The sequence below is a fragment of the Struthio camelus genome, chromosome W (assembly GCF_040807025.1).
Source record: "Struthio camelus isolate bStrCam1 chromosome W, bStrCam1.hap1, whole genome shotgun sequence".
NCBI classification, from domain to species: Eukaryota; Metazoa; Chordata; class Aves; order Struthioniformes; family Struthionidae; genus Struthio; species Struthio camelus.
The window spans coordinates 41136661-41239102 of record NC_090981.1 but is presented as its reverse complement, the minus strand read 5'-3'; the positions used below and the strand labels follow the sequence as shown (position 1 = coordinate 41239102).

The 102442-nt window shown below is 38.7% G+C and overlaps 1 protein-coding gene across 2 annotated transcripts; it reads right to left on the bottom strand.

Moving 5' to 3' along the window:
* Nucleotides 1-6771: 6771 nt before the first annotated feature.
* LOC138064056 (transportin-1) lies at nt 6772-62362 on the bottom strand. 2 transcript variants are annotated; one of them, XM_068924820.1, is made up of 25 exons: nt 62176-62362; nt 61871-61984; nt 58449-58524; nt 44122-44271; nt 38975-39081; nt 37761-37894; nt 35952-36033; nt 35082-35204; nt 33391-33509; nt 31056-31116; nt 30233-30401; nt 27954-28106; nt 26599-26824; nt 23876-24047; nt 21931-22017; nt 21060-21167; nt 20691-20849; nt 20497-20584; nt 19341-19439; nt 19023-19118; nt 15971-16046; nt 15063-15162; nt 13473-13547; nt 10500-10642; nt 6772-8900 (listed from the first exon to the last, which is right to left on the bottom strand). In XM_068924820.1, the coding sequence occupies exons 2-24, from the start codon at nt 61973-61975 to the stop codon at nt 10535-10537; spliced, it is 2673 nt and encodes an 890-aa protein (XP_068780921.1). In that variant the 5' UTR covers nt 61976-61984; nt 62176-62362; the 3' UTR covers nt 6772-8900; nt 10500-10534. The 2 variants fall into 2 exon arrangements, with proteins under 2 accessions (XP_068780921.1, XP_068780922.1); XM_068924821.1 differs by lacking the exons at nt 58449-58524; nt 61871-61984; nt 62176-62362 and adding an exon at nt 50108-50195.
* Between the last annotated feature and the right edge of the window lie 40080 nt (nt 62363-102442).

Sequence of the window (102442 nt, the reverse complement as noted above, 5' to 3'; positions counted from 1 at the left end):
AAGTCTAAGCAACAGGATGGACAGGATAGGTAGCGAGTGGGCTGCAATTGGGAGGAAGTCGCACTGTGTAAAAATAATTCTGACCTTTCCTTCATCATAACATCTACAGATACACATACCCTGGCTTATTGTGTCAGCACTGAGAGCAGTTGAAGACAAACTTCTAACCTGAAGAGTTAGAAGAAAGATGCGAACTTGATGTGTCCTTATCATCTTGATAAAAATCTTACAAGACTAAGTGCTGATGAAGATGAGCAGATACTTGCAATGATTTGGAGGGCTTCCTCTCTCTAGACACACTAAGTAACATGCTGTTATTTCTGCCACCTTGAAGTTAGATGATCATTATTCCCAACTTTTTAGGAATAAAAGCAGTCGAGAAATCTACATTCTTTAATTAAAGAAAGCTCTGAATTGTTCCAGTAGGCAGTTATTTGCTTCTCTCCCTTCAATTCTCCACAACCCCTTTTTAAATACAGTCATTCTATGACCCAAGAAAGTTGTGCAGCTGAGTGAGCGTTTGCCACAAGCCAGACCTGGGTCCAAGTTTCCAGTTACCCTCCACCTGGTTTTGGTCCAAGACAGACAACAGTTTTGGTGTGTAATGCCTTCGATAAGGAGGAGTGGGATAAGCTAAACTAAATTAGCTACATGTTCCTACAGATTACTGGAGGAAATGTGAGATCTCACTTATCTTGCTCTTTCCTATGCTAAAGTACGTAAAGAATTAAGAGAAAACGGCCACTTACATTCTTACTCTGTCATGAGATTCATCTGTTCTTCCAAAATTATTTCCAACACTAAAAAGAAAAGATGCATGTTTGTGCAGGCCTGGGATTATTTTGCACATGGCTCCAAAATGCTTATTTGAATGAGCACATTTCAGAATGAAAAAATGAATATGCAACAAAATGACCATCAGTGTGCTTTAGAGAAAAACAGGCAAGATGATTGACATTTTCTTTTGAGATATGATCCATTTAAAGAGAGGCAACGAAACACTGCTTGTGTCAAGATGCAATTCTGAGAAGAAAAATACCACCTCCGAATTCAGTTGTAACGGTTCTTTTTTTTTCTTTTTTCCTTTAAATAAGCTGCTCAATTGTTCAGTTCTTTATTGTGTCATTTCACTATGTTTTGAGTTTTTAAACTATGGAACACTTCAGTTTTAAAGCAGTACTTTCCACACCACAGTCAAAAGAGCTCTCCTGTAGCTGCAAGCTGTAGAATCCCCCAAACAAGTCAACATGAGTGTAAATCCAAGAGAGAGCTCGAGAAAACTGCTAAGTATGTTATACACATAGGGCGTTCCTTGACACTCATTTCAAGGTAAGACAACTGGCAGATTACATTGTTCCTCAGTGGGTACAGCACCTTCATGAATCAGAAAAAGGAAGTTCTAGTTGGTATTTGCATTAAATGCTGGGGGAGAGGGGGAAGTAGTAATAAAAAAAAATTGCTCCAGTGATAGTAATACTGCAGTAGTTCGGCATCCAAATTAATCTGGATATTGTACACACAGTTCCCCTGTATGTTCAGTTGTGAAACTATGGCCATCCATTTCACCAAAGGGTGACAGAGAATACAAGTAAGACAACCACCAGCAAAACACTTTGCCCCTTTTTATTTCCATATTTTAAATAAAGATTTGACAAAAATGATTTATACCTGACAGTACAAAAATAGAATGATACCTCAGTTTTCACTTCTGTGATTCAAATGAAAATCTGCCTAAAAAAATTGATATCACACACACACACACACAAACACCCTATTATTTAAGAACAAATTCCTTATATGCTACCACTTACACATACATGCCTGAGTAAATGTGCAGTGTAATTGCATCTTGGTATTTCTTGTAAGTGGACTCATGTGGGGAAAAATTTGATTTTAAGTTTGCTAGTACTCAATATTTGGCTGTCTTTTTGGACACTTCCATTAGTATATATTGCTCATTGTATATAAAATATGAGCTAATACCTCTGAAACAAATGCTCTTTACATTTAATAAAGTTTCATTAGTTTCAATATGAGCCATTCTGTGTTAACAAAAGCTAACATCAATTCCCTGAAAATTTAACATACTTAAGAACTGTTTTTCATGCACACAATATTCCTATTGAAATACTTTAATTCTCAACTGAGTGCATATCTTTAAATCAGATGACTTTTTTTTTTTTTTTTTAAAGGAACAGCATGACATATGTTGAAAGTAAGGACAATCCTTTACACTGCTGCAATCTGACCTCAAGCTTAGTAATAAAATTCATTCCCCTTATTTAAGATGATAGTCCTTACTCTACTCATCTCTTGTTTGTACATACATGCAGTAATTAACTCCAGACTCAAAGATCAGGTTCTGAGACTATAGAGTCAGATATTCTCTACAAGTCTCCTACTGACAGTAGTATGCTCCATCACAGGTCTTGCTCCTGCCTATGCCCCCCTGTTGCGGGGTTATCTGAATAAAACCAAAATCAAAACCACCACCACCGCACACACACCCAGTCACAGGGGCACTCATGTCTTGCAGTCAACAGGAGCTGATCTCTCTAATCAGCCTGATCCCTACACATCCACCCTATTGTTAACACTTATTCCAGGGCTTACTCCTTTTTGTAGAGCCAGAAGTCTAAGTTATTTAAGCAGACATTCAGGTGAATATGCAGCAATTAATTTCTACTATACATTTTATGAAGTTTACCTAGCAATCATACCAATGCATGATGATGCATGTTGCTAAATTTAATGGCTCCACTACACAAGCAATCTTGACCGGCCATATGTAACTGTCTGGATGTAACTGACCAACGGTCGGATCCTGAGCGTGAACACAGAACGTTCAGATCAGCTATGGGGATACTGCCCAGCGAGCGACCATTGCTTTCGTGTCGCAGAACCCCACAGCAGCAAGTTATGCAAGCGCAACAATACTTCTTTAAATAGCTCGTATTAGCACAGTTCTATAAAAGCTACATAAATTAGATTAAGAACACTGCAAGATTTGGTTCAGAGCCTTGAATACATTTCCTTTATTTTTAACTTACTCCTGTTTTTGTTCAGAGTATTGATAACACAAGTACTGAGGATGATTCCCCCTCCCCCCCAAATTTGGTCACACTCGGCAAGCGTCAGCTGTTTCAAACAAAATTACAGTCAATATACCATTTCTTAGTAATAAAGCAAAAAAAGTACCAGTATCACGCACAGGCGTTAATTTCAATTCAGATAAAGCTCTTATGTCTACATATATCTGTAAATGCTCCCAAGTAGCACAAAGCATCTAAACTGAATTAACATCAACTTATCCAAAGATCATTTTCTTTCAGGTAAAACGAAAATTCTCCTTATTTAAAAATTCTAAGCAGGCTCCAGAACTTACACATATGAACCAGAAGAGTGCACTACTGAGTGAGGCAAAACAGATAAACTGAACATGAAGCTTTCATCTTTCATTAAAAACTGGAGTGCAACATCTATATTTAAACAACTTTATTAACATAGTCAAGCAGTGATTAACATTCACATCTATTATGTCACATCATACAAATGTAAATACAAAATTACTACAGTACAATATATATTCTCTGCATGATCCAAAATATTTGGTGGCCCCAAAAACTCTTTAAAATTCAGCAGCTTATCAAAAATTAAAACCATATTCTATTTAAAATGAAGTTCTGTTAGCACATAGGCAGACTTCAAGAAATATCACTCAATTTAGTACAGTTTGAGAGGTTGCAGGAGGATATGTCTGAAGGAAACATTCCAACATTGTGGCAGATACAGAAACATCAGATTTAAAGCTTTCAAGCAAAACTCATACAACCTAAGTTGTCAGCAGAAAGATTCAGTCATTTCTCATTTTAAACTATTCTATATACTGCATCCAATTTAAAATTTTGGAACTGTTTATGTACAACAAATCTACCTATTTCTTCCCATGAAAAAAAGATAGCATTATATTGGAGAATTCAACAGCCGAATAAACCTGGTTACACCAATCTTTTTTCCCCAATCAGTGTCCCAACATAAATCACCCAGGCCTTCTCAGTTTTGTTGCTCACCCAAAGCAAATAGATACCTAAGGTGAAAGTAGCACAATAGAACTAGCTTATAGGAAAATGATACTATACTATAAGCGCTGAATTGAGATGTGGATTTGGCTTATTTAAGTAGTATACTGTAACACCACACAGGAATTCATCTTTTAGAGTCATCTTAACTTCCCTCACATAAATACATTCAAGCAAGTAAGTATCCTTATTATTTTAGCAGAATACATACTCTGTAAGGCAAGCAAAAAGAGTACTTACCTCAGAGTTTCCCATTTAAAATAATCTAAAACTGGCTTGCTCCAACAGTTAAGTGCAAAGAGCAAGCATCAGTGGCAGACAAAAAAGGTTTCTATTGAAGAAGAATACCTAGGAGACTGATGGATGCAAGTCATCCTGGAGAATGCATAGGTGAGTGAAATATACAGCTACTGATCAAGCTTTACTTACTCAAAATGAGGTTACCGGATATACTCACGCAATATAACAAATATGTATGCAAACTGTATCACTGTCTATCTGAGATAACTGCAAGTTGTTTTGTAAGTTACAGCAGTCATTTCACTGTAGAGTTTAACCTTCATCTAAGATAAAAAGTTACTCTTTAGACCCTACATAGAAGTTTCATGCATCTATCACCCTCATGAAAGAAACAGTATTGAAGCAATTAGTGTTAAGTTGCAACTCCTTTCCTTGATAAAATCTGAAGCAAAAGATTTTTCAATGCAATGCTGCATTTAAAGCATTTTTTAAAAGTATTTCAGTTATTTTTGAATATGGATGCATTCTCCTCAAGGGAAGAATGATTTTGCACCTGTAACTATTAATACATTCAATATGAATAAAATAGGTGAAGCAAAAGTCATTATCGTCCCACAGTAGAAGGTTAATTTAGAGTAAGTTTAAGACAAAGAAGCTGCCTAATATGAAATACATAAACTGATATAATTAAGACACATTTTTATAAGCATGTGTTCTGAACAAAAAGGGTACAAGAGTATTCACCTGAGATAAAGCTAGTATTTGAATTTTTTTTTTTTTTAAATCTAAGTAGCAATGAGTTTCGCTTGAGGAAAGCCACTTGAAGTTTTAAAATATACATTTTACTATTATACAATATATGCCGTTTAAGTAGCTATGATTGATGCTAACATAAAAGTCCTAACCAAAAAAAAAAAAAAATCACAGTGAGTATCATTGTTAGTTACAAAATTCATGCTACTTCGTAACTTCTAAAAATCATAATGTTTATAAATTTTAAACCCATTCTTCTAAAAGTGATCTCTTGAGTACAACCCTTAAGTAGCAAACTAAAGCATAAGAATTAGCTTATTACAATTTTAATATATACACATTCACTGATTTAGAAAATAATCAAGCTTCGGAAAAACTTACAAAATTTATTATTTTTGCTTGCACTGGTTAAACTAATGAACTACTCTAACTTTTTTTTTTCCTAAATGAAAAGAGCTGTTTCCTGAATGTGTAATGAAAGAAACTGTAGTATTGAACGTCATTAAGACTAATTTAACTGCAATTTAGAACTGCCAAAAAGATGCATTTATAAGGATTTTAAATACACTTTCTGTTACCAACTTAGGTTGATCAGCAGCTTTTGTTCACTCTCAGAATCCTTCAAAAAGGGAAACTCAAAACAGGAAAAAAGGCATATATAAAAAACAGTAAACACTGACCTCCTGAGGTTCCTACAACAAAAATATTCAAGTAGAAAATCTACACCATTACTTAGCAGCGGCTATTTCTGTAGTTTAGCACACTAACAGCACTTTATTCAGTGTGTAAGGAGCAAATGAAGTAAGCCGTGCTTTTAGCATGCCAAGAGGCAGAAACACTGGAATGTAACAAAGACAAACTCACAATTCTACCAGTATAAACATTCAGTCAACATTCAAGAACTGTCAAGACTACACCACAAGAATTAAGATGCTTTTTATATATCCCATGATGCAATAATTTGAATCATAACTGTTAATGCTGATTCAGAACTTTTCTTACCTCATGTTATACCCTAAATGGCTTCTGCAAATCTCTGCACTATTTTATGCATTAAGAATACGGTTTATTAGCTTTAAAATATACCATGAGAGAACTTACTGATATAAAAGATTATTCTGTCAGTACTGTTTATTTCTGCCTCAATCACTTTCCTTGCTGTTATACCAGATCAGTTCACATCTGTACAAATACCTATTAAATATATGTACGTACAAAAGTGGCATCATAAGCTAATCTGAGATGAGGTGGAGTGGTTTTTTTTTTTTTTTTTTTGGTTAAAGGGACTTTCTGAAACTTTTAAGAGTTTAAACTCAGATTCTAGCTGTGATGCTACAGTATTATTTAAGTAGAGGCTTTCCATTTTATGAATGTTTAATGTCACTTCTTTCTGAAACTCTTCCTTAATGCTTAAACAAACTCAAAATTAATAGTAATTCAGGACTAAGACAATATCCTACCTTGCTAAATTTTGAAGGTTTTTTTCTTGCAAAATTTGGGTTTAAAGTGGTTTTAGTGACTAAAACTGTTGTTTATTTCAGAATCATTAGTTAAGAAGGAATTTTCTATTTGCTACCAAAGCAATGTAATTTGAGAGCAAGTTATCACATGCAATTTTGGCCAAATTGAATAAATACTATGTACTACCATTACTGAATGTACTTCAGACAGTACATGTCCAAACTATTTTCAGGCATAGTCATTCAAATTTGCAAAGCCAAAAAAAAGGTGGTCGTTGTGGGGGAAATATGTAAAACATGTGCATGCTATCATGCATAAAAAAACTAAAACTCTTTAAACAGCGTTTATAAATTCACACTCACACAGCTCAAACTTCAGTGCAAAGGCTAAATCATTCACTCAAAGAAGAGAACCATGCAAAGAAGAGTAAGTTCTTAAAAAACAAACAAAAAAATAAAAACAAACAAAAAAACTGTTATCCAGTATCCATTCTGCAATGCAAAGGTGAGAAACTAAAACTATAAAAAGGCTGTTATGGCTTAATTTTGTTTTGCAGATTAATTATGCAGCACTTGAAAAATGGAAAGCTGTGGCTTCACCTCTGACCAGCAGAGTTAAAAATCTCTCCATTTTCCTTTATCATCATGGGATACTCTTTAGGCAATCTAAATTAATAAAGACTTGCCACTTTCAGATGGACACAAGATCAAGTGTACCAGTTAGGATTTCACATTCACAGTACATAAGAAAATACACATGGAAGGAAAAGTAAAGGGTTAACTTAACAAGGATTTATTCACAGGAATACATGTAAGTAGAGAAAAAAAAACACAACAGAAAGCTAAACAAATGAAATGAAGAGGATCCAAACCAACTTTCACTCCGTAGCTTTAAACTTGCACCCTTGTGCATTTAACTACATCACAAAGGGCCACCAACATGCGCCAATACAGTGTAGATACCCTGCATTACATCCATTAACTTAAACATCTCTTTAAGATCATGCTTTGAACAAAAAGAAAGCATAGAAGGTAATATGTTGAGTGGGAATAAACACAAATATAGCAATCATGTCATCAACTTCTACAATTGTCTTACGTGCCAACTAACATTTATGCAGCCTTTAACAGGTCTTACCATGTAACTCATTTTTAGAGGTTCTGATAAAATCACTAGTATATAACCATGCAGAAAGCACATCACACTGACAGCACAGAGGCAAATATTTTGCACAGCTATATCAGCTTTCCACATTGTGCAGGTTACACACAATACAATATCAATCTTATTCTTAACAGATCCTAAAAGGTATTTCAAGGCCTAATTGTAAACTACAGTACTTTATATCTATATCCTTAATAAAAATAAAATCCACAGAATCTTAGAAAAGGAAATTTAAATGCAGGGCTATATTGAATTGGTAAACTGCAACACAAAACTGGCGCAACATAGGTAAATGTATACCAATTTCACTCTATGTGATGCAAGCATGCTACTTCCCCACTAATTTAAATTACTTCTGATCACTATGAGCCAGAATGCATGCCTGAACCTTAAACTGCACGTTAAGAATAATGCCTTACTCTAGAAATTAAATCTAATGAAGTACAATAATCAAATCATATCCACTACTTTAAATTTTTTAAATGTAAAAATTAAGATGTCAATCTTTCCTTTGAAGTGTCCCTCCCCTTACCCCAAAAACAAAAGGAGTGACTCATTTGGCAGCTTGCAGGTTTCTTCATTTTGTCAAAGGTAACCTTTATTAATTTATGATGGGGTTTCCGTATTGTACACTGCAAGTGCCTGCTCCTAATACAGACACAAGCTGCATTTTAACTGTACTAACTTCATTTGTGTAGTTCTTCATTAACATGCAAATACCTAGGAATCCCATCAAGCAGGATGAAACAATGTAGAAAACCCTTACTTAAAAAAAAAAAGAAAAAAAAGAAAGCCTTTTACTGTTTGTGACCCCCATTCTTAGGTTTCCTTTATTGTGCGCAAAATAGTTTTCCTCTTTACGTATCCCTATGGTTCAATTATATGGTTCTTATTTTGGTACAATTCCCCACAATATTCCAGAATGTGCTGTTTTGTGAATAGATTTTTTTTTTTTTTTTTTTTTTTTGCTTCTTCACATCCAGTGCAGAGTTGTAATAGGAGACAGATTTCCACCCACAAAGGCTCCAGATGTTAAAACATTTCCCAACATCGACTTAATACAGTGACGGCAACACCTCCCTCCCGCCCCTCCCAGTAGGGTTGGGATTGTACTGTACCCTACTGGTTTACCCTTCCCCCCAGTAAAGGGTAACATTTTCCCTGGGTGCAGAGGCTCCTTCATAGTCTCCCAGACTGAAGGACCTGTAAAAGGAAAAGATAAAGGTATAGTTAAACCTTACTTTGAAACTTAAACAACAGAGCTGTACATTAAAAAAAAAAACAAAACCCAAACACAGAAAAGCTCTTTGCTTAAGCAGTAGGTGCCAACCTTCAAGTTAAAAATAAATTTGTGCCCAGATTTGCCCTTTCAAATTTGTTAAAAAAAATCAATCACATTTATACAAAGTAAGATTATTACTCCTGAAACAATGATGCATGCTTTAAAGCTACACTGACAATTTCACTGTTGTGGCTAGGCTTAGATTTAGAGACAAAAGCAGTCCTATGTTTTTTTAACAAGACCTCTGTATTCTAACCCTTTTTGTCCAAAATTGTGAGGTGGTTAAAATATCAAGAACAGACTACTATATTTATGTTTTTCTGACCTAACAATTTCACTTTTAGGGTGATTAAACAAGATAGTGATAGTGCCCCCTCAATACAAACTGGACAGTGATGAGGTTCCTCCTCATCAGCAGGAAAAAGAAACATCCTCCAAAACCCCTTATTTCAGAACTAAAACATCTTCATTCATAAATACGTAAATGTTTGAAGTAAGTTTATTTTTTATATCTGTTGTTCAGATTGAACATATAATTCAAACAGGATATTTTATATCACTGACTCTATATATAATTTCAGACTGACTTGTAAATAGTTGTCCATTCAACAATAAAACAGCATTGCATGATTCACTCCTGTAATTCCAGTACAAAATTTCTAGAGCAAATATAAAATTAATAAAGACTGAATGAATAAACTTAACCCACCCTTATCTTTAGTATTATTATCAAAGACAATACTACTTTATACATGGGACTTCTTCATGCAGGATGTAGGGACATCATAAAAGCAAGAAGGTATAATGTATTATTCTAGAATGCACAACCACCATTCTTTGCTGAAGTTGAAGCTGTCATTCTCCATGACACAACTATAAAAGTTCCAAATTGTTGCATAAAGTGGGACATTGCAATGATAAACTCAACCACCTCCCCAAAACATCAGGCTCTAGAGTCAGTAAAATTAAGGATTATCAAAGTATTCTTTATTCAGCGCAAAGATTACCCCTAGTATCTGGCTAGGAACATACTGAACTTCTCACGGCCAAAGCATCTTAACAAACTTGCTTTCTCTAGCCCAGAGAAGTATTCCTACATAGACCACATCTACCACCTACCAGTCATACAACACAACATGAGCACTTGTCTTTCAGAATCCCGTGTCTTTAATATGATGGTTTGATGATCATATTAATCACTCTGTTTACTAAGCCCAAATAGGCCCTTTGCTACAACTATACTTCCAGCTGTATCTTTATATGGCGCTGTGCATATAGTTCTCCCAGGCTCTCAAAAACAAGCACACACAAAAACACCCCACATGGTCAGACAACTACTATTGCTACAGCTACCACCACTCATCTTTTTCTTTTTCTTATAGGAAGAAAAAATACCTGATCCAGTGTATTGGGAAAAAAATTAACTCAGTCAATAATTAATTAATCATGTTTCATATAATGCAAATAGGGAGGAAGTCTGTTTTACAACTCAGTTTAGTAAAGATGATTTGTGTGCTTACCTCTAATTATGGGACTGCAGCTACAGTGCATGAGGTTAAACTCCATAGTAAGCTGCAAGGCGCTCTTTTAAGGGAAGAGGAAACTGGTCAGAGAAACGTCTCCAGTTTTCATCCCCAACTTGATTTTTAAATCCATGAAGAATCTATAAATGAGGTGGTGGGAAGTCAAGACAATCACTAATTGCTGGATTGTACACCTGTCCACTTAAGCTCTCCAATTTAACACTTAAACAGTACTAAGAAACAAAGGAAATTTAGTAAAGCCTTATTTAAGAGAAAAATTCACCTGCGTTAAGCATGAGAGCATCTAGAATATAGCTAGTCAAACAAAAAAACATTTTTATTAGATAATGGTCACTTACAGTCTGTAGTTAGGCTATTTAAGAATGCTAAACGTTCTGTCAACTCACACAGTTTATATGTTAAGATTATTCTATCTACATTTCTTTTTTAAAGCTCAGGAAGGGTATGTTCAGGAAGGAAAGTAAAGGCAGAACCACAGGCAGCATTTGCTAGAAACGACAGGCATTCATACTGTCACAAATACAAAAACATCCTATGGGTAGTTGGATTTTTTTCCAAGGAGCATGTACTCAAACTGTCACTAAAAAGGAAGTTAAAAGTCTTCTATACACTGAAAGAAGAGGGACCCATAGTAGTCAAAAGCCAGTATTAAAAAAAAAAAAAAAAAAGCCCCCCTCCCCCCCCCCCCCACCACCACCTGACCAACCACACACACACTGCAGGTTTCATTCTGAACCCTCCAATGTAACAAATTGCCTGAAAACTACCAAAGTTAAAGGAAACTATCAAAAAGGCATTATTTTTTACTCTGAAAAAGCTGTTTAGAAGGCAAACATAAGAAAGAACAAGAGCAGATTACATGCCTCCTCTTCATACAAAATAATATACAGAGGCCTAAGTTTTGTGTTTTCTTTTTTAAACTCCAGGATACTGAGTTGAGGAACAGCCTGTCACAAAAGCCTCCTCCAAGAGGATGAGGTAACGTCAGAGTTAAAGCTTACAGTACCTAGTTCACCCTCAGCACAATATTCTTGAGCACAACTGCTTTTAAAGAGGAAATAATGACACGGCAGGGTCACCTGTTAACCACAGGCAGCCCCACCTGCCCCTCCAGCTACCTAGAAGTTAACAAAACCCACAAACACTCATACCCAGGAGCACCATACCATTTTAATCATCTTTCTGTACAGTTGTAACAGGTGAGTTTCAGCTGTGGTCTTAAGATAGCTTGCTTTTATAAAGGGTGATTAAAAAAACCCTATGGTATGTGCCAGATCTTAACACCAGCAACAGAAGGGTTTTCTCTCTCTCAGCTTTAGCTCCCAAATAAAAGAAACACTGGACCATCTACTAGCAAGAGAAAGATTTCAAGGACTCCAAAAAAGTTGTTGTTCCCTTCTCCCTAAAATGCATATTGCTGTCGGAAGGGCTTGAAAAAAACTGTAAGTGGAATACAATAATCATGTATTCAGATGGCATCAGGACCCACTCAAGTGATTAAGTCTTCTACGCAACTGGCATGCCAGCACTTGAAGAAAAGTCCAGCTCCTTTCTTGCTCAGTAAAACAAAATCAAGTGCAAACAAATATACTGTCCAAAGCAAATGTCTCTTAATGCCAGGTGACCAAAGCCTCCTGTGTTTAGTTTGAATACATCCCACATGGCTATCTTGGAAAGAATCTGAATGCTTCTTTTCTCTTATGTTGAAGGACCAGTGCAGAAACATGCACTCAAATTGCTTGGGGCAATCAATACAGAGAATGTCCTGGACTTTATGACTGCAAGTTTTTGTTGTTTTCTTCTACTGATACTTGAACACTCAGAGCTGTGCATTTCCCAGACTTGATGTTACTTAGAAGCATCCCAGGTAACTGTCTCCTACTTATGACGGTGAGATTTCTGTCTTTGCTCCTCAGCACAGCATTCAAAAAGTCTAGCTTCTATTCGTATCTTCACACTCAGCATCGTTTGAAAAGGCAATACTGACCCATGACCCCAGTAAGTAATTAGAAATATAGTCTGTTTCAGCTATAAGAGGACTATTATTAACTTTTGACATATATACCTCAAAAACAGATTCTATTTTACAACATACAAGGGGAGCTGTACTACTGAAGAGCAGTAGCATCCATCCACAGAACTGAGAATTTTTGTTAAGTTTTTATTATTTCAAACTCAAGACTAACACAAAGTCACAATATATCAGTTTCTGGGAGGTTGGTTTTGCTTATTTGTTTTTACACAGGCAAACTGATCTTTTGTCTAAACTCTATTGACAGTTTGTCTAGAAACTTATTCTTGGTCTTGGATATCATTTTTCTTTAAGCCTTGCTCTGTTCAATACTGATCTGAGAGAGATTCTATGGAGGATTAAGCAATTCCAAAACTTTATTTTTCAGCAGAAGCAAGATAAAAACAGGTCAGGACAGCACTAAATATTTTTCAGTCACAGCTTTCTAGTTCTTTTCCCAAAATAGTTATTTTTGTGGCAAAAAAAATAAAAAATAAAAACCCAAACAAACAAAACCCAAACATGAACACGCACACACACGCAACACACACCTACAGATAGATCTCATTTTCCAAAAAAAATTTCGTTTTTAAGTGTCTTTTATGCGGTAAAAGAAAAACCAGCTCTTTCAAATGCAGTCAAAAAGTCAAAGGCTGGGCATTATGAAAACGTTCCTTGAGAGGGCAATTACCTTTTCAAATAAGATCCCATGCTTTCCAATATTGTTAAAAAGAAGTTTGGAATAACCTCAGTGCACATAACAAAATGAAAAGGTAAAAACAACTTTAGATTTTTATGTTGTTTTATCTCAAAGTTTAAGACTTCGCAAAGAAGCCTCCATAAACACAAACACAGTAAGTGGTAGCAGTGGAAAGCAAGAAAAACAGAGGATCCAGAAGAACCACAGTTAAGATACACTGTCAATCTAGAAACATTACCTTACAGAACATGTCTCGAAGATCATCTTTTGGGCTAATCCACGATGCAACAGCATCACAAAAAAAAATAAAGTCCTGTAAGATTAAACAATCACATAGGTTAGAAACCTCAGTATATAGGTCTGAAAGCAATGCTTGACGTTCTTTCTATGAACTACACAGGGTTTTTGATCCCAACTGACAACTGCTTTTGTTTTATTTACTTTCCAGTCAGTTCAGGTAACGATGGTAAATTATTGTACGCATAGGTGTAAGAAATAGGACTAGCCGAGTGTTTTAAGTTTTTGATTAAATAAAACAAGTTACAAAAAAACCTCTCCTCTCCCACAACACGCTTGCCTAATTCTTAATACACCGACCAAGTTGAAGAACCCATCATCTTCTAACAAGCAGCAAACTCAAACCTATATTAGCAACTCTCTCTCATATATTTGCGGTTAGAAAAGGGCTGTTGTATTTCTTCAAGGAGAGCCAGAAGTTTCTGGGACATATAATGTTTAACACTCAGGTTCACAAGCCAAGGCACCTCCACATTCTTCACTCAGTTCATCTGCTGTTATGCATTACCTCCTACTACACTGTTAAACAAGTCTTTAACCATGAAGTTGACAATAACATATTTTTGGATCAGAACTGCGGACAACTATAGGGAAGAAGAGGTGGCATAATGAAAAAGCCCTTAAGTTCCTCTTCCCACTCCCCCTAAAGTTGTGCAAGAGAACAAGCGGATAGTAGAAGAGGGTAATGCTAAGCACAGAATTAGGCATTTGTAAAATCAACTGAAAAATTTCAGAACAAGAAGAGGCTCAACTCATGTGTTTCAGGGAGAACGATTCCAAGCAGGGGAAGGAGGTTAAGACCTGTGTGTTTAAGACAATTAGCAACTTGCATCATATTCTCTGTATGCCTCATGACTTCTAAGAAAAATCTATCTTCTTTTTTTCACTTATAACATATTATGTTGGTATGGCTTTACTTTGGAGTTGTGGAGACTAAAGAGCAAGTCATATTCTATTCCAGACATGGAATATTTATTTCAAAAGAGATGCATCTTCCTTGTCCCATTGACTCTTTTAAGCAGTGTGTCCAAGGTCCAGTCTTCCCCATCCAAGTTTTAAGAATTCAAAGGCTGGGGTTTTTTTTGTTCTGTTTTTTTTTTTTTTTTTTTTTAAAGCCTAGATTGTATCTGCAAAGTAGCATTTAATACATAAAATTTTGCGTTGTGTTTTCCTTACTGCTCTTGACCACAAAAAAGAAACTAACAGAAATCTCAAAAAGCAGTTATTTTAATCAAAACTCATTATTTACACTTTTCTTTTAGACGAAAGATACACAAATTGAATGTATGACTACTCTTCTACTCCTTTCCTTTCCACAGATGATAATTACCGAAACAGAAATCCTGAGGTATCGTGGTATGTATCATTAGCAATATAAACACTCTGGTCTCCTTGACCTCAAAAATAAAGCCAGATCATGTATCACAGGGCATGAACATCAAGGTAAGTTTTTTAATACTCCATTTACAGCTTTCACTAAATTTCACATGAAGAAAGGAAAAAACAATCAGGATTTATGCAAGTATCTTACTTGGACTACTCCACTGGGGTTGACCGATATCATGGTACATATCCCCCGGAAGGCTGAATCCTTCTCCTCATTGTCCCTTATGTTTCGCAGAGAAGTGCACCTAGTAAGGTGGAAAGCAAAGCTGTTAATTGAATGACAAAGTAATAGAATCAGCTAAGTCAGAACTAAATGACAGTATTTGATGGAATAGGTCACACTGATAAGATGATCTGAAACACTATTCTAAATGCTTAGAAGATAGAAAAATACTTGTCACTGTACTGTATTTACTAACATATTTACATTAGGCATGATCTGTAGAATCTTGTTCTCCTGTTGTACTAAATACAGTTACAATGTGTGACCTGCATTCCATTAAATACAAAAGAAATATATATCTGAAATATTTATAGAAATTATCATTATTAGAAGCAGAACATATACTACTACCACAGTATGAATTATGTCAGATACCACTTACAGAACAGTTATTTAACTTTTACAGCAGCAAGCAAACTATTTTATACATAACAAGTCTATAAACATATATTCCTTACAGCAATTCAAGCCTCAGACTGAATTTTAAGTAAAGTAATGCACGGTTTAAACTTTTACGGTATTTGCATGCATTGTATTATCATTCTGGTGGATTTTAAAATGCTCTTTCATAGTCAAGCTTTTTAACACAGCAAGCATGTGACAATCTTATCCCATGCATAAATTAGTCGTTAGCCACAACATAAAGAATACATGACGGTGCTACTAAAAACTCACAAACCTGATAGGACAAGATTAGTCACATGGTTGGCAATGATTAAGGACTGAGATTTTGTAACCAACTGAAAATATATCTAAAAGTGAGATAGAGAGAAGAAAGAAAGAGAGTGAAGAAAAATGAATTAAAAAAAAAAAGATTGAATAATACACACCAGGGTCTTATAAACTGCTGTAGCATGGGGGCCACCTCTTGAGGACAAACGTAACCAAGACGACCAATTGTTATTGCTAAGGTAACGCAATCACGGTTATACACCACCAAACGCCAACCAAGACATGAGCAAATGAGGGGGAAGGAGAAAAAATAAAGAAAAAACAACAAATAACTCAGAAACAGAAACCAACAGAATCTGTGTATGATAATAAACATAAGATTTCACCAGTGCTGTTTATTACCACCCCCTAAATAAGAGGCAGCAACATATATGGTATACTCTCCAGGGTAAAAAGAAAAATTAAAGAAGTAAATGAGAGAACACCAAAAACACAATTTTAAATCCAAAAGTTTTTTGATATAAGTAGTTATTCTGCCCTCTGACGTTAAATTTATCCACCATACACTTCTAAGTTTTTATTCAAATGTACTCTTCTGGATACTCTTGATAAAAAGGAGTTACGCATTTTCAGTCATAATATTAAAGTGTTATAAACTTTTTTTTTTTAAAACACATTTGGATTTCAAGATTTTCATTGGTCTGCTAACTATCTACATTTAGAAACATGTTTACATTGAATATACTGTGGTCTACCTAAAATACTAAATAAATGATGCTCTTCTCAGTAAGCACTAAATACTAATTTTCCTCACAAAGTTGCAGAGCTTTTATTTTAAAGTGGTTGCTAACTCACAGTAACTAATTGCATAAAATAAATTTGTTAATCCCAATATTTCTATTGTTCACAGAAGAATCTGACTTCTGATACAAAGCCATTGGGACACAAGAAGAGCAAAACTGCTTCTCTGGATGACTAGATAGTTTGGGCCTTTGTTCGGAGGGACAGACAGAAGGAAATATCATCATACAAATGTGTTTTAATGGTGTTTGCTCAACTCACAAAAGATTAATCTTTAGAAAAAGGAGAGGGTGGGGAATAATGTATCAGGATTACTTGAAGCAAAATACATGAATACTACTAAAATCCAGCAGATTTATATGAAGCAGAGAAAGGAAACCTACGTTCAAGGGACATACTATGCAACACTCTAATTAAACAGGCATTTGTGAACAGTTTCATGAAACATGCAATAAAGCAGATGATGCTTTCTCCAATAAAAGTTTGGTGTAGGATATACTAGCAGCTTGAAGCATACTCATTCCACAGAAGCTGCAGCACACTGGTATTGTACTATTTTTCTCTGACGCTACTCAATTTCAGTATTCAGTATCCAAAGTTTTCGGCAGATCTAACTTGTGAAACTGCCTTTTCCGTGAGATTGCTTTTAAGTACGTAATTCAAGCGTAATGTTAATAATAAGTAATTGTTCCTTGCATTTGAAGTGCTACTTCCAAATGAAGATACACTTGTAAGTTTTATCCCTAAGTCCTCACAACTACAGTCTGTAAAAGGAGGTGTGGTTTCTGTCAAAGCTGAAATTTTTGGCAAATACTCATTTTCTATGTAATTTTAGCTAGTGTCACCTCATGTTTCCGTAAAGAGAAGCAGCTTAACAGCTCTTTACATAACAGGCTAAAGTAGAACACAATAATATTCTAGCACATACCAGTGGCATGCAGCACAATATCCCACAACAAACATTATAAGTACACCACACAACATTTATTCGCAGTTATGCACCCACATTTAAAGTAACTATTAAGAGAATAAACAAAATGTCAGTATTTGAATGCTTCCAAAAATTCTCTAATAGCGATGGAAGCAAGCATTTAAGTGCTGGATGCCTGTCAGCTATAGGTACTACACATCCATCAGTGGAGGGAAACAAGGAGGGGTGTAAATAAATAAAAGAAATATATATATATATATATATATATATATATATATAGCTATACTATTCCATAGTCTACTTCATAATAAGGAGGTATTTATTCCAAAATTATCTCTTTAAAAAGCAATACCTATAATATGCCAAACTAGCTAACTGTTCTTCAAGTTCACCTTCCATACTTGATTGGGGAAATGGGGGGGAAAAAAAAAGGGAAGAGGGTAAGGAAACTGCAGTTTTTAAGTTCACAAAACACTGGAGGAAAATATGCATTGAAAATCTCTCTCCAATTTATCTCATGCTTAGCTCAGAAACGCAACTGTAGCATTGAACTTGTATCATTTTCAATCATATCAGGTTATAATGACAAAACTACTGTTTTCTCACAGGATAATTAGTTATCAAACAGAAAAAATATGAAAAGAGTCCCAATTAACAAAATAGTAAAACAAAAACATGTCAAATCATTAATAGAGTTTTCCCATAGTATGGAAGGTGCTCTTCATACCAGAACACGCCCTCTAAAAATGCAAAAGAAACAAGCCTCAGAAATGTGGATTTAATAAGACATTTGTGGACTGCTCTCAATTTGAAAGTCAAAGCTGTAGGCCAGAACACAAATATGCATGCTGTTGTTTTCAGAATTTTGTGATCAAGTGATCAGATAAGAGAAATTGTACATGATTTTAGTTACATCGTGGTGACATTGCCATCACAGATCTAGATTTTATGCATGACATTACAAATTAATCTTAAAAAAAAAAATCTAGTCTTTTTTGGTAAATTAAAGGAGTTAATTTTTTGTTTTATATGCCAATTACATTTGCTTCAAACATTAGACATATATATACAGTACACATTATATGTAAGTACATGCATATATGAAAAATCAGTGTAAAGAAAGGCCACTAAGTCTTAAAAGTGTCACTGCATACATTTGTCATATTGAATAAACAAATAAAATAGGAAGAAAATACTTAAACTTTAAATAACGATAAATAAATATAATAAACGTTACAAGATGAGAAAGCAACAATTTTAAGAATCTAGATATATGATAGATGCTTTGCTGCAAGACTGAGACTTGTAAGAACTTCTGCAAAACAGATTACTTTTGTTTATAAAGGCCAGATACATAGCAGTAAAACCAGTTCTGGTGTGTTTTGCCTATGTATTTTTGTAATGCCCCCACCCCTCCACAACAACAAAAACCCCACAGCCTAATGCCCTTCACCATGAATGGTTCAGTTTTTGGGTACCTGTGTTCTCTAACAACGTCTTTGGCGTGTTGGGTCTGTTAATTATTTCTACAAGCTGGTGCAACACCATTGGAATATAAGGCTGCATCTCTATACCTAAAATAGCCAAAAACAAAGATTCAGAAGAAAATGACCATTAATATACATGATCTAAATAGATCCAGTACACTGAACTTCATATCTGGACAAGAATTTCAAATTAAATTTTAATGTGAAAGCATCACTCTGGAAAAAAAAACAAACAAATAAAAAAACCCCAAACATGCCAAAAATAAAAACATTTAAGAAAAATCTCTCAAAGGAAAAAAATAATCTTACCCATCTGGATGGAGATTTCTCCGATTGCCCACGTGGCATTGTTGCACACAGAAATGAATTCAGGGTTTAAGTTGGTCCCCAAAATTGGCATGAAATCAGCTAGAAAGAACAACATTTTAAAGTCTCATCACACAATACAACTATCTCGCCCCAAAACTGTAAGGTCACAATTTTTTTTTTTTTTTTTTTAAAACCACGTAAGCCTATTTAAATGTTTGGAAAGTGTTATGCGTGAATTAACAAGAGCTATATTTCTGCTACACAGCAGATTAACCTGGATTTTAGGATCTAAACAGATCAATAGAAGTCTTTTCGAACTATGATTTTAAAAGTTTTATAATAAGGCTTTTACCTTTATGTAAACCCAGAAATTTTTCTCCCTATCTCTTGGGATTGGAAGTGAGGGGAAGACAGGCACAAAAGAAGAAGAAAAAAATCAAATACAAGTATTTCTAGTTTTTATAAGATAGCTGAACAACACTTAAAGCACCGTGAGAGCCACATATTCGGCTACACTTGAAAATAAAGCCCAGAAGGCAATCACCTCCTTGATTACATGTACTTTAAGAAAATATTATTAGCCACAAAGATAATCTTATGATATTTGCCAAAATAAGTAATTTTCAGTTCCCAGCCTATCCAAACAACCATTTGGCAAGGTGAGGGCGTCTCTAGGGTATTTGAGGGAGGGGAGAACAAACGTTTTGGAAGTCTGTAACGGATGCTACTTCCCTATTGAAGGGGAAATTTTCCCTCTAAGTTTTCTAATTTTAATACATATGTAATTGTATAACACTAAACTATAGTAGAACAGTAGACGTTACAAACTGAAGAACGTATCAAAAAAGCAACAGTTCTAATTAAAGTCCAAGCACATCTGTATTGCTTTATTCCAGCAAAACAGGCAGCCCATTGCATTATAAAAATCAAGTGACAAAATGAATATCTGCAATGTCTATAAAAGGAAAAATACGTATTTTTAAACACACACTAGGAGTAGACAAGACTATATACTTCTGCTGATACAGAATAATGAAAACTCACACCACCATAACAAGGCCAGCCACAGAAGCTGGTTTAACAATGGCTAAGTCAGCTTCTTACCAATTTGTAAAACAAGTCAATTGTTTAATATATATATAAAAAAAAAACATACCGATGCAAGGCTTAACATGCTGAAAACACGCCTTTGTCAGATCACCTAACAATGCAAAAGAACTCTGCCGTACCTCAGGCATTTTATCCTAAACAAAAAAAGAAAAGAAAAAGAAAAGAAAAAGATAACTCCAATAGGGGTTTTGATTCTCTTAAGAAAGAAAATTCTGGGATTAACCAGGTTATTCATCTCACCTGCATGCATTGGTACATTAGTGTCAGGATATTGCTGCGAGCCACAAGCTGTTCAATGTTGCCTCCAAGTCCTTCAGCTAAACCACTAAGTAAATCAAGAGCCACAATCATGAAGTCTTTATCTGGAGCCTCATATTGGTCTGGCTGAGCATTGTGCAACTGCAACAAACGAGGACACATTTTCAAAATGAGTATTAGATTTTCTCAGGAGTATGCATGAAAGAAAAATAAAAGTTTCATGACTGCAGCTTCATTTAGATGTTCAACAGTTATTACTACAAATCCCTTTGCATAGCCATCATGTTACATACTTAATACATTGATTGAAGGAGATATTCTGAAATCCTAGGAATAGCAATAGAAAAATACCATGGCTTGTGTAAGGGTCTTCTGCACCAGATTTACACAACGCTGGTACACAGGTTCACAGTATGGAAGGAAGCCAGACTGCAAGGCAGTAGCAACTGACGACAGGCACTGGAATACATAAATAATAATAATAAAAAAAAGTCACAGATTTTCCCCATGCCCCCAGTACCTTTTACTGGGGGAGGGTAGGGAGGGGGGCAGGAGGATGCCATTAGCAGTGTCAGCATTGTAAGTACAGTCATATATAGCTGATCAAATAAACACAACGTAGAAAATCAGGACTTATTAGCTAAGCCAAGTCAACTGTCAGCTAATTGTGACTCTCTCCTAAATATGTCAGTTGAGAAAATTTCTCAGAAGTAGCATCTTCTTAGATGTGGCCAAAGCGCACATGAAGATAGCCACTACAATACTCAGCCAACATTTATACTAAGCTGCAGCACCTGGCTCACGTAGAAGCCTTAGTATTAAAGTTAGGCTATGAAACTAATTTTTCTAGAAGAGTTTTCTTGCTTCAGATTTGGAAAGTATAGGAAACAATTTACATGTCTAGTTCACACCTTTGGCTCATTTGATAGAAGCTCTAATAGAGTGGTGAAAGGAGAGGAGAAAAAGAAATAATAAGGGGGAGAAAGAACACTTTTTTCCTTTAAAAAGAATCCTGAAGAAAATAATCAAGAACAGCAGAAAAGAAATCTCAACTTTCCACTAAATCTCATGATATTTCTTTAGGCACAAGATTTTCTCCATTACGAAAAATGCTCAACACCGTCAACTTTTATAGTCACACTTCCTAGTAGGAGTTTCTTTAGTAACTCAGGTGTAACTCCTAAATGAATTTAATAAAGGATATTCAATTTTTAACACTTACCTCTAATAAAGGGAAGAGATCTTTATCTTCATCCTTCAACATGTTCCATTTCTGGATTAATGGAGGCATTAGCATCTGAATATATTCCTGTTTAGGATGAAAATGCATCAGCTGCTGAAACTATTTTAATACATTGGCTTTCTAGCCTTGAAATATACTAAGTGTGGAATGAAGAAACACTTATACTTTTTTCTTTCGACAAAAGACAAAACTGATGTACCATAACTCAACCATTGTTGCAATACGTTTGAAAATTGATGGCTCTTCTGTCTATTGATAAAAGTTTAACATTACAGTTTACAATTTAGGTCTTACGATTTACAATAAAACACTAATATAAATCGAATTCGTGTTTCTAGTATTATAGCTGAGGTAGTAAGTAGTAGTGAGTGACATATTTCAGCTGAAAGCTTTTACATAAAGGTAACTTTTTAAGTCTTAATTTCCTCATGCTATTGGTGAGCTGTACTGTATCAAAAAATTTGAAGATTGGTTCTGCCATCGCAAGTATTTATTTAATTGTGTCCAGAAATACATCACGTGTCTGTATATGGGAATTATTTTTGTGAAGCAATACTCATGTAATAATTTCATAATATGATAAAGAGGGAAAGACAATACTCCATTCACTTCAACAATAGTTTTTGTTGCTGCTGGTGGTGGGTTTTTTTTTTTGCGTAGAGGCACATAACCCCTTGCAGAATGAATATTTTCCTCCAGGTTTGGTTTCAGCTTAGCAGCTTTCAATGGCTTCCCGATTTGTAAATCCACATGATCACCTCAGAAAAATCTTTTTACTAGCAGTGCAGTCTGGCTGTGCATCTGTCACCTGTTTTTCTTGGCCATTTCCTGTTGTTCTCATGCTACAACCCCATCCGTGGTCATGAAAATTCTTCCTTGAATAACTAACCATCCATGAAGGCAGACATTTCCCATCCTTCCAGAAGGACCCACTTCCATTAGTGTGCTGCAACAGTATGACACAGAATGGGTATCTTCTCTGCCACCGCTCAGTCACAAGGACATTGAGCAGGGCATCCCTATAGTGCCTGTTGCTCCCAGAAGGTAGTGAAAGATCCAGGAGATGCTGCCAGCTAATGCTGTGCCCAAAGATAGTGCTCTAAAGGTCTGAAGAAAGTCCCACTGCCAGCAGGAGCTCCCATTTATCTTCCTCGTGGTGCTGTCAACTGTCAAGTTGGCCAAGGCCAGAGGGAGAGCGAAGAAGAGGTCTTCTTATTGCATGGGGCCTCACATAGGAAGTGAAATGCCATGGCAACAAACCAGATAGACTAAAATAAAACTATCTGTCATGTGAAACATTACAGAGAGACAAAACAAATTCTAATAGACAGCATAAGAAGATGCACGTAACATGTGACATGTAGTATACTCTATTAATAAGCACACATGCTGTAACAAACACATTATGTGCCTGTGTGCTATCTGTGCTTTGTCCAAAGGATTTTGTGTTTTTATATATAAAATGCATGTCTGTCCCACCCTCTGATAAGGCATTTTCAAGTACCATTATGCTCCAATACGTTAGAAAGAGACACACAGAGACCAACTTAGTTATACTGAAAGTGGTTCCCAAGAAGAGATTGGTCATTAGAAATTTGCACACGCATTCCACCTACTTCTCTAAAGTTTTTTAGTATGTATACTGATATAGGTATCTCCTCTGACCTGAAAAAGGTTGAGACTGCAAAAAAAAAAAAAAATCAAATTCAAAGCACAATTCAAAAGCCACTACAAACGCAGTGGTTCATTCAAAATGGAGACTATTCGTGTAGCAGATAAGCTACAAGCAGTCTATGTAAGTGTTTTACATGTAAACATTTAATATGATCAAAACCTACATAGATCAGGATTTTCATTTTGTAACACGCTGAACCCACTTCTCAACATACGGTAAGTGCTTCTACAGAATATAAGGGATACTCACTGGTTTGTTTAGATGATGTCCTACAGAATCTGCCAGAGTTCCTATAGCATCATAAAGAATGAGCAGGTTTTTATGCTGGTATTTACTAAATGCGAAGACCAAAGTGTCAAGTATATAAGCAAGATAAGGAACAAGCTCTGTACAAGCCTCCTCTTCCAGAGTAGCAAAGGCACTGAGGGACAAAAAACAGGTCAGTCAGTACCTTGAAAAAAACAAAAACAAGAGAATTCAACGACATCCCAACACAACCCATTTCTGTTCAACATAAATTGCATTTAGTCCTCAGACCCATCTGAGGTATGCTTTCAAAATGCTGTTACTGAGATAACCCAGACCTATTTTGATGGAACACTTAAGAACTCGCTTATACTGCGACGAATAAAATTCAAAAATATTTTTGTAAAGCCTGTTATGCATACACAGGAAAAATCCCTAAACGAGTTACTGTACAGAAAGTTACAATACATTAACTGAAATAGTGGGAACCATAACAAAAGCTGTTACATTTAATGTGTTCTGTAGCTGCACCTAAAAGCCCCGGTACCATTGTGCCAGATACCGCACCAACATCAGATAGTCTGCACCCTTTGGAGTTCACTACACCGGAAGACAGATAAAGATAAGGAAAACAGAAAGCAAAGAAGCAAAGGCAGCGGAGGAACATTTTTGCCCAGCCTTGGTCAAAGCACACACCACAGAACCTTATTAGATTGTCTGTTAAATGTTTATGAATGACCAAAAAAAAAAAAAAGTTGTATATACCACTTCAGAGAAATATTAAAAGGAAAAAATGATGATCTATTAAAGATTTACTTGCCTGGCTTGTGTCAACACGACTATTATTAGCTTATCCTAGTACTAACAATTTAAGCATCACCCTATGAGGTGAATAACCCCTTGCTAGTGTGCTACCAAATACAGAAATGCCTTTTTCTTAGCACAATACAACAGCGAACGCTTTAAACGGCTAACAATACAGTGAATGCTTTAAATGGCTAACAACAGTCATCTATTACTTTGCTTTTCAGAAAGGCATAGAACGTGAACAGAAGAACACACATAAGTCAAAGAGCTTTTTGGGTATCCCCAATTAAAGAAGCAGTTTCTCAGTAGTAAAGGAAATGACAGTTAGATAGCCGAGATGATACAGAAGTTGGTGATGAAAACATATAATACTCTATACTCAGTTTTCAGAATAGTAGACATCAATGATCTGTATAGCTATTCACTGTACGGATGCACTTTTTTTGCTCCTCTCCAAAAAAGACGATCACATGTCCTTACAATTTATAAAGGTAGCAAGTATGTCTTGACTTATAACAGCTCCACGTTTTCCTCAAAGCAGAATTCCCCAGACTTTTTTTTTTTTTTTTGCTGCAGCAGTAATTTTAATGAAGCTCTAGTCTGAAGAAAGCATTTCAATATATGCTATAAATCTGGTACTGGCTGAACTTTGAAAAAAAATCAGTTGGATTATTAATTTTACCATTCCCTCGTTTCTCTCCTATTACTTTAGCAGTTTCCACTGCCTAATGCGTATCCTTTGTAAGCACTCCATGAGGGTATTCAACAGTTGCAACACAGCTTTTTTTAACTACACGTACTTTTAAACTATGTTCTGTATAAGAAAAGTGTGGACGAAATTTTTTTTTTTAATAAATAAAAGTTGTACTGAACTCTGACTTCTTGGATTAAAATCTGTGAAGCAAATATTCTTGTACCACTAACTTTCTGTTCATTCTGGAAGGAACAGGAGATTTCCACTTTGAGGAGACAGGTAGGAAGGCGATGGAGTTAAAGCAGAACAAATTTGCTAGCCTAACGTTTGAAAAGGTTTAGGGACAAAAAGTGGAAAAGTGTTTAATACACAAATCTTGCTTACTAAATTTCATTAAACTCTTTGCACCCATCCTCAGGCAAGGATACGTCTACCCGTTTGTGCCTAGTTCAAGAATTCTGATCTCAGCTTTGTCCTTATGCACTACTGAAAGTAAAAAAAGTATATTTTAAGCACACAATCAGATACAGATCTAATACTGCTTTATGAAGAAACCTTCTTGGCAAGCTACTGCGTAAGGTCCAGCCCCACAAAAGTTGGCATGTAAAACTTGCTGAGTTTCTTGCACAAGAGGTGCATACGTCACAATGAGGTCATTTAATTTTTTTTTTGAAGTATCAGTATACAAGAGGGAAAGGGAATCTTATCTGCCAGGATCTCCCTTTCAAGAGAAGGGGAGTCTCCCTTGCAAAGAATTATAACCCAAATATTTTGGTAATCCTGAGCCAGATAGATACAAGCAACATCAGTAACTCAATGATACGATAGTTTTCCATTGTAACCAGTATTGACTCTGTACATACACATACAAAAGTCAGATGAATGGTGTAAGTGTGATGTCAATGAAATAATTAACTTCAAATATTGGAAAAACAGGTGCCACATACAGGTAATTTCTTTTACTATAATACACTATTTTAGTTCAGTGATTACCATACTGTGGAATCAAACCGGACAAGAGAAATGCAAATTAACTTTTTCATTTTATCAGAACTCAGAAGAATTTGTCACTACTCCACAAGAAGCTGAATCTACTCCTATTTAAAAAAAAAAAAAAATTGAGCGCTAAAAATAGAGTTATGCCTTCATCAAAAAAGGCATTAAAACAGCGTCCCATGAAAATGCAGTGCCACAAGTAGTGCTTTTTGTTCAAGTTTTGACTCACCTGCAGGCAGCTTCTTGTACTCTCTTGTTGCTATCCAGGATACGCTTTAGCAACTCAGTCATTAATGGCTTCAAGTATGTGTCTGGGGGTTGACTAACTACCCAGTGTGCATAGCGACTAAGAGTCCAGCATGTAATGGAGCGCACAAGAGCCTTTTTGTCAGAGAGGCACTGAATAAGGTGAGGGATCAGCTCAGGAAGATATGGAATCATACCCTGCATGCAGCCTGCAAGAAAAAACACCACAGCTATTGCAGAACCACCGATAATAAAAGCTTCTCCATTAAGTTCTCTGTTTCCTAGAAGGGACAGACTCTCATTCTCTATCACGCAGTAATACATTTCACAACATATTACATACAATCTACCTAATTTATGTTAGTGCCTTACCACAAGCGATACTTAAAATCCCCAGTCCATGTCATATACACATCTCAATTACATTTCTACAGTGCTTCCATAGACTCCAGAAGTTTGGCTTTATTATCTGGAGTACAGCAAGTACTTTCAAGTAAAATGCTTTGTACAGCCTGGAAGTCCTACCAAAAACCATCAGTCCACTTAGAGCGACCAAAAAAAAAAAAAAAAAAATTCAGCCTTGACAGCAAAGAGTCACTTCATATAGAATCCTTTTTTAAAGAAATTTAATTTTCTTCTTCTTTCTCCTAATTCCACACAAATATTGGCCAGCAAAAAAATCTACTCTTTAAAATCAGCAAGGGCAGTAGTAATAACACATTGAGATTTGCCAGAAGTGCTAACTTTTACTTTGCTTGCCTGGAAATCAAAACCAACCCAAAAAGTTCTCTAGCAACAAAGAAAAAGTATGTTCACTGGGCACTGTGGAAAAGAAAAAAAAGATAATCCCGGCATAACCCCCAACATATTCCTTAGGTTTCCAAGCCTTTGAGTAAGTACAAGAAGTGGAAGTTACATTCAAACAAGTGAACCATCCATAAAAAGTAGTTCAGTACACTCAAGTCATAGGACTACCGTCTGTTCCATTTCTGAAAGCCCTAAATGAAATTAAGACGTAAATTTATTCAGTGTCCTTTTTATATCAAACCCAGATAGTACTTCATGACTGACCAACAAATATATACCACAGAGTTACGACAGAGACGGAATAAGGGAAGTAATCCAAGTTATTCAGCCTCCCAAATGCTTTGAAAATGAAAAGTTAAAACAATAACTGCAGTCACCAAGTAGCAGATGTAAAGATCAATCAACACACTGAAACCACATCAACTAAGCACATGTACTTGCTTGCATGAGTAAATTCACCTAGAAGGAATCATAAAGCTGCTTTAGAACCAACCAAAAAATTCAGCAGCCTGATATACGATGCTACCTTACCTTCAGCAATTGCTCCAAGAACAAGGATACCAGATTCTTTGACAACCCATTCTGGATGGAAGAGCAATTCCTTCAAAAGGGGCAAGATGTGTGGCAGAAGTTCATCACGAAATACATTAGCCAGGACATCTAAAGCAGCAGCAGAACATTTCCCTGAGGAGCATTAATGGAGTATTAATCTTTGCATAGTATACAAGCAGCGGTAGTCAGACAGCATAACCCTCATTTTAACTTTCAGCTGCCAGTGGAGTCTCCAGGCATGAGGAAGACGACTACTACTAAGTTACTGCAAGACATGCTGATCCACTGCGCTCTGGTACAAAGCTATGGCTCTTAAAAAGTCAGTTTTGCAACACTTACATAGCCGCTAAAAAAGACTTATATACTAGGGATATTAAAGCACAAAGATAGGAGCCCCAACATTACACTGCAACATTACATACGTTACATAATTTCAGGATAGACTAACACTAAGGAAGAGGGAAGGTCTGTGACCTGAACGCAACATACTAACTAAAGAAACTAAGGGAAAGGGATATGGCATAAAAACATTAGCATTGGATTAAAAAAAAAAGCTGAAGAGTGATCCGTGTCTCAAAGCAAAAGAAGCAAAATCATGAAGCTTTAGAGACTGTAATTTTTAGCAAATAAAAGCTCATTAAAAAAAAAAACCAGCAACAATTTCAAAACATGATTCAGAAATCCTTAATTCTGGTTCTCTGCTGTGGCTTCGTCACGTTTAGAAAAGTAGTATTAAGCTTGTTTTACAAAGATTGCCTGTATTAGAGAATTTAAACTGCACTTATGTGCTTATTAGAATCTCACTTCCTTCTTAATCTGTCAAAAAGGATCCACCTGGAACAAAAGTATATACAAGACAGATATCAGAGGTAATACACAAAAATCCTAAACTGGACCCAAACTGCTAGGTGAGCCCAAATAAAGACATACAAAAGCTTCACCTGGAAGGTAGCAATTCCCAGAACAAGTAATAAATGCAAAACTTTTCTACTCTGCTCCTAGAAATAGGGCACATTCAGTTCCCAGTCTCAGATATCCTAAATTCTCTCAAGTCCAGATGATATATGTCAATACAGACTTCCCCTACCTTCTTCCTGCTCTTTCCCCTTCAGGCCACCAATTCCTGGCCAACTCTAGCTTCCTTACCAAAACTCTGGACCAGATGGCACCCTCTCCCAATTTCCACTACCTTTTTCGAAAAAAAATTATATTTAGAAGTTGCTAAATGCATAAGCTTCAAGCTACGTTCATCTGTCACAAAAATCTCAGGACTCTGTATTTTATCAAATTAATCCGCATCAACACACAAGCTTCCAGCACTCCCAAGATGTGAGACCTCCTCATTTTGTTATCAAAGTCTTGTGAATCATAACTGAGAAGTCAGCTCTTGGATTGACAGTAACCTACTCAAAAACTTGCTCTACCTTTTCAAATGGTTAGCAGCAGACTCAACGAAAAGATCTGTAACTACCACTTTGTCTATCTCCTGTAGAAACAGTCAAAAGACAAACCCTTGACTGCTCTAGAATGAGGCTGCTTGATTGCAAAGTATATTTATGTCAGATTTATCAGAATTCCACCCACAGTCTTTTATCACCAAGCCTAGAAATCAATTAGTGGCATTTTCTTTCCTTGCCACGTGACCTATTGACCTAAAGATCCTACGATACACACACAGATCGTCAGCTACCTCAGCTACCTCCTCTTGTCACAACTAAGTTCTACATTCTGCTCAGAAGCAAATTTCTAACATATAGAAAGAACTACTGGTAATGGCTGGTAGTAGTATAAGTGTGTTCAAATGGGGAGGGGGGCAAAAACAAAAACCACACACTCGCAAAGCAGTTTTCCAGGGAAGACCAAGGTACAAGAAAGCATTATTAAGCTTCCTCAAGCTAAGAGCAATGAAATTTTTTTTTCAAGGAAGCATGGTTCCTATTAGCTTATAGAATTAAAATTATAAGCCAAAAGCCTCTGTTAAATCGCATCCAGTGAATATTTGCAGCTCCATCTGCCACATTCAACATAAGAAATAAGCTTACAGCTGGCTAGCTTTTGTTGGTACAGTTACACAGGCAAAGTGTTTTACACATCTGAAAGACTTCCTGAGAAAACATCAATTACATCAGGAGATAGTTCTGTTTCTGTTCAAAACCAAAGCCTCAGTATTGCTTCACAGAAAGTTCTCTTTTTACTGTGGCTATCATTTTACACAAGTAGATATATTTTTAAACATTGTATACATTACTTTGACATACTTAAATTCCAGTCAGAAATAGTATCATCATCATCAAGTTCATCATCATCATCATCATCATCTTCAATACCATCTTCTTCATGCTGCTGTGCCACCGTTCGCGAACGATGAAAACGAGGTCTTATGTCCTGTTCACTATCTGGAATAGCTTCATCTTCTTCAACATCCCCCTGTTATCAAAATGTTTTAATCAGATAAACTAGTGCAACTATATTGCTCAAAGAAATTAAGAATATAGTGAAAAATTATGTTCAAAACTTTATAAGTGTATTAAAGATCCACATCCCACTCGTGCTGCCCAGCTAACTAAAAATGTCATTTTTCCTGCATTCTGCTAGAGTATTTCCCAGAAAAATGAAGGGGAAATAGAAGGAAGAGAAGTAAGCTCACACAAATTTACAAAGCATCCTTCCTGTTAAGAAATAATTCTTGATGAGAATGAATTAGGAGAAAGAAGTTTTAGAGAAATTCTGGTAGGCAGCTATATATTCAGAAATGTTGTTACAAAAAAGCCATGTCTTTCAGTCCAGAAAGTCATTACGATTAATTTTGAACATTCTTTTTAGGCACTGCATTGTTGCACTAGTTCATGGGTAAGTTTGAGGTGGGTGGGGAAGAGAACCAAAAAAGTTCATAGATCCAACCATTTTACAACAGACATGGTAACAGTAGCGTTTAGATTTTGGAACAAGGTATGATGCCCCTAAAAGCTAGTTCTCCGTGGAACAGGTGGTAGGCCAGACCTGTCCCCAGATGAACCATTCTGAGTTACAGGTCACAAGCTGACCAGATATTCTTATAGAGTAGAAGAAATTTGTGCTCACCTTCAACAGAATAATATCTATCTCTGAATATTTCATACCATTTACCAGCACAGGTATCAGCCTATAAAGAAATAATGATACGTGTTAAAATAACACATAAATAAAGCAAACCAATTTTCAGTTACCTGGGCCATAATTTTGTTTGCCACACAAAAAAACCCAAACCAAGGAAACCTTAGCTTGCTCACAAAAGCTAGTACCTAAACCAAACTCCATTTATGAGGTGTATTAGTATTTTGTAATCTGAAAAAGTGTTAATTTCAAATTACAGACGTTCTAACTAGAGCTAGCCGGATGGCAGAACGAAGTTTTACACTTTAAAAAACAGAATATTCTTCAATATGATAAACTTTATACAGAAGCATCTTTCGAAAACTAAGTCTAAAGCTTTTGAATAAGAATTTAAACTCCCACAATATACTTGATAAGTATTAGGGACTAAACCTGTCCCAGCCATCGTTTGTTGGCTCTCACCAATAGCACTTGTCACTTTCTTTACTTCTGGCTGAAGACCCTACCTCAATAAGATGAAAGTCTCTCTACATTAAGCCCCATTCATCTTTTGTGGTTACTAGTTAAGTCCCCAACATGGAAAAGATCTTGACCAAACTATCCTAGAACTTCATCTAGTTATTAAACTGGTTATGGCTATGGTAGTCCAACTACATAGAAGTACAAGTGTCAAACCCTCTATGTTCTGCAACTGAATAGAATAGTTTCTGAAAGCACTCAATTCAGCAATAACATTTACACATCCCAATGGCATGTTATCTGCAGAACTTTTAATAAAGGAAAAAAGTAGCATTCAAATTAACACCAATTAATTAGCATTTCTCCAGCATAAAGTATGTAGGAGCTACTTGTAAAATTTTACAAGAAGGCCTACAGGCTTTCTTGTAAAATAAACAAGAAGAAGATGTTATACACCCTACAAACAGATTTTTAGAAGATCTTATCCTATCTTTAATTTAATATAAAAATTAAGAGCATCAAGTATTGATGGACTTCTTATAGAACTCCTCTGTCAAACAGGACTCAGCAACAAACAAGATATTGAAAGATCACATAAAAGGAAGTGTAGTATTACTATTATCCTACTATGTTTTTATAGCAATTTTAAAAACTTCTTAAAAATTGAGTATGAAGCTGATGCAATGTCAATGTCCATACTGGCCAGAGGATGTTCAATACCTCCCTTAAAGTGGGAAGGGGGGAAGTGGAATGAAGAACTGTGCTATCACTCTTTTCTCTTTCAAGCTACAAGTGGAGAAATTAAATGAAAGTGTTCTAAAATTAAAAAAAATTATTTCTCATAACATTAGCTCTCCTCTTTTGAATTCCTATTCCTCAGTCGCCACAGTAGATATTAAATCTCAATTCTCCGTTTGCTTTTGAAAACTGAATTTTTGCTCTTTTTTATTCCTTCACATTTATAATGCTCATCTCTGCTGAAAAGCATGTGTATATGCTCTCAAAATCTTGACTGAGAGAACAGAATCAGAGACATAACTGTCCCAATATATTTAAAAACTTTCCCTGCATATATCAAAAAAAGAAAAGTTTACATTTGCTGGGAACACTGAAGAATTCATTTCTTATTGCAAAAGACTGCCCTGGAGAAAAGTTACAGGCACTGCTGCAGAGACGCAGATGTCTAGATCTCAAACTTGGGCATTCATTCCCATTCATACCAAGGATTTACATGATGAACTAAGACTTTACGTTTTCGGGTTTTGTAGTTTTTTGAAGTTTCAGAAAGTTATTCTACCAGTAATCTAGGCAGAAGTAGTACAAATGAGTATATACTTTAACTTTAAATTGCAGTGACAGTTGATATAAACATTGATTCTTAAACCTAAGTGATCTTATGTCATTTTTTATGTTCTTTATAAAGAAGGATATCCCTTGGCATGACTACGCACACATAATATCGCACAGAGAAACCCCAAACAGCACTTGTCAACACTGTATGTAAACATACACCACAGTACACCAGAAATTAAAGCTAACGTCATGTGGAGAAGTTAATTTGAGCTTAAGAGCACATTAGTGTATCTTTGCCTCCATCTAAGCTACAGGCTGTTAAGCTTGAGGTAAATCACCACAGTGACACAGTTAAGTTGCTTCTGGATTTCACTGTCTGAAATCCTCAGAATCTTTTCAATGATCCCTATTCTACAGCCATTTTTATTATGCAGGAGAGCTAACTATAGGAAAATTCTAAGTGTGTTGCCAACTGGATATTATTTTTATAAAACCATATAGGAACAACTCAACTGAAGTTTAAAGACAACTATTTCAAAAATGACTAAGAGTTGTAATCATTAATACTTACTTAGTAAGATGCCGACATAATACATCTTTACAAATTGGCTGTTCAGCCAAAGTCAGCCAAAACTCACAAGCCTCCAAAGCCACGTTTTCATCTTGGTCCTGGGTCCTCTGAAGCATGTACTAAACAACATATAAAGAAATTATTGCATACAACAGGAGTTTTAAGCACCCAGAAGAAAATACCAACCACAGAGTGTGTTTGCAAAAACTGATATGCCACCAATGTCACGCCACTACAGTCATTTCATTTCTTGAGCACGGCTGGGACAGGGCAGGAATGGCAATAAGAGACTACTTAAGGCTACAGTGGGAATAGTCTAAGAAAATTTTGTTTCTTAACAACAGATGACATGGATTCTAAAGGGTCTTCATTACTTAAGTCAGAACCTTATCAGCAATAAGCTATAGACAGACATCTGCAATTATAAACAGTTTCACGTAGAAAAGTTCTCCCCCTTCACCTTTGACTAAGAAGTTACAACTACATAGTTAACATGGACGGAAATACTTTGTTACTTCTAATACCATAAAAACTACTACTTTGCCCAGTCTTGATGATCTGAAAGGATGTAATTAAGTAAAACCCATAACAAAAAGACAGTCTCACATTTTACTAGCATGAAAAGTAATTTAGAGATCCTGCATCAAAACTTTAAGCTTGCTATTAAAATCTAATCCTCAATAAGGACTACTTTAAACAACCAACCTTCCCCCCCACCCCGCAAAATCAAATACCTGCATAAACAAAGTAATTTATACCACTGCTACCTCAGTTTCTTACACATAGCTGCCAAAATAATCTAGGGAAGAAGCTTGCATCTTCCAAAATAGCAATTTCTGCATTTCTCCACACTAACCCTTACTTTTGAAACAGCTGGCTCTTCCATGAGTTTTCGAAAACAAGTGAGAGTCTGAATCTATCTTTCCTCATACACACATTTAATTAAAACTAAAGAAAACGTTTTTCAATTGCTTCAGAATACTAATTTATTCTCAAAATTGAATAGAATGGGATAACCATTGTATCCCTATGCGTTTCAGGGACACAAAATTTGCCTTTCCTAAAGGCTAGCTATTGTGATTGAGAACTCAAAGTAAGAGAAATACTGTTTTGAGCTGTCAACAAATTACAGCTCTGAAAAGTTGACAACTATCACACCCATTTCAAGCAAGGCTTTATTAATACAACTGAAATTAAGAGATTTGACACTTCCCACCAAAGGGCTTGAAAAATCCACCATTTTGTTGTGTTCTGTTATTGGTTAGGAAGACAAAAACAGAGCAACAAACTGTAACCTAACTGAAGGTGCTCCTTCACATTGCCAATTGAAGGCACAGCTTCAGTGTGAAAACTGTAGATACAGAAAACTATTTTATCTGCTTATTTTATCTGTTTTTTAACATGGTCTTCTCAATTGTGGTCAGAAAATGCCTGTCTGCTCCACAGTATAACTGATCCTGGCCATTTCAGGATCAACCACCTTAATGAAGATAAATGACTGTAATACGCATTCTTGAAAAAACACTAAGTCAGCAAATAGCTAAAAAGACAGTTTCACAGCCTCAACTGTGAAGGCAAATGAAAAGTAGACAAGCATTAAGAGCAATATACATGTTCCAATGAATGCTTTTTGTTATTATTTCTACAACTCCAGAAAGATTTTGGCATGCAATTTGAGAAATGAGACTCACTTCAACTATACTAATCATATGAGGAAGAAGGCGATCCATTCGAACTTCCAGCAACATTACCAGAGCACGGCAAACATTTTTCCGTACTTCAGGCTCCTCGTCACCAGCCAATGCAAAAAGATTCTGTTGGAAAGCAATACTGGTTGAAAAGCCTCAATTTATTCAGTGCATCTTTTATTTAAATTGACATTATTAGCAAACTAAAGTATGCAAGTATGTACTTCTGCTCCCTTCTCATCCCAACACCTCATCAGAACACCACAATATTTCCTAAAGACACACAGCTAAGCAAATAACTTCTCAGAATACAATAATGTTTATGGTACATATGATCAAAAATTAGACACTATCACAACAATATTACTTTCTGGATTTTTTTTTTTTTAACCTAAATGAAGGTCTAGAGCCAGCAAATTGCATCAGTAATTAACAGCTGCAAATCAGGTACTCCAGGTAACCCAAAATATCACTTTTCTGATCCACAGTCAGTAGTAGTATTCAGCGAGACCCATCGTCTTAGATGGGCTCAGTGACACAATCCCAGTACTGCACTCTGCATCACAGCTAAGCGACAGATCTCTGTTGCTGCTTTTACATCTTTACAGAACAAGAGGTTCCACTTATGAAAAGGAAGCACGTCTACAACTACTACTTTCTGAGTAGTTCAGACTGATCAGCTCAGGGCACAAGCACACAGAAGGAACTCCAGTGCCATGGGGTTGATATGAAGATAGGGGATGGGACGCCAGATGTGTGGGGAGGTTGGGGGTTGTAGAGCAGTATTCAAATCTCTTGATAAATCAGATGTGCAATTTAATTTAAAGAAAACAAAACACAAAAAACCCACATTAAACAAGAATGCATACCCACCTCAATAAAAGAATCTATGTGCAACATAAGAGCTTGAGTTCTGCTGATGATAAATTGATTGACACATGCAACAGCATGGGACCTAGAAATGAAACAGTTATTATACACGTTATTTTTCATGTCTTAAACCCTCTTCTAAGCTGTACATAGGCACAAAAAACATTACAAAGTATCACATTGATCAAATATTTTCTAAAAGATAGAGTGAACAATCTGCACATCAACAGTATTTCCAAGCTAAACTACCAAACCATGCTTTAACTATAAGTTAAGTCATAAGAGAAAAGAAAAATCTAAACAGTTCAACAGTCCTTTCAAAGGTAAAAAGATAGAACAGCAAGTGATTATACTGTTCTCCCCTCTCCATAGAGGCCATAGCCACATCAACATCATGAGCCATGAAATCATGTATATACATCATCAAGGGCTCACAAACATAAAATTTGAGGTGAGCAGATATACAGTGAATTTATACAGAGCATTTTGTCAGAAAGCTAGTGCTCTGCACTGAACCTTGAGGGGTGATGCTTTGGGAGAGACAATGCAAGACAGTTTGGAATATCTTCCTCCATTTTGCATAAAATCTCCCCAGTTGCCTCCATTTTGCAAGGGAAGTTTCCCCAAATCTTGCGTTTTCTCAGTGAAGGTAGATTTTAAAAAGTACCCAATACTCTAATATAGCTAATAAATATTTATAAATACATTATTAAATAAATAAAACAAAAAATAGAGCAGGATGACTACACCTGGAACTTTTCTTCAAAGCTTTTCTAAGGATGTTCTTTTTGAGTGTATTACGATTATCGATAGTCTCTGACATTAACAATTCCATACCAGTCAACACAGTGAAATTTTACCGTGCCCTTCATTGCCAGGCATCCGACTGTTTTTGCAATGTTTTTAGTATTTAATAAGACCAGTATGTGTCAACAATACACGGATACAGCTCAGAAGACACTCTTGCCTAATCTTTCCCATGACTATGCCTCAGGGTACATTTTTCTCACTGTGCAGATGCACATGTATTTTAAGTCAGTGAGTTTTAAAATCTTATTTTAATCCTAACATGAAACATTTCCAGTGTTACTCCTCCTTTTAGTCTTCACCATCTACTACAGTTTGTAATGCGAATTCAGTCCTTCAAGTTGTAGATCTTCTCTCAAGATCATTTCCAAATAGGTTTTCAAAAACACATTTTAGGATAAGAGCTACTGTTCTTGTTCATAAATATTAACAAGTTAATTCTGAAATCTTTTTTTCTATCCCGTATTTCTGTTACTTTGCACAGATCAATGTAGTATTAAAGTGAAAAGACTAGAAATCCATTTGATTTGATCCAGAAAAAAGAAAGATAAAGAGTTTTCTGAAGGTCTGGTACAGTCAAAAAAGCAGAAAATTTTTTCTCTGTGAGAACTCAGAAGTCACTATTAGCAAATTATTTTGGACTCTTTCATTGCTGCAGTCATTACAAAATGAATGAGGCACACCTCATTCAGAATATTATGTTCTAACCACAACATTAAATTTTCCATGATAATATGCAAACAATAGAAGAAACAGTTTCATTTTCAAAATCATAGACTGATTGTAGAACTGAAAGAAGGATAAACAGGTGAGATTGATGTCTATTAACTGAACAGATAAGCATAAAAATTACTGGTCCATGGAACCTCAGTGCCTTCTCACATTTTACACATGCAGGATCACTTAAAAAATAATTAAGTGTATTTTACACAGTTTACAATACTAACCTTGCTGCTATATAAATAAAGTTTTAACATAGAACTGCAGTACAACATCTAAACCTACCTTATTTTTGGACTGCTGTGCTTGAAGAACTGTAAGAATTTAGGAATCATGATATTGAGTGGTCGATCCAATACATCGCTATCTAAAATTTCAGCAGAATCTTCACATATTTTCTGAAGAGCTCCAAATGCTCCCTGTTTAAAAAAAAAAAAAAAAAAGAGAGAGAGAGAGAGAGAGCGCGCACCTCTTCATTCAGTTTCTAAAGAAAGCAATGTATCAGGTTTCATATAGAACAGGTAATTTTAGCACAACCCCACAATAAATGCAGCTAGTTAAACTGACACATCTTTAGAGCCTTTTTATGTAAGTACTTCCTACCTTCATCTGTAAGATCTTAAGCTGGGTGAGTGGGTAATAGATAAGTGGTAATACTACTTTTAGCATTCAATGTTCATCTAGTCAACTATACTTAAAAAGTGCTTACAAGCTAGTTCTCATTTCAAAAATAAAGAAATGCTCAGATGCAGAAACATCCAATTCATACATTATTGTGTTTCCTTTAGTGACTTCTTATGGGGTGAGAAAGAATTCCAGACAATGCTCAATCTGAGTTTTATTTTCAAGATTTTTTTTTTTAAAAAAAAGAAAGCAGCACTAATGTACCACATAACAGTAAAGCTCCTTGAACCATTCTCATATCTCTATGGATTATGTTATACAAAATGCCTCACACAGCTTTCATGGAGACAGCATCAAGTAACCAAAATGATATGATTACAAATAACGTTTGGTCAGACAAGACCTTTTTCTCTTCATAGTTTACGACAGATAAGTTAGCATTTCTTTTCCTTCATACACACTGAACAAAAAGGAGTTCCTTCCACACTAGCCTAACATAGCATCTATGACAGATCGTGCTTCCAGAGTAAGTTATCAGAGGAAAGAACAACTAACACTACTCAGAGTAAGAGAAAATTCAAGGTCAGGACTAGACATCAACTTGATGATGTCTAAGATAGGCAACATACAGTGATAACTTTAGGTCACTTTTCAGCTGAGATGCTATGACTATCCACGTGGAGTCTTACTCTGTTTTTATACCGAGTATACAGATTAGTTTGAATAAACACTAAGAACATGGAATAAGATGGAATAAAAAGTATCAAATTAGTCACTTGTTCTCTGAAGATATTACATGTATACCGTACCTGTAAAGAGATACATAATAGAAAATCATCATCTGAATTTGATTATTCCAAAATAAGTCTCCCTACCTCACAGGTATTGTAATCTTCAGAATCCAACAGGCTGCAAAGCTTTGGTAAGAGTTCAGGCCAATTCTGTAATTCCCCTTTTGAGGCAATAGTTGTTATCAGAATGCCTAAGTGAATTAGACATACGAAAGAAATGAGATACGTTGCACGTTTTATACCAAGTTTTCTTATTTTTCTCCTCTTAAAGAAATAAGTAGTTAAGAAACGTGTTTTTCTGTTAAGAATTGGCAAGTATAAAAAGGAGGAAGTACATTTAATTATAAATGCTATTTGAAGGGCTTGGGAATCCACAAGCTGGTGGTTCTTTCGTGCTACTACAAAGGGTTCAGACAGGTCAGAAATTAAGCACAAAGTAATTCCAATTAAGTATATAATCATGTCCAAACGCTACAAGACAGGTTAGGCTCTAAATTTACTAAGCACTGTGCAAAGCTTGACCTCTAATGAACACTGAGTATCCACCTTAAGTCACCTCTTGCTTATTATGATACAAAAATGCACAGATTTGGGAAGTGTCTCACTTCTGAAGTCATTCAACAAACTTGTAACCCAGCATTAATTTTTGTGTTCACAACCTCACTAGGTTTACACAAAACATTAAGGATACTCTAAAATCAAGCTACCTAGTAAGAGCTTACACTGGATGACCTGCCATAGTGTGATCCGCTGTACAGTGTGGCCGACCCAGATCCAGCTAACAGATTGGACAATCCAATGAGTCAGTAATTCCATTTCTGGCACATATAGAAATCCCAGGGAACAGGGAAGGCTGATTATAAACAAGTACTTATATTGGATGAGCTCATTTTGCCTCAAGACAAAATGAAGTAGAGAGCATAATCTGTAAACCGCTACTGAAAGTTACCTCTAATAGGTTTGAAGGTAGAAGAAATTGATACTACTGCAGCTAGCAGTCTCCCAAAAAAGTGAAAAGAAAAAGCTTTCCTGGCATCATAGAGCTAATCATCAGATATTCTTTCTTTGGAAAAAAATCTTAACATTCTTATTAAATACACAAGAACATTGAACAACATTATAGAGGAGAGGACATTCTAGGCAGGACAAACGGTAACTCAAGAGACACTGGATCATGTTTCCTTTAATGCTTTCTCTTTTGGAGAACTTCAGTCAGGAGAACTTCTTTTTGATCACATCAATTCGCACTGAAGATGCGATTCAGACCATCCTGAGAAATGATTTTCCCCTGCTCCTTGGTATTAAGACAAAAAATACATAGTTTTGATAATAAAGCTGGAGATCCCAAAAAGTCAAATGGCAAAGAGGAAGACAGAGGTAAAACTCTTTTTTACAGCACAGAAGACTGTTTAGAGCCAGTTCTCTCCATAATCAGAACTGAACACAGAGTTTCCTAAAAATCTAGGGAGATCGGTGGAGTCTTAAAGACTGCTTTTCTTCCAAATATCATGGTCCTGTAAAGAGTATCAGATGCACTATTAGACAATATATATTTTACTGCCACCGGATCTTAGTGATTTGCATTTTTTTAAATTAAACTTCACAAGAAGAACAAAACACATGAATGCTCTTGTCTCCTAGACCAACTACTTTAATTGCAGAATTGTCTCCCTGAATTAGATCTGTTTGTTTCTGAATCTGTGTTAATTCTACAAACCTGTGCCAGAAGACTGTAAATCCTGGTACTCCTCTAAACCAACACGGGAAAGAAGTCATATTATAGGTCCTAAAGGCTTTGGCCGTTTTGAAAAGAAGCTGGTTGAAGATATTTTCAAGGTTTTAGAAGTGTTTTCAGAAGGTACCAAATGACAGTCTTTAAAGGTCAGTCTATACCTGTAATACGGTCAAGTTTTCACAGCTGAAGGAAAGATTATCTGAAAACATAGCGTCAGCGTTACTTTATTTGAGTGTTATTCAAAAGGTTTATTCCAGACAGCAACAGGATAACCTTGGAGGAAATACTTTCAGGTGCGTAGACAACAAGCTACTTAAGGCCACCATCCTTTTGCAATAGAAACATCTGCTTCTACTGAACAAACGCAGCAGGCTATACAAGTCATCACAATCTTTCTGCCGAGGTCTCAAGAGAAGCCATTTAATCTTGAGCAAGTTCTTTAGCAAAGACGGAGAGAGACTTTTGTGGAAAATTCAGACTGTTAAGAAGTTAGAGGCAATAGCTACAACATTTGAAACTTTCCTCGTTTAAGAACGACGAGGAAATAAAACTAAGTTTTAGGCACTTGGGTTCCTGTTAAAATCCACGTGATTGTCTAATGAACTACTTCTCCTTTCAGATGTCAAACATTTCCCACCATCTTTCTTTACTCGGCAAACAGGGAACAGAAGATGGATATTCACCTTTGTTTCTCTATGATACTGAGAAACAGGAAAAAACAGAACACGGTCATTGAAAGAATAATCAAGGTAAAGGATTAACCAGTTTAGTACCTTCTCACTGTCTTTTTGACAGTTAAAATTCACGTTTTTCTTTTTGAGCAAAGTACTAAGCTGCAAAGTTAAAAAGCTAAAATTGAAAGTCTTTGTAAGATAGTTTTTAATTGTAAGGAACTTCAAACGAGTACTACAGAATTTAAGATGCTACTTAACAATAGGAAATCTAACCTAAATACAGCAGGTGGGCTATCTGAACAGTAAATATCTGAGAGAACAAACTCCAGAGGGAAGTCGGAAACTATTAAAACATGAAGCATAAGTGTTAAGACAAGATCTTTTATGTCAATGTATTCCAATTACATGCCACCCCAGTTTATTACATCAACTCCACAATAACATATTGAACATAAAGCAGCTATGCTTCAGTATTTTCATAACAATAACACACAGGACAGGAGGAAGGCTGGGGTTTTTGGGTGGTACTTTGCTTCTGCAGCTCCTAAAGCCGATTTCTGAACTCCTTAATTCTAAAAAGCAGAGCTTCCTGACAAAGTATCTCCTCATAGGAGAGACACTAACTTTTGCTTTCCTTCTAACAGCGAAGCTCCTCAGTTTTGCCACTTTAAATGCTCAAGCTATTTCCTCTGCTTGCCTGTGAGCAGAAGCTATACTACAGGTCTTTGCTCAGCTTAGGAGCACAGGAAAACTTTAACGACAGTCAGACACCTGCCAGATGGATGCAATTATTTCCTTCTTAAGTCTGCATATGAAGAGTATGGAAAATTTCTCAGTCTTTCGTGAATTTGAATCTCTATCTCACCGCTGGCACAAAGATCTTCAAAACCTGTACCACATGCCACAGAGAGATTCACACTATTATCCATTTGGGGGTTCAAACAGGAAAAAGTTAAGTAAGGATACAAGAACATGTAGTTAAATTAACATTTGGTCTGGATTCACAGTTCTAAAATTGACTCTATTTCCATGTTTTTAGGTTCGCTCTCCCCAGTGAGGTCACTTCTGACAATGGGATTATTTAGCTTGCCTCCATCTCAGTCAAAAGGCATTAGTTTTTGTGTGGTTACCACCAGATGTCAGAGACCACAAAGGAGAATGGAAGCTGCATTATGTCTTCTCTGATGCTATTTTGATGCTGCAGTATTTGCTCATCTTCCTCTCAGAACTCCAGAAGTCTTATTTGCAGTTGGCCCTCTAAGTTTAGGGTGCTCCAACAGCAGAAACCTGTATGTATCCCAAAGAACAGCTCTGACTAGCATATGCCAACTCAGCCTCGGTGATAGTGAAATATTTACACCTGGCAAGTACTGACGGATCAGTGAGTATTGGCCCACCTCACTATTAAGACAGAATTTTACAGAGAATCAACATTCAATTACTTCACATAGGAGGGTGCAAAGTAAAGGCACTAAATAGCAACGCTTACATAAGCATACAGTCTATCAGGTGATATGCATCTTCAGAGTTCGTACGTGCTTGAATAATCCCTGCAAGAGTCACTTAGAGCTCAACAGTAATTGAACTACTAATCCACAAATACTTCCTACTAGGAAAAAGCAAAGAATAACTGCTCACCAAAGAAAAGTACTTAAAAATAACAATCCAAATGGAGCTGGACTATATACTTATATCAGCTCCATCATACCCCACTGACAGCTCCTACGAGCAAACAAGCATATATGACTCTTCTACAACCTGAAAGCACAGAAGTGCCCTCCCCTCAAAGATTTGTTTTTACTATCATTAAGATATCAATAAAATTCACAGTAAAGAGTTTCAGAATAAGTGACTGAGAAGAGGAGGAAAACTAAGACAGGCATTCTTCTGTAGCCCAAAGTCCATAACCTAGATCTCTGCAGGAGGAATCCTATAGAAAAGACAAAGGCTTCTAAGGAATCAGTAACTGGTAGCTTATTTTATACACTTGCTGAGGCAAAGAGTCAGCTGGTACAAGCTGAATTTCTTTCTAGACCCTTTTCTGTGCACTCAAAAGCATGATTTATGTTTATTTTACTTTTTTCTAGTTTTTGGAGTGGATGAGGACAATTGTTGCTACGCATGTACTTACAAGGAGAAACCACATTCTCAAAGTACAGACATAAAAAAGTAGTTCTACTTAGAGATAAACGTAATAAATACATACATATTTTGTTAAAGAGGTGCACTAAAACACAGTATTTAGAAAGTAAGAAACTCATTTAACAAAAGAAACTTCTAACTGATATTCTTCTCACCACACCTTATCTACTGTCTACTGATAGGAGGTATTTAAAAACAGAACCTGTCACTATCTGAATGTGTGTGATGCATAATACAATAGTTCCCTGAAGGGGGAGAGAGCGTGTGCATGTATGGCAGGGATGAGGGGTAATCAGCTAACAGAAGTGTTTCATTGATGCAAGTGGAGCACTGAAATAGTTCTGAAGTCAGTCGCCTTATTCTTGTTTTTAGATACAAAAATTGGCAGCAACCTGAATTTCAGGAGATCCAAGTATAGTAATTTTCAGCTAGATTTCAACAGATACGAACTGAACTGTAAAATCTTTATGCTTTAAGAGAAGAAGCAAAAATAAGTGCGACTTTCATATGCTCACATTTAAAATCAGTTTCTGCATCAAATCATGGTGAACTTGTGAAAGTTACTGGAAGCAAACAGTTTTAGGAGTTTCATAACCCTTTACTTCACTAATGTTCCTGATAAATTATAGGCGAGAGGTACGTTTTCAGTATGTAGAAGATAGCAATAAGAGCAAACTCACCTACAGTAGCTCTAATTAAGGGGGAGGAATCACCAATGTTGTTCAGACATTCACTTTTAATGAAGTCAGTTACTCCATTTGGAAAGTTGTGAAAATGTGCTTTTACATTATTCTTCAAGATGAGACCACTCAAGGAACGTGTTGGTTCATCTGCAACAGAAAATAAGTTACATTCAGGCTAATCAACCCACAGGATAAGGCAGCTTTCCAGAATAATACAACAAGAGCAAAGCTTATAGTGAGAGATGTTAATTTTAAATTTCCTCACTTCTCCTTCCAACCACACCCAACACCTCATTGAGCAAACTTTTTAGGCTTAGCATTCAATATTTCTACCTATTCATAATTAGCATGTCAATATTGCCAATTCTACATTTTAAGATAAAGTTTTCTACACATACAGGCCAGGACTAGATTTACAGTCACAGGATATAGAAGACTCATGAAAGTAATTGGTTGGCACAAACCATTCTGATTATACTGACACTCTTGCTGTAGCACTGTTACTGTAAGAAATTGATGGCAACCCAGCTCTCCCCTCCTACAAAACCTAGAAATGAGGTAGGAACTATGCAGTAACTCCTCCTTCTCCTACTCCCACCAGAAATGTAGTGTTCAACTTTTCCACAAAATACAAACAAGTATTGTACTCCCTTCAGATACCAACTGTTCTACTACTCTTAAATTAATAATTAGAGATGAAAAAAGGCTTTTAAACAGTGTTAACACATGTTATGTGTGAGCTGTTTAAAAAAACAAAACAAAACAAAAAATCAAAAACCAAAAAACACACATCTACCAGAACTAACATAAACAGAGTAAGAATTTAATTTAGGCACTTGTTTGAGTTCTCACTGAGCTCTTTTTGCCTGTGTATCTTCCTCTAAAATACTGAGACAAGAGGAGGAAGGAAAAAAGCACCGCAGAGATTTTTCAGCTATAGTGGAGCAGATGCATGTTTGGTTCTTCAACAAAGTCAATGGGTGACTTAGTTTTGGATGTTCTGTATACAAAGGACTAGTTTATAGTACAGCAACATTTAAAATTACAGTTTACAACAATCCTAATTAGCTAACTAGCATTTGCTTCATCTGCTAATTAGTACATTATCTAATGTTTCAAACTTATTTCATAGGCAGCCCTGATGTGGGGGAGGAATAAGATTGTTCAGTGAAGTTCCTTCGCCCCAGAAACTAAAAGTTTATGAGTAGATCTACTGTAGACCTTGAAAACTGTTACTAACACCCCAGCAGAAATAAATAAGCAAAAGAGGAGAAACAATTTTCAAATATAGAATATTCTAAAACAAGTTACTGCATCGCAACAGCAGGACTCTCAGTACATCTGTAATTTCAGACTGACAATTGTTAAGACACTTTATCACGTGACCTGTGCTCTCCAGAAAAAGAGAGCATTTTGTTTGGCTAATCAGAATTTAAAATTCATGTCAACCAACTGATTTTATCTGAGCTTCAAAACCAGAAAGCCTTCATGTATATTTTAATCTTGTCTTTAAGTTTATACTCTAATTTTCCTAAAGAAGTGTTGTTTTTTAAGCTCTAACACTATAAATGTATTGATTTACAAATGAATATAGCCTTTACAGAGAATTCAGTAACTTTATAATCAGCAAGCCACGTAATGGAAAAGAAAACCAGGAAGCCATGCCATGCGTAAACCTTTGAAACAATTCCGTAACTTTACCTACACTACAGGTTTTAAGTATATATCAATTTCTAAAAATGTAAAAGTTGTTTCATTTGAACAGCATTGCATTTCAAGGGCCAATGACTTTTCTAGAAGGATGGAAAGGGAAGGAAGGAAGGTTTATTATTTTAAACAAAAAAAATTAAACAGTAGATGAATGGACAAACTTTTCTCAACCACATAACTTGACTACCATACGTGACAAGTATTATTATTGTTCCTTAGTAAGTCAAATCAATTATTTTGGTCATTTTGTTTAAAGTTTTGAAAACATCATTAATAAAGGCCAGCAGGAGAACATGACCTGAAGAAAGATGTTTTCGCTTGAGCTCCTGATCAGCCTCAGATTTGACCACTATGCTCTCGGAATTCAAAGTAAAGTCTCTGCATCTACTATTACACCGTTTTAATAAGTCTAACTCTGACTGCTTTAGTTAAGTGGAATTCAGTGATAGGTGTGCACATCTTCAAGAAATCCAGTCCTCCATAAGTGAGTAGTAAGATTTAAAGTTATGCCTATACTCTTGGCCAGAAAGGAAAGCAAAGGAGTCTTCCTTCAATTCCCACATGATTCAAAGCCCTTGCAAGCCACAATGAATGTGTCATCTTTAGCAATCATAGTTACACAAAGAATGCAACAGCTACTCGTCCTTTATAAGCCAGCAATATCTTCTTAAGAGGGAACAAAGTCAGAGTTCCAACCAAAGGCAGATTACAGAAAGCTACGTTAGCCATAACCTATAGCGAGAAAATATTAAACAAGCGATCATTAAAAGACTCATCCTTTAGAATGCCTAGCTATGATTACAGAAGAGAAGACAACAGCTTCAACGTAGCCAAGCAGGGATACAGATACTATGAGGTTTCTTGTGTTATAAATGGGATTAATCAGCTGATGTAGACAAAACTAAAGGTCACATTAAGGTGAAACATCAACGTTAATTTTTCTTATGGACTGTCCTATGCAACGCAGCAGTAAGAAGCCTCTTAAATTCACTCTTTTAGCCAAGATAAGAACAAAAAGACTATTCTTCATAGGAAGTGTTTATCCTACAGACTTGTAATAAAGATTCCAAGGGATTTATATTGAAGTCAGATCTCTGCCAAATAAAAGATTTCAAGAAATGAGGAAAAAAGTGGTTTTGCTTTTTGTTTTTAAGCTCATCACCATGCTGAGAGGCGACAAGCAGGTATCACTGAGAAACAGACTTGGTGCTAAACACACACCAGCCACGTGAGCTATGGTAGCAGCCTAGGATCTGATACTCAGGTATTTTTAAAACTACACCACGGTCAAAATTTTAGTTCGAGAAAAATTCTTCTGATATATGACTGCAAAAGATATTTATGGAATCCAGGCTATTCAGCAACTTAACAGCTACACTGCCAGGAGACAGTAATATAGGTCTGGGTGGAGTTCTTGCTGTAACATCGAGATTCCAGGCAGATGGCCCCAGAGCTGAATAAGACATTTTAGCATTCATAGATTCTGCGATAAGTTCTGTCAGCCATATGCTTCAGCCATCAAAAAAGAACACAGTCTTGCCTCCTTCCATCTCAATCAATCTGGAAGTATAGAAAGTTGACAAGAACATACAGTACAAGGAAAAGAAGGGAAGTGAGGCAGACCTCTGGCATTTGATACCATCTTTGGTGCCAATTAAGTCCATCCATCCCCTCTCATGCTGTATCACTTCTATCATAGAACTGTATCACACAAACATTATTTGGCCCTCATAGCTTTTCAGTTCCACTGCAACAGCCTAATGGCAGTTCCAGATTGTGATGGTTTACAGACAGAGCACATGGATGCATATTGACCGTCTGTTTGGATGGTACACAGTTAACGTTACATAGATATTAATCATTTTAAGGCTACTGAACTGCTTTTAAGTACTAGCATGTGCCCTGAAACAGCTATGCTCCTTCTAATCAGAGCTCATGTGACTTAGGTTGCAAATGTGAAAGCAAGGAGGGTTTTGCCGCTCGCCTGGAGGGCTACCTAACAACAAGGCTAGGATACAGACAGCCCGATGTATAGTCTATCACTCTTATGAGTCAAATGTCCACAGAAGCAGACACAGGCGCGATGTCATAGTAGCGTCCTACCTGAGAGGACAAGATGTTACACAGCTAGGTATCACAGAGTGTTTATTACCCTTAACAGCTGAAAAATGGTGTTTACTACTCATGAGACAAGATGCTGTTGTCTGATGTAGGCTATGATGCCTCTGAGGAAGCTAGATCACCACCTTATTCTCAATTTTCAGAGAGCAGACTTGCCGTGAGACATTAGGATGATGTCAGAAGACTTTCAATGTGTTATCTTGTAATGCTGGGGGACAACTGGATAGCACACCACTTTCATGAAGTCAAAAACTAGCCTTAAAAAGGGATACATGTCTGTTACCGCTTCTCACGCTAGTCATATACAAGCAAGAATGTCTTCCTTTAATGCCAAAGGGAATAGTACCCAGAAAAGAACAAATACTTTTAAATACCACCTGTAACAGTACACATAGTATTTTGGTCAGCTCTAGGGCTGAGTATCTTTCCTGAAGGCAATCTGAAGAACCATAGAAAAGTGTAACTTGATCTCACAGTTGAGATACCTGAGGCTAACAACAGACTTCAGCATCTGGCTAAGTACTACTCCTGGTTTTGCTAAGTATTTTAAAGTCCTTTCTCCTCCTCCTATAATGACATAATTCTCACTCTTCAGAATCACTGAAGACTTCACTGAGCTGTGCCTTTTGCTTTCAAAAGACATTCAAATGCAAAAATGCAATGACAGAGTCTTAAGTACAAATAATGGCTGTAGTCTGCATTCAGTTGAGTTCAGGCAACTCACTCACCACAGTTTAGCCCCGCAGCACTGGGCTGGCACGCGCTATTCTTTCCTAGAGAGGTTATCTGCTTCATCAGAAGTGGCACACGCTGGTTGTTCAAGCAACTATAGATTCAATAATACCTATTTCTATTTCAGTATCTCCAAGGAAAAGTATTTACCTGACCAAAGGTAATTTTGTCTGGCAAGTCATAAGCCTTTTTAGTATCCGGGATGTTAACATGCTAAGTTTCCCCTCATTTCCCTCCCTACCCAAAGAAAGGCGACTGATGGAAGTCTTGTATAGAAACTGAAGAAAGAGAGAATGAAGATGGATTTCAAATGACTTGAAAAAGGATGAAGTTCAGCAGGAGTCACATATCAAAGCTCCATGGATGGTCTCACTGGTATCCTGAGTAGCAAAGGCTCACTCACTTAGGTCCTCATAAGAACACTTGTATAGCCAAGTACTGGAAGTAAGTTAAACTTCTAAGTATAAAGGAGCATTAGAGTAAGAACAGGTAGGTGCACTCTATTTTCTAACTGCAAATTGAGGTAGTTATTAGGGAGAGCAATTCCTCTAGAGCCCAAACTACTCTGCTATGTGCCAGACTGCAATTGAAAATCTAGCATTGCTAATTGAAAAATCTGGTAATAGTGTATAAAAAGACAAAATTTGTATTTTCAGTTCGGCAGTAAAAAGGAAATACACTGAATACAGGCTTAGGAAATTAAAGTGAGAAAGGGTTTTGTCTTGATGAACTAATTACGCAGTAAAAGGACATACATGTCATTGCTTATGACAGGTGAACTCGAGTGAGGCTGTTTATTGTTTTACAACGACAAACACAGGCCTCATGGCACAGAAGAGAAGCCTTACTGGCAAGGAAGGGTATTAGAGAACCAAAAGTAGCCTAGCTTTACAGCAATACCTATACATACAGGACAACACTCAACTTTCTGTTAAGCTATGCCTATATGACGTAGACAGCAGGAGGCGAAGCCAAAAATTCCAATCCACGGCACCCTACAGAGTCACAGTTTTGGTGGGCATCCTGTATTTTGGGCTTCTTGATGCTCTCTCACCAATCTGATGCAGTATTCTGAACCATTCAAGCTGGTAACAAGGTCTTACTTCACTCACCTAATTAATCCTTGTGCTCCAATAGCTATTTTACAAGACAGATTGGCACCTAACATTCACCTTTTGTATACTGAAATAGTGACCAAACTTCTACTTATCTGACAAAATCACTTCTTCAGAGAGAATGATTACCCTAATCCCTAATTCATTCACTGCCAAGTACTGTCTAAGCAGCTTCCACTGGGAAGCCTGTCTTAATTTCCCTACGCACTTAGTTTAGGGCAAAGACACTTGAGAGGGAAAAACAAACAAACAAACAAAACAAAAAACCACACACACAAGTACACATCAAAGAGAGATGACACTACCTTTTAGATGTTCCCAAACTGCAACAATATCCAGGGTTAATTATATAGTCTGGGATATTGCAGCAAATCGTACCATCATTACACTGCACTGTGATTTCTTATTAAGGATTCTTCTGCTCTTGATAGTGGAATTCCAGCACCGATTTAATTGCAGGATCAGGAGGTGATACATAAAACGGTATTAGATAGGAAAAGAGCTGAGATAACCAGTTTGTGGGCATATGATAGAGAAGCTGAAAGCAGGAGTGAAACCAGAGGATTAGTTCTTTAAACCCTTTGTGTTCATGCAAGCTTGTAGAGCTGTACAAATTTTTGCACACGGATTGATCAATAGTCACTATTAGCTAGAATGCAAAAACTTGCATAATGAAGCAATAAACCAACTATTGGTCAGCAGTTCAACAGCCTTCCCACATTCTACACAGATCAGTTTTATTTACAATACTTTCTTCAGAACTTTGCTACTTATTACCCAATAAATATGCAACACTCAGCATCAATAGAACATTTCCAGCTTTATTTTAGCTTCTTACAGACAATCCTGTACTTAGGCAGTTGTGTCAAACTTTTTTCCATGACTCAAAAGTCAATGGAGCACTGATTAATTTCATACTAGCCACTACCTTTCGAGGTCATTCAGGTATTCAGACACGCTCAGTGTTTTGAAATATCTTCAAACTTGCTTCTGACACGATAGGAGACTATACCAGTTTAACCTTCAGTATAGTACTTTGAGCTTAAAGTCCAGCATCAAACACACACACACAAAAGCGGGGCTCTTTCTGCTAGAAAGCTCATGAAGGTGTCTCTGTATTGTGTTTCTGTCTGCATTCTTATGCATTAGAACAGAAGGAAATAACAATCTTTTGCTTCTCCGATGACACTGCTCAGGCAGGATCCTTATTCTTTGGTTTCATCTCTTTTAGGAGACTGTCAATTTCTCATTGAAGGATTAGAAATATTCATGAACAAGTAATCTCAGTCAAGATTTCAATCACATTTTGCATTTGTATGCATTAAATCCACATCACTAGTTAAAATACATGCAGAATCATAGCTTCTTCCTAAAAAAGACTTAATAGCCAGGAACTGAAATCAGCAGACAGAACAGTTTTGCTTTAAAAAAAAAAAAAAAGTTACACCTTAGCATTTGAAGTTGCCAACATCACAAGAGGAATAAGGCAAAAATGAGCTATGCTCATAATCACTGTATCACATTCTGTCAGCGGATAAACACTTACTTTCATCCAAGTCACTCAATTCTTTTAGCTATCCAGAAAGTTACGTTCTAAGGAAAAAAGGATTAAAACAAATGATGAAACAAATGCTTGGCTCAAACACCTTACAACTGTACTACATCAAGTAGTGCTTGGTGGATAAAACTGTTATTAGGAAATGACACCAGCAATGCCTTCCCTTTCTCTAGGGGAACACCACACAGGGGTGCTGGATACTAGCCTTCTAGGTACACTTAAGATTTGACAAGAAAGGCAACAAAGTAAACATCATCGAGTAGGACAGTCTGACTTTTAAAAGTAAACATACAAAGAAATACCCCTTGCAACAAACTGCATTCACATCCTGAGACATACTAAGGAAAGGCTTCAAAGAGCTGTCTGGACACCCTCTAACTTATCCAAAAAATAAGAATAACAGATGTATTTATTGTGGGGCCAAAACAGACCTTACCTAAGACTACTTGAACCTCAAAAAAAGGCACAGCTAATGAGAATTAGAGAGTCTGATAGCAGTAAGGATCAGGACAAGCCTTAAAACTTGTTTCCTCTAGGTCCAAAAACCATCTGAGGGAAAGCAGATATTCCAAGATTGCCCTAAAGTGACTTTGCTTACAGTAAACAGTACCTTTGAAGAGCCTAAACCAATGTGAACAAGCACCTGAGGGCACTAGGCTAGTAAGAAGGTACTACAGACAAGGAACTTTCTATTGCATCTGTCCTTTTCCAATACTCTTTCTGTGTGGGCTTCAGGGATATGGAAGAGCTAATAATGGAGATCCCATACTCTCTGATTCTGGATGCTCAGAGAATAAGGAGTTCCAAGAAAACATTCCCGAAGCACTGAATCACATTACACGATCCACTAGGTAACTTCAAAGTTTCTTTCAAGACTCTATTAAAAAAAAAAAAAAAAGAAAAGAAAAAGTCACTTCCTGCATATGGCATGCATGCCAAAAAACCTACTTAGGAGAAGCATTTTCCTTAAATCTACATTACAACCTCCGTACAAGGGGAGGAAAAGGAAGAGATTAGGCATCACACAGAGAAAAACAAGGAATTTTTATATGGCCTCAGGTAAAATTAACGTCTCATAATTTGGTTTCACCCTAGATATTTAAGGACCTCAACTACTTTATGCACTGATTACTGAAACTCAGTTGTGTTTAGCTTCTATTTGTAACTCTTAACATATCTGAGTTTAATGGAAAAAATATTTTGCTGCTGTTTAAGTAGGACACTATATGTGTTACGCAGCATTTCAAAATGTAAGGACAGATTAGTCTGATTGGATTACAATTCAGAGTTAACATCAATCTGATTCACTCCTTGGCGGTTATTTTAGTCTATTTAATAATGGTATAGTTCTGGAAGATAGCATGTTTGGCAAGCCAGGGGCTGCTTCATTTTAATTAAAGCTGCAGAACCACTTTTCCGGACTAAGCCTGCTCATCAAAAACACTTCTGAGAAACTGAAAACTGGTTAATCAACACCTGACCCCACACAACAGTCTTTTTCTTGCTCAGCTTCAAGGATCTTTTAACACCAACCTACTGAGAAAAGCCATAATAGAATAGGCTTATGAAGTGCTGTCCAGATAACAGTTCAAATTTTGTTTTCCAATGAGCACTGGAAAACAATCTCATCAAATCCACAGCACAAACTCAATCCTAGTAACAGTTTATAAAAAGCCATTTCAAATTCTGCTTGCAGAGCTAGATGAATCGTTAACAGCATTCTTACTAAAATAATAAAATAAATCACCACCCGTGGTAACTTTTACTGGGGGGGGGGGGGGAGCCTTTCTTCATAGTGATATTCCATGTCACAGTAAGGCACTCTGAATGACTAAGTTATCACATGAACAAGATCAAGAGTTGCAGAAAGGCTTCAACTCATTTATAAAAATCCAATGCATTTTGAAAATAAACTTAAAAGTCCACCCATAAAGGCTGTAATAAAAACCTGTACTCAAGCAGTCTTCCCAATTCCAGATCATTCACTTTCAGGCTAGAAGTTCATCTCAAATATCATATCATAGTGTTTATAATAATCTATCTACTAAGATAACACTCAGACCTATGACTAGAGTTCCCACGTTAGGATGGGATGAAGAGTCAACTACTACAACATGATCCAAAATCAGAATCACAAAGACTTTGCATAGCCATCTACACTGTTTCAGCTATGTGGGCTAGCAGACAGCTATAGTTATCAGGACCATTAGGCATTTGTCTCAAATGTATGTTCCCATTAGCTAAGGTCCCAGCAACAGCCCAGCAGCACTTCTAAAGGAGAGGGGAGAAGGAACCAAACTCAGACCTTTACAGAAACCACAAGCAAACTAACAATGCCCTCTATCTCTTGTCTAAGCAAGATAAAATCTGTCTGAATCTTAACTAGAACAGAATCTTAACTAGATCAGTTGTTGTGTCCTTTTCATCACTATATAAAGAGGTGCTAAGCATCTCATAGCTTATCTAACAAGTGGTAAGCTTCAATAACACTTCTGTTCTTGCAGTTTTTGTATAAAAGCATCCACCAACAGGAAGGCTGCATTAGGTCAAACGAATGCCGAATAGAATGTCATATTAATTCTGAAACCATACACAGACAGCTTCTTTTTCTGCTCTCACAGGTGCAAGGACCTCATTCAGGAACGGATACAGGCATAAACATAACATGCATAGTCTACAAACATTACAGATTCTCAATTTAGTTTTTCCTTAGAGTTGGTTGGAGAAATGCTGCCAGGTAGCAACACAGTAGTCTGCTGATGAAAACAGGCAGTGTCACCTCAGAGTATGACGATACCACCTCACAAAACAAAACATTATGGCATGATTATGAAAGAGTCACCATACTCAATACTCCTTAATTGACAAGCTGAATTACTAAAAACGAGAGTGTATTCTTAGTGAACGAGAACAGCTATCAACTTGTGATAATTTAGAGCAAGTCTGATCCACCTCTCGTTCACAAAGTTCAGGACGCTGCATAAGATAAAGCAAGGTATAACTTCAAGTTAAAAAACAAAGCAAAACAACCCTTATAGGGAATTGACAGAATTGTCCTGCAAAAGGACAGGAAAATGAAATTAAAGAGGAAGTTATTTTTGTATTTCTTAGAGGAAAAAAGTCCCAGAGATCTTAAGAACATTCGTTTACAGAAGGCATAAACCAAGCAAGGCTTAGAGTATGAACTATTTGTTTTCTGATACCTAGAAGTCCTGCCCCTGACCTGCCTCATGCATCAGATGTCTGGAACGAGTGTCTCAAAAGTCCCTTAGCTAGAGGCTAGAACTGGCTCATGCGAAACAGAGAGATGGCTGAAATGAAAACAGCACTTCCATCTTTTCCTTCAAGGAAACAGACTTAAGTAGGGAAAATAGAAAAAGAACAAGGAAAGGAGGATTTAGATGCATGACTTGGAATAAAGAAGAGAAGCTTCAGGCATGCGGAGAAAGAAGCAACAGAAACAAAGACAATACTCTCTTACAGCATTGGACTGGCTTCTGTTTCAGTCAACCACACGTGAAAAAAAATGGTATGAAGAAGAGCAGTTACATGCACACACTCCAGAAAATAACCAGTTAACGGCAGAGAGGCCTACAGAATCCTGGGCTCAACTCGGGATATTAGAAGAAACAAACAAAAAAACAAACAAAAACAACTCAACATTGCAACTCAATGCAACTACATTATCTGCCTGATTTTATACCTGCCAATGCAAGAAGGGACAGCTATGGTAACAGAGGATCTGAATGATATTTTCACTTACAGATAAAACCAAAATTCTTTCACTCAGACGTTTTCAGGTTAATCCAGACTCCACTTCTCCCAATTAAGGAAGGTTGCCACGCAGCATGCATCCTGGGAAGCACCTTGTAGAGACCTTCACCTCAACTGCTAATGAGCTGGGATCATATTTAAGTCCATCAGTTTGCCTATTGTCTGACTTCCAGGACTGCATGCAGGACTTTCATCAATGTTTTTTATATTCTGGAATATTTGTAATGTCCGGGTTTGTCCATATATTCAAAGCTATCTTTACAGATGCACAGTAGTTTAAAAAAAAAAAAAGAAGTACTTCAAGCTATGGTACGCATATGCCATAACTGCATATATTTCCACTAATGAAAAGGTAGCAAGGCAACATATGTTTTCAGGAAGATCCAAACCTTTGATAGCTTAACAAGGCTCGCAGAAACTTACACACAGACACACACATGTGCGATAGCACCACAATAGACTTAAAAACAGCAAGCAATAAGCATCTAGGTACAGGAGCCTGAAGAAGCTAATATGGGGCGAGGAGTTTTGCAACTGAAAAAGGAATTCTTCTGATGCTAGAACTAAACAAATCCCCAAACCACGCACAAGATCTACCTAAGTATCTTACAGGCAGGCCTTAGCGCAACAGCTAACTTTGCAAGTGAAGTTATTTGCTTGCAGAGGTAGTGGAGGCATAAGACTCAGGCCAAAGATTATTTGGTACAACCTTTGCCACGGTAAAGTGAGTGTATTTAACATGTTTTATTAAACACCACAGAATGTCCACATTCAGGAGCTGTCACCTAAGCGTATCTTTAGGCACAGGTACCTCAGCAGCAGTTGCAACTGTTGCAAAAGCTGAATCTAAGTTAGTCACACCTGGTATCAAACTGAGCTCTCTTGCTCATGCACTAGCTATCAAAATATCTTAACTTCTTTTGAATAAGCCGTCTTTCCATTTCTTTTCATTCACGTCTCTTGAATAAGAAGTTGGAAGCTTACATCTACGGCTCCTTCCGCTGGGATGGCATGACCATAACACAAACATGAACTTCTGACAGTATGAACGTTAAGTCTCATCTTGGCTCTGAGATGTACGTGCTCCAAGGTGCGCACTAGTTCTTTCCCCTTGCCAACAATCTCGGCAAGGCTGTGGACAGGCTGCTAACACAGCCTTCTGCAGGAGAAAGAAGGAAAGAATACTTTCCCAGTTGCACTGAAGACTGTTACCTATCTGATGAGTTCAACATGTTTTTTCCTACTGGTCCAAAAGGGGATGCAAGAGCACAGCAACTACTGAACGACAGTTCCAAAGGTCTCCTTGCCTTGCCTGGGCAGGCCTAATGACAGATGATTGACCAATCAACAGCCCTCAGGCATCCCTCATTAGTCCTGCCCAAGGAAGGTACCAGTTTACTCAGATCTTGGCAAGTACTATGAAAAGGACCAACTAAGTTCAGTCTCCTAAACTTTCAGAATATAAGGTAAATATATAAGGTAAGAACAGCTGCCTTAGACAAAAGGTTATGACTGTGCAAATATTTCACTGATGTAGGACAAGAGCTTCTCTGAAGCAGTAACTGCTTCTCAGTAGTCACACAAATGACCTACCAGTAAGAGATACCAGTACAGATTGATCTTAAACACCTACTTCTACAAATTAACTTTCTAGATTCCACGGCCCCCAGAATTTTTTTCTCCCCAGACATAGCAGCTCTAAAGCAACTATTCTGTAACTGTTAATATCTCCTACTCTTAATTCCATCCCAAATTGGTGTACATAACCATTAAGAAGCAAAAAAGGCTATGGGATAGTCTGAAAAGATCTGTTGGAAGGAGATCCTAATACATACCTAGGACGTCAAGCGGTGAATGGAATGAAGAAAGTGAAACTAGCAAGTAAGCCAGAATTAAAAAAATATGTTGAAGAAAAAGCTGTGGAGCAACCTTTTCACCATATCCTTTGTATAAACTCCAGATCCCACTATCAGACTTACTCCGAGTTTTATTTTTGCTGTCAACAGTATAAAGCACATGAACAATTAAAGCGTGATCGCACACTTCCGAAGCGGGTATTGGATAATTTAGATCTACGCTGGCATTTTGCTCAAAAATCATGGTCAATTCAGTTTCTGAAAGCTTTCTCTCAAACTTGAGATACGCCCCCAAGGCCTTAAGGATTATCAGGAGACTTACTACATAGAACGCCCCAAAACACTGGGATATGCTCCAGCCTTCAAAAATGAAAACATACTTTCCTCCTTCTCTCTCTTCCCTTCTTCCCAAAATAAGCTAACAGCAATAACAAAAACACTAGTTCCAACAGAAGATAACCGTTTTGAATGTTACGGGGCCACATGTAAGTCAAATCTAAATCAAAGTGAAAAAAAAAAAAACACTTGAAAACTTAAGAGAAGAAGCACTAGAAGGCAGAAAAATACACTGGTACCATGATACCAAGCAAAAGAAACCCTCCAAAAAATCCAACATATTGATAAACAAATGTTAAAAAGCCAAAAGAGGTGCTAAAACAGATTCTGAAACAAATCTCTACCTTTGGCAAAGACCTCACAAATCAGTGGCTGCACTACACTGGGGTAAAAACAAAGAAACAAACCCAATATCCTTTTACAAACCCTAATCATTGCTAAGGAACTGTCCAAATTTACACAGTGTGCCACACAGTCTGTGCTAATGCCCATAAGAATAAGCCAACAGCAAGTATACAGTGGAACTCTAACTGTATTTTACTAGAATTAAGATTCAGAATTAAGATTTGGACAGACAGCATCTTCATACCACTCCCATATGTGATCTGCAAAATATTTAATAGGCTGAAGAGCACTAGTGAGATCATGATCCTAACTGGATTGAGCAGCAAGTTTTACAATGTGTATATAGAAGCTTCTAGAATTATAAGCTTTATTATTATTTTTATTTTTTATATCATTATAGAAGCTTATAGAATTAGAAGCTTATTTGTGACCTTACATCTTCATTCACCTGAAGTGCCAAGTTACTCCTCAACTTAACTACAGTCCAATACAAGTGCAAAGCTCCCACATTTTTGAAAAGATTACACAGGACATTCAGAATGGAACCTATTCCAAGACCTTGAAACAACTTATTGATAACAGTAAATCGTGATATCTTTTACCAGAAGGATATCCGAGAGCGTAAACAAGGTTCTAAATGTGTATGGAGATTAACCAGGAAACTGACTGTAAGAATCAGCTCCCTATTTCTTTCAAACTAAGGAAACTCAATTCAAGATTTTTTAAAAAAAGTATCTAGAATAAATAATAAAAAAAGTCAATACCTCGAGAACTTACCTTCAGACTTTAACTTTGTAAGAACAAAAATCAGGTAGTTGTTAAAATCCGGATACTGATTGAGTTGTTCTAGTTTCTGGAGAGAAAAACTGTTAAGGAAAGTTGAATCTTTACACACAGCACAAACAGCTTTCTGGATATAAGGACTATTAAAGGAAGTTATATATTTTCATAGTGTCATTTCAAATAGCTCTGACTATAAGCCCACAATATACAGAATAAGAACTATTTGAAAATAACTCATGTAGTTTTACTACACAAGCAAAAAAAAAATCTTTCAGTTATGCTGAATTCTGGAAAACAAAAAAAATCCAGGGATATAAACATTAACAAATTGTTAAAAATATTTTAAGGTCACAAAGAAAAAAAAAAAAAAAGAAAAAAAGTGAGTCCTCTGTACTGTTTTGGATTTCATTCCAAACCTAAGGAATTCAATGAGATAATCCAAAAGTACAGCTTCCTCTCCGACAAAAAAGGCATTTCAACATGAAAACACAAGTACTCATGATTTTCATAAGCTACTCGCTTTCTTACTATTAGGCACACACTTCTTTAGGATGCTAACTAGCTACAGCCTCTGCTTTAAGTATTACGAATTCATTTAATCGTAAATGGTCAGATACTTTGTACTACAAAGTTTATGCTTACCCACCATCACTTAAAAGAAAATTTTAAACAAAACCGTGTTTCAGTATACATGCCCATTTTCTACAGTATCAGCTCTCTGAATGAGCATCTCACTAGTAATAACAACTTCTTTGCTATGTGCTTGGGGAGATGGCAGGAAGACTTACGTTTCTGAACGGCTACAAAGGTACACAGTTTTTCTAAATAAAAAGTGTCATTTCCTCAGGCTCAAATTTGCAAGCATTCTGCTGCTGCTTGGCTAGAACAGTGATTTGCCATTTTCCTTAAAATGTGCTTTTGTGCTCCAGTATTAATTGGTATTCTTCTACTCCGCGATAATATTTTAAGTCATAAGCATGCAGTGTCATCACTGAGTTACCGCCACACGGATGAAATCCGGTAGGCTTAAACAATCAAGACTTATTTAGGCAAAATCAATTTTCAGAAGAAGTAAGATTATTTGCTTCACAGGCAGTTACTTTACTGACTACTTAGCTGAATCACTAAGCGTTCAAAGTATTTAAACTGTAGCCAAATACAGCTATTTAGCACTCGCTGGCCCAATAAGTCCCTTCCAGTTCCAAAAGATCTCCTTCCTTCCAATGACCAACAGCCAGTTCATCTAGTCTAGTTCATCCGTCACAAATTTACAAAACTCCATTTTTAGATATTTAGGTTGCTTGCCTCAAATAGTAACTTTACTACAGAAGCCTGCTGTCTTCCCTCCTTAGTAAAAGAGGAAAGTATACTTATCACAGCCCTAAGCTCCTTTGCTGTGAAACACACAGGAAATCAAATGTAAACAGAAGGATGGTTGTAGCAACTGAAATTAATACAGAGTATTCTATGCAGCTCCTAGAAATGAAACAATATAAACCTGAAGATAATTGTCAAAGGTGCCATGTCAAAAAGCTTTTTTAAGGACAGCCAAGTAGGGAAGCAAGTTTCAATTCCCCTTCCCCCCCCCCCCCAACTTCAGAAGTATAATCACCAAAACAGCCAGACAGACTTTACTAATAACTATGAACCTGCTATGGCTCAAATAGGAGGCAGCAGTGGAAGCAAGTAGAAAGAACTGAAAGAGCAGTAGTAAATAGAAACTTAATTAGAATATACCTAATTGCTCTAGGAACCAGAGGACACGTTACAGGTCATTCTTTCTTTACTGCTTCTTCATTCGTTTTACTTTCCCTACCTCCCCCAAGATATGTTTAATATCTTTATCTTTAAAAAAAAAAGTTTCAATATCTAATATTTGAAAGGCTCACTGAGTCAGAATTTTGTTAATAAAGAGTTTTGGCTAACCTGTCCTTCCCACCTTATTATATCTGAGCTACAAGCACTTGAATCTGCCAAAAATGTATCAGAGAAAAAGCTTGAAAGTCAACACACCGATATTCTTATAAAATCATGGCTTAAGAGTCCTTTAAATTTGAAACCATCAATTGCCATCCTGCTTGGACGTGCTACTAAGTAGCATCCTGCAACACAACAGTCATCACAAAGTTTTGGGGAAACAGCCTCAAAAGACATAAGATGACTTTACATGATGACTTCCTTGAAAACACAGGTATGACTGCACAGCAGGTTACCAGTGTCATTTAAGAAGAATTTCAGATACCAGTTAATAGCATTTTCTTTAGTCAATTCCTACTCATCTTCAAAACAACGTTCACAATGCCTACCCTGCATGTACGCTGCTATTTCAAAATAAACTAAACAGATACTACTAAGTTATCAGAAATGGAAGTTTAAATACAATTTCCCATTAAGCTACTGTTGCTGAACACTTTTTTTATTTGAAATACTAAACACCTATTTAGGCATAGGGTCTTAAGCAGCAATTTGGTAAGCTCAGGGAGCAAGAGGTGGCAGATGAGAGGTTTTTTTGTAAAGATTTTGTGATTCTAACAGTGTTATTTAAAAATTTCCTCCCTCGATCTTTGTTCTGTACACAACCCTGCCATTTCTCCACTCCCGCAACTCAGGGATGAAAAAATCCACAAAGCTAATATGAAGTGCACCGCAAGCAGCACAAGAAGCCACATACAGATGATTCCCCCCCTTGCATCAGTTGTAAACAGCTTAACGAGCAGCGCTGGACGCCCAGGCCAGCAGCAACGTCCCCACGACGCAGGAAGCCGGGCACTGTCAGAGGCAACAGGCCAGCGGGAGGGCGCAGGCGGCCGCTCTGCCACCGGGTGCTCCCCCCACCAGCTCCGGCTTTCGCGTTGAACCCGCAGGCCGGAACAGCGCCGGCGGGCCCGGGCCCGGGCCGCTCCTCGCCTCGGCCCTGCCGCAGGCTGCCGGCACCCCGCGGCGGCAGCGCGGCCTCTTGGCGGGATGGCGCGGCGGCGAGGGCCGCGCTCCCGCCCCGCCGCGACGCGCCGCGCCTGGGGGCTGGGCGCTGGCAGCGGCCCAGCGTGGGGTAACCCGGTATAGTGGCAGACACCGAAGCAGCCGCGCCACGGCCAGGGCTTTAAAAAGAAAAACCGCCCCTTGGCGCCGGGCTCGCAACAGGTGCCCGCGGCGGGGGAAGGCGACCCCGCGGCCCACAGGCCGCCGCCGTTCAAACCCCGCGCCACGGCCGCCGCGCTCGGGCGGCGGCTGCGGGCAGGCCCGGCCCGGCCCGGCCGCCCAGCGCAGGCCGCGCTGCCCCCACCGCCTCCCCGGCGCCCGCTCCGGCCCGGGCCTGGCGGCAGCCGCGGCCCCGGCCCCGGCCCGCTCTGCCTCTGCCGCCCCGCCCCGCCCCGCTCGGCGCAGCGCGGCGCGGCGCAGGCCTCAGCCAAGGATACTTGTTGCACGGCTCTCTGCGTGGTGGTGTCCGGGGACTGGGACTCCTTGAGCAGCTGCAGGATCTGCTGGAGCCCCTGCTCGTCAGGCTTCCACTCATACTCCATCTTGGCTCGCTGAAAAACACCAGACAACAGGCGGCCGCCGTCAGCGGCGCGGCAGGCCCAGGCCGGGGGAAGGCGGGAGGGACGGCGGGAGGGGGCCGCGCGGGGCCCGGCCCGCTCTCCCCACGCTGCGCGCACCCCGCAACCGCCCCGAGCCCGGCCCGGCCCGGCCGCGGTCCCGGCGCCAGGCGAACGGCACCGACCTGCTCCCCGCCGCCGCCCGCTGTGCGCCGCGCCGAGCAGACTGAGTCACGGCGAATTTGCAATCTGGCCCTAAGAGCCGCGTCGCGTCCTCCTGGGTCCTAGCGCCGGTCGCGCCTCCGCCCTCCCGGGCCGCCTCGGCCCCGCCGCCGCCGGCCTCTGCCTCGTGCGTCCCTCAGCGTCGGGAGCCTGGAGGCGACACAAGACGCCCCCCCCGTCCAGCAGCGGCGCGGGCGCGGGGCGTCTCCCGCCCGGCCCCGCCGCCCCCACCCGCCGCGCCGGCCCCGCGCACAGCCCGCGGCGCTGCGCGGTGCTACGCGTGCCGCGGCCCGCCCCCGCCGCAGCGCCGGCTGCGGCCCCGCACCCCGAGCCTGGCGGCAGTGGGCCGGGGGCCGCCGCCCGAGGGGAAGCGCCGACCCAGGAGCTAGGAACGGGGTACCTCTGCCAGCTGCCTTAACGCTGCGTAGATTTCAGAATGCCTCACTTTCATGGGAATAGTACCGACCACACAAGAAATGCGGGGGAGGGGGGGAATCAAAAAACCCCCTACTTTGAATACCTATTACATATCCTCAGTATCAAAAATATATCTGAGGAGATCTCAGGTCAAAAAAAGCTATACACACACACACAGAGCTGTTATATATTTTCATATAGCTATTTTATATATACTTAATGTATGTTAATGGACAAAACAAAAACACATACTGCTCGAAACTGTTCTAAAATATGAAAACGAAAAACAGTAATTCCTTAGCTTTTACATTCTTATTTTTAGTCACTGTGTTTGTAAGCATCCCACTTCTCTAACAGAAAACTAGTCCCGCTTTCTGCTTCCTCTGCCGCAGCCCAGTGCCAGGTATGGATGCCACACATTTACAGTCCTAACTCTTCAGAGGCATCTCAGACAAGGAGTATTAGTGACTCCCACAGGTGGGCCCCAGGTTATTTGCTACAGGGCTCTTGATCTCACCTCCCCACCACTTTCAATTAGATAAGCATTTAAGTTACAGGCTGTTGTCCAGTCTCAGCTGCTAAGAAGCGTCCTGAGCCCGCCTTCCCTTCATTACTGTGGGCCACCACTATTGTAGAAGGAGCGAAAACTGGCATGCATAGCATAGTCTCCAGCAAACAGCAAGGGAAGTGTCACAAGGTAGTAAGCTACTAGGAAGACAAGACAGTATATTTGTAATATACATAATGATATATAATATACATAATATCTGGATAATGAGGATAGTGAAAAAGAGTACCTAATGAATCAGGAAGGCATGTATACTGAAATAAGAAGCAAGAAACAGCTAAATAGCAATGAAGTCTGCAGCAGAGCAGGGAAGAGAATAGAATCAATGAAAGAACAAAAATAGCTTAAAAAAAAAAAAGGACACACTTCTTAATCCCTTCTGTTCTGGCAATTGCCATAGTCATCAAAGGGTGCCTGGAAGAGAGACTGCAAAAGTATCTCACCTCTTGAGAGCATACACTAGTGAAACGCCTAACAGTTGGAGTCAGTACGATAGGAGGGTGAAGGCTTGCTACCAGTAACTAGGAAAGGATTGGCACAAAGGCTATGCGAGATTTTCATGAAGGGTGGGAACTTCCACCAGTTTCTCTTCTAGTACAGAATGGCGTCAAGCAAAAGATCTGCGTTAGCCAGACCTAGGCCATTAAAATCTATGTTCCTGGCTCACAACACGTGGACGGGAAAGCTCTCCATAGTGACACCTACACAGCTGGAGCAGATAAGACATGAGACCAGGCAGATCTAGAAAGTGCTAATTTGTATCTCATTCCTTTAACTGCTGCCTTACATAAAGCTTTTAGAAACTCTATTAATAATCTTTGAGACTTCAAACCCACTGTCAAATTCAGTTGAAAATGATGAAGAGCATCAAAAGTTGTTATTCAAAAGTTACGAGACAGGGATTACGTTTGTCTAATTTTATTAGGAAATCAAGTTAGAAAGTGCACTAGACGAAAGTTATGTTTAGATATGAGAAACAAGGGAGGAGACCAGAAAGGAAGGCTGAGGGACAGAACAGGAAAAGGCAGGAAGAGAAGCAGGCCATGGATCCATAAGTAAGAAAAACTGCAACACGTTTCCCTTCCATGAACATGGCCAGAACTAAATCCCTGTAAAATCTTACTGCACTGGAAAAGAGAGACAGAGGCCTACAAACTAGAGTAGGAATGGGGGCCTGCGCAATTGGTGGACTATCCAAAGGCTTCTTTCAATCCTTCTCCAGGTTGGTTCCTCCTTAGATTCCATACAGCATCCTTTGCAACTAGGAACTGCTGAAAATATATAGAAATCAAAGCAGGTACCTAATCTTGCTGGATACCTTCTCTTCTTGACCACCACCTTGACATTGTTCTTACCCATCTCTAATCCTTTAAAATCTGTTGAGGAAATAAGAGAGGGGGAAATAATTTAACTGAATTAGTCAAGAAAAAAATTCAGATTGAAAAGAACAGAACATACAGTGGAGAAGTCGAAAAAAGCTGCTTCTTTCTGTATTCTTTGCTTCTTTGTTTCCTAGTATATGTTTCCCTCAAGCAACAAGCCTCTTGCGTAGAAAGGAATTGGGACTCGTGTACCTGGCAGAAGCACAAAAGCTACCCACCCAAACATATGATGGCCTAATTCATCCCACTCAATCAGTAGATGCACCAGAAACAAATTTGGAACACTGCATCTATAAATGTTAGGAAGAAATAAGTCCATTAAAGACAAGAGGCTTACACAGGTTAACCTTTCATTTCTCTATTGTCTAGGCTTCAGATGTCACAGCCTAGCCAGAATCTATCCGTATCACATAGGACATAATTTTCAAAAAGATTACCAAAAAAACCAAACAAACCAGTCAATTTATCTTCACTTCACTTTGCTCTCCACAAACCTTGCCTTGTTTAGCTTGAGTTTCCACCTGAGCCCAGAGCAAGGGGAATTGTATGTTTTTGGTCTTGTTGTCGATAGTCTCTTCCCTTTTTCCCTCAGAATGACCCACCAGAACAACCTGAAAGGACACATTTCAGGCATTTGTCATACAAGGAGATGACAGGAACGGCTAAAATTTGTAAAACTAACTCATTCAAAATCCACTAGAGTACTAGCTCTGCATTTACAAGACAGGGTTCAAACCTTGCTTCTTCCTGAGCACGATGAATCCAAATCATTCAGGAAAGTGTCCTTACCATCATATTACACTAGATTTTTTAATCTCTCCTGTTGACTTATTTTTCACTGCATTATAAAAAGATATTAATGGGAACCAGAATCACAGAATCACAAAATACTTGAGGTTGGAAGGGACCTCTGGAGTCCCCCTGCTCAAGAAGGATCAGCTAGAGCAGGTTGCTCAGGGCATTGTCCAGTTGGGTTTTCAGTACCTCCAAGGATGGAGGCTCCACAGCCTCTCTGGGCAACCTGTTCCAGTGTTAAACCACCCTAAAAACTACGTTTCCTAATCAGCTCCCCATATAATTATTACCAGTTCATATTTAAATATTTTATACAAACGCAGATGCACCAATAGTTTGGAGACTTATGACAGAATCTATTTTTCCCACCCCTCCAGCAGTTTCAGTGCACTGATAACAGACATGGGAGCCTCTGGTGCAAAACCCTATTAACATCCAGCCAGAAGAGATGTGAATACTGGGATGATGTCCCATCTCTCAAATGCCATAGTCTCCAAGCTGCATCTTTGAGAAGTACACCTTATTGCTGAAGCTTTTCTAGCAATTTAGAAATTAGTTTCAAATAATTATTCTCTAAACAAAATTAATCCTCAAATTTGTCCTCATTTCAGAATAATTTTTAGACAAGCAGTTCTAGCCACTTTAGCATTTACAAAAATTTTCCCTCTCTTTAGTTTTACTACATCAGCAGCATTAGATTTTTTTTTTCTTTTTGAGAGAGAATTCTAATGAGCCACCTTCCTTCTCGTCACAAAGTACTAGCACTACTATCTGTAAAATTGGTATTTAATAATGGGCAATCATCCAATGCATTGTAAGGATATTCCAGGCTTGCATGTATTGCAGACTGTTTATAGTGTCTCTCCATATCTCTATGTATAGAAATTTTCTATACACAGAGAAAATAACTGATATTCCCTAATAGCTCTCTGTATAAACCTCTTATTTCAGGCTGAGAATGACATGGATTAAGCTAAGCAGAAAAAAAAAAACCTCTCATTACACAGAATAAATGTTTCTGCACAAAGGAGCTCATGCAGAATAGCTATTAACTAGATTATTTTGCAAGGCCTTCTGCCTGAAGACATGCCCTAAGCTTTCACTTAAAAAATACTGGTAGTCTTCACATCCAAAATATCAAAGGAGACTCCATTCTAAAACATCCATTGTAGTCTTCCAGAGTTCAGCCATATGACACAAGACTAATATTTAAGATGGAGTCTCAAAATTGCTTTATGTTTGTGGAGAGTTATATAAAGATATTGACTATAAAAGGCTATATGCTTTCTCACTAATACAAAAGTAACTAATTTCACTGTTGAAAGTGAAATTATGTAAATATTCCAAAAAAGTTGAGCACAGGACTTCATCATAAGGTTTGCACAGATGGCATGAAGTACCCATATGCAGGAGTGGGATCTCTTTCTGGTAACTAAGCATGCAACAAACCTTTTAAGAGTTAGTCAGCTTTTTGTCATCTCCTGACATTGAAAAAGACAGTATCTATAGAAAATCCATGTAGTGGACTGGACTGTAAAACAAGTCCAGCACGATCCAAGGTACAATGGTAGGCCTCAGAATCAAGTAAAAAATTGTGTGGAAGATACCAAACTGAGAATCTGCTTAATTTATAGGCTTAAGTTATTCTTACAAGTAATTCTGTTTTATAGACGAATTTCTTCTATCTAGGAGGAGCAATCAACATTCAAAGCTGCACACACATATGGGCTTTCAGATAACACAATTTCAGGTTTGGATACAATTATCTGACCATCACTCTTACTATAATGGCTCATATAAGAAGAGCAGAGGAGTAGAACAAGAAGCTGAAGAAACATTAGGAGAAAGTATGTTATCTTCCTAACCTCTTGAGACAACTCTAGCTACAACTGTTTTTGTCTTATGTTGCATATCACGCTAGAAAATTCTGTCTGTGTGCCATTGAGCCCATAGCATGACATCTTGCAATGAAGCTAAATTCAAATTTCCTGGAACACTGGACGTTTCAGTATTGGAGGCAAATAAATCTGTAATGTGACTTGCTCTCTGTGGAATGATGATGATGGATTTTTTCTGGGAGTACCTGCAGTTACAATGAGTTATCTGCTTAGGAAATCTGCTAGACTTGCTCATGAGAAAACACGTGGCTCATGTTGTAACATCACTGTCCATAGCTCCTTGTCTCAAAAGTGAGGAGCAGGATTTGTTTATTTTTACAGATGAAGTCCATAAAAGTCTGCACTGTAGGACCCTACGGGGCAGATGAAATATTATGCATGATAACCTGACAGTTTGTAATTCCACTCTTTACACAGACAGTAGTAGTAGTAGACAGAAGTAATTGTTCCTTTTTTAAAATCTAACAACCTTCCAATTGCTCCTCAGGTATCCAGAAGCATAGGAGAAAGAGCAGAGCAATATAGCTTCCATATATACTAAGGGGTAAAACCACCACACCGTTACAGATAAGATGGAGGATGGGCGACAGTGCACAGTGTTAGATGTGTTGTGGAATATTTAATTAAGACTTAATGCAAATTAAGTCTTACAAACACCACCACATAGCACACAAAGGGAAGTCAGAAGGGAAAACCAAGTCTGCTGTACTTGTTGGATTCAATTAGATACTTGGCATTATCAACTGCAGAAAAGTATTAAGCTTCCACTAGTTTCGAAATGAGCTGGAACACTCTGAATTCTATTTTGATAGGATGAAACACTACTCTAATTCATTAAAAAGTCTAGCTTACTGAGTAAGTGGTAGGCCTAGTGCAAAACTGTAAAGATTTTATTTAAAATGCCTCGGATCAACTAATCTTCTCAAAGATATAAATGGATGCAGTGTCTTTTCAAATGTGCTTGTTATTTTATTTCTGCTTTTTTTTTTTTTTTTAAAAAGATTCACCTTATTGTAGAGATACCAAATGGAAAGATCTTGTATCGTTAATGATTTGCCCCACTGTAATCACATACACTTCCTGTTGTCTGAATATATATTAATACAGTAGCATATGTGCTTAATGCTAACAGTAATAAACCCATCTGAAACTGAATGAAGGGCTGTTGGAGAAAATCATTGCCTGCTGAATCTGACAGAAGATATCAGATCCATCATCCGAAATTTAAAATAGCATAACTCACTTTTTTCTCCCCCAGGAAAAAAAGCTTCTTTCTCCAAATTCTAGAGTAGTCTACCTAGATCTCCTAAACAAAGCATTTGAGATTTGAGCCTCTTTAATTGCCTAGCACGAAATGGTTTTTTGTAGAAACGGAAAATAAAGGATAACTAAGGACTAGGAATTCAAACTGAAAAGCTCTGCCCTAGGTAACAAACCTCATTCATTGTTAATAGGCCAAACTTTCTGTAAAGCAGTAAGTGGGCATTCGAAAGTGGGAGTAATTCTTGAAGGTTCAGAGTCTTATTTGAGTCTCTATTGTCAAATTGCATGTGTGTAATTCAGGGTGTGCTTTCTGTCAGCTTAAATCTTTCAAGCATACCAAGATTATCAGGTGCATACGAACCTATTCAACTCCCTGTTTAAGAAATAGCAACGTTTCCCTCTCTTAGCTGTAGGAGGCACAGTAGCTGGTGTCCACGGCAAGATTTGAGTTGGATTTTAGTTGGATTTGGGATTCTGTAATTGGTAGTTCAGGATGTCCTAAGAAGGAGATGACAGCAACATTTTACATAGCTTTTGAGCCTGTCCCTCATTAATAGCTCAACACCATGACTCTTGGAAATACCCGAGAGAAGTGGCAGCAACAATTTAAAAAGAAATTACAGCTGGAAAAAAGGCACATCCATGAATGAGTATGACAGAACACTATGAGGAAAAAGATGCTGTTCCTGAAATTCTAACTTTTACTTTTGTTCAATTACTTTTTCATCCTTGTCAACTAAACGGGGTTAGTAAAAAATAAGATAAGATTCCTATCTCTTCTTGTTACATGTTCAAAAAAAGCAGCCCTAACCCCGAGAGCCCAGGAAGGAAAGTCAGGGAATGAGAGAGTCCATGGTATGTTGTACTTGAGGCTGTTCCGGCCGTCACAGACAGACAGCAGTTCAGCTGTGATAGACAGGGCCTTTGCCATGCGTGTGGCATGTCTCTCTTTTCCTTTTTCAAAGGCTTTCAGAGAGGAAAAAAGTATCCTGCTCAGACAATAAAGAAAAAATACACCACAACAAATGTGAAGGACAGTAGGCCTCATTGCAGGGTAGTAACAACTTTTGGGAAGTTCTTGGCTCTCAAAAGAGTATATTACTTCTTTAAAATTATGAACAGTTATTTTAAAAAGCCTTTAAAGTCTAAGTGGCTATCTCTGTTTCCAAAACTTAACTTTTAAATTCAGTTCCATGATGAACCAAAATAAATCAATCATCAGTTCTCTACCTACAGTTAATATGTACTTTAATAAACCAATTTTAAATACAAAACATGTATTGATAAATTATTTATCCAACATAATTAAGATACTTGAACCAAAAAAGTTAAAAAGTAGTTGTACATAAAGAGCGTTTAAACACAAAGAGAAGCATCACTGATTTTTTTTCATGATAAAAATGTACAAATTAGGAATCTAATTAAATACTAAATGGAAACCTGTAAGGGTATAGTGGCCCTTTTGCTAATAGAAAGGAGTAACAAATACAAGACAAATGCAATATTTATTTTCAAGTATGTTTTGATGCATAAATGAGATGAGCATGTTATTACTGAGGAAGATAAAAGCTACAGATGTAAAGTAAGATTAAAACCAAACACACAATATTAAGCTTTTTAGCTTTCTGATTAAAATTATTATTAAAATTAGTTATTCTACATTATTTGCATCAGATCAGTCTTTCACATAGGCACTAGCATCAGCTGTGAAGGCATGAGTACAAAGGATGTTCCCAAAGAGTTAAGAGTCTCCTCTAATTAAAGAGGGGATGCACTATTGGGGATTCAGTACAGGGGTGGAAACAGAAAGGTTATTGGGAGCACTAAGATCCAGTTAGTTAGAATTTGACTTTGTTTTTAATTTGACAAAATATATTGCATCCAGGATGCACAGAATTCAGAACCACATGCTCACCTGCTTCCCTTCCCTCCCCTTTTTCCCCCCCCCCCCTTGAGTACTGCAATTTTTATTAAAGGGTACTCACACACAAAACATACACCAAGACATGCAACTGATACCACCACTGTCAAATCCGTCATTGATGCTAGCATAGGAAATTTGGTGATATTTGCAGACAGCAATATTGTAAGCTAAACTGGCCACTGGTCATTTTAATAGAAGTGACTTATCTAGCAGTTAAGGTCTTTAAGATACTGTTGCCTCAAAGAAGCAACAGTATTTAGACTGATATTTAGTCCCTGCATGACTCCAGTGAGCTGGTATCTGTCCTGCTTAGGGACTAAGGGGAGTCACATACCAATTGGTAGGGACATTAATTTAAGAAGACTTAAAAGGCATCAGATAGGAAATGGAATTCAATCTTTTGCCCTGTGAGTCTGAGTACAGTTGTTTGGCCTTCTCTAATCTAAAGTGTCAGATAAATATTCTGAAATTCCATCCTCCTGAAAAAGAACAAGCAAATAAATACTCATCTGGATTGAGTTCTCATCAAAAGAGACAAAGCCATATGCAGGATCATCAATGAGAAGAATTAACAAATCTGATCAGACACATAAACAAAAGGAATGATGCCCAAACCAGCTTAATCAAAGAAGCAGACTTGTTAAGGTAAGTGAGGAAATAGGGCTAATTTGATCTTACTGAGAGCACTGAGCAATTACTGCAGAAATTCCCTATCTTTTAAGGCTCAGATGAAGGAGAAGGGGAAAAAAAGAAGGCAGGCTAAGCCCCCTAGAATTTTTTCCCACATATACACTTGTACTGGGATTTGTGGACACATTAAAAATACTGCTTCTTCCTCCTCTGAATATCAGTATTTTAACTTGCTAAATAATACTATGTTTAATCATTACTGCTTAATATAAAAAACAGTATTGTCCAAGTGCTGCAACATTAACTCAGCAGGAGTTATGTGAGACAAATATAAAAGAATAATCTTTAGCAATTAACACTGTATGAGAAACTCCTTTAGAGAATTCCCAGTTTTCAGCTGACCAAAACAATAAAACACAACAGATAGCCTGGTAAAGGAAAACAGCCTAATCTTACTAGTGAAGACTATTTCAATTAATAGACGCACACTGAGTATCAAATACAAATGAACATTTCAACAGAAGAACGCTTCATTACCTTTTTCCATTCAAGCATATTCATTCATACTCTAAACATCACTCTTGGATGTGACATCCAAAGATGAGATTTAAGAGAAGACTTAGATTTTCAGTTAAACAACATAACCATATTGTTGCAGCTTTAAAAAGCCAACAGCTATCACGGAGGAAAGTCTATGTAATTCTGCTGCACAGATATGCATGGCCCTTTCCAGCAATGGGTATTAATTAAGAGATGGCTGAACAATTCCAGGTAAACAGATGTACTTACAGTGTCTGTTTAAAAAAAAAAAAAAGTATGGGAAGTAATAAAAAAGCGCAAGTATTTCACAGTAAGCGTTGTACCGTTATATATCTTTTTTCATTTCTACCTTCTTTTTTTTGAAAAAGCATTCTGACAACTGTATCTGCAAGACCGCAAACCTTCAAAGCAGTACTGAACTAGCATGAAAGAAATTGCATGCAAGTCTGAATGTGAGCAACGCACCTAAGCTAATGCTTGTGCACCAAAGTGGCTATGTTATTTCCTATGCTGATAGAGATTGCTGATGAATGATCAGGTAAAACTCCTTAGGAAGTTAATGAAGCTTCATCCAAAAGGACAGACCTCAAAAGTGCTACTAGTCCCCTTAGCAATTATTTTACCTCACTTCAGTTCAAATGCAGTATTTCATACCAAAAGAAGAAGTTTCAGAAAGCAAAAAATTAAGTTAGATTATTCATTCAAGAAAGACAATCCATATAAGCCTAAGGAACCTGAACATGTGAAAGCGTGAGTAAAGAATTTCATTGCCATTTTTACTCAAATTGTGAGTTTTTAAATATTTAAAGATCAAAATTTGTTAATACTGGTTTGTTAGAGATATCAGAATGGTATTCAAATGAGAAGGCATCCTAGTTGTGATCAGCTGTTAATCTGAATAGCCAAATACATAAAAGAATTCCCTTAAAATGTGACTAATAACGGAAGAGATCCAAACCAAATATTTGAAGGTTTTTTAAGGTTATTTTTTCCCTTGCTGGGAGGTTCATTTACTGGGGATACTCTAACTTAAAATAATTCAATTTACCGTAGGTGCATAGGTCATTTAATAACTTTAAGGTCTACTTTAATAGATTTTTAATAAAAACTGTTACAGATAGCTTCACCATCACTCCACAAAATACATTCACTGGCATCCCATGTATCATCTTTATCTTATAATAACTTAACCACTACAGGAAACAAAGCTATTAAGAGTTGAAACCACAATCACAGATTGAATTGTCTATAGACAACAGAGCCAGTTAATGTCTCAACCCTACGTAACAGGGCTTCCAACTGACAAGTTTTCCAACTGTCAGCATGGTTTCTCCTATGCTGCCCTTAAAAATACAAAAGGTATTACAAGATATCTTCCGCACTTTCTCACATTTTATGTAGAAATTCTCCTTTGCTGCAATGTTCACAAATGCCTAGAGCCTCTGTCACAGTTCTTATTCTCCTTGTACCTGTCTACTGTAGAACACTTGTCTCTTGCTGTGTACTTCAGTTTTAAGCCATATCCAGAAATGACTATTGTTACCTTTGCCCAACATGTTACGGCCTTAACTTGTAAGCGGGGCTCCTCGACACTACTGCAGCTTTAACTATAAAATGTTATATACAATCACAAAAAGATTTGGGCTATTTTCTCCATAACATGGGTGCCAATCTTTTTTTTTTTTTTAATATGTATTTCAACTTCAGTGACACAACTGGGTATTTGCACTAGCTTTAAAACGAATTCCTATCTACAATTTAAAAAAATTACTTTGTAGAATTTGGTTCTACTATAATAGCATACTAATACCAACAGTACGAAAGCTGTTCAGCACAGACAGGACCAACACTGAGCTGAAATATTTCCTCAAAGGGTCAAACTTGAACTTAAAAGCGTAACTGAGGAAAGGAGAGTTCAGTCCAACACATATTAAGGAAGAAATTAGCATAATATCAAAGGAGGTCTGTATAATAACCACATTTCCCTAACATACAGCTACCTAAAACATACACACAAACAGCTAAACTTTATTCAAGTAAAAAGATGCATTTGGTTGCCTTCATTCTGGCCTTCCTAGATACAGGGCTGAAGTAATTGAATCTATACAATACTGTCAAAGCTGTGTTATGAGTTTTATTATCTTAAATTAAAATCATATTCTGGATGAATGAACAATTGCCTTGCAACGGATACATTACACAGCATCTGACCACTGAGCTGTATTTCCTCTGAACTTGATATATCTCTTGTAATCTCTACCAAAGAAGCTATAAGAGATATTTCAGAGCTCAAAAGCACATAATATAGAATTTTCTTCTAGAATACCTTCTGACAGATACAATGTTTTATTGCAGACGTCAAATTCTTCTGTACTGGGTAATTCTGGAAATCGGCATCTCTGTATTTATCACTTTCTCACCACGCTTCTCAGTTCTAACATTTCCTTACGGTTTCTGCTATTATGTTTGGTATAACAAGCGCATTAGGAATACTGACTGAAAAAACATAAATTAATTCTTACTGCTGCCAAATTGATAAATGTTATTTTTTATTATTATTTGATTTCCTACACACAGAATTTTACTTAAACACAAATATTTGTGAGTATCATCTGTTGTTTGTGACAGCAGCAACTCAGATTACCAAAAACTCGCAGACCAACTTTTTAAACCTCTATCATAGTGTGAGCCCAATGCGTATGACCTTAGATCACTTTGGATAGTTATTTGTTTTTAAGGATATACTCCTCTCTCTAAAGGTTCAAGATAGAGGCATGGTAACAGAGTTTTAAGTCCTCTTTATGGCCAATCAAATCTGCATTACTCCAGAATTTGGAAGTGTCCTGAAATGTATTTACCCAGAACAAGACCTGCAAGAGGGTCCTCAAAGAGCATCCTTAAATAACATTTCTTCTAAACAAGGAGAGCCCTACCCCAGTGGAATGAAAGTTGTCAAAGCCTCACTACGCTCCATGAGCCCTGTTACCTAGCATAGAAGAAACTGAGACTACGACCCTTGCCTAGTGTCTGCTGCATCTCAATCTGCTGGTATTAAAAAAACATATTATAAAAAGAGAAAAACATTAGAGCATGCAACTTCATATGTTCTGTTCAATTTCTTCTTACCTAAAAGAAACCTATCTCATCTTTCAAACACATTAGGAAACACAGGAAAAAGAAAAAGGCTGAATTCAACAGTGGTTATAGGCAAGATTCACCTTTGTCTCAGAAAATTTCCTCATCAGTATCGTCTTTTCAAACCCACAGTTTAGAAGATGGTAAACAAAACAAAGGATACCTTAAAATCTACACTGCCAATGAGAGAAACTGAAAATACTGGCAATTGTGCTATATTCCATTTGTTGTTATTTTGATTGTTTTATTCACTGTGAAATTAAGAGAAACACTGGAATGGACAGTGTCTAACTTAAAATACATTTCCTTACTGAACTAGAAGATATATTACAGTCATCAACTGTAAAATATATTATAAATATTGACTGGCTCAGAGAACAACTGTAATGGGCATTGTCTAGAAGCAAAATGTTGCTTGAAATTGCAGCATGTTACCTACAAATATCAGCTTACAAATATCAAGAGACAGAGACAGAAGTCTTTGACAGAGAAGAGGAGAATTTTGGAAGGGAAGCTGTCTGCAGTTCTTGTTTGATAATGTGTCCAAATGAAGAACTGGATTTTTGCACATCAAAGGTTAAAAGATTTTAAGCTAAGCAGAGAAGATGCGATACATAAACACACACATGCACCCCAGTATACATGCTTGCTTGTTTGAGAGAAATATGAAACCACACTTTTTTTTTTTAAACCAACTACCCCCTCTCATCAGCTTGCCTACTTGACTCCTTTCCAACGGTCTCTAAAAGCACCATTGCTTCTGACTCAAGTTTTCTGAACCTACTCCTGACTTGTTACATTCTTACTTGTATGTGAGAAATCACATCAACACCAGTGTTCTTGTTAATTCAGTTGGGTTCCCATTTGTTCAAAAGCTCCATTCAAACCTCATCTTGTTTGTTTTCAAACTACTTCTTATGGGCCTTCTTCAATAACTGAAGCCACTGCTTCTTACACCAACTGTGCTTACTTACTTTATATCCAATGGAGTTGGTCATCGATTTCCAATCACGTAGGTCAGGGCTTGTTTGTACAAGAAAGTTGCACTGATTTAGCTTAAATTTGCCTATACATCAGCTTGCAAGATCTTGTCCAAAACTGTTTAATTTAATATTGGCTCATTCTTCTTTTAGAAATTGACTCAAGCTCAGCTGACAAAACATACAAAATGAAATACAGGTATCTATTTAGACTTTTGCACTGATTTAGCTGATCTGGTTTAAAAAAATGGACCTGTGCTTTTTATCCTCAGATGAAAAAACAGACCCTTGCCTCTCTGCACTTATCTACTATTGACTTTGTTTCTCTGCAGAAGAGGTGGCCAACGAGCAGTATGCACATCACTCACATTGTGTGTACTTCAGTGTAGTGGTATGGTCCATGCTGAGCTGAGCAGCAGCTCCTGGCTTTTCCTCTTCTTACAGGAAGCAGGCAGTAGAGGAACTGCCTCCTAGGCCCTCTAAGAGCCTACCTTAAGACAGTTAGCAACTGCTGCTGCCACCACCTGCATCCAGCACTAAAAAACACCTCTGCTGCCTGCAAGCAGGCCTGCGCTTATGGCTCAGAATACAGGAAGAGGAACAAGACATGGTGAAGCAGGAACAGAATTGGTGAGCTGGCATGCACACAGGTGAAGCTGAGGTTCCAGTTTGTGTCTGGTGGAAGTGTGAAGATTCACAGTTTGGGTGTGTGCAGGAGAAAGGATGAGATATGGCTGAAGCTCAAAACCAGGGTAACCTGCCCCATCCTTTCACAGAAGTTAAGTGCGAGCACTGGATTGGAACCCCAGTTTGGAGAATGGGAATATGCAGTAGAAAGCTGGGAGGAGAAGAGCCATGGATGACGCTCTGCTTTTGAGGGGGTTAGAAAGCATGTGATCCTGGATGTCAGGAGTCACAGATGATGACATACTAGCTAATTAGGTTTGGAAACCCCTGGTCTATGCTACCTCACCATCATTTCTGCAAGCATTTCCTTTTCAGAGCTGATACAGTAACAATTTTCTTGCATCTTTGCACCTGCTCACCTCCTATTCATTTTCTATTCTCTGCCAAAAACATTTAATCTTGCCTTTCTTTCTGCTTTTTTATTTAGCACTGATTAATTACTAAATACACTTCATGGCAGGTGCCTCATATGCAGCAAATAATATGTGTGTATGTATTCACTTATCAATACATATATTTTATATATAAAAACCTAGAGTGATCAACATAAGTACTATAAAACAAGGGAAAGAAAAAGTGGAATAGATGATTAAAACATTAAACTACTGTTTCATATATTTAAATGTTCATAGAATTTGGAACTGAATTAACTGGTAAATTCATTTCTATGGTCAAAAGCTAATAAAACAGAGTTGCACCAGAATTAAGACATGAAAAATAAGGAAAAGCAGTCCTAGGTCTTTCAAAAAGAAAGGAAAGAAAAATCCTCCCCCTGTTGTACATCACTGGCACAGCTCCACTGACAGTAATATACTGATTAGTGCATACCAGTTTCACAAACCTGTGGTCCCAATTTTTGTAGACCCAGTGTTGTCACTCTGCCATACAAAAGTAGATCTCTAATGATGAGAGTTTTTAAAAATGAAGTCGCAGTATTGACTGCAGCCCTGATCTTCAAACTCTAGAGCTTTTGCATATAAGCTTTGATTAAGGAAGACTATATTTGGCTTTCTGCCACCCTCCTTTGCAGCCATGGCATCTTGGCATGCCAGAAGCAGCGATAGGAAGGAAATCTGATTGAATCATACTCTACTGTAGCTCTGCTGGACAGCTCTGTACATACCTATCACCTGATTATAAGGTAGCCCTATCCCTGGGGTTGCTTCAGTTTACACCACAAACCTAAAACCACTTCTATCTGTGCCGTCTGGAATATCCACATACAGAGACTCCTAAACTGGAATCTAAATAAATATACTGGAAAAATATATGCTAGATAATCTAATAAAAAGCCTAACATTCCTGAGTACATCATTCATGTTATTTCTACCTTCCTGTCACAGGGCATGCTGAGCTCAATTTAGCAGCTGTGCTTACATTTAGATCAATTTCTGAAGTCACTGAAATGCATGTCACTGCCTGTATCCAATGGTATACATCATCCTTAGTCAATGTTAATTCTAACTAGAGACTTCATACTTTAAGACAGAGAGTAAATTGCATTTTAACCCTGTTTTTACAGAATCATAGCTTTCCCTTTGCACTCTAGTGCTTTGAGTATGTGCTTGCTAGAAATTTTTTTTTAAAATGCACTCTGAAGTAATTCCAATAACATAGAAACTATTCTTCCCAATTTTGGGCACCTTTCTTCCATCCTCCCACATTATAAATCAAAAATAGCTACAGTTCACACATCAGATGCAAAATGAGGAGTTTTAGAAACAGATCATATACTGCCATTTTTAAATGTAGCTGAGACTTTGGATCTGGGCTCAATTTCCAGTTCTACCAAAGGCTTACTGTATCATCTGGGGTATGCGATTATTTTTTCTGTTCAGTTACTCATACACTGAATGGAGACAAATCAACTTTTTGTTGAATGAGCATTGTAAGGATTAAAGACTATCTATGAAGAATTCAAATACCATATTAAGGACTACTTAAAAATGCAAGCAGGCAAGCAAACAAGTTATGAGCCTGCGATGGCCACAATGCGCAGCAGAACAATCCTCACAGCAGGAGGATCTCTCAGGTCCTGAGAACAAATCCAAGTGAGAGGAATGATTATCTTCTGAGCAAGGGCATAAAGAGCTCACAAGCTGAGCAACCCATTTACTACCAAACCAAAAACTGTTCAGCCCCTTTGCACAGTCACCCTACAAAGGATTTACAAGTTCCTTTGGTTAATCTTATCAGGCTCCTAAAACAGTTAACATCCCTCCCTCAAAAACAAAATATAAAAAGACACAGAGTTTCTCCTCCTCTGCAGCATTTCTTAAAAAGAAAAATGAAAGGAAAAAGAAGAACGCATCAAAACATATCTGGACGGGCCGGACACCACACACTCCAGAAAGCGAGGCAGAAAACAGAGCCACGTTCCTATTTCCGAGGCGACTTTCCCCTCCCGGCCCGCTGCAGCGCCAGAGCTGGCGGCCCGACAGGGGCGGAGGGCCGCCCGCCCCGCAGGCCCCGGCCGCCCCCCGGGCCGCGGCCCCCACGCGCCGCGCCCCCACCTGCCGCCCATCCCCCAGCGCAAGGCGGCGGCATCACCCGCAGCGCCGACGGGCGGAAAGGGGCGGCCACGGCCGGGCCGGGCCACGCCGCACCGCACCGCGCCGCGCCGCTCCCCCCATCCCGGCGGCGCCCCAAGCCCGGCTCGGGCCGGCGGCGCGGAGCGGAGCGCTCCGGGAGGCCGCGGCGGGGGCCGGGAAGGGACGCTCGGCCCGGCCCTCGGACACCTACCCACACCATCCCAGAGCCCGGCGGCAGGGGAGCGGCGAGGCAGCAGCCCGTCCTCGCCCGCCGCCGCTCCGCGCCCGCCGCCGCTCCGGCCCCTGAAATGGCTGAACAAAGGGAACCTCGCTCCGCCGCCACCGCCCCTCCGATTGGCCGGGGGAGGGGGGGGGACAGGGGGCGGGGCTAGGCGCGCGGGGGCGGGCGGGGGCGCCGCTGGCCGGTAACCCTGGCAACGGTGGCCTCGCCTGGGACCCGCGGCCTCGGGCGTGATGGAGCCGGCGGTGAAATGGCTGCCCAGCCCCACCCAGCCCGCGCTGCGGCCCCCGCCCCCAGGCCCTGCCTGCCGCGCCCGCACACACAGCCCCCCCCCCCCACCGCCCTGCTCGCCCCCCCTCCCCCCATCGCCGCCCGCACCCCTCCGCAGAGGGCCCGCCCGGGCCCCGCGCCAGGCACGGCCTCCTGTCGGGGGGGGGGGGGACCCGGGGGGACCCGCCCCCGCGCCGGCCCGCTCGGAGGCGGCCGCGTGCCCTTCTCCCGAACCGCCGCCGACCCTCGGCCAGGCGCGAACGCCAACGGCCGCCGGCGCCCCGCGCCTCCGCGCCCCTCTCGCGGGGCGCCCGGCCCCGCCGCCCTGCCCCCGCCGGCCCCCCCCGGGGAGGAGGAGCTGGCTGAGGCACTGCTCGCAGTAATAGCGCTGAAAAGCGAGGCTAAGGGCTGGGCCGCCAAGAAGCGCTGCCCGGGATTTCGTGGTGAAGCAGCGGCAGGAGCGCGTGGCCAGGGCCGCTGCGGACTTGTGCGAGTGGCCGTCGCCAGCCGAGCACCGCAGCCGCGTTCACTCACGGCTCTTGGCGTCCCAACGAGTTACAGCGGCGACCTCTGCTTGTGCAGCGCTCCCGTCTCCCCGACTATAAGCGCTAGGTAGCTTTTTTTGCTACACCACGAAGGCTGAACGTTCTCACCTCATTTCTGAAGCTTGCAGAGCTTTTTGGAAAGCTCGTAATATGGTGGGCCTCGAGATAAACACAAGAGCCGGTAGCCCTGCTTGTTGCCCCCAGTCGCCGCACCTGCCCATTTCCTATTCCCACAGTGCCGGGTGCGCACTGTCCTCTCTCAGGCCCTCTCCTCATCCAAAACATCCCCCCGTGTGCCTCGTATGCAGGCACATACTCCCCCCGCCCCAGCACACCGTCATTAATTCACCACTACCGAAATCGCTCGGCAGTGTCTTCCGTAAGAGAAGCTTCTTTCGCAGCCACTTTTCTGAGACAGTACCATAACGTTGCTGTGCTGCACCACCTCTAGCATTTTGGCCAGACTACTTAACAATATTTTAGAACTCCATTTTAATTTCTTTCAAAGGTCATTTTCTAATCCTCGTTGTTGCAGAGGAAAACTTGAAAGCGTGACTGGACTGAGCAGCAAAAGCTTATAAGACACATAACAAGTGCACCATCTATTATTCCAGCACTTAAGACAATTTCATGATTTTCATGGGAACTGTCTGGTGATCTTGCAAGTATTAACACTTCAGTACTGCCTCTAGGTCTGCTTGTGCTGAAAGATCCATACGCACACGTTCAAAAGGTGGCTTCCCTGATGAAAAACCCTACCTACATAGTCCCATTAAATACCTATTATTTTTCTCAAATATTACTCTACTGCATAATGTTCAGAGCAGATTATATTATAGTTATAGGCTGTACTTAGTTGTACTACACTGAGTTCTAGCTTAATGTTTATGCATTTCACAGTCTCACAGTCTATCAACAATCTGAGAATAAACCCAGACCTTTCAGCTAACATTACATTAGGTATGTGGGGCTGTGGCTTCCAGTTCAGGCTTTCCATGTGCAGGGATAAAAATTATATACTGTACCTCCAGCACTGGGATTCTACACGCCAGCCACAGCTACAGCAGGCAAGAAGCCGTAACTCTGGGATGCAAATGTGTTAGTTGCAGTTGCCATGGCTGGAAGAAAGGAGATAAGGGCCAAATTCATGAGTCTCATACTGAAAGCATGAAACTTGACTGGTCAAAGTAAAAGCTTCTGGTAGCAAGTATTAAAATAATATTTCATTATATAAAAGAAACAAAACAAATATTGCAGTCAAAAAGAGGTAAAATAGTGCAATAATAAAAATGTATTTGCACAGTAAAAACTGTATATTCTGTATGGTGAGATGTGGTATATATTTACATGGTGCACATTTATGTAAATGAAATGATCCCATTTAACTTTTTTCCTTCTTACATTTAATGCACAAAAAACAAGATAGAAAATCTAAATTGACACTGAAAATACTCCAGCTACTCAGAATCCAGAGAACCCCAGTTTTCACACTTCTCTAGTTCATTCACAAAAGATATCTATCTGCATTTCATATAGCAGTTATCAATCAAATCCTGGCCTGCTTTCCTCATGGCATGAAGCTATGTGATTCTAGTATCTGTTTGGATGTCTAGTCATCTATTATTTTTTTCCTAGCAGTTTTGAAACAAACTGCTGTTGAATTTGACTGACAGGTGAAGGTCCCAGAAAGATAGCTAAGTTCAAGTCTTGTGACCACAGGGAGCTGGGTGGAGGACAGAGGCTGTACTAACGAGGAGAGGTGCAAAGGGGTGAGAGGAAAAGCTGTTACCTGTTTGGTATACGACCAGTCCATCAGCGCCAATGTACTGGCTAGCCCATCCTGCACATGCAGTTTGCAGCCAGCCTCATCATGGTGTTTCTGGCCCTGCTGTCAGCCTGAAGATGTGGGAAGGAGCCTGTGGCAACACCGAGGATTTAGGGAATATAGGAGGAAACTAGACACACTCAAGTTATGGTGCTATCTCCCGCTCCCTACTACAGGTATTTTAAACCATTCATAATACAGGAAAGCTACAGAACGGGCCTAAACAACTCAGGTATTCCTGCTAAACATGACTGGGAAGCCCGTGTGGCCACACTGCCCTTGTACTTCATGGTTTCTGGTTGCCAGAGCAGCCTTTCGCTGCCTATTGCAATTTAAACAGTCCAGGCCCAGTGTGGCCTCTCACTGAGTTGAGACTAAAGCAGCAAAGGCTGCAAGATGAGAGTTCATCTGCCTGGCTCTAACCAGAGTTCAGGTAAGTCCAGGGTACTAACTTTTTGCCAAGTTTATTAAAATGCCTCCATTTTAATAAAGTGACATATTTATAAGCAAGCAATACATTTTCAGGAGCAGCTAGCTAGGCTCCATTGAAATACACCTTCAGACTTGATATTGTAAGCTGCTGTACCTAGAGAAGACCAATAATACTATATTTTCTATTCCCTTTTTGCTCTAATGGTAAGCAGCAGCAATATGTGTTTAAATAGTTTCTGTTTTCCACGCACACTCACCGTCATTTGCGGGGGTCCATCCAAGACAATCTTCTGTCCAAAGGAAAATTCCTCCCCGACGGTCCATTTCAGATGATGCTGACTTCTAACATACTATCAAGAATGCACGATGGAAAAGGGTTGTTGAAAAAAGCACATTGTCTCCATGTTCATTTGGAATATATAGGCATTGTACTCTGTCATGACTGGGTTACCTGGGTACCAAAAACAGCCTAGCCATGAGAGTACATAACAAAGCATGAGCTAATTTACTTGTCTCCTCAGCAGAATAAATTAGCTTGAGAAAGCAAAGTCATAATAGAGTTCTATGCTAGACGAGTCCTAAACTTACTTAGAACCAGCTTAATTATCTCTACGTTGCACTAGGCTGTGCATTAGACAGGCATATGTTTAAATTTTCTTTTGATTGGAAGCTGCGTTGTACTTGCTTCTTTCCATGGGATTGCAGATCTCTTTTCTAGGAGCAGCTTTAGGTATTTTCATCACAGTTTGTTATCCTAATCAATTGCCTTTTAAACATCTGATTTTCCTTGGCAGGATCATGCAGTTGAAATGAAGTTATCTGGATACAAGATCAGTTTTCTTAGTCATAAGGGAAACCATGCAGTTCCCATGCAAATTTGTTCTCCAGTTTACCAAGAATCACTTAACTGATTTTTTGGTTTGTTCAGCCCAGAAATAGGCATCAAATCGAGGTGTCCTATAGATGGTGGAAAGGTGACCCATAATTCCTCCAAGTTTTTGTCTTGTATTCCAATATTTAAGCATTATATTTGCAAATAAGTTTAAAGTCATGATTGAAGAAAACCCTGAAATCCTTAATTAAATGTAAACAAGTTGTGATGTTTGCCCATTTGCCTAAGGTTGCGGGTTCTAAAACAGCAGGTGGAAGAGGCATTACTGTCCAATTCGTGTCAGTGAGATGTTAACTCAAATGTTCATGGGCAATATTTAAATGTTAATATTACTATTTCATTGACCCTGAAACTAAGGGGAAAAACAAAGTTGTGTTGTGTGGACCTCCATCATCTAGTATCTGGGATGTTTATTCTTGCCTAACGTTGGTGGATCTGGCAGAATACTAGGAGTTATCACGTTACGTAGACAAGAAACTTAGCAAAAAAGAGCAACCTGACAGAGCACTACTGTGTTAGAAGGGGAGAAGAAAGTCCAGATGTGAGTATTTGCATTAATACACCATTTTAAAGCTACTAAGAAGAATAAGACAGACAAACAGAAAGAATAAAAGGATGAAAAGAAAGAAAGAATAGTGAAAGAGAGAGAGAAAAAGAAAGCAAGAAAGAGAAAAAGAAAGGAAGGAAGGAAGGAAAAAAGAAGAAAAATATTTAAGTAGCTAATGAAATGTATACTTGCATATACATATTCTAATAAAACACGGCAGGATTTGTTCAATGTTACTCAATTTACATTTTTTGGAAGCATTATACACAAGAGCAAAGTAAGATGAATAACAGCATTTAAACTTGCAGAGATGTGGACACTAACACGATTAACTGGAGCTGCTGCTCAAATGGAGGAAATATTGCAATCAGTTAATTTCATAGACCAAATTTTCCATTTACCTTTAGTATGCATAAAGTGACTAACTTTACTACTACCTGGTCTATAAAAACACAATAATATCACTGATATTTGGCCTACCTAAGAGTATTTCTTTCCAGTCAAACTTATGGACTATGTCTTTCAGGCTGGGACCCTCAAGAACTCACTGTTAACAGAAATGACAGACAAACTTTCTACATTGGGGTCATTGCTTGCGAGAATTTGATCCACTTTTTTCTAAGCTAAAAATATCTTTTCAACTACATATAGTCAAGACGGTGTTTAGTGTTAGATGTTGAGATCTATCTCAAATTACTTTTTATTCTGTATTGCTACAATGGAATAAGTGGCCTTTCTAAAGATTTTGATTCACAACTGAAAATAAATTTAACAGTAGCAACTAAAGTTGCTATTGCCTCAAGCAATCTGCACCACCCATCTCTCTGAGATTACTCATGGATGTCAAGTACATTTTGAGTGGAATTTAAAATGTAAATGCACTGTAGTAAAGGTAAAAAAGGTATTGACATTAATGTGTTTAAATTAAAACAAACTAAATACACACCATTTAGTATAAAGTTTCATTGGACAGGTTAAAAGTTCGAGCTGGTATGTTAAGTAAATGTATAGGGAGAAGGTGTGAAGCAGGTCATCAACATGTAAAGCAAGATTAGTGGCAGCTGCAGGCAAAATGAACATTAGTCATCTATCTAGGTATCATTTTTAACAGAAAATTCTTCATGAAAATTTCCATCATCTTTATATTGTTCTTTGTTGACCAGTCAAGTTTTTTTTCAGTAGAACACTGGATCCTACTGGATTCCTGTTTCATAAAGTCACTGGTATTCCATCTGGAAACGGTAGAAATTCATAAACAGAGGAAATCTCTGGAGATCACCTGAAAAAGTCTAATGAGTTACATTGAGAATGTCCTCTATTGCCTCTAGCACTGAGTTTTGAATGCCTTTTTTGTGGGTGAAAAAGTAGCAATAGAGTGACAGTAGTAGAACCACAGGAAAAGATGGAAATGACTACCTGGCAAAGATTTTCTCAATTCATTCTTTTTATTAAGTGGGGAAAACAAAATCAACAAAGAGGGGTGTACAGACATAGGTTAAGACCCCTTCTGTCTTCACAGTGAGTGAAGGGAACAGCAGCAAAGGAGTTCAAAAGTCCCTCTTCTTGTTGCCAGGAGCAGTGCTGGTGGCCTACACAATACATCTGTGCGCGGGTTATCTCCCAGGTAGTGGTCCTGGAGGAGACAGAAAGGAAAGAAGTACTGTGAGAGGTTAGAGATTGGCTTAGAGGATTGAGAGAGATTTATCTCTCTATTGGCAGAGAAAAAAACATCTTGGTGAAGAAGAACCAGAGAAAGAAAAGACACTAGAAAAAAAGAAGGGCTATGAAAGAGAGAAAAAGATAATGGAGATATCAGGTAAATCCAAGATAGAGGAGCAGAGGAATTGGGATTAGAACTGACTCAGAGAAAGAGAAGGAGGATTGCCAGTTTTCTCCTCCTCCTTTTAATTTATCTAATTCTTTCTTGGAATAAAGTGTTGCATCACTTTCTCTACTGGTCCTCGATTTCCATTACTGCAGATTGCTGTACCCTAACGCAGCAGCTTCCAACTGGTGAAGTGTAAAGCCAGGAGCGGTGCAGTGTCTAGTTGGTGGAGGTGTTGTGGCCCTGCAGAGGCAGCCCCAGCATCCCTGTGCTGCACGGCTGGGAGCTGGCATGCCAAGGGCCAGCACGGGGCCGGCTGCAACTGCCAATGCAGGGTCTTGCCCCTGGAGAGCCTTGTCCATGCGAGGGTCTTGCCAGAGCCGGCAGCGCAACCCGCAGGGGCTGAGGGCTTGTGGTGACAGCTCTAAGGGAACACAGTGATGTATGGTGTACTGCTCATTGTTTGAAGAGTGTCTTTGGCTAGAAAGAGTTTGGGAAAGGCTGGCCTAGAAATTGCAGAGGTTATTACTTGTTTATGCGGTAGCTGGAGGTCTCATCCACAAAGAACGCACTGTTCTTTGGGTCTAAAGTGATTACCCGCATCAAGGGATGTCAAGGACAACAAGAAGGCCTTCTTCAAATACATCAATAGCAAAAGGAAGACTAGGGAAAACGTGGGCCCGCTGCTGAATGGGGCGGGTGCCCTGGTGACAAAGGATACAGAGAAGGCAGAGTTATTGAATGCTGCCTTTGCTTCCGTCTTCACTGCTAAGGCCAGTCCTGAGGAATTCCAGACCTTGGAGACAAGAGAGGAAGGCTGGAGAAAGGAAGACTCTCCCTTGGTGGAGGAGGATCAGGTTAGAGATCTTTTGTCCAAACTTGACATCCATAAATCCATGGGCCCCGATGGGATGCACCCACGAGTGCTGAGGGAGCTGGCGGATGTTATCGCTAGGCCACTCTCCATCATCTTGGAAAGGTCCTGGAGATCAGGAGAGGTGCCTGAGGACTGGAAGAAAGCCAATGTCACCCTACTCTTCAAAAAGGGCAAGAAGGAGGAGCCAGGAAACTCCAGGCCTGTCAGCCTCCCCTCCATCCCTGGAAAGGTGATGGAACAGCTCCTCCTGGAGGTCATCACTAAGCATCTGGAGGACAAGAAGGTGATCAGGAGTAGGCAGCATGGATTCCCCAAAGGGAAATCATGCTTGACCAATCTGATAGCCTTCTATGACGGAATGACTGGCTGGGTAGATGAGGGCAGAGCAGTGGATGTTGTCTACCTGGACTTGAGCAAGGCTTTTGACACTGTCTCCCATCACATCCTCCTAGGTAAGCTAAGGAAGTGTGGGCTAGATGAGTGGACAGTGAGGTGGCTTGAGAACTGGCTGGATGGCCGAGCTCAGAGGGTTGTGGTGAATGGCGCAGAGTCAAGTTGGAGGCCTGTGGCTAGTGGTGTCCCCCAGGGGTCAGTCCTGGGCCCAGTCTTGTTCAATATATTCATCAGTGACCTGGATGAAGGGACAGAGTGCCCCCTCAGCAAGTTTGCTGAGGATACTAAACTGGGAGGAGAGGCTAACACACCAGAAGGCTGTGCTGCCATTCAGAGGGACCTGGACAGGCTGGAGAGGTGGGCGGAGAGGAACCTCATGAAGTTCAACAAAGGCAAGTGCAAGGTCCTGCACCTAGGCAGGAATAATCCCATGCACCAGTACAGGCTGGGGGTTGACCTGCTGGAAAGTAGCTCTGCAGAGAAGGACCTGGGAGTCCTGGTGGATAACAAGTTAAACATGAGCCAGCAGTGTGCCCTTGTGGCCAAGAAGGCCAATGGTCTCCTGGGGTGCATGAGGCAGAGTGTTGCCAGCAGGTCGAGGGAGGTGATCCTGCCCCTCTCCTCAGCCCTGGTGAGGCCTCGCCTGGAGTACTGTGTCCAGTTCTGGGCTCCCCAGTACAAGAGAGACATGGCACTGCTGGAGAGAGTCCAGCGGAGGGCTACCAAGATGATTAGAGGGCTGGAGCACCTCTCCTATGAAGAAAGACTGCAAGAGCTGGGCCTGTTCAGCCTGGAGAAGAGAAGATTGAGAGGGGATCTCATCAACGTGTACAAGTATCTGAAGGGGGAGTGTCAAGAGGATGAGGCCAGCCTCTTCTCCGTGGTGCCCAGCAACAGGACAAGAGGCAATGGGCAGAAACTGAACCACAGGAAGTTCCATCTGAACCTGAGAAAAAACTTCTTCCCTGTGAGGGTGACAGAGCATTGGAACAGGTTGCCCAGAGAGGTAGTGGAGTCTCCTTCGCTGGAGATATTCAAAACCCGTCTGGATGTGATCCTGGGCAATCTGCTCTAGAGGACCCTGCTTGAGCAGGGAGGTTGGACTAGATGATCTCCAGAGGTCCCATCCAACCTAAACGATTCTGTGATTCTGTGATTCTGTGATCCCTTAAAAAGGGATCAGGAATAGTTTCAAGGGCCTGGATAGAAGGAAGATATAAGGATACACCTGTATGTGCCCCAGGATATTCTCATAAAAATACCTATTGCAGTCTTTTGCCAATATTATAGAATCATTTCTCTTTCTCACAACTCTGCTCGAGGAGATGGCAACAAATCCTCAACTAGGGGACAAAAAACCACCAAATTCCATCTGTAATCAGGTTAGTTAGATTTGTACTGGTTTTGACGCAGCTGAGATTTCTGTATGCCCTCTTATGCTGTATGCTTAAGGAGAAATACAATTACTGTTCCATTAGGATACACAATCCCAAAGTGCTGAGCCATGATGATATAAAAATAGAGAAATTGATTACTTGCATTCCAGTGAGTCATATTTGTAAATAACTTAATACTTAAAGCCAAAATGATGACATGACAAATGTAAATTGCATGAAGTATAAGAACTATATACTGAAATCTTTCGGTGCCACAAACAAGTGGTTGGGTTGCTTTACTTCTCTGTTCTTAATCTTTTTGTTATACATACAAATTTAAAGGACAAGTTGTATATGTTTTACAATTACAGCTTAAAATATATTGCAATAGCCAAGCCATACCCAGGGCAGGATAGCCAGAAAAGATGTATGGTAAATATAAAATGATGACATAGTCCCTAACTAACTCTGGCCTCATTGAAAGCACTGGCAACATTCCCACATTTTATATGGTGCTAGGATTTCACTCATTGTCCAGCGGAGACAAAAAGGCCAAAGAGACAAATTTCTCAAAGGCATCAAGTTATTTAAAACAAGAATTTCCACTTAGATATAATCATGAGGTCAACTATTTAGTAAAATGCCTATATTTAGCTTAGAAAAATATTCAAAAGGAACTCTGGATGACTGCAATACTGCTGTGACAGCCACCTTTGAAAAACATGAAAGCTCTTTCTCAAGGCGTCATCAATATAATTTTAAAAAGTCACTCTTTTTTCTCCCCAGTAAAAACAGCTGCTGAACACAGCGAATTCAAAGCTGATTTCAAAACAGAGAGAGATGATGAACATTTTAGGCATGAGAGAAAAAAATGACTGGCTCTCAAAAAAGAAGAAAGAATGAGTAATAGGGCTTGTGTTTACGGAGATATTGGAGATTTATCAAAGGACAGACATCCCTGGAAAGTATTCCAGTGCAAGCTGTAAACATTTTTGCTAAGGAAACATGTTTAGAAAGACACTTGCTGACCTTTCTTGGACAAAATATCCCTCAAAACTCCTTTAAGAAGTGTAAATAGAGATGACCCTGAAAAAACAGTCATTAACTGAGCTAAGCAGTCATTAACTGAGCTAAATTAATTTACAGTATTTGCGGCATCGAACCTGGCTGAATGGCAGCAGGGCTCTTGCTTTGGCATGTATTTCTTCCCAATCCCCAGAGGCAGTCTGACTGCTAGCCGGAGTCACCCTGGAGATTACTAAAAGCATTTATTGCACAACCTTTCTTAACACTCTCTGTTGCAGTTTGAAAGCAACAATCTTCACTGTTTGGGACCAAATTGTGCTTGATCTTCTTGCAGGCGTAAAAGGAGGGTTAGAGACTATACAATGCCCTCTTATTCCTTTTGCCTATCTGTGGGCACTGGAAGACCATTAGCTCTCACCTCCAGCTCAAAGATGGAAGGAGGGAGGACATGGTACCTGCATCCCCTCCTCGTGCTCTGCGCAGGCCTGGGCATCTGAGAGGATCCTTCCAGGAAGGCGGCCAGGGGATCTCAAAGATGTGCTTTGTACTGCACCATGCACGCTTCCCTTGAAGACGTGGGAGCTGAGGAAAGGCATGTGCCCCCCTAGGGATGAAAGTCAGCTGTTTGTATTTTTCAGTCTTAGCAGCACTCTCTTATTAGATAATGTTTTCATTTACAAAGAGAAAGTCTATACTCTTAATCTATTTTTAGACAGAGCCTGTGGCTCTCTTTCATTGGCCTACAATAAAAGGCTCCCATGATCTTCACCCAATGGTATTTAGCAGTGTTGATTGTTGAAAGCAAAACCAAACAGCCACAGATGGCAAAGTTTTGGAATTCCGGAAGCTCTCTCTTAAAAAAAAAATCAATATAAGCAAGAAAAACTTAAGACACCAGCATTTCTGGTCTGAGACTCTTTCATGGCGGTAAAACCCTGTTTCTCTTCCCTACCTTCTTAACAGTTAGTCAGCAATCCCAAGCAAATCTATAAGGAGAAATTTGGTATATTTGAATATGACATATTTTGTATATTTGGTTTATATTTATCTCCTTTTGCCATAAAGAGATATTAAATTGCTTTGGAGTTTATTATTAATTTTGCAGATCTAAGACTCTGTATCAATTTCCTGGCATTACTGCAGACTGGTTTTCCACAACCTTTTGAATTGATAGGCTTCTGCCAGTCTTCACATTTTCTTGCAGCCTATTATGCACAGTTTAACATTAAAATTTTAAATGGCTACATTTTGGGTTTTGCTGTTTTATATTGTTCCCTATATGCCTATGACCAATTATCATGACCACATGGACCGTCAGTGGTCTCAGTTTGGAAACTGTTTTGCCCGATAGCGGCTAGTAGTAGAGCTTGACAGCCAACACCTCTGTTCCACAAGAAAAGCTTGCTTACTGCTGACAATATTTTTCCCAGCTCTACACAGAAAGGTTATCATCATTTTTGCCTGTCATCTTTAAATAACAGCTATATTCATTAGACAGCTTCACTTCCCTACCAATTAAAAAGAAATAATTTCTGTAGTCTCTTCCCACAAAAGAAAGTTGCACACTACATGTTGATTTGTATTTCTACCCAGTTGGAGCAATGCTTCTTTTAATTTCTTTAAAAGTTATGCTAATGATTTTTTATAGATATAATTCTTCAAGGCTGACTTACCATGCTTGTCACTGTGCTATATTCCTTCTGAAAAATTAAAAAATATTACACATAAATTAGAAAAGTGTAAGTGGTAATGAACCAGAAAAGAAGTACAGTGAGTCAGTTTAATATTTGTTTTGTTCATTCCTTTGGTATGCTGAAATTTAAAACTGATGGACAAATCATTCTCTGTCAAGGAAGGAAGCATACGGCAGTTCTAGACGAGAAAAATCTCATTTCTGAAATGAGATGGTAGCATGTGATCCCACATAAACCTCTGAAATTGCTTTATTTTCTTCTGGAGATCTTATCCTTTTCAAAGTATAGTATATCACATACATAACAAGTCATTTTCTTGTATCATTTTTATTATGGATCTCTTTGTAGAAAAATAATTTCTTTTCAACACTTAAGACGTTCCTATTGCTATTCCAATGATTTTCTCAGTGACAATATCGTAAGAAAAATATTTTAATTAATTACCTTTATAGGATCATCCATAACAGCATTTAATTCATTGTTTAACCTGAAGAACTTAATTTAAGATCATTCCTAAATAATGTCGCACCTTTGCAATGCATCAAGTTTTGTAGCTCAACGCAACTAGTCATTTCCCAGGACGCAATCCATGAATAAATGAATGATTTTTAAGACTCACATTGTACTGTTGCCTACACTTCATACGGTGTGTCATACAGTGTTTTGGAACTGTAGCCAGGACACCTGGGCCATGGTAAGATATGTTACATCACCCATAGAACGGGCTGAAGGAAAGCAGAAGTGGGACTCTCAGAGCTGCGCTTCTGGGTGTTCATATGGGTAGCAGATTTTTAAGGGCCTAGGCTGGCCCATTCTCACTCCTGTATGTGAGCTTTACAAATGCAAGTTGCTCTTTTAGTTGCAATTCTACCAGTTAGGACTGCCTGTATCAGTAAGGATACCACAGTCAGATTACAAGTCGGCACAGAAGACAAAGAGGTTGCAAGATCACAGCAGACCAAGAGGAGCCCCACTTAGCCCTGCATAATATCTATCAGCCTCTCTACAATGATGTTGTAGGCAGGAGGAAGAGGTTACCAGGGAAGGATAGCCACCAAAAGCTGCCTCTTTGGGGGCTCAACAGATATTTCTAAGGAAGGAAGGCCATATAAAGTGAAAGGGGCCAAGTAGAAAGATGCTACAGTAAGAGAAGGTGAACACAGTCTCAGTAGTGTTTGTTGACTCAGATTTATTTACCTGAAGATGCATCCAGGCTGAAGATGCGAAAACACAAGTAACAGAGATTCTACTTGACACCATTAACTGTTCATGCATCAGACACTACCTCAGTTTCAGGGGTTCATTTGAGACAGTTGGAGCAAGCTATTCTGAGTGGCTGATCCCACCTATATCAGCCATTTGTTTCAAGGCTGTCTAAATGAAGAATTTTGAAAATTGATGCCTCGGTGATTTGCCAGCCTCATCCCGGAAGTCTTTGGGAGAGCTGCAAACCTCACTCAAAACAGTCACCTGAGACCTGCACTTTATCCACAAAATTGAGGACTCTTCCTTCATTCTTATCTGTCACCAAAATTTTCAGCCATTGTCTCTTCTTGTTCCACTGCTGTCCATCATACAAAAACCACAAAATAATACCCGGCAGATGCTATCTGTGCATTTTCCCTCTTCTCTTTTTATCCCTGAGAGCAGTAAGAGCCCTAACACTTGCATGCCATTTGTCTTTCAATGAAGGCAGCTGATGTACATTCTTCCTCCACTAGATAAAGAGCAGTTTAATGAGATTTGAATGCTGTTTTTGGTAAGAGGCCAGTGGCTGATTAGTGAACTAGCTGTATGCTGACCCCATCCTTTAACCTTCTTTTCATTCACTGGATGTTGACATACCAGTGTAAAGCCTAGAGCCAAATATTTAATGACGTTTCCATGATTCCACACCCAAATTTTCACTCATAAGTACCATTATGCATACTGCAGGCTAACTTAATGTTATTTGATTTCCACAATTCACCACTGTAACTGAATATGCAGATATGCATGCACAGTTGTGTACAGGTCTATGCCTCACCTTCTAGAAATGATCTTTGATTTTAACTGCTTTAAAGTATCTTTACAATTATTTCCATAGTTAACATTGATTTGTTTACCATTTTTCTGTAACTGGTTAGGCATGACATTAAAAAAAAAGTAACTGGATTTTTCTTCACACAACGGACCATACTAGTGCTGATATTTATCATATTTGCAAGGTAAAATTCCAAATACCAGAGTCTTTTAAACTCCATTAAACTGATTTTTAGACCTGGGTTATGTTAAGCAAGGGATATTAAAGGGTTACAGCAGAATATATCTATAAAAATTCTGCAGTAAATCAAACTATGCTGGAATGTAACAGTTGCTGCCTTAGTGAGTGTCGGTGCTATTTGCTGATGCAGCTCAGTGCAGTTGAACCACCACAAGGGAGACATTCCAAGAGCTCGGTGTTCAAGCATCTCTTGGAATAAATCCATAAAAGAGCAGACATGAACTGAGTAATAAATCCTGGAGACATATATGCTAGTGCCATGAAATGGTATCAGTAATCCTATCCGCAGTCACAATTAAAGTATCACAGAGGAAGTCTACCAATATTTTTCCTTTTAATAAAAAAACCTAATCAACAAAGCAACAAAATGAGATGATAGAATTTTTTATACATGATGATGATTTATTTCTAGTTACTACTATTTAATAATGGCAAAATATATGACTGCCTTTCTCTCAGTAAAAGCTAAAACATATAAGAACACTAATACAGCAATAAGGGCCAGGCCCTTAGAGTTTTTATGTGCAAAGATGCAATCCTGAAAGATTCTGCATATATCCACTAAGGTACTGGTAATCTGAAATAATATAGGAGTATCTGAGAGCTGATGGCATATACTTGAACATCTCAAGGCAGCTTACTACGCTGCAGATTAAAGGTTCTAACTCATTAAAATCTACAGAAGACTTCCAAGCTTAAATAACTAGAAAGTTGCAGCCTGATTTTTGCAAGGCCATGAGTCAACGAGAGTTGAGGGCCTTCAGTATTTTGCAGGATTGAGAATAATAATGGACAAATAATTTAGGATATCTTCACTATGTTACCAACATGACTTACTGTTGCCAGACTACTAGGGGAGCAAATGCATCCCGAATCATCTGTGATACTCTCAAAGCACAGAGATGTTTCAGTCTCTCCCAGAAGTTCCAAGGTTGCTTCAACAGCCCTCATCTTTGCCAGAGCACTTTGTAATGAGCACATCCAGAAACATGGAAGTTTTTTTGCCAAAAACATAGGCAGTATGCAAATTAGAAAAAATAACAGATAGAAACGTCAATGGGCAGATATGTAAAAATTCATTAGATGGCATTACAAATAATGAAATCCTAAACTGCAAATAGGTGAAATACAAATAGATGTTAAAGGTGAGCAGAGAGCTTTCAGATCATCTCCATCATGATCCATTAACATGTTTCTGTATTAACCTTGCTAACCTACAGATTATGGAAGGCCAATATTTTGGGCAGGAGAAATACGGTTCCTTTTACATGGAGTATTTAATGACTAAGAACAGAAGGATAGTATTTTCATATAGTTTGTGTCTCATCCCATTTTCCTTGCTTTTCTGACTGGTTCTATTGATTTTGCTTTTGTTTTAAGGTGAATTTGACTGAACTAAATTTGACCTTTTATTTCTAGGGCAGCGCTGTAATTTAGTCTCCCTAATGGGCTGGGTTTCCGCAGTGTGCATTCAGAGCAACAATGGCCCACTTACATCCTTTCTAAAGAAGTGATACTAGCAATGCCTTCGTAATGTGGAGCATGTTCCTGGTAAAGAGCGCAAGCAAATTTCAGATTAAAGTTCATGGGTGTTTTGATTGGTTTTCTAGTCCCGCAGTCAAAGGGTAGCTTTTGTTGTGTGATAGTCATAGGAAGGATTTCAGTGTCTACACATGTGGATTGTGAGATGCCAGCACAGTGCAGTATCTTCCCCACATTTTTCTGAAGTTGTTTCTTTCCAAGAAATGCAGAGGTGTTCCTTTCCTGCCTGCCTCCATTTAGTGAAATAACACACCTTTTTTGTGGGAGAGATGAGTGGGTTTTGCAATTGCCTAAAGAAAGGCCTGCTGGAGGGCAGGACTGCTTTCGTGCCAGCTTTTCGCAGAGATTACTGTGGACGGGAATCGCTTCCTCTGGTCAGAGCATGAGATCTATTGGAAGGGGCATTTTGGCTCCTGAAGGAAAATCTAGAGGAGTCCTCCTTTCCCCTTGCTACAGTTTTGACCCGTTGGGCTGAATTTTATACTGCTGAGGGAATGCATGGGCCATTTTCTGCGCTATATTCCAGGAAGAACAAGATGCTAACTTGCCAAATGCAAATGAAGTTGGCTTTGTTAAAACTGCTGGAGGAATGCTGGAGGAGGGGAAAGTGGTCAAGATAAAGACATATTTGAAATTCATTTGGAAAAGAACTGAGTAACAAAAACTCTTCCACAAAGACTACATGGTACATTCCGTATAAAATCTTTTCAACTAAGTTTAAGAGTTTGTTACTAGTCTTTTTGCACTTCACTGTTATTAATTATAAAATCCACACTAAAATGCATCATGACTTAAATACATGTAAGCCAACAGTTGTTATCTTGACTTAATAATAGTTTTTGTAAAATCTGATTAATTTTTAATTTGTAACACACCCACATTTCATGGGGGTAATCACATAATCCACATAATCTGGAGATAATCTGTTGATGACCCCTAACCTAGACTGCACCATATTATATTCTGTACTGCTGTCCATTCATGAAGCTATTTTTAATGACATGATTATGAGAAGTCTTTACTATAAATAAAAAAGGCACAGTTCCCCTCCCCAATTGCAAGAAATAGATTTATACTGATAATAAATTAATGAAATCAATGTTAAAAGTAGCCCATCATGAAGGTCAGATGACAGCAGCATAATGGTTTTGATGCTTTTTATTTATAACGAGGCCTCTTGTCCTATTTTATTAGTTGAAGAATGCCATACATATACATCCTATTTTTTCCTGCTTACCGTTTCTTTTCATTTTTGAGTGGGTGAAGAGAACATTTGGCCATAGGATAAGGAATATCTTTATTTTTTAAAAATTAACCCATTTTGGATTCGCTCATGCAAACAAATTGACCTAATTGCTTGGACACCTACTAGCTCCTAAGACCAGACTGACTAGAATGACTGACATTTACTTTTTAAACCTAACTTTTTAGACAGTGTTTGGAGACATTAAACGTATCGAACAAAAAATGTAAAGAAAGAGAAAAAGCACTTTTTCTTGCTGAATATAGATTGCAATTGCAGAATTAATTTCTCTTTTTAAGCAGTCTACTATTTTGCTCCTAGTTGCCATAATATCCAAGTTATCTCATGCTCATCTAACATTACTGATTGTTACCACTCAATTTCTGTTTTGAAAACATTTTTCAAAAGTTAGCTGAAACTCTTAAAACAATGTCTATTTGACCTGTAAACACCTAGATATATGTAGGAAATCAATATTATGGAAAATATAGTAAAGGATCATGATTCAGTTTACCTGAATTCTGTGATATTTTTGTGACATAAGATGATTCATAATTCCAGGTATTCATTTTAGGTTAGAAAATTCCAGTGCTGATAAGATCACAAAATGCTTGCTGAAATTCCAAATGCTGATAAGAGCTTTTTTTTTTATAGCTATCTGGTAATTAATATGACTAGGGCAACCAAAGCAAGTTCTCTATACGAAGATGATGGGTTGCTTATTACAAGGATAATGTAGCATTATCTGTGAAAGTTTCTCTGGAGCATAAGACTGAAAAAGTCTCAGTTTCAGACAAATTGCTTTTACTTTATTCTCAGCTACTTCACTTAAAAAGTTTGCACTGGCCCTTTGGTAAAGGATTACTGTGAGGCTTTGGGCAATGAAAGACACGCTGATGAGATTTTGAATGAAACCAGAGTGAAAATTTTAAAGTTATAAACTATTCAACTGTGGAAAGTCCCATCTGAAAAGACATGGTTGGGAATAAATTAGACAGACCTTAAAGCAGGAGTACATAATGACCTGAACCTAACAGACCAAAAAGATATATATTTGCTTTACCAGGAGAATGAGCCACCAGAGGTTGACTAGTGCTTCAGGTACAGTTAATTACCAAACCAATAATTTCCATTTCTTTTCTTTTGTCCCATACCTGCCTACTTCCTTTCTACCACCTCCACATATATCCCTATCGTCAGCAGTCTTTTGGGGCTTCAGGATGCATGCTCCGAGCCTCCAGCATGCAGGAAAACTCTTGGGAAGCCATACTCCTAAAGCTTCTGCTGCCTGTGATGTCCAAAAAAATCACAAAGAAGGGTGCCAGAGAATAGGAAAAGGCCTGGCTTGTGAAAGAAAAGGAGGACCCCCTTCAAGTACTGGGTACTTGGGAGGCTGGCTTCTCATAGTAAAGATATCTCTTGCAATTTCCAGAACAGCAGATCCAAGTTTTATTTTATTACCACTGCAACACCCAGGCTAGTGAAATTCTTCCTCTGGGGATACCAACAAATAAGTAGATCACATCAATGATATATCAGATTTCCCAGACAGTGTGAATTTGTTATTCCTCTTCACGCACATGTGTTTCCATAACACAAGACGAGCAGAAAAAGAAAACTTTCCCTTTACATTCTTCACTCCTCAGTAAACTGTGTTGGCTAGAATCCGTTAATAAATTGTAGGAGCTCTTTGTTTTGATCGGCGTTCCATCCAGCAGAACGCCTTGAGTATTTACAAGACTCCTAACTCTTATTTTTTTCCAAAGAAGAAAGAAAAATTCTGCCCAACACTTGCACTTGCCACTTACTGTATTAGCCAGGCAGACCAGGTTCACAGTGAGTAAATCTTATTCTGAGCCCAGAAATTGCTCTGGCATTGATTTACTGGGCTCTTTTAAGGTCAGGTTTGGGCACTCAATGAAGGGCAAATTCAAAAGACTCCCATCTCTTACACCCACTGCAATGAAACGCTGCAATAGGTACCTTCACTGTATTTAATACTATCAGCCAGCCCTCTGCTTTAAGAATCCACGGCCTAACGGACAAGGATTTATGCAGCTGAGTGAGGGAGAGCTGAAAGAAAGAAAAATGAGACATACAGGGTTGGATTCAGAAACCTCCTAGAACTTCATTCTGCTCATTCTAGGGACCACGCAGAAGATGTCTGTGCTCATAGCACCATAAAAGCCTGTTTTTTTCAATTGATGTCAAAATTACCATTCTCTGTTCATGTCTTTTCTCTCTTACTCTCTTTCCTATCAAAACTGTCTGGGAGAACAGAAGAGACAATGAAGGGTAATAAGGGGTGTGTTTCTACTGCCATTTTAGGACCTTTGCAGTGATGAAAGGCATCTCAACTCCCACTCTGCCTTGAAGAGTACGGAGGTGTGTTAAACCCTGGCCTGTCAACACTCCCATTTCACTCCACCATCATATCAGGTGCTCTAACTCCTGACTCCTTTAGCTACCTCAAACTGGAAGTTTACATAAGAAAAAGTGAATGCATTGACCACAGCATTTTCAGCATGGCAGTTTTAACTAGATGTATCTCCCGAAGCCACAAGTCAGAGTGAGTCCTGGTAAGAAAGTAGAAAAACTTCCACCTCACAAGACCTTGTGCTAGAGCTGTAGTCAGAGGCAAGACTCTGTGGTCAGGCAGCCACAGAGTTCATCTACAGCACAGGCTCCAGGATGGAGGGCCAGACAGCGGGGAGTAAGGTCAGAGAGACAGAAGGAGACACCAAGTCTACAGAAATGGAAAAGGACCCTAAGAGCAGCAATAGGCAAATGATATGCAGTGCAATAAAGAGCTCGTGGCATTGCTTTCTGTATGGAACTAGTATGGCAGAACAGCATTTGGCTCATGGCCAGACTTTTGTTTTTCTTTAGCCAGGTCTGTGTTTTTAGATCTTAGCCACCGTAGATAGTAGCTGTGGCAAGCCTGTCAGTTGGCCAGGTAGATGCATTAATATGCAGTTAATTCAAAAGTCAATATGCAGGACTGCTATGTCCTGACACTACTTTGAAATGGAAGGTAGAGTCTGAAAAACACAAATTCAAATTTTTATGAGTAAAGTTGGTGCCTTTCTACAGATGTGCAGAGTGTTGTGAGGATGGTGACAGGGAGGACTATACTCAAGTTTCATACAAAAACATGGATCCATGTCTAAAACATGGAACAGAATTGTTGAATTTGGGGGATGGGGAGACTGAAGAAACTCTCCCCACCCTCTTAGAAAAAAACAGTTGTGCTGGCTTGACTGTGGCCCAGGTGAGCAGAGAAGCTTACCTAGCATAAATGTGCTCCGCTCCCCTGGAATCACCAGCTGCAACACGAACAACTCCACGAAGACACAGCAACAACTGACCCCATGGGGGTGCTGCTTCCTCTGCTGACACTGGAAGCTTACCTGCACTTTGTGAGAATGACTTCTGACATGCCCACATTTATTTTACTCATTTTTCTCAAAGAAGCAATGGCCTATATACTTTAGAGTTAGACCTGCCACTACAGCCATCAGCCACTATACGTTTCAGAATGTAAAGACTGTAACGTATTTTGACTGTACACTTTACCCGTTCATTTCTTGAAATACAAATTGACTTATTTCCACGTGATGCTTTGAAAGAGGCATGTGCTGCAAGAATAATACAAAACTCCCCCCCCCCCCCCATTTTTAGCATCTCATAAAAAAGTATTAAATCTCAAATGCCAGCTTGAGGAAAATGTCTATATTTAGTTCTTTCTTGGGCAAGTGCATAACTCCTGGATTTAGGCACTTGAGCTGAGTTTTGTTTTTTAAGCCATTGCTAAAATTGGTCATAGTCACTGCAGAATATCTATGAATGCATCATATATTTTGCCATTTTTTCTTAATGGATTTCCCAGATGCAATGAAATACAATATAGTCATCTGTAACCCTTATAAACCTTCCTGAAAAGGGTTCAGCACCTTCCAAACTACAAAGACATAATGGCACATGAATATTCACGGCTACCATCAAAGGCACAGTACATCACTGTGACATTAATATCAAACAGAAGGGACTTCCCACTGGAAAGCTGGTGCAAGTAGGCTTAGGCACACAGTCATGTGTGTCACGCAAAACTGGCACAACAACTTGTTAACAGGCATAATGTCACCGCAACATATCACTGCAACCATAACTACAAAAGCGCATATGTACGCCAGATTGTTGGAAATGCGGAAGACAGACATGCTAGGAACAAAAATCTCGGCCAACATAGTTTATCCTAAGCTTGCATATTTAAGTATCAAATAATAATTATAAATACTTTCCTTTTTATAACTCTCTTACATCCTTAAATATCAAACACTTTTACAAAAAAAGTTATTAACACTGCAGAAGGGAAAGAGAGAGAGAGAGATTTAGGCTTGAGTTGGACGAACTCTCCAAAGCAGCCTAAGTTGGTGTTGCCACTGACAGAAATAGTCCTGTTCCTACAGTCCAAGATGTTTGTGCTACAGATGTGACTGCTTCAGCTGTGCAGAGGAGGTTACAACACAAATGGGTACAAGGGAGGGGATAAAAACCCTGCTAGTCTCTCTTCACTGCCAGCAAAGCTACAGTTAAATAATATTGCAGAAGTGTTGCATTTTGTGTTTTTGAAGGCTTCTTCCCACGCTTTCAAGCTCTAACTTTGAATTAATTAGCTAAAGTAGACTAGTAAAATGGTGTTAAAATATAGCACACCAAAAAGCAAAGCATTTAACTTTTGTGCAATTAATTTATGTGGCAGGCTGAGGTATATCCCCTTTTTCTATAAAATATGAAAATAATGCTTTCCATGTTAATCCTGTCAGTTCCAAATAGCATAGTCCTATAAAATGCATTGAACTGCTGGAGATCCAGCTGCAGCTAGATTCCCACAGTAGGGGATATGACACATGGGAAATGGAGAGGCCGTTCTGCAGTCGATGATCCGGCTCCGCTGCAGTCCTAGCCTGCCCCTGCCCCTCTCCTGTCTGCCTCCCATGCCCTGCTATTCACAAAGGCTGTTTTCAGAAAGCTGTGATGTGGTACCCCAAACTATTTGAACTCTGTTTTCTGCTTTCATTTCTTCTTTCTTTCCCTGCTTTTCTGCAGGTGAAAATATGGAGTAACAAACTTGCTCCTCTGTAGAACTTACTGTCATTTTTTAACAAAACTAACTTTTCGGTGATTCACTTGGCTCTGGTTTTAAAGAAATAAAACTCATTGCTCTATGTTTAGATGACTAAAATGATGTTTCAGTTATTTATTAATAATAGGCAGAGCAAGGCAGCCCAACAAGCTTCCTCTTGACAAGAAAAGCTTTGTCGTTCTGGATGAATAATGCAAATTGGGGAAATAACACCGCTCCTGCATTTTATGCGTAGGCAGATAATGTCCTATCCTTCAGCAAGTGCATTAGGCAAACAAGAACGCTTGGGGGAAAGAGCCATCTCCCGGAATAGAACGTCGTGTTCTTTCCATAGCAGACAGAACTTTCCAAGTAAGTTACGGTATTTCCAACTTCATGTTTTAAGCTCTTGATATACAGTTGTTTTTGGTGCCTCGCCTTTGCAGTTGTTACTAGAGTTGCTGCGACAAGAGATCTTACAGATGAATGGTCTTCCTTAGCGTCAGCAGAAATACACGGCTCCAAAGAGCTCATGCCATCTGCAATAGGTAGGAGAACAGGGTGATGTTTCATCCTGATGAAACACTCTATTTAAACTGCAGGGAGGTGCATAATGTCCCACAAATATATGCTCAATGCTAGTGCTTGGATAACTGTCTAGTACTCGTCTCTTGGGCAGATCCCAAGAAATGGTGATAATGTTCTCTGGAAAGAGCCAAACTATGCCCTCTTCTGCTGAAGTGTGAGTTACTCTGATTTGCAGGCCTTGAGGCATGAATGCTAAGAGGTTTTCAGGCTCCAGGGGCTTAGATGATGAAGTCCCTGCTGCTTCAGCTAGCTCGCATAGCGTATTTCCCAGACCAACCTTGTTAGGCTGGTATTAAAGCCATAGATTCTTATACATAGCAATAATATAAAGTATTATGGGGAAAAATGCCTACAAATCTCTTACTATAAGGTCTCTAAGGCAGGGAGATTCATTACAAACATTCCTTCATATATCACATGTATACAACAACTGACACATTTTTAAATTATTTTGAATTAGGTAGCAATTCAATTATTATTACTTATATTTGTTAAGTACTGAAGGTATGTTTATTGTTGTATGGAAAATAAAGAACAAATCCAAGTGTCTTTGTCTGAACTATTTAGGAAACAAACACAGAAAAGGTAGGCTGCTCTGACACTTCCATAGAAAATGTCACCATTTTTCTTTTCACTTTCTTCCTCTTAGGCACGTGGGTGGTGAAGACAGCTGATTAGTATGTCTGTGAGATCACATATAAGCTGGCTCTCTTGGAGAGATCTAAACAGGGAGAGGGCAAGAAGGCAGCATGGACAAAGACACAGGGGCAGAAAAC

What these genes read in the sequence shown, in the direction of transcription:
- LOC138064056 (XM_068924820.1), bottom strand. Translation starts at nt 61,975, where the DNA reads ATGGAGTATGAGTGGAAGCCTGACGAGCAGGGGCTCCAGCAGATCCTG. An exon ending in TCTTGGAGCAATTGCTGAAG is followed by an intron (nt 26,825 to 27,953) that starts GTAAGGTAGCAT and finishes TTTTTCTTGCAG; the next exon opens with GCTGCATGCAGGGTATGATT. An exon ending in ATCTCTTCCCTTTATTAGAG is followed by an intron (nt 21,168 to 21,930) that starts GTAAGTGTTAAA and finishes TATGTATTCCAG; the next exon opens with TGCCTGTCGTCAGTTGCTAC.